The following is a 109,859-nucleotide window of genomic DNA, read 5'->3' on the forward strand; positions in this document are numbered from 1 at the left end:
TGCACTATGCGTGGAGGGGACAGGTGTCACCAGCAGGCGGGAACATCTAGGAGGCGGTGCTGAATTCTTCAGGCCTTTTTCTATGCTATGGCAATTGGTGATTATAGACGTATATACCTATAAAGAGATGGCACAAGGCTGAAGAAGCAGACTAGACTGGGGATCCATCTCAGAGAATCACCAAACCCAGAACAGACCTGATTTGGGAGAAAAAAAAAAAAAAAAGAAAAACTTGTGTTAATCCACTGAAATTTTGTTCTAATTGCAAAACTTCACACATCCTGGCCATTGTAAACCGTTACATGCAAGACCAAGAATAAAAGGACAGCGGGGGGAGACACTGAAATGACCCAGCCAAGACCCCAGCTGGAAACAAGGTAGTGACTAGAACCCAGGACTCTGCACTCTTTGCTTTGCGTTCATCTCCCTGTGATACTCTGGACGCCTTTAACTGCAGTGGAAACAGCACGTGGCGTCAGGAAAAGCTCCTGGATGGGTCATGAAAACAGTATACAAGTTTAAAACCATAAATTGCCCAACACTTTACTGTCTTGCACAATCTTCCCTCTTTTACCTGTCAGGTCAGAGATGAATGGGATGGCAGGAAGTCTCAGTAAATTGCAGCATTAAGTATCATCACAAATAATCATTTTTGCAAATAATCCAACCTGCTTGGACTTGAGTAGGCTCTGGTGTATCCGCAAATATTACCGTAGCAGTCAAAGATGTATATAAAGGTATTTTTTCGAATCCCAAATGATTCACCATATTACCGAAATATGAAAGTGAGTAGTTAATAAAATTGTCAGCATTTTGAAGGGGCCATGAAATATCCTGATACATCTGGTTTTATGCCTGCTCTCTCCCCTCTAGGGCTGCATAAACAGCCAGGATCCATCTTTCATTCCCTTTTAACTCTGGGATTTACAGGATAATAGATGCCAAAATGCACATCCCGTGACAATGGCTTCCAGACCCAGCGCTTGAAGGTGAGAAGTAAAGAAGAGATGCATTGCCCCGATAGAGTATTACCTTTCCTGATATTCAGGTTGCCCGCCCCCCCCCCCCCCCCACAAATTAAAAAGATGTCTCCACTTGGGCAAGTTTTGAAAACTAGCTATGGTTTCTGGAAATTAGGAACATGAGACTTAACAGGATTTTAATTCCAAAGATTTTTTTCTTAAGTTAGTAACAGCACTACTTCATGAAAATGTTGCAGAGCTACAAAGAATTGAAGATCCCTAACTCCAACCCTTTCTTGTCAAGGAGCGCTAAACATGACTTGGAATCCTCCACAGTGATTGTTGAAGACTGCACAGACCCGGCACAGTGCTCCAAGCTCCTCAGGAGCGTATAATTCATTTCTCCAAACTGGCACACTTTGGAGAGGGGAATGGGGCAGTGGGTGCCCTGGACACACACCACGGCTAGACACACACCACGGCTGCCGTGGACCAGTTAGGGTTGGTGTCACTCTCCCTATACGTGCCCATACGACAGGTGGCAAACACAATGCCGAACGGATCCAGGCAGGGCCACCCCATCTAAAAGGGCAGCTGCCATTTTCTTCAAGGCAACTGTTCGCACACATGAATCTAAACTACAGTTGCCAAATGTTCCCATTTTTAAAAGGAAATCAATATTTGTATGTGTATCCTTCAATGTCTAAATGTTGTCAGTTCATTCAAAAACTCAAAATACCACAAAGACCAAACACTGCCTTCGAATTCTCTCTTGGGGGTCACCAGTTTTTGACCTCTGTCTTAAGAGTGGTAGACAGAAGTGTCGCACTGGAAGACTGGGAAAGGGCTCTGGGGCCGAGGTAAAGCTGTCACTTACATGTGCTTTTGCACACAAAGGTAAAGAGTCAGAAGATTTACAGAGTTCCAAAATTAATGAATGAATCCCTTCATTTAAAAATGATAATATTATAACTGCAAGTAAACCTAGCTTTGATTTTTCTGAAGTTCATGATTTCCTTTGAAAGCTCTTTTTGGCTGCTTGGACTAGCTGGCTGGTTTTATTGGGCAAACCAATATGGAGCTTAATCTTCATCCCCGCAGGAGTGAGTAGGAACGAAATCTCTTCCTTTAATCATGAAGGAAAAACTTTCCGTTTTCGCTGTTCTCCATGGCTGCCAAGCCGACTTTCTCTGTGTTACATCAGCCAGAAGAACTGTGTCTCCTGGCTGCCACGAACTGCAAAAAATCACAGGGAAGGGGAGTGGGCTGTGACGGGCTTAGAGCAAATGTGACTCTGGGGGGCTGGGCACACCGTTGCCCCAACCAAAATGAGGGTTCTTAGCCAGGAAGAAGAGAGGAATTGGTGTCGGGTCAATCAGCAATGTCTCCCATAACTGCAATTCATTCATTCCTTCATTCTATAAACATTTTTTTGAGCATTTATTAAGTGACAGGCCCTTGGGACACAGGAGTAGACACAAGGGGCATAGATCTCTGACTTCCCCCACTGAGTTTACATTCTTGGAGTGGGGAGGATATTTTTAAAAAGTAAGCTTCACAGTATTTTAGAAGGCGATCAGCGCTCTGAAAGAAAATAAAACAGAGAAGGAAGATAGAGGGTGATGAGACTGGGGTGGGGTTGCAGTTAGATATTGGGTAATCTGGGAAAGACTCCCTAAGGGGGGACATTTCATCAAAGACCTGGAAGATGTAAGGCAGCAAATCGCATGCCCACACGGGGGCAGAACATTCCAGACAAAGGGAATAGCCAGTGCAAAGGCCCTGAGGTGGGAGCAGCCCCTGCCTGGCTGTGTAACAGAGGGGCCAGAGCAGTGGGAGAGCCTGGACGGTAGTGAAGGGAGGTCAGAGCAGGATGTGGAGGCCACTGGGAGGAGGTGGCTTACAGTGAGGTGGGGAGGGAAGGAGGGGCTCTGAGCGGGGTGGTCACGTGGTCTGACTCTGGCTCCTTTGTTGAGAATGAGCTGTGGGCACCAAAGGTGGAAGCCAGAAAACCATCACTGAAGCTCTTGCAGTAATCCAGGCAAGAGATCATTGGCTGCTTAGACCAAGGCGGTAGTTTTCTTTAACACATTAAAAATCTATTTGCAGATAATACAAAAGCCAGAAGGGAGCCCAAAATGTCTCTTCCCGGTATGTGTATCCCTTGCTGCTAACATAGTGTAGAAGCCAGAAATTAAAAGTGCAGTGGGGCTTTTTTGATTCGCATTTTCTCTCCTCTGATATCAGCCTTAATTATATCCTATTAAAGTTAATTCTCGAACTATAAGACAAAGATCTATGAAATTATAAGTTTCCTTTCCCACTGGTTTGCAGAGCTCCTTATCAATGAATACCTTTCATACAAGCAAGAAGGAATGTAAGCCATTCAGTGTGATGCCTCATTTCAGGATAAAGTTACCCAATTAAAAATAAATGGCGAATGATCATGTTTTCCTTTCTGGTTTTAATAACCGGGGCCTAATTCAAGAAACCTGCTTGCTGAGATGTTTTTGTTCAGTGATCAATTGTTGTTACCCCTATTGAAAGACAAAGCTATGGAAGACTGGGTAGACTCCAGCGAAGGGGGGAGGTTAATGAAATGAAGGCGGGAGCAGATGGTGAATGTGAATGGAGGCGAGGAAAAGGAGGTGAATGGGGAGTGAAAGGTACACAGATGGTAGCATCAGTGACCCTGGGGCTGAGCACAAAGGAAGAAAGAGGAGCGAGTGCTTTTCCAGCCACATCTGCTGACCCAGCCAGGCTCACAGCTGTCCTTTCTTGCCCACAGGGTTCTTGGTTGACCCGGGGTGCAGGGCACGGTGCTGGTACCACCTCTGGGGAGGACCCGGGAAGGTCAGAGCTTCCTTGTTTAGGGGCCAGATGTTTGCTATGTAAAGAAACTTCTGCTGCAGGTAAGCACAGTTCTTTGCAATTCTATAAACCATGCTAAGACTGCTAATGTATATATATATATATATATGTGTACTTGCTATCACCGTTCTCTCTGTCTCTCTGTCTCTCTCTCTCTCTCTCTCACACACACACACACACACACACACACACACACACACACAGCCCAACCTTTCTCTCGTTCTCTCTCTCTCTCCTGCATTCTCCTTTCTCTCATCCTTCACCTGTCTATAGTGACCATCTCAATTCTACTAACCCATCACAATAATGTATCCTATGTCATTGTTATTAACCTATAATCTGTAATTGTTATATATAACCATAAAAGGCAATGCTATCATTAATACTGCAGCCATTGTTAATTAGAACAAATCTGAGATGCTGTTTGACCCATTCTCATTTTGCAAATGGGTAAACTGAGGCCACAAATGACTCGACCAAGGCCCGAGAGTGTGTTCAGGGACAGAAGGCCGAGTGACTCTGAATGGATTCATCAGCCTCTCTCCCGAGGTTTTCTTTCGTCTTTTAACTTTTCAGTGAGCAAACTTTTGGAACAAACATATTTTAAAATACCGCATTCACTATTGTTTTCTTCAGAGCAGTCCTCTCACCCCTCTCCTCCCCACCATGTTTAGGTGTTTTATGGCATATACGGAGTTGTCAGTTTCCTCCTTCACTGAAAAGATGACTTGAAAAGATACTAAGGAAACTTTTCTCCATCCTCCGAAACAGGAACCTTACCAGTCAACAGACTTATGTATCTTTTTGCATTCTGCAGTATTTTTTTTTTTTTGGCCATATAATGACTCATTTTTGTTAAAGTAATAATGAGTAAGCTGTTTTATATTCTGACAATCTCACTTGCCAATCATAGGCCTTTTTGTATTCTGTGTTATCATTTCTAGTATTTGTTTCTGACCAATACATGTTAATTATATATGTAAACTACTTAAGACTGTTGAAAAGAAAATCAGCTACAACCCAACCGGCCTTGGAATAATTGATACATTGGCCCAGTCTCCATGTATACGGTTTTTATTTTAAAAATTGGAGCTAATGCTGTATAATTGGGTTTCTATTTGCTCCCCGGCCCCCTCGTTAAGAGCGAGGTGGAGACTAAAGAATCTGAGCCTGTTTCTCTACGTGTAGAATGTCGTGCCAGGGGTGGGAACAGGCGACGGCTCTCACCGAGCGAGGCGGGCACCAAGTCACCAAGAGCAGCGGACACAGCGCTCGGCCCCCGTGGCGACGGCCCTCTCGCCCGCTGCGCCTTTCCGGGCGGGCCGCGCGCGGTCCGCCCCGCGGGCGCCGCCAGAGGGCGCTGTGGCCCCGGGCGCGACGGCGGCGGCGCGGCGAGGACCCTCCCCCGGCGGCTCGGCCGCCGCCCTGTCCCAAGCTCCTCTGCGGGTAAACAGACATGGCCGGCGAGGGAGATCCGCAGGACGCTGGGAACAACATGGGCAATCACTTGCCGCTCTTGCCCGGTAATCGCCCGGGGCCGGTCCCTGGCGGCGGAAGGGGGAGAGGCCCGAGCCGTGAGCGGCACGGCGGGGCCGGGGAGGCGGGCGGGCGCTGTGGAGCCGGCGGGGCCGCGCCGGAAGCGGCCGCGCATCGGGCCGCCGGCCAGAGACCCAGTAGCGGCGCTTCTCCCCGCGGCTCGGTTCCCCCGGGCTGGGGACGAGGGTTTGGGAGGCGGGGAGGGCGGTCTCCCCCAAAAGGCAGGGATCCCATGCTGTCCATCCTCCGTGTGTCCAGAACTTGGCTCCCAGGAAATGGTCTGAAACTGGGTCGGGGGAAGAGAGGGGGACTGGGACAGAGCTCAGCAGACCAGACTTTTCCTCGACTTCTTCTCTTTGATAAGGGTGACAGTTACCATGTATTAACTGTTTACCACGTCACGGGCCCTGCCATAAGCGCTTTGCATGCGTTTCTCCGTTTAATCCTCTCCACATTTCTTTTCTAATTCTGATATGGTGGGTGAGAAATGGATTGGCAGATTAGTGTGTGACTTGCCCAAGGTCACACAGTTGCAGGGCCAGGACTCCTATCCGAGTCTATCTGTCTGCATAGGTGGTGTTTCTCAACCACTTCACGGCCAAGACAGTATTTGGTCTGTTCTTAGGCACATAGTTCAAACACATGGCAGAACAAGCTTAATTAGAGATACTTAGGACTGTGATGTTAAACTCAGTTTTCTCTCTCTTTTATGTTTTATGAAAATTTATACTTTGGACTTACGTTGGAATACTGGGTACAAAAAAAACCTGGAATCATTGTACAGTTTTGTCGTGGAATGCTCTAGACAGGAGATGCTTTCCAAGAGGTGTATCAGCCAAACGGAGACTATTAGCTGAGTCCCTTCGCTGTGTGTCAGGAAGTATGTTAGGTGTCCTGGAGATGAAAAGAGGTATGATACACAGTCTGATACCTGAGGAGGTTTATCATCTATATGAGGCTCCTGAAAATATAGCTAGCAGAAGGCTGTTGATTTAGGCCAGTTAAGCAAATGCTCTTACTCTCCATCAGAGGGAGGGATTGTTCAGGGCCGAAACGGATTGGGGGAAAGCCCTGTGGGGTGTCCTGGGGACATCCAAAAGCCTATAACTTAGGAAAGGCTTGCAGAAGAGAAGGCCTGGAAGCTTGGGTCGGAGTGGTGGGAATCTTGCATCTCTTGCCGGTGAGACTGGGGGTTTCTTCTGTAGGTTGCAAAGAAACAGTTGTGGGTTTCAGATCTAAGAGAAGCTGTGCTTGGAGGACTAATTTGCCCACTGGGAGTGGCATGGGTTGGAACAGGAAGAGACTAGAAGGCATGCCCTCCATAGAGGAGGGGACTTTTCCAGAGAAATAAATCAGGATCAGACTCAGTGGTCGATCCGGAAGCAACCTAGCTGAATTGGACTTGACTGAAGAGCTGAGCTGTTTTTTCAGAGGCATCAGCCCCGCTCTGTCTGTGCCAAAGCCAGTGTGTCAGGGAAGATGCTGATGCTCTGTTGGCATCGCATGCTGCTCCTGCATGAGATGAGTCACCACACTTCACCCTGGAAGCTCTCAACAGTCAGTGTGTTTTGTCAAAAAAAATCGGGTGCAAAAGGGCTCAGAGAGATTGTCAATACGATAACCATGCTTTTGCAAATCATACATGAGTTTTATTTGTAGAAACATTGGATTGTCCATACATCCATGTAGAATGAATTGTTTTGAAGAGTAATCCACTTTAAATGCTAAGGAACTAGCTTAATATTTAAGATTCGAAGAATCTGTCCCAACCAAACAAAACATTAATAGATAAACAGCCAAGTGGGGGAAGTGGGTTTCTGCCCAATACATGAGAAAGACTACTTTGTGTAAGGAAATCATTTAGAGACGGAAGTTGGAACAGTTAAAATGTAAATTTTAAAATTATGAATTCTAGCCTTTAAGCTAAAATTTGACCTTTTAAACTCTGCAATAGAGCCACAAAGTGTCAAAATGCTTAGTGAAAGCAATGCTGTCAGAATTGTGAATGCAAGGAAGTAGATTCAGAATATTTTTGTCATTGGTTTAGATTTTTCTTTGTTATCTCTCGGTCTCTTAATGAAATTCCTTTGTGCTTAGGAAAATTTTGTATGAAGTGTTCAACCACTGCACATTTGAATTTAAATTGAAATAATTATGTTGTTCTCTTTGACAAAGCCTTATGTATCTAAGAAATTTATAAGAATTCATAGAGAGTCCGAGGCATTTGCCATGTTGAAAAACATTTATATTTTCTTGTCAGGGACCTAGCTGGAGGTGGTTTGATTTAAATAATGATATGCACAAAGGAAAATAATTATTTTGTAAAGACATTTTATCCACTTAGAAGTTTATTTGGGGGCTTGCTTGCTTTCTTCCTTCCTTCTTTCCTTCCTTCCTCTCTTTCTCCCCTCCTTCCTTCCTTCTCTCCCTCCCTCTCTCCTTCCTTCTTTCCTTACTTCCCTCCTGTCTTCAGAAACTCTTGAAAGTTAAACGTTTGAAAGAACTTTAGCGATTGTTCTTGTTCATGCCTGTCATTTTTCAAATGAGGGAACTAAGGTTTAATCAGGTGGGATGAATTGTCTGAGGTGTCAAAATTAGTTCCTAGCAAGGGAGAAGAGGTAAACCTCCTCTGCAGAAGAATTTCAAATCATTTATGCAGGTAGGTCCCCCTTCAAGGAGGTGGAACATAATCCCTGCTTCTTAGATGTGAGTTGTCCCCAGTGATTTGCTTACAAAGAGTACAATGTGGAAAGGAGGGGGAAAGTAGCTTTCCAGTGGAGAAATCTGACTAACACTGCCTCATCCAGGTGAGCACGGTCAGCTTCAGTAGGTATAGGTGACGTCGATAGTGTGCACCCTTGATAGGACATGATGAAAATGGCTCTGCACCTTCCTAGGCTTCTTCCCCAAAACACAAATCCTAATTGAGGGACATTCTACAAAAATGCCTGACCAGTAGTCCTCAAAACTGTCAAAGCCATCAGAAACAAGGAAAGTCTGAGAGACCAGCCCAGCCCAGAGGAAGCTAAGGAGACATGACAGCTAAATGTAATGTGGTGTTCTGGATGCGGTCCTGGAACAGAAAACGGATATTAGATAAAAACTAAGGAACTCCAGATAAAATGTGTTTAGTTAACGGTAATGTGCCAATGCTGATTCCTTAGTTATGACAGACGTACCGCACTAATACAAGACATTAGCTATCAGGAAATGGATGTGAGGTATACGGGAACTCTATTATCTTTGCAGCTTTTCTGAAAGTCTTAAACTCTTCTAAAATTAAACATTGACTTAAAAAAAGTAGTTGGTGGCAGAGCCCAGCCTAGACCCCAGCCCTCCAGCTGCCTCTTCACAGTACTGTCCAGATTCCCAAGTGTGTGTGGTGTTTACAAGAACCTCTCTTTTCATGGGCCCAGAATCCTCATGAAGGAATTATGTATTTGAAAGGGAACATAGCTTTTACATGTTCATGCCTCTGTTTTTTGTTTGTTTGTTTTTTTCCTTATAATATTGTACTTTTACAGCAGAGGATGAGGAAGAAGATGAAATTGAAATGGAAGTTGAAGACCAGGATAGCAAAGAACCCACGAGACCAAACATCATAAATTTTGACACTAGTCTTCCGACATCACATACAGTATGTAATTTTGTAACAGATCTAGTATGATAAATACGTACATTTAACTGTAGATGGAAGTTCTTGAAAACGAATGACTGCTTTTAGCATTACTGGAAATTACCTCACACCAGAAGTTGTGGATGAGGACGTGGGCTCTTGACAGTAGATAAACAGTCTTAAGCTGTAATTTTTAAGCACTTTGATACCATGTCTGTTACTAGTTGTAATTCTTTGAAGAATTGGTGCCCTTCTTACGTCTTTGCTAGTAATGGGGCTACTAAAGTACTTCTTATTCTCTGTACTACTGGGTCCCAGGGTAGTACTGTACATTAGTATTCTAGCATTTTATACTTGTCATTTATGCTCTTTGGACATAGAGATGTCTAGCTTAGTCAAAATCAAATATCAGGTTGGGGCTTCCCTGGTGGCGCAGTGGTTGAGAGTCCACCTGCTGATGCAGGGGACACGGGGTCCGTGAGGATCCCACATGCCACGGAGCGGCTGGGCCCGTGAGCCATGGCCGCTGAGCCTGCGCGTCCGGAGCCTGTGCTCTGCAACGGGAGAGGCCACAACAGAGAGAGGCCCATGTACCGCAAAAAAAAAAAAAAAAAAAAAATCAGGTTGGCCAAAAAGTGCCTTCGGTTTTTAAGTGAAAGTAAAAGACATTTTTCATTTTCACCAAGAACTTTATTGAACAACGTATTCACCCTTTTGTTCCACTACCTTCTGCCATTTTTTAGGCAACTTCATAATTCCATCTTCCCAAAACTTTTTATCTTTTTGAGCAAAGAATTGTTCCAAGTGCCTTTTACAGTCTTCCAGGGAATTGAAAATATTTTTCCATTAAGAGAATTTTGTAAAGACCAGAATAAATGGAAATCCAAAGGTGCAGTGTCTGGTGAATACAGCAGATGAGTCAGAACTTCCCCGCCAGGCTGTAACAGTGTCTGCCTGGTCATCAAAGAAACATGCGGTCTTGCGTTATCCTGATGGAAGATTATGCATTTTCTGTTGACTAATTCCGGACGCCTTCTGCTTTCAGTTGGTCTAATTGGGAGCAATACTTGTTGGAATGAATCGTTTGCTTTTCCAGAAAGAGCTCATAATAGAGGACTCCCTTCCAATCCCACCATATACACAGCATTACCTTCTTTGGATGAAACCGGCCTTTGGTGTGGTTGGTGGTGGTTCATATTGCTTGCCCCACGATCTCTTCCATTCGCATTATTGTACAGTGTCCACTTTTCATCACCCATCACAATTTGTTTTAAAAACAGAACATTTTTGTTACATTTCAGTAGATAATCGCATGAGGATATATGGTCAAGAAGGTTTTGTTCCCTTAACTTATGTGGAACCCAGACATCAAAGTGATTCACATAACCAAGCTGGTGCAAATGGTTTTCAGCGCTTAATTTGGATATTTTGAGAATGTCGGCTATCTCCCACGTGGTATGTTGATTGTTCTGAATTACTGTCTCGATCTGATCGCTGTCAACTTCAACTGGTCTGCCCGACCGTGGAGCATCGTCCAGCGAGAAATCTCCAGCACGGAACTTCGCAGACCACTTTTGAAACATTCGCTCAGTCACAGCATCTTCTCCCTACGTGGCACAAATCTTTTTTTCTGCGTTTCAGTTGCATTTTTACCTTTCTTAAAAATCATACTATGATGAAAATGTTGCTTTTTTCTTCTATCTTCAATATTTAAATGAATACACAAAAATTCACCAATTTTGATCAGTTTTTTTTTAAAATGCACGCTGATATGACAGCTGTCATGATAGTCTGACAAAATTGTTTCGAGTGGGGTTGAAGACAACTAAGCACTACTAGAGCCATCTTACGGAAAAAAACGAATGAACCTTTTGGCCAACCCAATATTTTGAACTTAAAAAATGCCCTTGAATTTTTATGTATGTGAGAGATTCTTCACAAGAAATTAGAAATTCTACTTCTAAGAGTCAAAAATAGATTTTCATGTGGGAGCTGATACAACAAGTTTATTATTTAACTATTTGTACCCTCTGTGTGTGTTTCCTTATGCTGACTTGCTGTTCAGTCTGTCGAGCTTGTGTTTCTGTTCCATATCTGTACTGACACTGACCTTGTGTGTGTCCCTCTGTAGTATCTGGGCTCTGATATGGAGGAATTTCATGGCAGGACTTTGCACGATGACGACAGCTGTCCGGTGATTCCAGTCCTGCCCCAGGTGCTGATGATCCTGATTCCCGGGCAGACCTTACCTCTTCAGCTTTTCAGTCCCCAAGAAGTCAGTATGGTGCGGAATTTAATTCAGAAGGACAGAACCTTTGCGGTGCTTGCATACAGGTAAAATCTTAGAGCTGACTGACTTAACAGTCTCTCGTGCAGTCCCAGGAGAGGTGGTTTTAAAGCCCAAACTGACTACTATTCTGCATGCACAGGAGATGGGATGAGGTTGGGAAGTAAAACATTCGGATAAGAAGTGTGAAAGTGCAAGTTGGAGTATTTCGGTATGATCATTACCATCTAAATCAGGCTTTACCTTTCACACACATTTGAACTTTCTGGTATTTGACAGGTTTTATATCATTAATATTTAATGAAAAACATTTCTAGAATCTTATTTTCAAGAACTATCTTTATTTAAAGACAAAGAGGGCTTCACATTGTGATGTAAAGGATTACTTTTGCAAAAGAGCAACTAGTTATTTCACCGTCTCAAAATTCCTAAGCTGTCCTTTTACAGACCCGTGCTAAACTGAAGCTGAATTTCAAGTATCCCATGACAACTAGAGGAAATCGGTGGTAGAGGCAGGAAATCCATACAGGAAGGTCCCCCTCCCGCCCCTGCCCCCCAGTACAGGGCTGCTGAGAAGCAGCAGAAAGGATGGTCTGCTGAATAAAAAGAATGTTTGGTTTGGGAAGGGAGAGTTTAGACTCCTGTCAGTCCTAGGTCATTTTCAATGACTAGCAATCTATTCTTTTCCTAATGGGCTCTAACTGTACTTCCTGAAGCCTCTTTATATATCTCAATCCCCTGTGTGATTCTAAAATAAATAAAATTAAATAGCTTTGCAATGAGAGCCAATTGCTATAAATTGTTTTCCCATGTGTATTGCTTTTGTCAACTTTGCATATCTGAAAACTAAATGTTCAAAACTGTTTCCTTTTTAAAATTTACCTTGGAAGTAATGTACAGGAAAGGGAAGCACAGTTTGGAACAACAGCAGAGATATATGCCTATCGAGAAGAACAGGATTTTGGAATTGAGATCGTGAAAGTGAAAGCAATCGGAAGACAAAGATTCAAAGTCCTTGAGCTCAGGACACAGTCAGATGGGTAAGAAACACCATCTGTCTTAAAGCTCCTTGAACATCATAAAATGAAATGGTTTTCCTATATTTTTTCTGTTTTGCTGACCCTTCACATTTTGTGACTTTTAACTAGTTGTTCTCTTCCCTTTGAAAGTATAGCTTAGGGGTTTCCAACTTTGCTGTGCATCAGATGCCCTGGGAAGTTTTTCAAACTACAGATGCTTGAGTTCCAACCGCCCCTCCCATCCGTAGAGAGCCATCAGTCGGGGCGGGGGGCCACAGCATCGTTTCTGATGATTTCCAGGTGATTCTAATGTCCCTCTAGGTTTGGGAACGGTAATGTAAACCCTACAGGCAGTGTCATGTGGGGCAGGGCTTCTTTGGGGTTGAAGACCTCTCTTCAGATTGAAAAGGGTGGGAGGTCAGAGCCTGGCAAGCTGTGTGTGGCGTGGCATTCCTGTGCTTGGGGAGCCATGGCGGTCAGCCTGCCACCTGCTCCTTCTGGGCTGTGAGGAGCGTTTACACGGAGTGCCCATCTCCACTGTGAACGTGCTTTCACCTGTAACAGGTCATATACTGAATAAGTGACCAGGAAGCACCTGTCATCTCTGTGCCGTACCCAGTTTAGAAATTCTCAGAGTGTTCTCTTTTAGCAGTTAACTATTCTGGCGTGGCTCTCATGCTTAGGGTTTTTTCACAAATTTAAGGAATAACTCATTTTAAAAAAGGCAGTTCACCTTTGCTCTTAAAACAAACAAGCAAGCAGACCTCCCCAAAAAAGCACACAGCATATTGTCCTCAACACTGCACGTTTCCTTTTATAGGAGTGATTCTTAACTATGGTACCTAAGAATCACCACTGAATCACCAGTGAAGTCTTAGAAACAGATTCTTGGGTCCCCCCAGCCCTAGTGAATTGGTCTCTTATCTGTAGCCACGGTTGAAAATCTTGTCAGGTCTCTGTGTTGCACAGGTAACGTCTTCCAAACACATGGACACTCAGAGGGATCTTTAAAGATTTAAAAAAGAATATGAGCTGCCTGTGGGCAGTAACTTTTTGTCTGTTCCTGTTCACATAGTGGGCATTCATAAATATTATTGAACTATGAAAATATCGAGGGGGTCAGCCACCCTTTGGAGCTTGAGAGAGCATAGAAGAAGGAGGGGTGCAGAGCCCTCGGGGGAGGGGTTAGTGCTACCCTCCTGGTGACCCCCACCCAGAGCATTCGCCGCGCAAACCCTCCGAGCACTGAACACAGTGTACTGTCATTGTAGGGTTGTGAGTGTCTCCCTCAAGAGGCGAGCTGCTTAGGACAGTGGCTGAGACTTCTATGTGTTCTGCATTTAGGACCATCAGTGTTACGTGAATGAATGAAAGAGTGTACCCCGAGGGCTCTGCATTGAGACAGTTGGCAAGCTGTTTTGTTGCTGTGGATTTTACTAACAGTTCCATTTTTAAAGTACTTCCTATCCTCATGCTTATAAAATTTTGAGTATTTGTGAATATTGTATTCCAGAAACCATAATGGCAAAGTGACTTGGGGAAAAGTATACTTCTGAGACTGTCGGCATCAGTGACTTGTGATTGTGGACAACTAGTTTGAACACAAGATGGCAGTAGACCCTTAACTGTGAAAGCCAAGTCAAGGGATATACCTTTGACTCTAGTAGAGATGAGTGTGAAACTGATAGGGCCAGACGGGACTGGGAAAGGGCCCATTCCCTGTAGTATCCCTGAGACCCACTAACACAGCCTCTCACAAAAGTGAGTCTGTTTTAATGTAAAAGACCTCCACGGAGTGAGAATCCTCTGTCTCCACTGCCCTTCTGGTTCTGTCACTACCTTCACTGGAAATGGTGAAACAGAAGAAATTATGGAGATAATCTAGTGCAAGCTCCTCTTTTTCCAAATAAGGAAACGAAGTGCTAGAGAGGTAAGCAATTTGCCTAAGGTCATACAACTAGAGGGCACCACCTGGCTGGTTCTGGGTCCCTAACTTCCAAACCAGTGCTCTTCCCACTAAACCTGAATTCCTCCATCACACGTTTGCACCTCAGGCCAGTTTCCTTTTCTTTAGTAATGCAGTACCAGGTAATAGTCATTTGTCTTCTACATAAATGACTCTTCATATGTAAAAAGCATACTGCTACTTTTCCAGAGTGAGTCTTTATTTCTGTGGCATCTTCTGAGCATATGGAAATTTATTTGAAAAATTAATTTTAAAAAATGGAAGTGTATCATTGAATCACCATAGGACTCTTCAGGAGTTCCTGAGTATTTCTTACATGTAGAGAGGAAAAGGAGATTAATACTCTATTTGGAATTACCAAAGAAGTTCTCTTACCTGTCATAATTGAGATGAATAATTTTTAGTGAAAAGAGTTAATTAAAAATGGAAGTCATAAAAATTTACACATATATATCTTAAACATTTTATTTTAACTTAAAATATATAAATGTCCCTTCGTTCATTTTACGTTTGATGGAAAGACAGGATACTTTCTTCGAACTGGGTCTGCAGATTAGAGATGGCACTAGTCTTTCTTGCATTAACAGCTTTCATTTTGCGTCATCTATCTGCAGTGTATACCTGTAGTTTTTCTTCAAAGAGAGGTTCTGAAGATACTCACAAGGCTGTCTGAGCACCAGAAGCCTTGCAGATTTGTGCACTTTTTTTCTTACCGTTAGAATCGTCTGAACCTAATTTGAAAGCATTTTTTTGGCTCAACCTAATATTCATTGAAGCAGTTTTAATTTTGTACTTATATTTTATCAGTTGCTATAATATTTATATAAATTGTCAAACAACAAGATTCTACTGTATAGCCCAGGGAACTATATTCAATATCCTGTGATAACCATAATGGAAAAAAATATGTAAAAGAATATACACACAGACGCGCGCACACACGCACACACACACACACGTGTGTGTGTGTGCACGCGCGTCTGTGTGTGTGTGTGTATATAACTGAATCACTTTGTGGTACATCAGAAATTAACACAACATTGTAAATCAACTATACTTGAATAAAATAAAATTTAAAAGAAAACTCCTTCCACTTCAAAAAAATATTTATGTAAATTATGCAACTGAAATCACAAAACAACTGCCATAAACAGGTCAGGAAGAAATAAAACTAGTTTATGTTACAACCAAAACTCAGCTGCTGGGAGAAGCAGCAGCCGTGTGCAGCAGACCCTGGGCGGGCTTCACAAAAGGAACAGAGAGCAGTGCTTAACCCTGTGAGGCAGTTCAGACAGCCTGTGTACAGAGTAATGATTAAAACGATCTCTAAGCTGATTTTTCAGTAGCGTTAATGTTTTTATCATAATAAACTCTTACATACTAGTTGGGTAAAACATAATTCTTATTCAGTTACTTTTGCTTTTAATGAGCTCTGATAACATAAGAACATTAGAACGTAGTTTGAACACAGTCAGATTTATTTTACCGTTTTCCAAAGTCATGTAGACATAAATTTGAGCTTGCAGGAAGGAATTGAAGTTAGTGGAGTGAGTCTAATATTATCGTTAAATTAAACCTACATATTTTCAGACACATTTAGCTATTTTCATTTAATAAATCAGAAGAAGTATCAAAGTGTCATAAGTTTTTGTGGGTTGAGACAGTGGTTACAATGAAAGACCACTTTAGAATTCCTAAACATGATTAATAGTGAAGCAGAGACTTGTAATATTTTTGTAATTACTTTGTAATATATTTGACTTCATCAGCCTGACAGTGTTTTGTTCCAGCGTTTGGATGTGTTGATACCTTCTGCATTTGAAAAGGTATGCTGGGAGATAAAATGGCTCGAAAGACGATGGTTCGGAGGTACAACCTTCCTCTTGGCATTAATTCATGATGAGATGTTTGCAATTATGATATTCTCAAGTAGCATTCTAGAATGATGACTTTAGTGTCATGAGAGTTGAAGTAATTTTTAAAGTGAGAAAAGATAATATGGATACTTTGATTCTTTGCATATTTAGGGTAAATGCTGAGGAATGAGAAAAGGAATGCACATAGAAATAAGGCTACGTGTAATTCTTTAGTCTTATCTAATCTTATCCACGTAAATGGGTTCTTGATTTCTCTTCCTTTCTCTACCTACTCCTCAGGTTTGGTGATTTATGAGAAGGCATAGATGTAGGAGTAGGGCAGCGTAAAGAGACGGGGCGAGGGGCGGGGCGGGGTGTCTAATGATGTCTGAGAAATTAATTTAGAAGTTATCAAGATATGCATAGGGGTTGGTTGTATATTGATTTTTAAATTTTTGTTTCACTTATAGACTATCTGAAATGTAAAAATCTCCCTTTCCATTCCACAGTGAGATAAAAAAATCTTAGGTTACCTTTGGTTTTAACTTTGGTACGATTTATGAAATACAGTATTTTTTGAAAATTTCTTATAATAGCATTTGATGAATATGTTTAAAAAAGAAAACTGTGAAACTCTTAGTATTTAAAATTACCCATGGGCTTCCCTGGTGGCGCAGTGGTTGAGAGTCCGCCTGCCGATGCAGGGAACATGGGTTCGTGCCCCGGTCTGGGAAGATCCCACATGCCGCGGCAGCGGCTGGGCCCGTGAGCCATGGCCGCTGGGCCTGCGCGTCCGGAGCCTGTGCTCCGCGGCGGGAGAGGCCACAGCAGTGAGAGGCCCGAGTATCGCAAAAAAAAAAAAAAAAAATTACCCATAATGTTTAGAAACTTAATAGTTGGAGTTAAGATTATCTAAAAAATGAACATGCCTGGTTCTCTTTATTTCAGAATTCAGCAAGCTAAAGTGCAAATCCTTCCTGAGTGTGTGTTGCCTTCAACCATGTCTGCAGTTCAGTTAGAATCCCTCAATAAGTGCCAGATGGTTCCTTCAAAACCTGTCTCCTGTGAAGACCAGTGTTCACATAAATGGTGGCAGAAATACCAGAAGGTGAGAAACTTATTTTTTATGCCTCTTCAAAAAAAACAAAGACAGGTTGCTTTTTTCCTGTTTAAGAAAGAAAAACAAACAACTCTCATGATTTCCTTCCCCAGACTCCTTCTGGACAATACTGTAGCCACGTTTGATCATGCTGGAGCTTCTAAAAATGTCATAGGCAGCTGTGTACGTAAAAGCAGTTTGCAACAGTAGTAAAATGTTACCGTACTGTGAGGTATTCCAGCTATTATGCCTGTAAGTTATGTATTAACTAAGAACGTTAAGTTCTGCAGGAGGCTCTCATTAGACTGTGGTCAGACGAGGTGCTCGGCTCTTGAGTCATAAACGCTTTACCTCAGAAAAAGCGTTTGGGAGAGTGCACAGGAGTGAAGCGCGTTTTCCTCCTTCTGCACTTCTGAAAGGAAGATTTTTTTTGCCCTTTTTGTACAACACTATTGACATCACAAAAATTGACTTGAGACTAGGTGCTCTTTAAAAGTATTGCCTTTTGGGGCATTAATTCCTGTATATATCCTTTTGGCTAGACCATTCTTTCTCTTAGAAAAAATACTGATGAAGCTTGTTTGTACTCATTTGTGAGATGTATCAGTTACGAGTATAAAATACCTAATATTTATGATTTCTACCTAAAGGAAAAAATTTGCTAGTTCCTAAATTTAGAATCAGTTGGCTTTTTGAGATTTATCTTTTAAAAATATGGAAAGACAATTTTCACAGTAACCTGAAAAATCCTGTGCTAATCATCCTTTACTCTTTGTCATGTAGAGTAGTGACGTTTTTAATTTTGATGCGGATTAGCATAGGATCCTAATTTGACGTGATCAGCATATATGATTCATAAGAGGGTCTCATACACTAGTCACTGTACCTCCACTTTTAGTGGTCTTGCAGTAGAAGTCATCCAGTTTCCAGAGAGAGCTTTGTGCAGGATGGGTGGTTGATGGGCAGCGCACTCGTGACTGGCTCTCTGTAGGCTCCTTGGTCTCGTTATTTTGTGTTTCAGCTGACCAGTCTGTGTCATGATATACTGTGGTTTAATTCGTGTTTCTAAGAAGATTCTGATGAGAAAGTTTAATTAGACTGCCTAAAGCTTCCCAAGCTTTGACACTAAAATTTTTGAAGGTTTCAGAATATTGATACTGCCGTAAGTTTACAGTAGCTTTTGTATAGCTGTGCAATACTTGTATTTTCAGACTTGATACAGGCACTTTAAATATACTTTTTCTCTTCTTTATTTTAGCAGTAGAACAGTGGAAGCTTTTGCTGTCATAGTCATTTTCAGTGTAACTGCTGAAATAAGTATGTGGAGGATAGCTCTGTTGGTACATGGCTCCGTGGAGCGGTTTTGGAACGTGTGGAGTCATTTAGGGCCTAACAGTGTGTCTGGCACTGGGTGGTGCTGAGATGTGGTTCTTTGGTGGGGTAACCACATCGGGGTGTGCCTCCACAGCCTCTCAGTATTTAGACAGCTGTGTATTTCAGTCAGTGGGTAAGTTTTCAGAAGGTAGTAAGTATTTTGATTTATATAATAGTTCTTCCATACCAAGATTTTTGTTAAAAACTCTTAACCGCTTATAAATCGTTAACTCTTTGCACAGCGCTAAGCATAGAGTGACAGTGATTGGAGTTAATTCCTGACGTAAGTGCTCTGGACGACTAGTTCTGTGTTGTCTTTGCAGGTCCTTGCCATCTTAAACCTGAACTTGGGTTAGGCAAAAAAAAACTTTTTACATGTAAGTTTTGTGTGACTTACTGATAAACTCTTCCTATTCTGTGGTTAAAGCACCTCCACGTGTTCACATTGAATTCACAATTAGGCCTTTGCAGCTGGGTTGTCACTGGCTCAGCAACAGCGAGGAAGGACACATGTGCAAAGGCCAAGGAAGCACATTTTTGTTTGGAACCAGATCTTTTGACCTTTCCCTGTTGTCTTATTTCTCCAGTAATTCTGGACTCTCCAACATTAGCCCTCAGTTATCTTCATATTCAGAGTTGCCAAGAACTAAACAGAAGGTGCTAAGGAATGAGAGAGACATAAAAGGCTTTCAGAGATAGAAATGCCTCATCCCGTGTATTTTTCAGATCGTTCAAGGGGTTCCCTTGCTTAAACTTTGGGTAGAGTTTCTTAGGTTCTGAAATTTGGATCTAGATCACTAGGCCAAGAAAAATTGCTAGCTGAGCTATTTTGGACTCCAGGTGCCTTACAATCTCTGTTCTACTTTAGAGAGACCACTTACAGCCGTCCTGCCGGCATCAAAACGTGGGGTGGGGCAGAGGGAAGGGATGGCAGGTGACACCGGTGGGAGCTCCACCGGCCCTGGTCCCGTCTCAGTGCGTCGTCCTAGTGCCCCCATAGCCGGACGCTGACTTGCATCACAGCGCTTGTCTTCAGGCAGATCTGGGGCTCGGGTCAGCCCTCTCTGCGGCGTTTATTTACATCTGACTTGTGTGTCTTTGTGCCTGAGAAATGGTTCACGGGGCCAGAACTGGGAGATGCTTAGTTGATTCTTAAGCCAACTCACAGTAATCGGGTTGCCACACACTTTTCCACCAGAAAAGATACTTAAAGGGTCTAGGAGTGGAGTGTAGTCTTCCTGACTTGTATTCAGTTAACCTTGGCACTGTGCACACACCTCTCTTAACATCTGCCATTGAAAACTAAAAAACCCAAATGACAAAATTATTTACGCTTCTGTTATCTTCCATCCTGACAAGGGAACATTGGAGAAGATGTCCCTATTGATTAAGGAGTTAGGCCAGTATTACCAGGAAGCACTCTTCCAAACCCACTTCTATCTGGAAACCCTCCTCATTCAGTGATTCGATCTTTGAATCTCATGTTTACTTACTTCCTTTCTTATCACGGTGCCTCTCTCTCTTCACTGGGTTTACTGTAGTGGGATTTCCTGAAAGAGAGGAAAGTGTTGTTTCACCTACTTGGAGTACAATGTGAATGTTTCTAAGTACACTCCCTGCTTGCCCAGACTATCTATCTACTTGTTCATTTGTAAAGCCCTTCTATGTTAATCAGAAAAAGAGTTGAGTATGAAGTATAAAAAGAAATCACGTGGGTGGGCTTCCCTGGTGGCGCAGCGGTTAAGAATCAGCCTGCCAGTGCAGGGGACACGGGTTTGAGCCCTGGTCCGGGAAGATCCCACATGCCACGGAGCAGCTAAGCCCGTGCACCACAACTACTGAGCCTGCACTCTAGAGCCCGCGAGCCACAACTACTGAGCCCTCGTGCCACAACTACTGAAGCCCACGCACCTAGAGCCTGTGCTCCGCAACAAGAGAAGCCACCGCAATGAGAAGCCCGCACACCTCGACGTAGAGTAGCCCCCCGCTCGCTGCAACTAGAGAAAGCCCGCGTGCAGCAACGAAGACCGAACACAGCCAGAACAAAAATAAATAAATTTGTTAAAAAAAGAAATCAAATGTGGGAACATATTAAGAAAGTGACTGAAGAGTATTCGTCTGGTCTCTGCTAAATGTATAAGCCATGGTTGCTCCTGCTTGTCGTACAGAACAGGGAGGAACTGAGCACTAACTCAGAAGGGGGAGGCCCCAAACAGGAGTTCACAGGTTAGCGTCTCAGTCTTCTTCCCAAGTTTCCTTATGAAAATACAGATAAATATTCTAACGTCTTTCCTTTTTCTTACGTAAAAGGATCCATACTGTCCTGCACCTTCCTGTGTCCTAAGAGTGTAGCAGATTCTTCTGTATTCGTTTCTGGAGCACTGCTTCCTTCTCTCGGAAGCTGCACGGTATTCTCTGTATGGATGCACTGTAATTTATATAACCAGTCCCCTCTGGACGACAGACCTGCACTAAGTGCTGCGTACAAATGACCTTTCATACAGGTGAATATATAGGGCAGAGTTTGAGAAGTGGGATTATTGGATGTCAGGGCAGCTGCTCTTGTAACGTTGACAGGTGTTTTCAAAGTACCTCACTAAGAAGGTTGTTCCTATCTGTGTCCTGATTGTCAGTGTTTCACCAAGGCTTTAGGGTATCCAGCTTAATTTTTGCTGATCTGATAAGTGAAATACAGTATCTTGTTGGAGGTTTAATTCGAGTTTCTCTGAATATGAGTGAGGTGTGTGGCATTTTGTGTTGAAGAGCGATTCGTACTTCCTTTAGTTGGTGTTGTCTTCAGAGTCTTTGCCCTTCACTGATTGCTAGGCGTTCTTTACTCATTAGGAAGCTTATCGTTCTGTCTGATTAATGAGTTCCAAATATTTCCTTTAGTTTGTCATTTTTTTTGTCTTTTAACTTTGTTTTTGGTGTGCTGTCATACATAGTTGAATTTATCTTTTTAATACTTCCATATTGTGAATCATAACTAGAAATACTTCCCTGTGCAAAGGAGTCTTCATTCCTTTAAGAACAGTAAAACATGTAATCTTTTACTTCTGATTTCATGGTCTTTAATGACCAGAGTGTAAGCTTCGATCCAAGTGTAGTTGATCCTGGTATGATTTCAGTGCTCCTTTTTCCAGGTGGCTCCCGGTTGTCCTGTGACCATTTTCTGAGAGGGTCATATTTTCCCTCCCTGAGATGCTCTTATTATAGACCAGATTCATGTTTCTTATTTTGTTTTTCTTCTGCTCTGTGATCCGTTTGTTTATGCCTCTCCAGGATGCTGCTGTAACTGTTGACAGTTTATAATCCTGTACGTAAGCTGTGACCAGCAACCCCTCACTGCTCTTCGCTTTTTAAGGTTTGTTTGGCTACTGTTGCGTCTTAAGTGTTGCGTGTGAACATTAGAATCTGTGGTTGCCTTGTTCCGGGATAATAGTGGTAGCAGGAGGAGCAATGATAGTTGTTGTCTGTTTTTATCGTAAAGAGAAGAGAAGTCTTGGAATCGTGGCTGTGTGTATTCAGGGACTTCCTCCAACCAGCGTAGGGATTTCCCCGGCATACACCTTAAGCTTATAGTTGTCCATCTGCCATTATGAGCTTATAAGCCTCGGGATCAAGAAAAAGCTTGCCATTCCATTCCAGTCTTATAAGCAAGTAGGATTCGATGAAGGAAGGAAGGAAACAGAAACTTGTTTCAAAAATTCAAAAGCCTGAATTATTTGGAAAACTCTTTTTATCATTTACATTGCTGATTGTGATAGGTCTTACTACAACAAACGACCACTTTTGGTCACTGTGTAAACCAGTGGTAACGTTTTACTATTCACACTTAGCCTTTCACGTTACTCTTCCGATTTCATTGCACTTCAAAGAACCATTTAAGTGGAGTTTGACATTTTTTGAACATTCTACATTGTTGGAAGGCAAAGCCGAAGCTACAGTTAAGAGGCTTAAAAATGGAAAAAATGTGATGGATTACCTCCACGTAACAGACAGTAATTTGAAGGGCCTTTCTGCCTGCTTTCAGGAGTGAGTCCTTTTCCTGGAGCGAATACTACTTCACTGGAGAATCAGTCATTGATCACTTTCAAGCACCTAACTTTTTGGCTAATATTAAAATTTTCTTGAAGTATAGCCCTTTTAGGAAGTAAATCATGGTGTTGATAGACTTGAAGAATGCCCATAAACTGCTGGGACTTATCGTCAGTATTACCCAGATATAAGTCGGGCCTTTCCTATTGTGCCAGGAATCTAAATGGAACTCTTAAATTTGAGGATATTGAAGTGGCTTAAATTTTGGCAGTTCAGTAAAAGCTAGCTGATCTCTTCTGGTTTACTTCTCTTCAGCTTGTACACTTGACTTTGTAAAGGGTGTGATACTAAGGTTGTAGTACGTATATTTAATTGATTTGTAAATACAACTGTAGAATCTGTCAGGGTAATCCTGATAAAGAATTTTAGAGGCCGCCTCACGTTGAAAAGTAGGGAACAGAGACCTGAGGCTGCAGCTTGTTCACATTCACAAAGCCTGGTAGGAGCAGATCGGATGGTCATGACGCTGACCCTGATGGTGCCTTGCCCTTCGTATCCTATTCGCTGTACATTATAGTGAGAAGTAATGTTTGTGTATAAATACATTATTTTAATTTCTTTTTATCTTTCTGTGGGTGTCAAATTACTTGCTTTTGTATCACAGAAGTGATCATTTAGATGTGTAAAGTATGTATTAGTGACTGAATTGAGAGTGTGTCAGTCATCCAACCTGAAACTTCACTGGATCTTTGTCCTTTCATAATGCTAAGTCCCCCTCTAGAAAGTAAGCTTCTGCCCACGAAAATGTAAGCTCCACAGGGCAATGATTTTATTCTTTTGCTGTGCTTTTAATCATTGGTATACACCAAATGCATAAAAATGTCAGGTACATCCTGGGTGCTCAGAATATTTGTTGAATAAGTAACGGTTGGAGTCAGACCCCCTGAATGCACATCCTAGCCAGTCCCCATTTACCAGCTGTGACCTTGAGCAAGCATCCTTCTGTGCCTGTTTCGTTACCTTTAAATTGGGGTGGTAATACTGCCAATCTCATCAAAATCTTTTAAGACATGTAAAGTGGTTGCCGTTACTATTACTGAATATTCAGTTACCTGACGGGCTGTTAGCATTTTTTATTCTGTAACTGGACTCTGACAAAAATTCTTACTAGCGTTAGGTTTTGGTCTGACTCCTCAGGCTTATTAAATCATTACCTGAGCCTGTGCTCAGAGGCCATCCCAGACCATCTTTGGGTAGCTTCAAACATAAGAATTATATTGAGTCCCAAATTCTTCTTTAACAAGAATCCACTGGTTTGAGCTGTAGCCCACGAGCCTTTGAGGGCAAGTCTGTCGTTATCCACGTAGCAGTTTCTGATTTATTCGTAAACAAGTGTCACATCCTCTTGAGAGGCAGCTCCAAACCACACATCCCTAGTGTGAACTCTAGACCTTAGCTTCAGCATCCTGGCCACTGACAGTGAAAGTTCCCATTTGTGACCATCACAGAAGAGCAACATTACTGTCTCATCTTAGTGCCTAGTCTTCTTCTAATAGCGTTAGAGTAAGATTGTGGGGCGGGGGGAGTAGGGGGTGAGCTCTGCAGTGCGTTGGTTAGTTTACAACCATCAGCTAAGATCCCAAAGTCCTCTCTGCATTTGCCGTGTACCCACGTTCCCCATCTCGCACCCACTCACTTGGTCTTGCAGGTGCAAGCGTAGGATTTCCCTTTTATCTTGTTAAAGGTTATCTTGCCTTTCTTGTTCCACTCTGATAGTTCTTTCTGATCTCCCGTACCCCTTTCCCACCCAGTTTCACGTGTCGTGCCCTCTGTCAATTGACAGCTTGTGTACAAAATTATAAATATGTGTACATATGTAGGTTTTGTTTTGTTTATTAAGAAAATGTGATCATTCTTTATATTGTATACATTCTCTGGTGGGGTGCAGAATCTTCTCTGGTGTCAAAGTATTCTATTGTATTTACCTATTGTTGAGAGATGGTTAGGTTGCTTACAACCGCAGCACATCCTTTCAATCCTGTTTTCCTATCCTGTAGAACACTTCCCTTTCCAGATTTTCTTGGTTGTTTTTACACATCTGTTCTTTCAGGTGAACTTTAAATTATACTCCTAAGTTCCAGTCTCATCGGTATCGCATTGAATATATACTCTGAGGACTGACATCTTAATTATTGGGTCTTCGCAACATTGAACTGCTGCCGGAATTCAAGTAAAAACATCATTGTCAAATAGAATAGATAATCGTCTATTATGGGATTATCTGCAAGCTTTTCCATCTTTTTGAAATTAGAAAGTCTTCCTGGGCCAAGATCATTTTTTAAATGTGTTTCTTTCTACTATAAGATCTTGATTCTGTGGTGTTTTTTAAGTGACTTTTTTTTTCTGTTTTCAGAGAAAGTTCCATTGTGCAAATTTGACTTCATGGCCTCGCTGGCTGTATTCCTTATATGATGCTGTAAGTAACCTACCTTGAACTTTGTGCTCCTGGGGGAAGCCATGGCATAATTCAGGGTCATTAGAACAAAATAGGCTTTCATACCCAGTGGGGTTTAATTTTTGGAACTAATGCCATTCATTACATTTAAGTGGAACAGGCAGGAATCATACTGCTGGATAGACTTGGCTTTTAATTTGACAGATTTTTAGTCTTCCCTCAGTTTATAGTGGCTTGCAGCTTCAGGACAAGATATTGAGGCATTTTAGGGTTTATTAAGCATTTGAAGTTTTGCTGAGTCAAGGGCTAGTTACATTTAGGAAGAATAAAGAATCCTTCAGCAGTGTTGTAGTTGTTTCCTAAACAAGTGTATTAACTTCAATTTCCTGATCCCTGGTGTACTGACTGATGCATCCGCCAGTGTTTGTGCACCTCACATTTTCTTATTAGGCATCTTGAAAAATTAAGAGACTACTGGAATCGTTCAGAGAATCTGGATTTTAGACGCAAAGACTGTGTTCAAAGTCTCATTTCTGTTACTGTTCCTGTGGTGTGGGGCAAAACTTGATTATCTATAAAATGGGGATGATGGTAGTTATTGTCTTCGGGATGTCACAGACGGTCAACAAATGTTAGCCTTTCGCTTAGGGAATCAGCCTGCCCACAGATATGGAGCCCTGGGCAAACTAAACCCATAGGTTGTGAGCACTTACCACATGGGCAACACTAAAGGAAACTACAGTTCCGTCTGCCCTTCAGCAGCTTTTGAGCCATTACAGACACACACTAGACAAGAGTGGTTTTTGCGTCCACTGGTGAAAAGACAGTGAGCATCTTATGTAGTAAGTGCCAAGGAAGGTGTTGTAGGTGGCAAGTGCGGGTGTAGCTTACAGGGACCGACAGAAAAGACTTCCTAGAAAAGGGAAGAGGAGGCCTCTGAGATAGCCAGCGCGTGGGAGGAGAGGCCTTTTGGAAAGCCAGCCTAGTGCTGTGCAAAGCTGGGTCTTCCATCATTTCTGCCACATTTAAACACGAAATTTTACTCGGTAGTGATGACTTAAATTGCTGCTAATATATTAGGTTTACTGAGTTGACAAGCTGCCAGTAAAGTGTAAACAGTCTGTGAACCTTATTATGGCTACTTTTGTTTCAAACAAAACAAGGAAACCTTAATGGAGAGAATCAAGAGACAGCTACATGAATGGGATGAAAATCTGAAAGAGGATTCTCTTCCTTCAAATCCAATAGGTATGAAAAATCAGTTTCCTTCCTGTGACCTGTGATGCCTTACTGAAAGAAATTGTTTTATGTTTTCTGTTTAATGAAAATGAAACCCCCAACACTTTTTTACATTAGTATTCTGAAAAGCATACCCACTTCTTTTGCTTTGAGCAATTACAAAAAAATGGGTATTTTTTAGTTAGCGGTAGCAAAGGTCTTAAATTCTCTGAGCACTCCTCTTTCAGGCAAGGTTTTCATAAAAAGTTCAAGTTGCAGTAAATGGTGGGCATCCAAAGACACTGTCTGAGTGTAAAATACTCTCCTTTCCCTGGTCTTCAGGGTGCCACTGAAAGTGACTGCAGTACCAGGACTTACTATTACCTTACTTACAGATCTGTTAATTAGGTACAGTTTAGCTATTCTTCGAGTCTCGTAGCAAATGAGTGACTTATTCTAACAAATGAGTGACTTATTCTAACATGGGTTTGAGTTCATGTTTAATTTAAAAGACAACATTTACAAAAACAAGCATGGGAAAAGAAGTTACACTGTAGAACCTCCCAAGAATATATATACTTGAGAGCTGGTATACTGTAGTACTGTTTATAATTGTGTGAAATGTGTTCTTTGGGAACCCCGTAGAGAAGGGTTTATTTCAAAAGGATGTTATCGCGTTCATAAGCTGTCCTGATCTTAACTCCTTCCTAAGTTTAAAGCTTGAAAAACCCACCATGTCTTTAAGATTTTTCTTACAGAGTAGCTGCTTGTCTTCCTATTGATGATGTATTAAGAATTCAGCTCCTTAAAATTGGTAGTGCGATCCAACGACTTCGCTGTGAACTGGACATTATGAACAAAGTGAGTAAAATGAATACGTTTGGATGCCCACGTTCAGTCAGACTAGAGAGCGAGGGCGCACTGTTAGGACCAACAGAACTATCTGTAGGCTCCATTCATGTAGTCATGGAATTAGAGAACTAGTTGTCCATCATGGTTTGCATTAAAAATATTTTAAAGGATTATTTTATATATTTCATTTGGGATCATAAGACAGAAACTTGACTTGTTTTGCTAGACTCTGAACACTTGATTTCTACATGAACCATGTATGGTTTTTTATATATACATATATATGTGTGTGTGTGTGTGTGTGTGTGTGTGTCACTATTTCTCTGTCCTAGAAGGTCATACGTTTTGTGAGTGAATATGTGTTAGATCTCAGATTGTGTTTTTCTTGTCCCATCTTTAAAACTATGTTGTTGAACGGTTGGAAGGAAAATATGATAATCAGAGGGATCAACACCTTGGGAGCGTTTTCCCCACTAATTTTCTCTTAAATTTTTTTAGTGTACGTCTCTTTGCTGTAAACAATGTCAAGAAACAGAAATAACAACCAAAAATGAAATATTCAGGTGAGATCTTTATTACATTTTTAGCATAGATCTGAATACGTTTTGCCAACGGCTATAACAGAATTACAGGCAAGACCGTATTTCCGTTCTCCATATAAATGACAAATACCCAGCAAATGAAATAGGGAATTAACTCCGCCGTTGGGTAAGACAGTCTTCCTGATTGGGTACCCAGAACAACAGTGGGGGCATGTAAGCCATTTTTCATAGGTAATGAGCATGGTGAAGTAAAACAGCTGAGCAGTCCTCTCGTCCCCACCCCCGCCACCACCTTCCTTGTTGAAAATCTGTCAATTGGAGGATATCTTCTTAGTGCTTAAGGACCTACCTCCCATGATACTTCACTCAAATATCAGTTTCGCCACATAGCGTCAAAGATGAAGGACGACATGCTTCTGAACATGTACTGATGCTGTGTGACAGTGTGTGTTTGTGTGAAAATTATTTTCTGACAGACAACAAAGTCATTATGAATCAAAAAGGGAAGAACTGCTGTTTGCAGAGTACTCAGATGCCCAAGAATGACCAAGTGGAAACTTTTCATTGGACTTCCCCTCTCAGGCTCCTTTTAGGGGAAGTTGAGTCCACATATTTGACAATGTATATAGCTTGAGGAAAATTTAAAAAACTAGCAGTATTTCCTTTTTGTCATCATGGAAACCATTTAGACCAAATAAAACTGGGCTGACTGCCAACCTCTTACTAGTAGTTTTAACTAAAAGGTTCAAAACTATAGCTCTTAGAACCTTGTTTCTTGGTGAACTTTTATTTACCCCCCCCCCCCCCCCCCCCATTTTGACTTGCCTTATCCTCTGTACTGATTCTTTGTTTCAGTTTATCCTTATGTGGGCCGATGGCAGCTTACGTGAATCCTCACGGATACGTGCATGAGACGCTTACCGTGTATAAGGCCTGCAACTTGAATCTGATCGGCCGGCCTTCTACAGAGCACAGCTGGTTTCCTGGGTAATGTGGTGGTGGTGACTTTTTTTTGGTTTTGCCTTAATTGGGAAGAAAAACCCAGAGTCCTAAGCAGAGCTGCTAGAATTACAATCAGAAGTAGACAATGAAGTGAATAATTCTATTTAAATGTTCATTTCATGAACGGCTAGAAAACGTTCTTCTTGCACAGTCTCACTGAATGTAAGGTTAGGGACAAAGAAGGTGGCAACTGTACTTCTCCTAAGTGTACAGTTAAGTGGATTGTACACTTAATCAATCAATCCACACTCATGTTCCCGTCAGCTCCATCTGAAAATCAACTGTTGTATGACCCAGTAAAACCACATTTGACCCTTAAACGACGTGGGTTTGAACTGTCTGCATCCACTTAGATGCATGTATGTTTCACTATGCTAGAGGAACCACAGATACGAGGGCCAACTGTAAATTATAGGCGGATTTACCCCGTGTTGATCGAGGGTCCACTGTGTATCTGTATCATATTCTGTAAAGTGTTAAACTAGAGAATGTTACCCAAGCAGTGATAATAGACATGAAACACGCAGCATGTTTTGTTTTGTTTTTTACTTTAGCCCAGCGCCCTTCAGAGTATGACTGTGGGACCAACAGCACCACCTGTTAGATTCCTTGAGCCATATTATTTTCAAGACCCCCCCCATTCTTTGTCCAAATACTGGCTCAGCCTTTTTATTTTGAAAGAGGCAAGCTGAGTAGGGATTAGTGCTTATACTTACTGTAAAGCCAAGGCTTGTATCTTTGGATGAATGACCTGACACATCATTCTAGAAATCTTTCTTACGTGAGAAAAACACTTACCTCCCCCATCCCCAGTTTTAACTCACACAGAAGTGCATACTTCTACAGGTGGTTGCTGTTTTCTAACTAACTTGAGTGCAATACAAAACAAAGAAAATGCAGGTGCCATTTAGTGGGGGCCTGGCAACCAGCAATTTGTATAAAAACATCTGTATTAATAAGATCTTTTTTTCTTTCTTGGCATTGGAGAAAAAAATTTTAAGCACAGCTTAAGAGCACAGTCAAGTAATATATATAAAGAAAGACTGATGCATTACCATGATGAACCATACAAACTAGGAAATCTTTTTGTGAGGTTTGTCTCAGGAAACTGTATATAAATCCAAACTCAGAGTATTCCTTCTTCCCATTCTTAGAATTTGGCTCTAAGATCTGTCTGTCTTCCCAACAGGTTATATGGTGATAGGCTGGGATACAACAGCCTCAGCTGATACCTTTCCTTAATTTTATAGGTTCGCCTGGACCATTGCCCAGTGCAGGATCTGTGCAAGTCATATTGGATGGAAATTTACAGCCACCAAAAAAGACATGTCACCTCAAAAATTCTGGGGTTTGACTCGATCTGCTCTGCTGCCCACGATCCCAGACACTGAAGATGACATAAGCCCAGACAAAATAATACTCTGCTTATAAACGAATACGGTAGGGATAAGGTTCCTTAGCAAAATCGGTATTCTAACATCAGGTCTGCTTTGGAAATTACTCCTTTTGATGCATACCGAAGTAAAAAGCGACATTACATGGAAGGTTGCAGTTTCCTAGTCAAACAACAGTATTTGAAGATTTAGACTAAAATATGCTATTGAAGAGGATGAAAAGCAGTCTAGAATATGTGGTTTCGGGAGTTATCTATTTTAGGAGCTTGGTGCTCTTATTCTGTGGGACCTGACAGGACATGAAGACATCTGTAAAACAAACTGGTGAGAGTATTTCCTGCAAAACATACCTGAAATTCCTATAAATTCTTATAGTGTGAGGGTTCCTCACTTGATCCTGATCCATGGAACAGAATGGCACGTTTGTATCAGTGCTCCAAACAGCAGAAGTTTCCAAAAGCTAGGGTGCCAAGCACTAGTACTGTTCCTTTTTGAAAGAGGCAAGGCAGTGCGTATTATTTTAAAAGGGCTTTGTTCTTTCTGATTTTCATTAATACTTTCAAAATTTACAAATCAGTATCTCAGAGAAACTAAAGAGTTACCTAATACACAGTTCGAGCCCCAACATGTTTGTTAAGTGAAAATCGTATTTTGTGTATTTGCTCAGTGTGTGGTTATTCTGTTCCAAAGTTTCATTTGAACCTAAGACTACTGTGGAACACAGATGCTAAAACACGTCCCCTTCCTCCAAGTGAGATGTGCTAATGTATTTTATAGGCTACTTTGTTCAATGTAAACTAAAGAAACTGTAAGTAAACTGTAAGAGCAAAACTAAATTAAACATGTTCTTTGTTTAAATAATGTAAAATATCTACTCATAAGCAGATAATCTAGGTGTAAGAAATAATTCTTAAGATAAAGTTCTAGACAGACTGATTTGCCACCTACCTCTTTGCTTATACATTCAAGGGGTTTATTGGATACTTTTACATTTGCGTAATTTTGATGTTCCTTCACTGCTTTACATATTGATTGGGAGAAGTTCAGCTAATCGGGTACAATGGATGTGGCCAAAAACGGACTGTTAAATTTCTCGTTGGAATTTGTCAATATTTCCTTCTTCCAAACATGCAATGGTTTTGACGGCCTAGCCTGGAATCGGCAACCGAGTATCATGTTGCACATTTATGTGAAGAGAGTAAATGAAAAGCAACTCAAGAACGCTGTCGGTTTTTTAGCATGTGCCCCTTCTGTATTCGATATGCCTAACCTTTACTTTGTTACGACTAATAATAACCACCTTGGGTTTTTAATGACTCTACTATTTGTTCATACAGTCAGTCTTACACTGAACTAAAACGTCCTCTAAAGGGGACTCCAGGGAGTTCTTTTCGGTAGCACGGCACATCTCTTTATAGCTAAACCAGGTGTAGTGAGGGAACATTTGGCCCCCTGAAGGGTGTAATCTCAGAATGTTCTATATTATTTACTGACACTTGCAAATAAAATTTCGTGGTATATAAAAACACGCATATACTATTTTAAAAAGTCTCTTTATACATGGCGAAACCAGACCTCAAATCTGCATACTTCCTATATAGCACAGTACGAATTCTACAGTGTTGGTTCCAAATATGTATCTTAAATATTTCAGTGGGTTATAAGACGTTTAATTACTGACCTGTGTGCAGTCGTTTCTGAGGCTCCCTTTCTTGCAACATAGCCCCTGTTTGTACACTGTCACACTTCCTCTTAACAGGGCTTTAACAGAAGTATGCTTTTCAAGATTGTTTTATCAAGGTCCAAAATTGCTATTTACCAGTAGCGCACAAAGATGCTCTGACTGGCTACACAGAAAGGAAAATCATAAAATGTCAGAATGAACAATACTTTGTGCCATACACACCTCTTCACCCACTGCAAGCATCTAGCCTCAAATCTTTAAAGGCCATAACCTTTATTTTACTTCACAACGACAGGAGTACTGTCACTATTTATATGGCACCTGTCATACACACACACACACACATATATATACACACATATATAGATACCCACATTTATCTTCCAATTCCCCAAGACTAACCCTCAAGCTAATCTTTCCCGGCTTAGCAGGAAGTTACGGAAATTGTTCATCATGGCAGAGAAACGTATCAACTACATACTAAAGTACAGCTCCCTAGAACAAGTCCTGAGTGTAGGAATGACGGCCACCTGGGACACATCTAATCTTCACATTTTATATACACAAATTCGTCAGCTATTTTCAAGCACAAGTTTATTCTGGAATTCAGATAAAAACCGACACTTATCATACACAATTACTGTAGAAAATTAAACCAGGTATTTCCATTGCAAATACTAAGAAACACCTTTTTCAAGACAGTTAGTTACCACGTGTTAGGATTAATCTTAGTACTGCCCTATGCAAAAACAAACCAAAAAACCCGCTTTTTTAAAAAAACCTAGACAGATTAAGCGAAGCCTTTTTTTCCTCAGTAGGAAGAACTATTCCAAAAGAATTACAAGGTTCAGTGATATAAATCAGATTAAGAGGAGGCAGACTTTCCTTTAATGCCTGAAATACAATTATATTTCACAAAATAAAGACCTTTACTCTTCTGAAGAGATCCTCTAAGCTGGCTTTTATTCCAGTCTCTTCAATCTCACTAAGGGGGGGATGGGGAAAAACTAGTCTTACCAAAATGTTTCTGCTTTTTTAGTAGCCAGCTCTCATCAAATTTAGGTCTTCTTTATGTAACTTAGCAGTTCATCTTTTTCCATTTGGTAACCACTTTTCTTCCACTGTTCTCTCAACTGCTGTAAGAGAACCCCAATTTCTTTTCCGGAAGAAATGCCCACTTTTCTGATGTCATGGCCACTTACAGGAAATGGAGGAATGGACCACTGCTGCATTTCCTTCAGAAGACCGTGCTCTCCTTGGTACTTGAGGAGTTCACACACACGAGCAGTTGCATCGGAGTCTCTAGACTAAGAGCCAAAGTCAAACATTACCACACTTGCTAATGATCTTATCCTAAAATTTAAATAAATGCTCAATGTGAAATTTTTCATTTAAAAGAAAAGAAATTCACATAATACTTTGTGGGTCTTAGTATTAATAAATGTGCCCCACAATTAGCAAAGACGATTTATATTCTGACCAAGCCCAGAACATACTTACATCTATAATGAAGTCTTGATAGGGTTTCAAAGGTTCTGAACTATCTGTTGCTTTAATTAAATCTTTCCTGTTTTTAACTATAAATAAACCAAGATTCTTCTCTTCTTTTGAAATCTTCAACCTCAGATCCAATTTTGTGACATCATCCTGTACTTTGAACAGTGAGGTCAAGAGAGTCATTGGCTTTGGGGAAAAACCTTCAACGTTTTTACTGACTTTGTTAAATTCTTCTAAACTTGCACTAGCAGGTAAGCCTGTAGGGACAAAAGCATTTTTAACCCACTTTTAGAAAGAATAAATTTAATAAAATAAATTCATATCTTAAGCAAACACTGTTTCCGTTTGCAGAAATGCCCTGGCCCCAGGGCTCACTATGGGTCCAGTGTGCTGCTCCATCTTACAGATGAACCACTGCTGCTGCCCTCTCCCACATCGCAAAATCCCGCTGTTGCTTCTGAATATTAATTTTAAACCTACTGAACTATTTCCAGGTATAAGGCAGGTCTTCGCCGTGCTGTACATGTATTAAAGCTCCTGGAAGCTCTCAGCCCTTCCATTAGACAGATGCCATCACTTTCATACCCCTCTGTTAGATTCAGAAACTAACACGTAAGGAAATAAGGCAAGTCACAAACAAAGCTGATAAGTGGCAAAGCCTCACTGAAACCCAGGATGGACTGACTCCAGAGGCCACTTTGTTCCACCACAATGTGCTGTCTCTGAGCTGCCCCCTACCTGTGAAAAAACTGTCCTACTCCTGACCTCAAAGTTTACCATCTTTTAAAATACTCCATTTTTCCTTTTAGAATTGTTAAACATTTTTTTTCTTACGAAATTTTTAAACCAGATGTGTTTCATGACCAAAAAGGCAAACTTTTTAAGTTGGACTCACCTATGTAAGGAGCCACATCAAGATCATAGATGAGGTGAATCAAATGATTTACGTGGTTACTAGTAAGAATTTTTTTTAGTTCCACCCAAATCCTCTCTCCTGATATTCCAGCCAGGCCTTTTGCATTTTCTGCAATTGCTTCCAAAGTCTCAGGATCGTGGTCACCAGGTGTATCTACAATTTTCCCATAAAACCTACAAAGCAAAAGTCTCAGAGTGTACTACCTCTATGCCGGCGTTTCACCAGAAAAATCTGCTTGTCATTTTACCAGTACTATTGCAGACATCTGTTTAATCAGAAACAACAGAGAAGTAGTTAGGTCTAGGAGGGACCTTAACAACCATCTTGGTCAGTTCACCTTCTCTCTTTTCTCACATGAGAAAACCTGAGGTCCAATAAAGTATAAGTAACCTTAAAGTCAGCAAGAACCAGACCCCCGCCTCACCGCACTTTCACATCACTGACCGAAACGTTAGAATGGCCATCAAAAGAGGTCTCTGAATTGGTACTGACACTGGATGCATAAACCAGAGCAGTCTTCTCCAGGCACTAAAACAAGACTTGAAATGCCACGCTGGAGGAGTCTTAATCCCTCAAAGGTTGCCTGTCTGTACACATCAATACTTTTAATTAATAGCTTCAAATAAAACAAATCTCGCTGCAGACAAGGGAGTGTGTTTCATGGACTCTCAGAACTGGAAGCATTAAAGTATACCTGTTTTTACCACTCATATCTTCAAAATTCGTTCATTAGTGATCTAAATTAAATGATTAAATGGCTATGGCTGTGCCTCAGTCTCTGTCCTATTATTTGTAAAGAGAGATGGTTTGCAGACACTGAAGTCTAAAGGGATAGCATTTATTGACAAAATATGTAGACTCTGTCAAAGAATATTCTGAGTGATCCCAACCAGTGAAAAATTAATATCAGTAGACATAAATTAGCCAGTTACAGTAGTTTTCTTAAATGTTAGAGTTCAGAGTTGAAAAAGCATTGCTACCCACAAGACCACCCAAATGCATTTCATACCTTCCCAATTCTTCGGACAGATTTCCCATGACCACCTAAAACGGTAAGCCATATGAAGGCATACTTTGACTCACTACTCTGTTCAAAGCACCTAGCACAAGGGTTGGCTTGTGATAAGCCCTCATATCTGTGTAATGAATGAATGGTGCAGAAAATAATCAAAAAGAAAAAAGACCTTTTTAAAGCTGAATTATTTAAAAGATCATCACAGAAAGGAGCAAATAACTGCTTTGCACGATGAAAAGATGACGTATCTCAGTATCATGAGTCTCCTGGAGACAGGCCTTTGGGAAGTCACCCCTGTGTACAGTAACCTGCTGTGCATCTCACGTGATCAGAACTGTGCTCTGGTAATAATATTCAAAACTGTATCATTAATGTAATTTGTAAAAATCCTTACCTGAAATATCTTAAAATTCGAAGATAATCTTCTTGTATCCTCTGTTTAGCTTGTCCAACAAATCTAACTTTCTTATTTTTTAAATCTTCATAACCATTAAAATAGTCAAATAAAGTACCATCGAAACCTATTCATTAGAAAAGAGGGAAGGAAAATCACTATTAACGAATAAGAACTGGAAAACAATGGCACATATACAGTGGAATATTACTCAGCCATAAAAAAGAATGAAATCTTGCCATCTGTGACAACACGGATGGATCTCGAGGGCGTTATGCTAAGTGAAATAAACCAGACAGAGAAAGACAAATACCGTATGACCTCATTTTTATATAGAATCTTAAAAAAACAAGCTCACAGAGAACAGACTGGCGGTTGCCAGAGGCTGAGGCCAGGGGCCGGTGCAGTGGGTGAAGAGAGTCAAGAGGTGCAAACTCCTAGCTGTAAAGTAAATAAGTTCTGAGGAGGTAATGCACAGCATGGTGACTATAGGTAACAATACTGTATTCCATATAAGATAGAAGACCTTAAACGTTCTCATCACAAGGGGAAGAAAATTCTGTTACTATGAATGGTGTCAGGTGTTAACTAGACTTTTTGTGGTGATTTCTTAATATATACAAGTAGCAAATCATATTGTATACTTAAACTAATGTAATTTCAATTACTACCTCAATTCAAAAAATTAAAAGGAACTGAGAAAAAAATTGGAAAACTTAAGGAAATTAGCTAAAAACTATCACAAACAGTAAAAACTAAGCAAAGTGAAGACTTACAAGGTTGAAATACAGACATGAATAGCATTCATCTATATCCAGTATCAAATGGAAGATATAATGGAATAAAAGGCTGCATTTACACCAGCAATTAAATACACTCAATAAACTAAACAAGACCTATGCCAGTATGAAGTGGGCTGAGACAACATCAAACAAGCTGATTTTCAAGTGAATAATGGAAAATAAACAAGAACTGCCAAAATAATCCGGAAACAATACACAGTAGTAAAAACTCTCTGGAGGAACTAAGTACTAAAAATAATAAATAATAAACCATAGGAAACAATTTTATAATCCTGAAATAGGGATGACCTTTCGTCGTCCCTATTGGTAAAATATAATTACCAAGAAGAAACAACAAAACACAACACCAGAGCCTTCAAAGAAATTAATAAATCCAACTACATAAAACATCAGATATGGCTGCACAGCAAAAAAACATCACAATGCAAAGCATGAGACAGATGACATACTGGGAAAAACACATTTCAGTCTGTATCATAGAGAAAAATGGCTAATTTTGATAATCTACAGAAAGCTCTTAAATAGAAAAAGACCACATAAATGGAAAAATGAGCTAAATATATATACAAGGAAATACAAAAAGCCTCTTTAAAAATGAAGATTTTCAACCTTAGTCATAAGAAATGCAAGTTTATGAGACACCAATTTTCAGCTTTCTATCAGCTTGGCAAGGATCCAAGTCTTATTACACTGTCAGCAAGGGGACAGTAAATCTGATGGTGCCACTTCACCACGCAGCCTTTTAAACTTTGCGAATTTTGAACCACGTGAACCTAATATCCGTTCAAAATGTTGTAAACCAATTTCTACTACAATATGCTCTCTCACATGTTGAACAAAATGAAAAAAACCTGATTTTAATATAAAGTGCATAAAACCTCAGGTATGAATAAAGTGATCAATTCATCCCAGTTATCCCAGGACCTTGCTGATTTTAAAACTGAAAATCGCAGGTCTCAGGAATTTGTTCAGTCCCAGGCAAACTGAGACAGATGGTCACCCTGAGAACTAAGGAGGAAAAAAAGAAACACTTCGAGCAAAGACACAGGCACCATCCAACCACCCAAACGGGGAGCTCTGTGAGCCTAAGAGAGACTTCACCTCATGGCATCACAGAAAGGAAGCACTGCCACTACTACAAAAAATGACCACTTGTCATTTTAATTCTCTTGAACCTGAGTGCTCTTTGATTATCCCAAATGCAAAGACACTGGTAAACTCTTGCCAAGCTCTTTTGGTTGATGTGGCATTTTGACACTTAGAGCCAATTTATAAAGCTCCAGATTCAGAAAGATATAGCAGGAAATGAAAACAAATAAACAAAAAACTACGTAAAGAGACAAAGATAACGATTACAAAGTAGAACATAAATGTGGTATATATCTGTCTCTTCATGTTACTTCTCTTAATGAAGAGACTCTTAACTCCCTGGGGAATGTGGAAATAATAAGATCTTTTTCAGTGAAGGGAAGATCAAACTTGGAGGAAAAAAACATAGTGTGACGAAACGAAAAATAAGGGTTTGAAAAGCAAAGTAACCCTCACCCCCAGAACCAGGAATGCTTTATCTGATAAGGCTTGAAAAGTCTGGATGGGAAAATGGGCTAAAGGTAAGGATTACTGAGTATATATCAGTGTGTACTTTGTTTTGCTCTGAGTACCCTTTAAAAAAAATGATGAGTAAAAATGAGAAATAAGGCTGTGTTGCTGAGCACAAGGTGGTGGTTAAGGATGTGACCGCTGGAGCCAGGCTGCTGCGCTGGAACCCTAATTCTCCAATTTACCAGCTGCAGGACTTCGAGCAAATTATCATGAGTTAAATACCAGGAACTACTCATAGGGTTGGTGGGAAGATTACATTTATGCGATGGGCTTAGAACAGTGGCCAGCACATTATGAGGGTTCAGCAAATGTTAGAAAACAGTAGTACCAATAAGAACAGTTTTTATTTTTATAAAATAGTATCTTGAAAAAGACTATTAGTTTCTTTTAGTTCTGTCTGCATATGAGAAGCTAGTTGTAAGATTTTTCATACACTGCACTAGTTGGAGCAGTTTAAATAAAGCTGATGTAAGAAGAAGTTAACACCTGGAGTTCCACCCCCTGATGGAGAGAAAGCATGCCTCCAGCTGGGCTGCCTTTGGTCATCAATCACCCAGGCTTCGGAAACCAATCAAGGCTCTCCGCGACTTGAGCTCAAGTACTTAACATCTCTGAGTCTGTTTCCTCATCTGTCGAATGAGTTTAATACCCACTTTATGGAACTTTTCTGAGAATTAAATGAGCTAAAGTATATCAAGTGAGCACTGATGCGCCTGGAACCGAGTAGGTGCTCTCGAAATGTTATTCGGCATTAATGTAATTAGCAAGAGATCCCATCTGGGCCTACAGCCCCCTTCCCCATCCCACCAAGTGGAACCCACTGCTTATTCCTTTCAGTTACCGTGCCCCAAAGTAGGTCACGAAGAGTGGATGCTCCGTCTCTCTTTTCTAATCCAGAGATTTAAACCTAAAGAGCTTGTCTAAAATTTAAAGGACAAAAAATAATGCTTCAATTGTGCACCAAAACACCAACCTAATTCACAGCTACTCCCATCATGGTTCTCACTCCTTTCATGAGCAAGTTAAGCTGAGATGATACATAGGCTCCCTCTCACACGCCAACCCTGACGGAGTACAGACAATTCCTGAAACGCAGCGCTACAGAAGACTGTGAAGTGGTGCTCGGCACACGGACCAACAGGCAACGGAAGAGGTGGAGTCACCGACCAAGTGCACCGCCAGCACCAGCAGAGGAAGGGGTGGAATGTGTGCACGGGAAAGACAGAGGAAAAGGGGCACAGCGTGTGTGTGTCTGTGTGCACGTTTCTGACCCAAAACCTAACATTTTTCGATGCGATTAATAAGGTGCCAGGCACTGTGCCAGGGATTCGCCATGACCAACTCCTTTAATCCTCACAACAACCCTGCAAAGGAAGCTAATATCACCTTCCTCATTTTACAGCGAGAGAATGATGGAGTCCGAGGAACCCAGGGATCTCGGCTCCAGGGCCGTCTTTAACCAATAGGCTGTCTCTTAGAAGAAACTAAGGCAACCCCTCACGCTGGGGAACATTTCCAGGATGCAGCTTTCACTCAAAAAGAAAGCATCTGGACTGAGTTAAAACATTATCTACATATATTACCTAAAAACATAGAATTTATAGTGAGATCTCTGCGCTCAGCGTCTTTCTGCCAGTCAGTTGTGAATTCGACCTCAGCATGTCTTCCGTCAGTGGCAACGTCAATCCGTAGTGTAGTTATTTCAAAATTTTCTTCGTGAAGCTGGAAGTAAATATATGTTTTTTTAAAATTCGTTTTTAGTATCACTGGACGAATGGAAAATAACATGTTAGTCCTGACAGGTATCTTCTTTCTTTTTACAGTCAACTAGTGCACATATACCTTGAGACAGGAAGACACTCACAGTATTCAAAGATAGATCCAAAGAATATTTTTAAGAAATAATAAACCCATCTTAATTAAAAAAGATGAGTCTGACATACAAAAATGGCATGTCTGACAAATCATGTGGCAGAAGGGAAGAGCCCTTAAAAACAGTATATTCTGGTTCTTCAATTTCAAACCAGACTACTCTTTGAAATATTTTTTAACAGCTCCAGTTTGCAAAGAGCTGAATATCAATTTACAGAATACATACCACTGAGTGAAGGACTGACAGAGGAAGAAATACAGGTACCACACCCTGCAGCCCCTTTACTGGTAATCATCAGTGAGGCTAAAATACAGTGCCACGTATATCTCGGGAAGAGAGATTACCTCCAGCTGGGAAAAGGTGGGTAGCCTCATGTTAGAGGGACATGCGGTCTTAGCCTTCAAAAATAAGTAGGATATGTACATGCAGATGTGGGAAGAAGAACATTCAGATGAAGAGAAAAGATGACCAAAGGCACAATGGAGAGGAAGAGGGATACGTGTAAGAGAAAGCACACTGCACAAGTAGCATATCAGCATGTAGGGGAAGACAGCAAAGGTCGCTACATGCCAAGCAGGAGTTCGGAATCTCTTCATTAGGAACCGAAAGTCATTAATGATCAGTAAAAGTCTGTTCTAGAATTCCTCTCAACCTCATGCATATTCTTCTCTACAAACAAACTAGTTCTCACTACAGAATTCCAGAATCAGGAATTTGAGGCACAAGTTATCCCAAAGAAAAGGGTATGAAATATGAAGACTGCTGAAAATCCGTGTAAGAAAAAATTAGACCTCCAGAGTGACTCCCTCACCCAAGCAGGGAAACAGAGATTAACCAGAAAGGCTGGCTCCAAAATAATCAGAACTTGGGGCACCAGACACGGGACCATGGGAGTGATGCACCACAATGAAAATAACATGAAGGAAAACCAACATAACCCCTATCCCTTTCCCCGCTTGGTTTTCAAAATGCTAACAAGCAGGCTTATTCTAACCTGGGTAACACTGGAGGATTCCTCTGACGTCTCCTAATGAAAAGTCCTCCTGATATTGACAGTGGTGGTCCCATAGCTAACTGGCTGACGCTTCCCACACAGAACTACAGTAAAGTGCTCAGGTCATAATGCACACAGTAGATCACCCAAACATATAGAGAGACCGAAAAATACCCACACCGAAGGAAAGCCAACAGCAAAGACAGAACAAGCTCAGAGGAAATAAAGACATTGTCGAAGTACCTAAAATTGATGCCCTAAGGGAAATAAGAGAAGATACTGCATCTGAAACAAGAACAGGAAGCTTTCAAAAATACTGTAAGAAAGACCTCTTGAAAATTTAGAAGACAGCAAAAGTTGCCAATACAATAGGAAAACTGGATGATCAAGTTAAGGCAATCTCAAAGTAAAAGAAAACAAATGAGAATATAAAATAAGAGACAAAAGATAAAACTAGGAGATGAGCCCCTGTGGTCCAACGTCCAACATCACGGGATTTCCCAAAGGGAGAGACATTTAACAAAGGGGATGACATCATGAGGGGAACACAAGGGGGCCCTCAGTGCCCTACACAATGAATGAAAAAATAAATCCGAGCCAAGGCACGTCATCTTGAAATTGAAAACACCAGAGATAAAGAGATCAGAAAGGCTTCCAAGAGGAGAAAAAAATAGTAATAATCAGGTCTCAAACAAAGGAGAGATTCGAAGGAGCTCAGACTTCTCAATGGCAGCACTGGAAGGCAGAAAAACAAAGCCTTTTCTACGTTTCTGCCTGAAAATAATTCCCAGCCTTGAATTCCACAGCCAACCAAACTATCAGATCAGTGTGAAGGTAAAATAAAAACATTTCACACATGGAAAGCTCTCTGAGGTTACCAAAATGAGGGCATAATCCAGGAAAGACTACCACGGGATCAGGAACCAGGAGGTCTGGTAAGTAAGAGGCCAAGGAAGCTCACAAGATCTGGTGTGGGGAAATCCCAGGACGTGAGTGGGGACCCGGCCTAGGACACACAGATGGGAGAAGACAGACTGCAGCCGGTGAGCTGGCTCCAGAAAAAGGAACTGAAATTTGACGTGGTGAAAGCCACCGGGAGGAACTGCACAGCACAGGATGAATGAATGAGCAGCACACGAGAGCTGTGTCACAGAACTATGCCGTTAACTGCAGGGAAAACCCAAAGCACGGAACACGAGGAATGGAGTTGAAACACACTGCACGATCTAGCCATAAACAACAGTTATGAACTGATTTAACCAAAAATTATGGCATATATGTACTGAGAAAATGACGGAAGGAGCATCGTATGTGCTTGCTGTTGAGGAGGGTGTGTTAAGAAGGCTCAATCACCTTCCCTGCAGGAAGTCAACAAGCAACATCTTAAGACTGGAAATTAAAAACGAAAATGGGGCTTCCCTGGTGGCGCAGTGGTTGAGAGTCCACCTGCCGATGCGGGGGACACGGGTTCGTGCCCCGGTCTGGGAAGATCCCACATGCCGCGGAGCAGCTGGGCCCGTGAGCCATGGCCGCTGAGCCTGCGCTCCGCAACGAGAGAGGCCACGACGGTGAGATGCCCGCGTACAACAAAAATGAAACACTGGAGCGTAGAAAGGTCTTTTCTAGAAATGTGGAGGGAAAAAGTAACTACTATAAAAATAAAAGGGCCTTCAGCAAAGGAGGATGCAGGATTTAATAGAGGATAGAGGAGACTGACTTTTTTTTGTTAAACTAGGCTTTTTGTTATTCGCTTTTTAAAAACTACAAATGATCTATAACAATTCTTTAACTTACCAAAAAAGGCAATGCAGTTCTGTCAAACTTTTCACTCACCCTGGCAGTGATCGTCCCGTGCTTTTCTCCTTTGTTGTTGATCATACGAATGCCGACCGACTGAAACAGCTCCTTCATTTGAGCAGGGGTAGCAGTGGTAGCAAAATCCACATCCTGCGGCTTTACTCCGCTTAATAAATCCCTCACTGCTCCTCCTGCTATTCTTAATTCATGATTTTCTTTGACAAATAATTCTGAGGTGAAAAAGAACGTTTTCTGTTTCAGTGTGTTTCTTTTAAGCGCAGAAGTACAAGTTTTCCCATCTACTTGGGACAGCAGAGATTACTGAACTCAGCCTTTTTACATAAAAATTGGGAGATCAAGGCCCACAGCAATGAAGTGACCTGCCTACAGCGGAATGCCTCCAACAAACACGAGAAGCAGGGAACGTGCAGAATTTCTTTTAGGTTAATTCGGAAGATAATTTAGAACTCCACAGTGCTTCAAGGTCATCAATGGAAATTTGAATTACTACTAAACAGTAAGGTGAATAATTCCGCGCTCTCTCTCTCCCTCCGGACTTATGTGCATGCTTTAGAACTGTGAAGTGTTCCTGCACATATTTCTCTGTGTATTGTGCTGAGGCAACATATTCATGCAGGAAGTCATCAGCATTAGTCTATCACACCACACACGATAAACGTTATAGCTAAGAACCCTTCAAGAAATAATCGACATCTGATGTCTGAAACCAGCTCAGAGCTCTTCTATGGAGAAGCCATATGACACTGGGGCCACCATGAGGACCTGAGTCCAGGACACCCAAAGCAGGCAGAGGACAGGGCCGAGTCCACCACAACCACCCATGTGACTAAGGGACACCACAGGGACCCAGTGAGCATGACGTCCAGGACCCGGCCTGACACCACCACCCATGCCTTGGTGTTGCTATGAGTTGGACACGCACAATGAGGCCCAGGTGACCTCCTGTGGACATAACCGTGGCAGAGAACATCCACAGCAGACAAGGCCACCCTGTGACCAGGATCAAGACAACTTGTCATCATGTCTGAACAGATGAGACACAAACACTGTCCAGACAGCACCGGGTAACAGTTCATACGTGTGATACTCTTAGTTCCCAGTCAGCGTTAGCCTCACACTGTGTATGTAGGCTTCCCATCTTCCAGGTAAGAATCATTAAGACAATCACAGGTTAACCCCTGCTTCCTGACACCACCTGATGCACAGCAAAGCCCCGCTTCTTCAACTTGCCCCCAAAACACGTGATTCAAGCTCAAATCCTACAAGACGTCCTTTCTACACCCGTTACTCAGAGGCCCCACGGTGCCTCGAGGTTCCCCATGGTCAGGGCTCCCCGTCTCGGCGAGGGGTGCTCCTGCTGGCCTTTGGCAGGAGGGCGCTGACCTGAGCGTTTGGCTAAAGGCATCAGAGCTCTAGCAACACTAATCACAGCTCAAAAGGTCATCGTCCGTCCCCACGCCAGTCTCTGTGCTCTTTGTCATCCTCCTCCTCTGCCTGTTCTTCCCAGGCCTTCCAGCTGCAGACCTCTGCAGACTCCCTAAAATGATCTGCTAAAAAATAACAATGGTTCCCTCCCTCTACCTTCTTGCCTTAACTAAAGGCTCTCCCACAGGGTTACCACTTCCGTGAGTCCCCTCCCAGAGGAAGTGTGCGAACTCCTTTAACTCCACATTTCCATTCAAGTCCCAATGAGTCCTTAAAATGAGGTCCATGGCCCCTTAAATTAAAATATAAAAATCATCTGTTAGTCCAAAGTTTCCCTGAGACTTAGGTAAGGTAAACAAGAGTTTCATGAAATAGTACTTACCCTTACTATACATACCATGCAATCTAATCTATTCTCTTCTTTATCTCTTTTCCTCTATTTTTTAATGCTGGTCATGACCACTAAGTTGACTTTATGACCCACTAACTGGTCACACAGTGGGGAACACACACTGACCCAGCTCACCCTTACTCAACTCCTGCGATTCAGTTTAGGAAGGCTCTCCTTGTGGTGGAGTAAAGTGAATTCCACCTAAGCTAGGAGAGCAGCCTATCTTTAATTACATTAAAATTACCTGTTTATGTCTTTGTCTCCCCACTTCTCAGAGTAGCAAACCTATCTCAGTCAACTTTATACCAAACTGGCTCATGACGGAACTGAACTGTGATACACAAGCTTAAGAAAAAGAACGAAAAGAAAAAAAAGAGGGATTGCTTCACTGAAAAGTATACTTTTTAAAAAGCTTTTCTTCCTTCAGCTTAAGAGAGTACATAAGAAACTGTTGGAATGCAAAAAATGGGCAAGTTTTACTTTCATTTGAACCTACTTTAAGAGGATGAAGGTCAAGGCTGAACACAAAGATAACCACTGTTTTGAGATTCTCAAGCTCCGTCTACTAAAATAAAATTGTAAGTTCAAAGTCACCCAGTGTATTAACTACATTACAGAAAAAAAAATGTTCCAGAACTCGAAGTAATCTATTCACCATTTTGATTAGCCCTATGGAAATGGATAACTATGTCCAGAAGTTCTCACAATCCTAACATTTTGATATAAATGAGAATGGCACATAAAGGCATATGTACGTGCCTGTGTGAAAGAGCAGTCATAGAAACTGCAAGAAAGGCATGATTTTATATTGACCCAAAACAGTAAGGCTTATCCAGCTTAAAGAGGCTCCTTTTTCCCCTCAGTTACTGACATCTTCAATCTTACGGAAACAAGGACACATTCCACATTCCAACAAACTTCGTCAACTACATATATAGTCAAGTGAACATAACACCTCATACAACTAAATTTAATTGTAAATTCAAGCTTAAGACTCATGAAATGCAGGATCTCATCATTCCAAATGGTCTTAATTTGTGTCAGCTGCCACAACTGATAGCACGCTGTATTAATCAGTCTGAAGAGCAACCAAAAGACCAAGACATTAATTTGTCAGAAAACTTGTAATTGTCTTCTATCTTCGAAATTTTTTTTTAATTTTCAGTCAAATCTTCATTAACTGCTTCACTTTACAATTTTGAGTTTTGAGTATTGGAGGTCGTACGGATGGAGAGTGGGCAGGAAGTGTTAGTAAAAAGACCACTACACAGCACGACTGTTACTACCAGAAAACAAGCTATCTGTTCCTTAGCGTTTCTAGGAACTCCCAAACTTCAAGAGTGATCAGCTATTCCAACTGTCCCAAATGTTAATACGACTTGGTGACATCACATACCTAAGCAGCAGCGGGTAGCTAACCATGGACCACTATCTCCCAGCAACCTCGGCCTGTCCACTAACCGTGTAACTTAGGCAAAAAGCACTAGGTTTGGAACTTCAGTCTCATGTATACAATGAAGAAATAATTTCATATGCCACTGGTGTTATATGGCTGTCCTTAGCAAAAGGAAACATAAATTACATGACATAAACTGACGTTATAAAACGCTGTATGAGCATAATACACCGTCCTAAGCTCCCAAATTCTTGCACGCTGGGAACTAATTTTACATTTGGCAAAACAGCTATCATGATTTAAGAACTGGTACAGTGTGAAACGGCACAGCATCACAGCCACCTTTTTCCTTTGTGTGTTTTTGTGCATTGTTTTCATACAGAACATTACATTTTACCAGGATACTCAAGTCTTTAGAAAGTAGCAAAGATCAAATAAAACTACTTAGTTGATTTTCTAACCATTGGGCACTGCACTAAAAGATTCCATTCTTACCAGTTCCACTATAACCTAGAAAAATGCAATCTTAGAAGATGCCCATGCTCCCATTTGCCAGTCTTTCGAGGACCAGACCACTGGGCAAATAGTACCACTCTCTTACCATACTATTCCGTCTCTAACTTCCTTAGGACTTCACCACTCAAGGTGGAGAAAACTCAGCTCTTGAAGTCAGGGTTAGTAAGCCAAATGCAACTGTTAAAATAAAAAATGTTCAAGGACCTACAGTAATCAATATCCACAGCCTTGTTTCCAAAAGAAAAATGCAGAAGGATCTGAGATAGGTCCCCAAGAGTTAATTCCCTACATCCAATCATTTGGCCCTTACAACGGAAGACGGGAAGAGTGGGCGCTGGGAAAGGCACGTAAAGAAAGAGCAAGCTAGAATTCAACTCAAAGCTGAAGCTTCTAGACATGAGCCATACAAACAGTGGCCACACGTGGTTCTTGAGCACTGTGAAATGCGGCGAGTCTGCATTAAGACGGTCTGTGCGTGCTAAGGACCAGATTTCAAAGATTTACAAGCAAGAGAAGGAATTATCTCACTCATAATTTTTACACAAATTTGACATTAAAATGATGGCATCTTAGATATATGGAATAAGTTGATGTACTAAAAATAGTTATTAAAATTCATTTTACCCACTTCTCTGTTTTTTTAATGCAGTTACCAGAAAAGTTTATGTAGCATATATGACTCACTTCTATGGGACAGTGAGTCTCTAGCATTTTTCACTCTAAGTAAAAATCACGGGCTTCCCTGGTGGCGCAGTGGTTGAGAGTCCGCCTGCCGATGCAGGGGACACGGGTTCCTGCCCCGGTCTGGGAGGATCCCACATGCCGCGGAGTGGCTGGGCCCGTGAGCCATGGCCGCTGAGCCTGCGCGTCTGGAGCCTGTTGCTCCGCAACGGGAGAGGTCACAACAGTGAGAGGTCCGTACCGCAAAATAAATAAATAAATAAATAAAATCACAGCAAAGCATCTGCTTTAGGCCCTCCACTTCAAGACTATGTGAAGAACCTATAAAAATCAACAAGTTCTGGACCATTTACCTCTGACATACACCTAAAAAAATCACCTTATTTCAAGAATAGGAAAGTAGCTTTGTCAACATGCTAATGCAAGGAAAGTCATTTTAAAGCAATGGTTCCTCCACCCTCTGGTCATGAGAATTAAGAGAGGAGAGTTTTTATCAAAATTTATAAATGCCCATGCTCCCTAGAGATTCCGATTCCAGTTCAGTAGGGCAGGAGTGGGACACCAGCACCTGTATGTTATAAAAAGCTCCCCAGGTGAATCTAATGGACAGCCAGGGTGGCAAACCAACAGTTAAGGTCATGTTTCTACATCTATACACCTTAATATATTTCTGAAGGCGCGACTAAGATACCATAGGCTTTGAAATGCAGCTGTGTGCACTGCAACAGCAGTAGCTAATACTGAGAACCAACATAAGAAATGACAGAACTGCGGCAAGCAAGATGAAGCTGCTGTAATCCGGCACTTAGCTCAAGTTGTTTCCTGTGTTCCTTCCAGATAAGTTCTGCATGTGCACAAATGGACGTAACTCCCACCTCCTTCTACCTTCGGTTGTTTCACAGAGCACTTATACCTGGGGTGGAAATATAGCTTAGTGGTTACAAGCTGGGTTCTCAAACCAAGACTGTACGAGTTCAAAATCCAGCTCTCCACTTATTAGCTATAAAAACGTTGGAAAAGCATTTCACATTTCTAAGCCTCTGTTTCTTCAACTATAAAACAAGAGAAAAAGTACCTACTCCTTAAGTTAGTAGGCCCAATTCTGTGATGCATATAAAGTACCTGGGTTTTGTTTTTTTTTCCGGTACGCGGGCCTCTCACTGTTGCGGCCTCTCCCGTTGCGGAGCACAGGCTCCAGACGCGCAGGCTCAGCGGCCATGGCACACGGGCCCAGCCGCTCTGCGGCATGTGGGATCCTCCCGGACCGGGGCAAGAACCCGTGTCCCCTGCATCGGCAGGCGGACTCTCAACCACTGCGCCACCAGGGAAGCCCAAAAGCCATGCTTTTTAACTGCAATCATTATTTGCCTCTTCTCATGATTTGGCTATAGCTTTGGATTACCCATGCATGGTAAACCCTGCTTTCATTAGCTTAACAACAACAAAAAACCATGAATGTTGGCTAAAAAACGTTAACCCTCTGCCTCTCCATTTTTACAGGCTTCCAAAGCAAGAGGAGGCATCCTAATCTCTCACCTGTCAGACTCTTCAAGCCTTCTGTGAAAAGTGACTGGAACTCTGGAGACTGCAACTTCATTGTAAACAGAGAGTGCTTCAGAAGGAACAGTCTACTCCAGCTGCAGCTCAGCAACTGCCTGTGCCAGGGACCCAGGCACCTCAGCATCTGGAGATAAAGTCACCAACCACACATCTACAAGACAAGCAAGCATGCCCAACAATGAAACTTCCAAGTGTAGGACAACAAAGGGATATTCTGCGATTTTACTTATCAACAGAGAGAGACATTCATCTCCTGTTCAGATGAGAGACTGAAAAAAGCGACAATGGGAGGGAGAATTACAGTTGGAACTACGCTTGTCGTTATCCGGTTTTGCACTCGTGAAGCACATACTACTGATACTACACCCGCATATGTATTTTACTGTTAGGGTGCTCTCCCGGGAGGTGGTTTAAAGCGTGAGGGCTGCCAAGAACAGTGGCTCTTGAAAATGTAACTCAAAGACGTGCAGGAATACTTGGTCTCCTCCAGAACAAGTCACGGTCACATACTTGCCCACACGCACCTGAGACTTATGACCCAGGTATATTTCCTAGGCACTGTAAAATAAGGTATTTCCCCATGACCGGTCCTTGCTCCCGGCTACTTCCTCATTCACCATCCGCCCCTCGCATCACGTCTCCTGAATCCCACCCATCCACACCCCGCCTTCCGTCCTCCGTCATCCCACCCCGCTTTCCACATAAGGTGGGCCTCCGTGAGGCAACAACAGAGCTCAAGTGACCCCCAACGGAAACCACTAGAGAAGAACCATTTCTTTACTTGGAAAGCGGGTTTCAAAGGCGCTTCCCACCAGGGGGCGAGCTCCCCTCATCCAGACCACTGGGGAGGACAAACACGGCGCTTCCTTCCACCTCCGATTCAACTCAGAAAAACCCAGGGAGGGGGGACCCAGGCCCTGAAACGGCGTGTCCCGCCCCTCCCACGACAGGTGCTGGACAGAAATGGGAGACCCTCAGGGGCCCGGCCGCGAGGAAGGGAAAAGAGCCCGCGGTCAGCGAGACGTGGCGGACACGCTGCCCCGCGACCTCCACGTCGGGCTCTGTCCCCTAGTGCGGAAGAGGCCTCTCACTGCCCCCGGCGCCCGCCTTCCCCAAGACCCGGCCCGCGCGAGAGCCCGCAGGCAGCTCGCGTCGTAGCCGCCGCTCCCCCTCCCAGCGGCGCGCACCCGCAGATACCCCGCGCGCCCGCTCACCGGCCCCGCTGCGCCGTCATCGCCGCGCGCACTTCCTGGCGGCAGGCGAGGGGACGTCACTGACGCGCGCCGATCAACGGCGAATGGGAAGTCGCAGCAGGGCGTGGGCGGGGCCCGCGCAGGCTCTCCCCGGCCCTTCCACCTCCCCGCGGAAGCCGCTCGCTGGAGCGCGGTTCCCCAGCTCCTCCCAGGACTAAGCAGCCAGTCGTCGCTCCTGGGGCGACCCGAAGGACCAGGGTCTGTACATTTGTTTTAATTACGTCTCACCGCGCCTCTCTCTGGCCCTGAGGTAGTTAGGCGCCCATCTGCACTGCATACCTGTGTGACCTTGGTCGAGTGACCCCGGCTTCCTTTGTAAAATGAGACGATCACTGGAACCTCTCTCAGGGTCTTGTCAGGCTTAATTGTCACGTTATTCCCTAGTAAAGAGGAAGTGCTCAGTAAATGTGAACTTGTTATTGTTGCCTGCTCCCCGGTTCGCACTTGACTCATGTTACTATTCTATACCTTATCTCTGCCCAGGAGTAAGAACACATTTTTTAAAATACACGTACCTAAACAAGACCTAGGCAGAGGGTTCGAGAGACATTCGTTTTAAATTAAAAGCCTCCGGTCCGTTGAAATTACTGGGTATATTTTAATATTCCCATCTGAGGTTTGTAACCGTTGGCTTTCACGGTCTGGAGACTTGTGCAGCTGTAGAGTGAAGAACTTGGATTTGATTCAGTGCTTTCGTTTTTCGGAGAGCAGAGAAGAATGAAGAAAGTGGCCAAAGAGTGGGAGGACAGCCCTAAATTCTTAACATGGGAAACTTCCAAGAAGTTTTCCAATAACCTAAAAAATAACTAAAATCTGCATCGTGTAATGTCGTTTTAATATTGTAAGTGTAGTCTTTTTGCTTTAACTTTAATGTCCCTAAAACTGTCCTAGAAAAATTCATATGCTATGGTATTTCTGTGGCTTCCCTTGATGAGACCTCTTATCTTCAGAGGGGTTAAGCGTCCCATTTTGAGGCGCATATGACTAGCCTTCCAAGTTGCCACTCAGAGACAAAGCATTGATTCAATCCAACTCCTTAACACAGTAATGAAAATACATATATATATATATATATATATATATACACGTCTCCTAACTAAGTTGGCCAAGAAAAAAATACAGAGAGCATTTAATGTAAAAGAGACCATCAATGGGGACTTCCCTGGTGGCACAGTGGTTAAGAATCCGCCTGCCAATGCAGGAGACGTGGGTTTGAGCCCTGGTCTGGTAGGATCCCATATGCCGTACAGCAACTAAGCCCATGCGCCACAACTGCTGAGCCTGCACTCTAGAGCCCACGAGCCACAACTAGTGAGCCCGCGCGTGCCTAGAGCCCATGCTCTGCAATAAAACAAGCCACCGCAATGAGAAGCCCGCACACGGCAATGAAGAGTAGCCCCCGCTCGCCGCAACTAGAGAAAGCCTGCGCACAACAAGACCCAACACACACAAAAATTAGTTAATTAATTAATTAAATTAAAAAAAAAGAACCACGCTCACAAGTAAAAAAAAAAAAAAGAGAGCCCATCACTGAAGACATATGGACATTAACAGGATAATAGGAGACACTATGGACAACTGTATGCCAACCAATTTGATATTATAGATGAAATGGACAAATTCTTTGAAAAATACAACTTATCAAAACTGAAACAGGATCAAACTTTTAAATCTGAATAGCCCTTTACTATTAAAGAAATCAAATTTTGTTCAACAAACTTCCCATAATTCCGGGCCCAGATAGTTTCAGTGGTCAAATTTATCAACCACTTAAGGAAGAAATAACACCAATTGTGAACAATTTTTGTTCAGAAGATGGAGGGAACACTCTTTCTCTCATTTGAGGCCAGCATAGCACTGATAACAAAACTGAAATAGATATTACCCAAAAAAGAACTTACAGTTCAACAGTTCAACATCCACATGAACACAGAAAGAAATACCTCTAATAAAATCTTAGCAAACTGAATCCAGCCAGTTGGATCAAGTTGGGTTTATTCCAGGAATGCAAAGTGGATTTAATATTTAAAAACCAATCAACGTGGGCTTCCCTGGTGGCGCAGTGGTTGAGAGTCCGCCTGCTGAAGCAGGGGACGCGGGTTCGTGCCCCGGTCCGGGAAGATCCCACATGCCGCGGAGCGGCTGGGCCCGTGAGCCATGGCCGCTGAGCCTGCGCGTCCGGAGCCTGTGCTCCGCAACGGGAGAGGCCACAAAAGTGAGAGGCCTGCGTACCGCAAACAAACAAAAACAATCAATGTTACTCACCATATTACAGGCTAAAAAATAAAACCTATATGATCATCCCAATAGATGCAGACAAGGTGAAACCTAGCAGGACCTTGTGGGGCTCCTGGTCCTGGGCCTTTCAAACACTTGCTAATCAGGGAAGGGAGGGGATGCAGAGACAAGGGAAGAGCAGTCAAGAAACATTAGTGTACCCTTGGGGCAGGGTCCTGGTTCTGCCTCAAGGGAGACACATAACAATATCTTTGAGCTCTTTTACAGAACTAAAACCCCCCAACAAATGGAAGATGTTAGCATTTTTCATTGCAGAGAAGCTCATCATGAGACCATATAAGGCCAGATGAAAGGAATGGTAGAAGCTCATTAGTAGATCACCTGAGGCTAGATTAAAGGAGTGCAGGCCCTGCACACACCCTGATCCTTATCAGCAACTCCACTCTAGAACCATTGCGGTTAAACTCCACCAAATCCTCCCGGTTGGGACTCTCAGTTTTTGAAGGGCACAAGCCCGCTGTGTCCCCCTTTGCGTGGCAAAGCAATAAAGCTATTCTTTTCTACTTCACCCAAAACTTTCTCTCTGAGATTTGATTCGGCACCAGTGCACAGAGGCCAAGTTTTCAGCATCAAAAGCACTTAAAATTCAAAACACATTGATAAAAACTCCAAAAATTAATAAGACATCCGGGCTTCCATGGTGGCGCAGTGGTTGAGAGTCCGCCTGCTGATGCAGGGGATACGGGTTCGTGCCCCGGTCGGGAAGATCCAACATGCTGCGGAGCGGCTAGGCCCGTAAGCCACGGCCGCTGAGCCTGCGCTCCGCAACGGGAGAGGCCACAGCAGTGAGAGGGCCGCATACTGCAAAAAAAAAAAAAAGACTTCCACAATCTGGCAAAGGGTATCTCTGTAAAATGAACAGCTAATATCATACTTAATGGTAAAATATTGGCTTTCTCCCTAATATCAGCAACAAGAATGCCCATTCTCCGTACCTCTTTTCAACATTTTACCATAGTTCAAGCCGTTAACATAAGGCAAGGCAAAGAAATAAAAGATATAATAATCGAGAAGGAAGCGAAATTGTCTGTTTTCAGATGACATAATAATTTACACGGAAGTCATAGGAACTGGCAAAAGTACTAGAACTAGTAAGTGAACTTAGCAAGGTCTTAGGATTCAAGGTTAATAAATAAAAATTATTTGTATTTTTATACAGTAGCAGCAAATAGTTCTAAATTCAAATTTTAAGAGTAGCTAAAGTATATGGATATAGATATATAGATACATAGTATAGTGTAGAAATAAATGGAATAAAAGAAGCTATATGGTTGGTAACCAAGCATAGGTAAAGTAATTCAACATCACGCATTAGGGAGATGCAAATTAAAACCACAGCGAGATGTCATTACATACCTATAGCACATTTTAATCAAAAAGAAACAAACGGGCTTCCCTGGTGGCACAGTGGTTGAGAGTCCGCCTGCCGATGCAGGGGACACGGGTTCGTTCCCAGGTCCGGGAAGATCCCACGTGCTGCGGAGCGTTTGGGCCCGTGAGCCATGGCCGCTGAGCCTGCGCTCCGCAACGGGAGAGGCCACGGCAGTGAGAGGCCTGCGTACCGCAAAAACAAACAAACAAACAAACAAACAAACAAACAAAACCCCTGCGGACCAACTGGAACTCTCAGACATTGTTAGTGAGAATACGAAGTGCTGCAGCCACTCTGGAAAACAGTTTGATGGTTTCTGATAAAGTGATGTATATACTACCCACCATACAACCCAGCAATCCTGTTCCTAGATATTTACCTGAGAGAAATAAAAGCTTATGTTCATACTAAAAATAATGTATGTGAATGGCTACAGTAGCTTTATCAATAATCATTCAAGCCTGGAAATAAGCCAACTCTCCTCCAACAGATGAATGGATAAGAAAACTGTGGTCGATCCACACAAAGAAATATTACTCAGCAATATATAAAAAGTTAACTGCTGATCCACACAACACGTCTAAAACTCCAATCAAAAAAGCCAGACTCAGGAGGCTACACTCAGAATGATTCTACTTATAGGACAACCTGGAAAAGGCAAAACTAGAGAGGCAGAAAACAGATCAGTTGTTGCCGGGGCCTGGAGACAGAGGGAGGGATGTACTACAAAGGGGCGGGAGAGGATTTTGGGGGGTGATAGAATGGCTCTATATGTTGATAATCGTGGCAATCACATGACTGTGCGTCTTTGTCAAAACACACAGAAAGGTACACGAAAAAGGGTCAACTTTCCTGTATGTAAGTTATACCTTAATAAACCTGACCAAAATATTGTCTTTCTATGTATTAGCAAAAAAACACCTAGAACATGAAGTTTTTTAAAAATATATTTTTAAAGGCTCTCAAGGAATGCTTATTCAAATGGATTCAATTTTTAAAGCACTGACATAGAAAAGGAGAATGAAGAACTTTGAGGGTATTAAACTAAAGGGAGAAGAACTCTGTAGATAAAATGCCCCCCTCAACGCTCCTCCCCAGTGTAGTGAAGCTACCCATAGCTCTAGAGAAGTCCTCTGTCCTCCACACAGGATGTTTACTGTTATCTCTTAATACAGACCCATCCTGAGGACCATAAACATTACCTGCCAAGAAGCTGACATTTACCACACTGAAATCCTAAAGGAAGTTTTTCTCTTTGTACAGTATATACCCAAAAGTAAACATTATGAACAGACAGGACTTTTAGGGTTCGGCAGGTATCTATACTCTGGAAATATCACAGCCGTGAGTATGATTCTGCAGTTAGAAGGCAAAGTATTATTAAAAAGAAATGTCAATAAATTGAGATAAGAACAGTTTAGAAACATGTATCAATATTTATTATATATACCAACTTCAGGCCTTAACAGTTATCAATGCTCGTTTGAAAACTCACTAATGCTTGTTGCGGTATAAGTTCAGTGCTGGTTAAAGATTCTCTCAAAAGTGGACAGCTTCCATCTTTCTTCACAGGAAATCAGATCTTTGATTCCAGTCTATATACCTAAGTGGCCAAAATTTGGGTCCCAAATGTCTAGTTGTCTCTTCACTCATCTAAGTTTTGGTTGTGTTCCTCTGAAACTGATTCATTTCTGCAAACTAGAGAGAAGTAATGGTGTATGTATAGCAGTTATGAATGTAACACTGTTTTCTTTCTTCCTTTCATCCATCCATCCATCAAATATTTGTTTAGCGTCTACTATGACCAATGACATGCATGAATACTCACAATAAAGATAAGTTTATCTAACTATTTATATTGTGCTTAGAACAGGGCCAGGCATTGTATTAACACATTGATCCTCACAAACAGCCAATGAGGTATTTTACCAAAGAGGAAACTGAAGCGTAGAGAGGTTAATTTGTCCAAGGTCACACAGGTAGTAAGTGGTAGAAGCTGAAGCCAAACTCAGGCATTCTGACTCAAAAATCACCACTGTCCTCTGAAAAAGGTGGAAAAACAGACAGGGACCACCAGATCATGCAGGGCAGGGCACTTCACAGGATGACATTTGGTTTCTTATTAATGGTAATACAAAGAAATTAAAGGTTTTCTACATAGGGCTTTCTATAAATCCATTTGTGTTTTCACCGGATGGGTCTGGCTGTAGCATGGCGAATGGCTAGAAGGGTCTGGTGCATAAATCTATTATCTCACAGTTCTGGAGGTCAGAAGTCTAAAATGGGTCCACAGGGCTGAATTCCTTCTGGAGACACTTCGGAAGAATTAGTAGTAGTAGTAGTAGTAGTTGTAAGGCCAACTGGCCCGAGGCAGGGGAACACAATCAGATTCACAGGTTGCATCAGACCGAAATTCTCCGGACCACCCAGTTCCAGAAACTGCCCTGGAGACATTCCGGGCCACCCGGTTCCAGGAACTGACCTGGGGACTTTGAACCCAGCCCAGCCTTCCCGCCTTTCGCCTTTCGAGGGGCAGGAGTAACGGTCCCCCAGGATACCCGAAAAGACCACCAAATAAGGAATACCCTGCGCCCTCCCAGATTCACCACACCCCTTTCCCTTCTTCCCCTATAAAATCTCGCCGGACCCTCGCCCGGGTGCGACTTCTCTGGCCCCTTTCTCTCGGACCAGTGAACCTCGCCCGGGAGCGCTCCCTAATAAAGCTCACTTGAAGCTTTCCTCTGTTTCGTGGTGCCGTTTGTTAAGATCCGTAGTAGTCTTTTCCAACTTTTCCAGCTTCTAGACGTTCCCTCCTTCCATCTTTAAAGCCACCAGCGCAATATTTTATTTCCTCTCTCAGCCTCCTGCCACTTTCTTACAAGACCTTTGTGATGACATTGCCCCCCACCCCCACCCCGGATAATCCAGGATCATCTTCCCATCCAAAGATCTTGACCTTATTCACATCTGCAATGCAAGGTGATGTGTTCATGGGCTCTGGGAATTAGGATGTGGCTATCTATGGGGGACCATATATCAACCTACTGCAACCCCAAGTGTGTGCTTTAGTGACTGGGGGATGGGAAGACATAGGAACACCATGGATTATTAAGTTACAAGGCAACTGCTTGTTCAACTTGGGACGTTCACTTCATGGATCTTAATGAGGAATACTTTTTTTTTTTTTTTCCTTTTCTGGGCTTTAGGCAGGTGGTTTTATTTCAAGTAAAAACACAAGGCTGAACAGAGGTAGAGCTATTAAGTGGCAGAGTGACAGCCTTCGGGATCATAGTTCTGCATTCCCCCTGGCAGCACCTCACTCCAGGACCCTTTAGCAAAACCCCTAATTAATCACTGCTCCCAGGAGCATTTGCATTCAAAAATAGGACAGAGAAGGGAGACTAAGGCTTTGCATAAAGATATGAATTTATAATGAAAGCATGTTAGGCCCCTTGGAGATATCTGAGGCAATATGTAGACAAAGGCAGAATAAAAACATAATTATAAGCAAATTTTAATATTCTGCAGTTTTATAGTGGTGGTAGTGATCTACTCAAACCTGTCCCCCACCGTTTTCTTTTTTTTTTTTTCTTTGTAAGGCACACTGAGTAATTTGTTTAAAAGAGCAAGTTCTGTTTAAAGAGTGCATTCTTTCATTGAAACAACAAAAAGTACCTGTTTGAAGAAAAAGTCATTCACTCGTTTTGTTCTCATAAAAGTTTAATAGAAGCCAACTAAAGTTTAAGATGTCCCAGAGGACAAATATATTTCTCAGCAAATGTAGAATCGCAATTTTCATTGGTGCTAGGGGATTTTCCACACAAATGCAATTTTATTTCACATTTAATACAGGTAAGTAAACAGACAAATCAATTTTAGCAGTTCTGAAATTTCATACTGGGTCATTAGTTTTAAAAGATGGGACTTCAGTAATAGTTAAAAGAACAGAGGCCCAAGGGTAAAGACTGAGAATAATCACCTTCAAAATTCTGACTTAGCAGCAGCCTCAGATCAGAACCAAGAGTGGTGGCACAGTGGTTAAGCCTCTGCCTGCAAATGCAAGGGACACAGGTTCGATCCCCAGCCCGGGAGGATTCCACATGCTGAGGAGCAACTAAGCCCGTGCGCCACAATTACTGAGCCCACAAGCCACAACTACTGAAGCCCGTGACCGTAGAGCCTGTGCTCTGCAACAAGAGAAGCCACCACAATGAGAAGCCCTCATGCCTCAACGAAGAGCAGCCCCCGCTTGCCCCAACTAGAGAAAGCCCACGCGCAGCAATGAAGACCCAACGCAGCCAAAAATAAACAAACATAAACATTAAAAAAAAAAGAGGAGTGTAAACCAGCTTTCTTGTGATGTTCTCCATCAGATTTATTACTTTTAAATATAGGAATTCCTATGGAATTCCCTAGTGTAATTACACAAACCCCCTCTTCTTTCCTTAAGACTGCATACTCTGATGGATTCTGACAAGAGCAAGCTAGATAAAATTAACACCTGTCCTCACATCTAGTGGTAGAAACAGAGATATAAACATAATATTCAGTGCAGCATAAAAATAAAATTGACAGGTAAATGCAGCAATTGAACATACACTCAAAGTAAAAAGAGTAGAGTCAGAGAAGAGAGTCTTCCCATAGGAAATCAGACTTAACCTAAAATAATTAAAACTTTCTCAAGACGAATCTCCTCCCACTTCCCCAGCAACACCAAGTAAGATATTTAGTCCCAGTTAAGTACTTGTTATACTGTTCCTTTTAAAATAATTATGGCAATTATATAAGGTTTTGCCATCCTGGGCAATGTGACTTTGGAAAGCACCATAAAGAAGCTGTGCTAAGTAACTTCCCTGAGCCTCAGTTTATTTATATGTAAAATAGGTTTACAGGAATGTGTGTAAAGCAATCGAAGTCCCAAGCACATAGGAGGTTCCTTCTAGACTAAAAGGGAACACTAATTTACATTAGTAAAGTAAGTTTAATTTTTAGTTTGTTTTTTTACATTCTAGTTCATTTCCTTTATCTGGCTTTGAGAGCAAAGAGCTGGCCCCTGCAAAATCATTTCACACTATAGACTTATATCAAATCCTTATGTTGTTCACCTTAAACTTATACAATGCTACATGTCGATAAGATCTCAATAAAACTGGAAAAAGTAAAACAGTAAAATAAAACTGATCACTGAGTAAAGAACTGAAAAAGCTTAGGTTACTGAGATTCTTTACTGAAAAAACACATGCTTTTAAATTTAGCTGTACACAGTAAATCCCGACTGATTTTACACTGGAATTGTTCTAATAACACCTGGGATTCTATTTAAACCCTGTTAGTGCATCTTCCTATTTTTTTAATAACAGTTTTATTGAGACATAGTTCACACGTCATAAAATACATCTATGGTTTTTAGTATAGTCACAGATTAGGCAGTTGCCACTGTAATCAATTTTAGAGCACTTTCATTACCTCAAAAGAAACCTCAAACCCTTTAGCAGTCACTTCCCATTCTGCCTAAGTTCTCCCCATCCAGCCCTAGGAAAACACGAATCCACTTTCCATCTCCATAGATGTGCCTATTCCAAACATTAAATGTAAGTGGAATTATGCAATATATGGTGTTTTGTGAACTGGATTTTTTTTTGAATTTTATTTATTTTTTTATACAGCAGGTTCTTATTAGTCATCCATTTTATACACATCAGTGTATACATGTCAATCCCAATTGGCCAATTCATCACACCACCATCACCACCACCACCACCACCACCACCACCACCACCCCCACCCCCGCCGCTTTCCCTGCTTGGTGTCCGTACGTTTGTTCTCTACATCTGTGTCTCAATTTCTGCCCTGCAAACCGGTTCATCTGTACCATTTTTCTAGGTTCCACATATATGCATTAACACAAATTCCACATATTCTTAACCCACTCATCAGCTGATGGACATTTGTGTTGTTTCACTTTGTGGCTGTTATGAATAATTCTGCTATGAACAGTCACATATAAATTTCCGTGTGGATGTATGTTTTCAATTCTTTGAAGTATTTGCTGAAGAGTGGAATTGCTGGGTCACATAGCAACTCTATGTTTAACTTTTTTGAGAAATTACTAGACTGTTTTTCGAAGTGACGGCACCATTCTACATTCCCACCAACAGTCTGTGAGGGTTCCAATTTCTCCACATCCTCACCAATGCTATTACTGTCTCTCTTTTTTTTTTTTTTTTTTCCTGGTACATGGGCCTCTCACTGCTGTGGCCTCTCCCGTTGCGGAGCACAGGCTCCGGACGCGCAGGCTCAGTGGCCACGGCTCACGGGCCCAGCCGCTCCGCGGCATGTGGGATCTTCCTGGACCGGGGCACGAACCCGTGCCCCCTGCATCGGCAGGCGGACTCTGAACCACTGCGCCACCAGGGAAGCCCTTGTCTATCTTTTTTATTTTAGCCATCCTAGTGGGTGTAAAGAGGTATTTCACTGTGTTTTTGATTTGCATTTTCTTTCCTGATGGATAATGATGTCAAGCAGCTTTTCCTGTGCCTATTGGCTATTGGTACCTATTTTGAAGACATTTCTATTCAAATCCTTCACCTATTTTTAAATTGGGTTATTTCTCTTTTCACTGTTGACTTGTAAGATTTATTTTTTTTGTAGATACAAGCCCCTTATCAGGTATTTGATTTGCAAATATTTTTTCCTATTCTGTGGGTCGTCTTTTCACTTTCTTGCTCGTGTACTTTGTTTTTATTTTTTAATTGAAGTATACTTGATTTAGTATGTTGTGTTAGTTTCTGGTATACAGCAAAGTAATTCACAGATATATACTTTTTCAGATTCTTTTCCATTATAGGTTATTACAAGATATTAAAATAGTTTCCTGTACTATACAGCAAGACCTTGTTGTTTATCTATTTTCTATAAAGTAGTATGTATCTATTCATCCCAAGCACTTCATTTATCCCTCCCCCGCCACTGCCTTTGGTAACCACGCATTTGTTTTCTATGTCTGTGAGTCTGTTTCTGTTTTGTAAATAAGTTCATCTGTATTATGTTTTTAGATTCCACACATAAGTGATATCAGATGATATTTGTCTTTCTCTGACTTACTTCGTTTAGTATGATAATCTCTAGGTCCATCCATGTTGCTGCAAATGGTATTACTATAGCTGGTGTCCTCTGTAGCACAAAAGCTTCTAATTTGGGTGAAGTTTAATTTATCTTTCCTTTCAGTGCCTATGCTTCTGCATCATATTTAAGGAACCAAGGCCTCATCCAAGGTCACAAAGGTTTATGCCTGTGTTTTCTTCTAAGAATTTTATAGGTTTAGCTGACTGTTAGGTCTTTGGTCCCTGTAGAGTTAATTTTTATATATGGTGTGAGGTAAGGGTTGAATATCATTCTTTTGCATGTGTATATGCATCACTTACTGAAAAAACTGATTTTCTCCCCCACTGAATCATCTTGGCAACTTTGCCAAAAAAATCAGTTGATAACTAATGTGAGGGCTTATTTCTGGACTCTCAATTCTATTCCATTGATCTCTATGTCTCTAATATTTTAAAAATATTTTTATTCTGGCATTTGCTTTGAATAAAACATTGGTATATATAGAAGCATAAGAAATTTAAAGGAAATATCATAAGAACCTGCTGTATAAAAAAATAAATAAAATTCAAAAACAAGAAAAAAAAAAGGAAATATCAATTCCCCTGTGGGAGAACAAGCTACTGGTTCCAATTCTCACACCTCTCTAGTGGTTATATACACACATGCCCTTGCCTTATCAAGGTGGGGGAAATGTAGTGTGAGTGTGGACCATCTGACCCTGGGCTTGTCCATGCAATTAGCTCTGACTCTTAGGATGTCAGTGAATGTGACATAAGCAGACACTTCAAATGCTCTTGTACAGTTGGTCTTACTTTCTTGCACTTTGGGGATCACATGAAAAGAATATGCCCTGCATAGCCCCGGGTTCCAAATGAACGACAGATGCTTGGAACAATCCTGAACCCGCTCTGTGATTGGGAGCCCAGCCAAGTTTAGCCAGACCCTAGTCAAAACTCAGAGGCTTGGGCAAGAAATAAATGCTTATCACTGTTTCCCACTACAGCATTTGTGGTTGGCTGCTCTGTAGCAATACCTAACTAAAACGCCTACCACTTAGAACCACTCCTATCAGTTTGGTCTTTTGACAGAAAATGAGATTATGAAAAATAATTATATATTTATATATGCATATCTGCACTCCTGTTGTTTTACTTAGCATTTTCCCATAATACCCTGTGTTTAAAAGTTCTTGATAAACACTCCTTTTATTATCCACCTATTTCAACCTTTAAAAGGCATACATTTCTCTTAACCATTTCTACATTACTTTTATTATTATAAGTAAAAGTACAATGAATTGTTTACTTTCCCTCTCTCAGATAAATCTTCTACATTTCACATGTTTTCCAAGGAATGGATTCCTAGAAGTAAAACCTTCAATTAGCACCTTTAACCAGGGTTCAAGGTAAAACCACTTGCATCCAGATTTCCATGTTATTACTATTCATATTTTCACTTACACTCCTCAGCTAAACCCAGACTATTTAGCTTCTTAAGAAATACAGGCAAATTTGATTTCACTTTTTGAAAAACCTTTTTTGTGAATCCTTCTAGCATGTTCCATCATACTGTCTTTGGACATTTACAGTTTATTCTAAAGAAGAGTCGTTCCCACACACAAAGAAAAAACAAACAAGAAAACAACTATATAAAGCCCTCCCTTTCTTATTTTCCTTTGGGCTTATTTGGAAATAGGGCATGGGGACAAAACGTGAGCACATTTCTTTTTGCTTTTAATATTGGCATAGTCATATACCTACGGTGATGGTATCCAGGGTACAAGCCAGGTCTAATTTTCTTTATATCTGTAACAGTGCCTGGCACAATGCATAGGTGCATTCAATAAATATTTGGTGAATAAATGTATGTAAGAAATTAAGAAAATGGTAAAACAGCCTTTCAGGCCAGAAATTACTGCCCTCACAATGATTAATAACTAGTTTTAAGGCTTTTACAGTGACGAATATGCTACAACTAAAATTAGATATAGGACTCTAAAGAGCAGACCAGATGGCTGAGACTATATCTAAAATTTTCTGGGTCCTTCTTAGCAAACAACTGTATCTCTCTCTGTTCCCTCTTCAACTTTCCTTTCCCCAAGGAAAAAAATCACATTTTTTTTTTTTTCAGATCATCTAATAACAATTTTTCTTTGTTTGTTAGCAGGTTTCTTGTGATTCATATACTCAACTAATTCACTCAAACCCCTTTGTAGTTAATATTAAGTAGTATAAAATTTCAGGATTAATGCCTTAATTCTATTTTTTTAACATCTTTATTGGAGTATAAATGCTTTACAATGGTGTGTTACTTTCTGCTTTAAAACAAAGGGAGGGCTTCCCTGGTGGCGCAGTGGTTGGGGGTCCGCCTGCCGATGCAGGGGACGCGGGTTCGTGCCCCGGTCTGGGAGGATCCCGCGTGCCGCGGAGCGGCTGGGCCCGTGAGCCATGGCCGCTGGGCCTGCGCGTCCGGAGCCTGTCCTCCGCAACGGGAGAGGCCACAGCAGTGAGAGGCCCGCGTAACGCATAAAAAAAAAAAAAAAAAAAAAAAAAAAAACAAAGGGAATCTGCTATATATATATACATATAGCCCCATGTCTCCTCCCTCTTGCATCTCCCTCCCACCCTCCCTATCCCACCCCTCTAGGTGGTCACAAAGCACCGAGCTGATCTCCCTGTGCTATGTGGCTGCTTCCCACTAGTTATCTATTTTACATTTGGTAGTGTATATATGTCCATGCCACTCTCTCACTTCGTCCCAGCTTACCCTTCCCCCTCCCCGTGTCCTCAAGTCCATTCTCTACGTCTGCATCTTTATTCCTGTCTTGCCCCTAGGTTCTTCAGAGCCTGGTTTTCTGTTTTTTTTCTTTTTAGATTCCATACATATGTGTTAGCATACGGTATTTGTTTTTCTCTTTCTGATTTACTTCACTCTGTATGACAGCCTCTAGGTCCATCCACCTCACTACAAATAGCTCAATTTAGTTTCCTGTTACAGCTGAGTAATATTCCATTGTATATATGTGCCACATCTTCTTTATCCATTCATCTGTTGATGGACGCTTAGGTTGCTTCCACATCCTGGCTATTGTAAATAGAGCTGCAGTGAACATTGTGGTACATGACTCATTTTGAATTACGGTTTTCTCAGGGTACATGCCCAGCAGTGGGACTGCTGGGTCGTATGGTAGTTCTATTTTAGCTTTTTAAGGAACCTCCATACTGTTCTCCATAGTGGCTATATCAATTTACATTCCCACCAACAGTGCAAGAGGGTTCCCTTTTCTTGACACCCACTCCAGCATTTACTGTTTGTAGGTTTTTTGATGATGGCCATTCTGACCGGTGTGAGGTGATACCTCATTGTAGTTTTGATTTGCATTTCTCTACTGATAAGTGATGTTGAGCATCCTTTGATGTGTTTGCTGGCAATCTGTATATCTTATTTGGAGAAACGGTCTGTTTAGGTATTCTGCCAATTTTTGGATACGGTTGTTTATTTGATATTGACCTGCATGAGCTACTTATAAATTTTGGAGATTAATCCTTTGTCTATTGCTTCATCTGCAAATATTTTCTCCCATTCTGTGGGTTGTCTTTTCATCTTGTCCATGATGTCCTTTGCTGTGCAAAAGCTTTTAAGTTTCATTAGGTCCCATTTGTTTATTTTTGTTTGTATTTCCATTTCTCTAGGAGGTGGGTCAAAAAGGATCTTGCTGTGATTCATGTTGTACAGTGTTCTGCCTAGGTTTTCCTCTAAGAGTTTTATAGTATCTGGTCCTACTCCATTTTGAGTTTATTTTTCTGTATGGTGTTAGGGAGTGTTCTAATTTCATTCTTTTACATGTAGCTGTCCAGTTTTCCCAGCACCACTGATTGAAGAGGCTGTCTTTTCTCCGTTGTGTATTCTTGCCTCCTTTGTCATAGATTAGATGACCATATGTGCGTGGGTTTATCTCTGGGCTTTCTATCCTGTTCCATTGATCTATGTTTCTCTTTTTGTGTCAGTACCATACTGTCTTGATTATTGTAGCTTTGTAGTATAGTCTGAAGTCAGGGCACCTGATTCCTCCAGCTCGATTTTTCTTTCTCAAAAATATTTTGGCTATTCGGGGTCTTTTGTGTTTCCATACAAATTGTGAAATTTTTTGTTCCAGTTCTGGGAAAAATACCATTGTTAGTTGGACAGGGATTGCACAGAATCTGTAGATTGCTTTGGGTAGTAGAGTCATTTTCACATTGTTGATCCTTCCAATCCAAAAACATGGTATATCTCTCCATCTCATCTTTCTTTCATCAGCGTCTTGTAGTTTTCTACATACAGGTCTTCTGTCTCGTTAGGTAGGTTTATTCCGAGGTATTTTATTCTTTTTGTTGCAATGGTAAATGGGAGTTTCCTTAATTTCTCTTTTAGATTTTTCATCATTAGTCTATAGGAATGCAAGAGACGTCTGTGCATTAATTTTGTATCCTGCTACTCTACCAAACTCACTGATTAGCTCTAGTAGTTTTCTGGTAGCATCTTTAGGATTCTCTACATATAGTATCGTGTCATCTGCAAACAGCGACAACTTTACTTCTTTTCCAATTTGGATTCCTTTTATTTCTTTTTCTTCTCTGATTGTTGCGGCTAAAACTTCCAAGACTGTATTGAATAATAGTGGTGAGAATGGATAACCCTGTCTTGTTCCTGATCTTAGAGGAAATGCTTTCAGTTTTTCACAATGGAGAATGATGTTTGCTGTGGGCTTGTCGTATATGGCCTTTATTATGTTGAGGTAAGTTCCCTCTCTGCCTACTTTCTTGAGGGTTTTTATCATAAATGGGTGTTGAATTTTGTCAAAAGCGTTTTCTGCATCTATTGAGATGATCATATGGTTTTTCTCCTTCAGTTTGTTAATATGGTGTATCACATCGATTGATTTGCATATATTGAAGAATCCTTGCATTCCTGGGATAAACCCCACTTGATCATGGTGTATGATCCTTTTAATGTGTTGTTAGATTCTGTTTGCTGGTATTTTGTTGAGGATTTGTGAATCTATGTTCATTGGTGATACTGGCCTGCATTTTATTTTTTTTGCTGACATCTTTCTCTGTTTTGGTATCAGGGTGACGGTGGCCTCGTAGAATGAGTTTGGGACTGTTCCTCCCTCTGCTATATTTTGGAAGAGTTTGAGCAGGATAGGTGTTAGCGCAGGACCTGCTAACATAGCAGAGAAGCGTTAATGCATCCCCAGAAAACTGAGAATTGCTGCTCAGCTTGTAGGGAATGGTGGATGCCCCGTTCTTCTGTCAAATCATGTGCCTGGTATTGTGTAAGTAACAGAGGCGCTATACGTACCCTAGTTGACTGAAGCACATAAAGAAAACCGAAACGCAGGGCTGGAAAGTGCCCAGAGAAAACCTGATTACCTTGTCACCCAGGAGCAAACGTTCAACTCCTGAAGAGAACAAAGCATCTTGAAGGAGAATGAAAATGCAGATGAGACAGTTATCAGATAGTGGCTATCAGGACAAGAGAGATCCTTCACTTGGCGGCAGCTTAGTCCTCGGGAGTTTCGGTTAAGGCTCGTCCAGAACTGCCCGCTCACAAATGCTCCTGAATATTTGCTTAGAGTAGCCCTGCTGCCATCCCATCGTCAAGGAAACTGGCTGTGAGTTTTTAACCATTACAGCTGCGATGATGAAACAGTGAAGGAGATCCGTCTCTAAGTCAAAAAGTGCACCCAGAGATAAGGTTCATTTTCAATGCCTTGCGGCTGCTTCTGATGACATGGCACTGCACTTCTCAGTAAGTGGGGATCCAAGGCTGATTCATCTCCGAGTGAGCAAATGTCTCTTTCTCTCTAATAATACCCTGGGCTCCACCTCCTAATGATTTCATTACACGGTGGGGGCGGAGGGGGGATGGGAAAAGTGACAGAGAATGATTTATAAATATACGGCCAACTTTTAAATAAAGGGGAAAACAAAACCCCTTGAAACTCTATTACTAGCAGGGACAGAACTAATACTGGTGCTATGGACATGGTATCAGGCAGGTCATATAGACTCTGGGTGTAGCGTTCTATTCCTGTGTGTTGGCTAAGTAACTGAGGTGTGCAAATCTGTGCGAAGGTGAGTCACATTAAAACACCTACAGTTTTTGTTGATGTTTCTGTAAGAGGTTTGTTTCCCACCGTTGCAGATACTTCAGTGATTAAAATGAGAACATGCATTCTGCCAAGATTTCTGAGGAAATATGTGAATTTAGAAAATAGGGTACAGGATATAATAAAATATCTCAATATTGTGAGGAAGTTTCAGTTAATTGAGAAAGCTACAAATTAAGAAACAACAACAACAAAGAAGGAGATGATTGCATTGCCTCTAACTGAAGGCATTCTGTTTTTTGTTTCTTCAGGGGATTCTAGGATTTTCAAACAATTTTTTCAAAATCGTTTGATTTTATATAAAATGTACAAAAACTTGCTGAAATATCTCACTTGGTTTTATGTTCAGTAATTCAATTTTCACCCAAAGCAATGTAAACATATCTCCATGTATACAGAAGAAATGGATGAAGAAAAAAAAAAAAGGAGAAAGGAAGACAAAGAAAAATCTGAATCTCTTATTAATCTATTAGCCTAAAATTCATCAACACATGTAAAATGACTGCTTTTATAGCCATATTGATTACTGTATTTGATACCCAATTTAATGAATTATCAGGCCGAAAATTCCATTACCTGGTGCAGCTTCTACTTCTTGTGAAAGGGTATGCCTTCTTTCGTAGTTATTGAAAAATCTGTTAATGTATGTAGCTATTTGTTCAAAGTTTGCATTTCAAACATAATAAAGTTTTGGAATGCAAATCACCTCATTTGTTTTCATTACTTGAAATGCTGCTTGGGGAAATTTTTAGGCAAGTTACCAAAAGTATCACACCTCCCCCAAAACAGACCAGGCTTGTTATATGTTCCCAGCCTGCCGTGCTCTCATCTAACTTGTCCCTATGCTAGGTTTTACCGTAAAGGGCTTGACATGTTAAGGGTTGTGTGTTAACTTGCCTTTACTCTTTATAGGGCCAGGCATGTGCAGCACCTGCCCTGCACCTGACACTGTGCTAGGGGCTGATGGACGTGGTCCTGGCTTTCTGCTACTGAGTACAGTCGTGGGAAACAGGAGGACCGCAGGAGACAGCTAAGCCCAGGAAAGGGGGTGAGTCTGGGGAAGGGAACGCATGGATGTGGGATGACAGTGCACCACGTGCAATTCGCTAGAAGACATCCAACCTCTGGGAGATTTGCAGCAAACTCCTTCTGCCAGCAGTTTCCAAACACTCAGGGTGGCAGCACCTTTTCTGCCTTGGCTAACAAGTGTTTATGCCTGTGGCAACAACCTGAACCCCTGAGTTACATTTTAGGACTATTTCAGAAAACTAATCAGAAGTTCCGTAGCAGGAAAAAAAAAAAAAAAGTTGCCTGCCTTATATATGGCCCTTGTTACCCACTTGTATTTTTAGGAGTGTGTAGATTTCTCATTTGGGGGTAAGGTAACATACCTAGCTACCTACCTAAACATGTCATTTGCATTTTACACCTTGGGTTATTTATTTATTCTTCATCCCCCAAGAGATAGGTTTTATTGCTGATTACACTGTACAGGAAAAAAAAGGAAAAAAGAAAAGACGAAGTAAAAAATAAACTCTACTTTTAAGGGCTTAACAGACCATGAATCCTCTCAGTTGCTTTTCAATTTCTGTTCACTGAGATTGAGTTTGAATTCACTGTCACCACAGTTGACTCAAAAAGTTTCTTTAAAAAGGGTAAATTCAACTTTGGTTATAAAAAACAAATGTACCGGGGCAGCAAAATATGTGGGAAAGAGAGAGGGGAAAATATTGTCTGAACTTCAATAGAATTTGACGAATTCTCAGGAACACTGGGGAAATTTGTCGCCAATTGTCAGGACTTCACCCAACTTTCTAGAAACAGCTGTAGTGCAAGAGATGGTGCTCTGGTTTCCTCTAAATTTCAAAGAATATAACACCTACTAGAAGCCAGATTCTCAAGAGAGCGCTCGAGAAATTTTAGATTGACTCAGCGAAATGTCACACGAACAGGTAGCCCATGGACTCTCTAAGACACTGAGTGTGTTTTTTTTTTTTTTTTTCTTTTTTTGGCTTCATTGGGTCTTCGTTGCCGCATGTGGGCTTTCTCTAGCTGTGGGGAGCAGGGCTACTCTTCTTTGTGGTGCGCGGGCTTCTCATTGCAGTGGCTTCTCTTGTTGCGGAGCACAGGCTCTAGGCGCGAGGGCTTCAGTAGTTGTGGCCCGCGGGCTCAGTAGTTGTGGCTCACAGGCTCAGTAGTTGTGGCTCATGGGCTCTAGAGCGCAGGCTCAGTAGTTGTGGTGCACGGGCTTAGTTGCTCCACAGCATGTGGAATCTTCCCGGGCCAGGGCTCAAACCCGTGTCCCCCTGCATTGGCAGGTGGATTCTTAACCCCTGCACCACCAGGGAAGCCTGAGCGTGCATTTCTGACAATCGTTAAGTAGGAAACACATGTTTTTTTTTTGTTTTTTGCGATACGCGGGGCTCTCACTGTTGTGGCCTCTCCCGTTGCGGAGCACAGGCTCCGGATGCGCAGGCTCAGCGGCCATGGCTCACGGGCGCAGCCGCTCCGCGGCATGTGGGATCTTCCCAGACCGGGGCACGAACCCGTGTCCCCTGCATCGGCAGGCAGACTCTCAACCACTGTGCCACCAGGGGAGCCCGGAAACCCATGTTTGCTGCATTCTGCTGAATTTGAATCTTATTTTAACAATGTAACGGTTTTCTGCTGGATTTTAATTGGTAGCCATGAAAAGAATGAATTGAACATGTCATTCTGATATATTTTTAAGGTAGCGAAATAGCCTATTGCACAATGAAATATTACCCAGTTGACATCTATATAGCAGTATATCTTTGGATTAAAGAGATGACCCCAAGAGATTCAAGCTGTTTTTCCAGTAAAGGTGATTGCTATGCCTGGAACCAGAAATATTAAGGCAACATGAGCAAAGGCTGAAGGTGTTTTCAGGGAACAAGCAGAGCAAACAGAATTATAGAAAATACGGGATCAATTGTCAAAACTCCAGTAATACCCAGCCTTGTATGGAATTTATCTGGCCCACAAAAAATTGTCATTCTTGGTAAAATTTATACTCCCACTTGACTATCTCATGTTGCCTATAAGACAACCATTTTTCGGTCAAAGTTATCATCCTGTTTAAGAGAAAATATCACAATAAGATGGGGAAAAATAGTGTATGGCTGTTTTATGGCCAAAAAATTAATCATTGAAAAATTTTTGAATGATCAAATGAAAATTTGAAAAATAATTCTATATTCAACAGCTATAAAAGCAGAACACATAGCAAATTCTAGGGGAGACTGCTTGGTTGTGTAAAATATTCAATTATCTCCCCACTGAGACATTCAATAGTTTATTACTTCAACAATTTAATTGCAAAGGATAGACATTTATTATTTTTACAACTATGGTTATAACTTACTACTTACTCTGCCAGGCAGTAAAAGTCACTCAGGAATATCAATGTTACATTTTTTTCTGACCTAGAATTCTTCCTGTTAATGATGATTACTGCAAAGTTAGACCATATGTGATATTATTTTTGGAAATGCTGACATCTCAAAGACAACAGCTTCTAAACGTGAAGAGGAAGCTATCTTTGTTGTTTGTTAACGATTTTTTATTTTTGCTTCTCAGGCTTAGTAAATTACTAATGCTTCCCTTTAATTCCTTAACATTCTCACTTATTGAAACCTTTAAAAATACAAGAATACTTGCTTTTATTGTCACTGTTGTTTTAAAAATTCTTTTTCTACATGGTGTGAAATCATCAGAGAGAAAGAAACAGGATTATTTTTATCAAAAGCGGCATAACTCTGATTAGTAATACTTAAGTTTGTTTGAAAAAGGAGTTAAATGCTTTGTATGCTGTTTCTGTTTTCTATGTTGTGACATTTTACTAATTTCATTAGCAAGTTAAACAGTGATAACAGTAAGTTAAGTTGTAAAAGTGAAGAAAGCGTGGTTTTTGTACTTCCTGAACGTATCCATTTAGCCAAGTTCTATCTTCTGTGGTTCTACCAGAATTATGTTTGGAAAACACCAAACCATTTAAATAAATCTTTAAATTGAAAATCATGTCATTTAAATTAGTACAGAACAAAGGTTTTATGGTTGGAAGATCTGAGATTGGGTCTACGTTCCATGATTTACCAGACACATGATTTTTGGCAAATTATTTAACTCATTAGACACCTTTTCACCCTCGTAAACTGGATAATAACCACACACCATTTCACTGGTGGGGAGGCGTGGGAGGTAGCTCATGAGAGAGAACAGGAAGAAATGCTTTGTAAAAGCGAGGGCAGCACACAGCAGGTGGAATGTTACTTTTGTTCTTTAAGGTCATATGAAAAATGCCTTTCGAAATTTTTGGAGGAAACACTCAAGATTTCTAATCTACAGTTCCCAACAAGAGATCCTCCACTCTTTTCTTTCACATGTAAAAAAAAGTTGCTGAAATGACCTAACCACTTTTTCAGATGGCCACACTTGAGTTATGTTAGCTTTTCTACTCGAGATTCCTTTTCATTGTCTGCTTATTTCAAATAAATAGAAATATTGTTTTTATCTTCTCCAGGCCTATTAACTACGTCTTCATTTTCTTTTATAGCCTGTTCCTTTCTGGCTTCATCGAACAATTCAGCCTCTGCACAGTTCAAAGTACCACACACATTCTAGGTTTGTGATACAAATTTTCTCTTTCCCACATTAAAATTGTTTTAGATTTAAGTTTCTTGTCATGTTGGCTCATATTTAAATACTTATTAATGAAACTGGCAATGGTATTTACTTTCAATTTGATTAACTCTGCCTAGAACTTTTACTGTTCAAAGATCTGCTCTGGTCTCCCGCTGAATAGCAATCCTCTCCTATTTTCTTTCTTCTCTTCCGGCTTTGCATGGCTGTGTGCAAGGCCACCAGAGATGCCTGTGCTCACTTGTGTGTGTGTCAAGAACTCTAGTTCATCCTTTAGGACTCAATTCAGAAGTCCCTTTGCTCCTACTGTGCCCCGTAAACATCTTTATGGGAGCAGCTTTTAGACTGGAATTACAATTATCGAGTTACACTTCATTCTGCCTCTCAGATTACGGATCCACACTGGCAAGACAAAGCCCAAGATTTCTTCATATTGGTATTTCTAACACGTAACAGAAAGGTCATAAATGTTTCGTTAAATGGCAAAATGACTACATTTTTCTTTAGAAAGGAGCTGCCAGTTTTTCTTTAAAATGGCAACAGGTGGCAATTTGGATTTTTGTCTCTGTTTTCTGTAGGATGTCATCATCATGGCACCTGCATCACTGATACTTTTGGGGGCCACAGTGATACTGCAAGTAGACTTACTTCCTGATAAAAAATGTAAGCACCGTCTATTAAATTCAATAATATTTCTTTTTCTGAGAAAAAGTACATTACAAAAGGGATAGCATTATTTTCTCCTAAATAATAATTAATTAGGAAATTATGATTTTTTAAAAAGGGATGGAACATTTATTCTTATCAGAATACAAACTCTTTAAACATGCTCTATTTTAAGAAAGCAACGTCGGCTGAAATGCACATTTTACGCTGCAGTTTACCCACACTTCACATTCCAAGGGTGGGTAACCGGGCACTCAGAATAAAGCTGCAGCTGATGGCCGTATTTGAAACGTCTTCCCAGGCAAGGGAACGGTTCCAAGTCCTCACAACCAAAGAATAAGAAGCTTCCAGTAGGTTTGCTTCAGAAACTTGTTCATCAATGGGTTTAAGAAAAGAAGAACTGCCACGTGGTTCCCCCATCAGCACTAAGAGACCTTGCTATGGCCATGACAATGTTCTGTATCTGCACTGTCCAGTGGTAAGTGACTATCGAGCACCTGAAATATGGCTCATGCAATGAAGACAATGAACATTTGATTTTATTTAAATAAAATAGCCACATGTGGCCAGTGGCTACCGTAATGGGCAGTGCAGTACAGACAGAGCCTCAGAATACTGTATGTGGCAGGTGTGGAAGCAGAGTCAGGGAAGGCTACTGAATATTAAAGGTCAGTAGAAACATCCTCACATGTAGTAAAGGAGATTTCATAATTGTACAATATTGTAATTTTTGCAAAAATTATAAAGTTGTATAAAAATACGCCCAAGAAAAAAGATAATGAATGTATCACATGTTAATGTCACTCTCGGTGATAGAAGCACGGGTAAATTTTTCTTTTCTTTTTTGAGCATTTGTGCTTTCCAAGGTTTCTAAAAAGAACAGGCATTGATTTCGTAATTTAAATGAAACCTTTTATTTTGTGAAAGCTTTTATTTTCAAGGCAACATTAGAGAGCAGTTCTTTAACGGGGGGAATAGAACACTTTTCTTTCTATAAATGCCTATTTGAGTAATTTTGCTCACAAGTTTTTTTGACCTTGAATCATAATAAGAAATAAATCCTTTTAACATCATGAACCAGTACACATGCAAATATGTGAGTACATTTATAATAGAAACAAGAGGTTCATGAAACAGTACTTCTTATATATTTGATGCATCTGGTATTTTCTATTCTATTTTCTTCCATGTCATTAAACACATTGCTACCCACAAACTAATGCATTACTACAGTCCATTAATGGATAATTACCCTTTGAAAATTATGCTGGTACTGAGGAATGATATAGTAAAATATTCAGATTTCAATAAAATACCTGTAGATGTTATAGGTAAATACCTGGGCAAAGTAAAAAGAAAATGAGCTAAAGACATTTCTAAGGAAACTTTTCCCAAGATTATTTCAGTGTTATACATTCTGATAGCCATAATAAAATACTATACTACACAAAAAAATACTTAACAACTTTAAAATTCTATGTAAAATTAAAAATTCTGTGGCTTTTTTCTTTTGATCTACAGTTTTACTTCTCCCACCTGTCAATTTCACCATTAAAGCTATCAATTTAGCTCAAGTTCTTTTACGCTGGGAACCAAATACTGATCAAGAACAAAGAAATGTCCAGCTAGGGTATCACGTGAAAATAAATGCTCCACAAGAAGAAGATGTAAGTGTTTATTCTGATGGCAATCCTCATTTAAATTTTAACTTTGACTGCATTTTCCTTATCAAAGAAATTTTAACTGAAAAAAAAGAAAACCACTAAAGGGCTTTTTGTTATATTCCCAGTAGAGCAATGTCTCTATTGAAATGACTGAGAACCAGTGCCACACCTGCATTAAACAGCAGCTCGGAACATTTTAACTTTGGGACAATTCTTCCACTTAAAAATCAAGTTTAGTAACTTCTGAGGTACAATGGTTCAGATATTGGTTTTATATAATTTCTTCTAAAATAGCCAAAAGAACAGAAGAGAAAAGCCGTATAAAAGAGGAGGAGGGCAGGGTACCTAATCGAAGACGCCAAGTTCGAATCCCAGTTCGGCCATTTCCTTCCTTTAGAATCGTGGACTAGTCACTTAACCTCTCAGAGCCCCAACTTCACTGCAGGCATATATTAAAGCACCAGGTACCTAGTAGATGCTCAATAAAATTAAACAAATTAAATTCCAGTCAATATGGAATTCTAGAGAATTTTCCGTCAAAAGTTACCTCTGGGGAGGAGACTGGAACTAGAGATGGTAGTCAAAGGAAACTGGAGCCTTCACTGTAACATTTTGTTTGTTTTTATAAGAAGCATTTATTCAGTTTTTATATAAAGCATTTATTTATTCAGAAGCATTTGAGATGTACACATCTCAAATTGGGTAATTTATTTATTCATTTTTAAAACCACTTTATTTTGATATAACTGACCTGTAAAAAGCTGCACCTATTTAATGTCTACAACTTGAAGAGTTTAGGGATAAAGACATAACCTTGAAACAGTGGGTTTAATTTTTTCTAGCAAAACGATTTCATTGCATTGTGTTTACGTGCCATTTTAAAAGTGGAAGAAAACGCCTAGTTGATTAAAATAGTTCTCTCAAGGCCACTTCCCCTTTGCATATCGTGACTTGTGGGTCTTATTTTTAGTACGAAACCAGGAACACTGAGAGCAGACGCATAACCATCCTTCATAAAGGCTTTTCAGCAAGTGTGCAGACGGTCCCGTGGAGCGACCGCTCCCTCCAGCCAAGCAGCTGGGTTTCCGCGGAACTTAGAGCCCCACCAGGTAAGGCAGGCCTCTAAGAGCCCAGTTTTATATTTCGGGCTTTGTAAACACAGGAAAGTCAGAAAACAAACACCTCAGTTTTCTCTTCTGTCAGTCACCAGTTCCTGCCCGGTATCCTTCTACCTCATCAACATCCTCACCAAGACCATGATCACTTCTCAGTGTCATAACCCAGCCAACTCTGGCTGGCACGTCCCTGCCAGCATTGCGGCTGTTTCTCCTCCCCAGCTCAAAAGACAGAGGGTCATAAACTAAATCTGGGCCAATCAGGTCTCTCATAATTGGGTTCCAGGACATCTTTCCAACCACCCCCTACGTGATTCCTGCGCTCTTCTCAGATGGATTTACAGCCATGACGCCTACACACTAGCACAGTCCTGCCTCGGTGCCCTCGCTTTCCTGGGCTCACCTGACTGCTTTTCTGAATCCTTCCTATACTTCATAGCCCAAATCAAATCGTACCTGCTCTGTGAAGCCCTTTTTGATGTCCCCAATCACTACCCTTTCTAAAGAAACAATCAGAAGCTGTCATGGCAATATCTTGCTCTTTTTTTTTTTAAATCTTTATTGGAGGACAGTTAATTTACACTGTTGTGTTACTTTCCGGTGTACAGCAAAGTGAATCAGTTATACATATACATACATCCACTCTTTCTAAAATAAAATTTTGACCATCTAGGGTCTCCTGGAACCTCAATTGTGAATTTAACCTGCACCACGAATACCAAGGCAAATAATTACACACACTTACGGCCGTACCAAGTTTCTCTTCACTGCACCTGGCTTGTTGGCAAGGATGCCCCTGAGGATACGCAGTATTTTCTCTACTATAGGTTAGTATCTGTTTTCACTTTCGCGAGTGGGTTGATTTCTCCAGCCTTAAAAACTTATGAGTGTTCCAATTCAGGTATGGCTCTTGGACTGAAGAATGCCAAGAATACAGCAAAGACACCTTGCAGAGAAATATCGCCTGCTGGTTTCCCAGGACTTTTATCAATAGCAAAGGGCGCGACTTGCTTGCAGTGTATGTTAATGGCTCAAGCGAGGAAGCTGTGATCAAGCCTTTCGATGAGCTCTTTGCCCTTCACGCCATTGGTAAGATGGGCCTGACTCAAAGCCAAAATAACTGAATCGCAGAATCTCAGCACTGGGAGGGGTTATAGGATCACCTTGTTTAGCTACTTGTCTGATGCTAAGTGACCATCTGCCCGCTGCTTAAGAACCACAGTGTCAAGGTTTCTCAGCCTCCTCGCTCGATATATTTGGCGAAAGAACTCTGGGTGTGGCCTGTCCTGTGCCTTACCAGGTGTTCAGTAGCAGCCCTGGTCTCCACCTACTAGATGCCAGTAGCACCTCCTCCCCAACAAATTGTGACAATAAAAATGTCCCCTAGGGGATAAAATCTCCCCTCGTTGAGAATCACCGCTCCAGGGAAAGTAAACTCACTGCTGGAAGAACCCCATATCATCTCTCAGCAGCTCTGGCTGGTTTGGTAACATTTCTGCCCATGGGTCCTGTGATGGGCTGGTGCCACCCCCAAACAGGTCTGATTCTTTTCCCCACAAGATGGTCCCTCAGCTATCCAAAGGCAGCCAGGTTTCCCATCCTGAGATCCCTCTTCCCCGGGCTACCGGCCCCCAATTTCTCATGCACTCTTCTTATGATCCTCTACCCTTCTGGACTTTCTCCTCTGGGTGTTCTTGAGTTAGAGTGTCCCCCTTACCATGTGGTTCTCAGATCTAAGCCTATTATTTAAGCTTTCACGTACGTGCTCAGTTCTCAAAACTGAAGACCTCCTTTATCCTAGATACTTGTATTAAAGCAGCTCATCAGGAGCCTCTCACATAACATTTCTGGTTCTGAACGTTCAAGGTTTCAGTGGTGGCCTCTGCTTAGCAGCGTGGGCTGTGGAGCCAGGCTGCCTGGACTTGGGTCCTGGCTCCTCCACTGACTTGCTGAGTGACCTTAGACAAGCTGGTCATTTCTCTGGGCCTCAGTCTTTTTGTCTGAAATATGGGGAGAAATCAATACTTCCTACAAGGTCTCTGTGACAATTAAGTATGCTGATAATTATAAAGTGCTTAGAAGAGTGCCTGGCTTAAGTATCCATTAAATACGCAAAATGGGATTGTTTAAAGGACATGGTTTGGCATGGGACATCTGTATCTGTTTCTATCATCTATATGCGTATCAAACAGAGTATAACTTTGTTTAAAGAATCACAGCACTTGCTAAAGAGATTATATAATTCTCTTTGCTAGAGTATTACTTAGATGACCTAAAAATATCACTTTCATGAAAACAGGTGATAAAAATTGCTGAGGGGGACCTGAGAAACAATGATATTAAGACACCAATGGACACAGCCTGGGACAGACCATGGGCATTTTCTTGTGTGATATTCATTTTATTGAGACCAATTTCTCAGATTACTAAAAGAAATAAATGCTCTTTTGATGAAAAATGTTTTGGCTTAGGGGATGGTAGGCTCTGGAGCCAGTGGGCCCCGTTCTTAGCTCGTCCCTAGGACTCAGTAACTGTGAGATCTAAGTCACATAACTTAAGACAGGGACACTCAGAGATAATTTCTATCCACATCAAGTGGCCATAAAACAATCATGTGAGATCTCAGGGGAAAGAACTGTGGAGTTATATGTAAAGACAAGTTCAGCTCAATCTGTTCTTTTTCTGTAAGAGAAAACTAAATCCTCACAACAAACCAAAACAAGATACACAAAACAAAATGAAATAAAAACTGAGTCCCAGGAAGAGGAAATAATCGGTCCAGCCACACACCTGCTTCATAGAGCAGGGCTTAGTGGAGGCTCCAGGGCATTTTCTCTCCAGGATCAGGTTTGTCCTCCAACTCGAGAAGTAAAAAATGGATGGTGGGCTGGGTCTGGGTCTTGCAGTAAGCTGAAGGAAAAGGCATTTAACCATTCGATGCCCTTTGAAGTAGGAATCCCTGAGGTTTACGGGAGAGATCTCTCCTTTAGCACCACAAGACGGGAGTCAGATGTGAGCCGCTGGAGTCCTGTGGCTTGCAGGTTCGTAGATTAAATCCTGGCGTACAGTACTCGAGAAGACACAGCTTAGAGATGCCTTGAGAAATGTGGGTGGATTAGATTTACCAACTGTGATCACCGACCTCTCGGTTCTTTAACCTAGATCGAGTAAATCCTCCAGCAAAAGTCACAGCAGAGATTGAAGGAACCTGTCTCTCTATCCAATGGGAGAAACCAGTTTCTGCTTTTCCGGTCCATTGCTTTGATTACGAAGTGAAAATTTACAACACAAGGAAAGGGTATTTTCAGGTAATGCTTCAGCTCATTCTGATATTCGATGACAGATTTCTTTTAGAGGCATTTAAAAAATTATTGTCAGTGACTGCGCTGGTTACCCCTTGCAACCCCATCTACCTGGGTTTTATGAAAATAAATCAAACCTTACTGGCTTTTTGTCTTGAAAGGATCTATTACTTTTGGTTGAAAATAATGCAACGGATCAGATAAAAGTTCATTAGCACCACTGTTGGTGAAATGGTGCAGCTGCTATGGAAAGCAGTATGGGGATTTCTCAAAAATTAAAAATAGAATTATCATATGACCCAACCTTTCTACTTCTGGGTACGTATCCAAACGAATTGAAAGCAGGGTCTCAAAGATCTCTGTCCATCCGTGTTCACAGCAGCATTATTCACAATAGCCAGAAGAAGGAAGCAACCCAAGTGTCCATCGACAGAGGAATGGATAAACAAAATGTGGTCTATCCATACAATGCAATATTGTTAGTCTTAGAAAGGAAGACAATCCTGACATGTACTGTATCATGGATGGACCTTGAGAACATTATGCTAAGTGAAATAAGCCAGTCACTAAAAGACAAATATTGTATGACTCCACTTATATGAGGTGCCTAGAGCCGTACAATTCATCAAGACAATGGGGAGACAATGGTGCTTTGCCGGGCTGGGGTGAGGGGGGAATGGGGAGTTTTTGTTTAACGAGTAGTTTCAGTTTCACAAGATGAAAAGACTGCTGGAGATAATGTGAATGTACCCTACTACTGAACTGTGCCACTTAAAAATGGTTAAGATAGTAACTTTTGTGTTGTGTGCATTTTGCCACAACTTAAAAAAAAAACTGCCTCCTTAGCCCTAATGGACAAAAAGTTCAAGGGGAAAGGAACTGAATGAAAGTCAACATTTACTGAGCATCAACTATGCATTATGCTTTATTATCCTCACAGTTACTCTATTATGTAATGATCATTCTCATTTTACAGGAAAGTGAGGCACAGAGAGATTAAGTAAGTTGCCCAAAGTCACAAAGCAAGAATAGAATAGAAGTCAGGATTCAAACTTCTGCCTTACAAATTCAATTCAATTCAATTCAATTCGGGTTAATAAATATTTACGAGCTGGCTTCTCTGTGGGATATACAGAGATAAATAGGTACTGTTTCTGCTATCAAGGGGCCTGGTCTACTGGATGCACTCCCTCAGCCTCAGAGCTGCCTGACCATCGTAAATGTCAACGTGGATACAAAGGAGGGAATGGACAAAGCAAGCTGCCAGGGCCTCCACCCAGGGGAGGGGAATTGAACAGAATCTTCAAGGATGAATAGAAACTTGCTTCTTAGTGGGAGAAGCAGAGAAGGACTTTTAGCCAGCACTTCCCCATGTACTTAAGCACACATGGTGAAAGACTGGCTTTCTTTCTAAAATTTCTAATCCACCCTACATTTGTACTTCTGTAAAATACAATAAAAATGATTTGCTAGAAAAAGCACATATAGCCAAAGACAAGCCCAGTGATCCTGGTCTTGAACGCCATGGCAATGCCAGGTTGCTATGAAAGCTCCCAAATTGTTGTTTCCCTTTCTATATTTATCTCCTCAAGGATCAGCAATAAACAGCTCCTGACTCACACCAGTCCTCCAACCACACTTGGAGTGGCAGGGGTTCTAGGCAGAAGGAGCCACTCCACAGCATGAGTGAGCATGGTTCCTTCAGCCAAGTGGCAGTAATTTAGTCAGCCTGGACATAAGGCCAACGTTGGAATCATAACTCTAGCTCTTACACTGGGACTTCTCCCAGAATGACTCTAAGATTTTGTTTAAAAAAAAGAAATGGTTTTTCTTTTTAAAACCATGGTCATAGGCAATGGAAACCACTAAAGTGTTTAGCTTGATTGAAAAATGTGAACACATCTGCAGAATCACAGAATTATTTTGGAAGCAGCATGAAAGCTGGGTATGGACGGAGAGGGGACACGTGGACATAGAATACCGGTTTCATGGCTACTGCAACAGTCCAAGCAAAAAATGATGAAACCTAAAATGGCAGTGGTTTTGGAGCAGGGACAAAGAAGGGAGAAACACATTCAGGAGTAGGTAAGATACAGGCGGCCAGGGACACATCTCGGGTTTGGGCTATTAGCTGCATGGTGGGGACACTGACCAGTAGAGAGAACATACACGAAAGGTTTGATTGTGAGAAAACAGCCTCATTTCAACACTAGACAATGTTAGCCTGTGTTGCCTACGGCAAATTGGCATTTACTGAGTGCTTATTATTAGGTTGAACTGCCCAAAATGGCTGTTTTTGCAGGTCAAAAATGGGTTGGTGAATATTATCACTTTTCATATGATTCAACCCAATATATCTTTAAACTTGGGCTTTACAAAGTTAATTCCATTTAATTCAATAATCCATTAGGTGGTATGGTTCCTATTTTACAGATGAGAAAACTGAGGCTCAGAGAGGTCAAGGAAATTGCCCTGCAGTTAGTTGGAGGTAGACCTGGGATTCAAACCCTCTTCTTCCTAGATTCAAGGTCCTTTTGTTCTTTCTGCTTCCTTATGCCCCCTCCATCCCTTGCTCCTTGCCCCCTGGCTTGGGGTGAGACACTGTATCAGGGATCAGCGCACTTTCATTGTAAAAGGTCAGATAGTAGGTATTTTAGGCTTTGCAGATCATACCGTTTTTGTCACAATTACTCAGCTCTGCCATCAGTACAAGCGAATAGGCGTAACTGCGTTCCAGTAACTGTGCTTGTGGACACTGAAATTTCAATTTCATGTACTTTTCATGAGTCACAAAATATTATTTCTATATTTTTCAAACACTGAAAAATATATAAGTCATTCTTAGCTTGCAGTCCCTACAAAAACAGGTAGCAGGCCAGACTGGCCATAGACTGTAGTTTGCTGGATCCTGTTGAATATGACGGAAGCCATGTGATATTGTTAGGTGATTAGAGAATATCCAGGGACAAGATGAGGGAGGTTATGCATTCTGCTATGTGCCACTCCAGTCTTTCAGTCTGGAAATATCAGTTGGACCCGGATGGCTCATCTAGATCTTACAACTGCCTGTTTTATTTATTTTGGTTACTACATAGCTTTCCCCCCAAGGGTGACTGCCAACACCTCCATAGTGAAGTGGTCTAGAATAAACTAATCGATGCGAGTCTTACTGATTTTAAATGGGTCACTGAATACTGAGTCACATTACTTACATACGACCTCCCATCCTGATGATCGCCGTAATTTAAATTGCGTGTCCAGGGATTCTTACAATGATATTTTTTTCCCATGTAGACAGAAAAAATGACGACCAATACATTCATCTCCGTAATTGATGGTATTTCTGAGTATTCCATTCAAGTGAGAGCAGCAGTGAGCTCTGTGTGCAGAGCGGTGGGACCCCCCAGTGAGTGGAGCGAGCCTATTTATGTGGGTGAGTATCTCCTGTTTATTTTAAAGCAAGTGACCTTACTTGTAGTTATAACAGATCCTCCTGGAAAGTGTACACCTTCACTTGTGAGTCCTGGAATGCTTTCACGTCCCTACTAAGCCTCATCCTCTGTCAGTCTGCTGCCTTTTTGACCAGAGGTGGATTTACCATGAGGCCAATGAAGCTGCAGTGTTCCAGCTTCTCACTAGCAAGAGCCCTTCCAAAGTCTAGTACTTTTTTTTTTTTCCAGATTATCTGGTCCTACTTCTATTCAGTTTTACCAAATTAATTTTTTTTGTTTTGAAATAACTGTAGATTCATATGCAGTCATAAGGAATAATGTCAGGAGAGCTCATGTAGCCTTTACTCAGCGTCTCTCAAGACTAACTTCTGGCAAAACTGTAATATAATATGGCAACCAAAAAAGTGGCATTGCTACAACCCACTGATCTTATTCAGATTTCATCGATTTCATATCTACTCATTTGTGTGTGTATTAGTTCTATGCAATTTTATCCCATGTGCAGGTTTGTGTATATGTCACCACAAGGGTCCTTCCTTTTGCCCTTTTTTAAGCACTTTCATTCCTCTCTCCTCTCCTCCATTCCTAACCCCTGTCGACTACTAATCTGGTCTCCATTTCCATAATTTTCCTATACCTAATTCTGAATTCATACTTTTGTTTCATTTCATAAAGAAGATTCCAAAACTGAATAAGCTCAGGGCCCACAAAATCTGGATCCAGCCCTGGGCCCTCAGCGTAACAGACCTAGAGGATCCCAAGGACTGGCATCACCTGGGCTCCTGCATGGGTTCTGCAGCTGTTTTTGTTTATGATTAAACTGACTAGCTTACTTGGCAAATAATATGATCATTGTATCTGTCTGTGGGACTGGAGAAGGGTGATGATGGTGGCTCTAAATGAAAGGGCAAATTTCCATTCTCCTTTTATGTCAGAGGGCAATTCCATAACTTGGAGAGGTGGCCTTGCACTGTGATGCTAGAACATGCACACCCTGTGTTTGATACTATCTGCGTATCTTGGCCAGTTAAAAAACAACTAGTGTAGCTCATGTATGTGCCACAGACATGCAGCCTGGGGATGCAGACGTATGTGGCTAAGTGCTGCATAAGAGCTACAAGGACACGAAGAGGAGGGAAGAATTCTGGAGTCTTCCATAGAAAGCTCAGGTTTAATGCCAGCCTTAGCACGTACTGACTACATACCCTTGAACAAACCACTTCTCTGCCCATCCGTGGATTCCCAGGACTAAGGAGGTAATTAATATCCACCTCTCCTGTCTCACAGGTTATTGTGAAATACAAACAACAACAGCAGATAACATTTATTGCTGACTATCCTCCAAGCCCTGTGCTAAGTGCTTCACATGCACTAGCTTCACTAATCCTATCCACCAAACTGTTCTGCAGATGAGAAAACAGGTTTCGAAAGTTTAGACAGTTTGCTTAACTCTGCATGGCCAGTAAGTGGCAGAGAAGGAATTCAAACCCAAGTTGACTGACGCCAGCACCAGAGACCTTAGCTCTATGGCATGGGGGCTGGGACGCTGCAAGGTGCAAAGAGCTGAACAAATTAAAGACGCATTTAAGGGATCCTGGTAGCTAACTTTGTGATTATGGCTGGTCAAGCACGTGAATATCACTGTCCCTCAACGTACGAGGTAGTTAACGCTCCACTGAAGGGTGTACCTAAGGAGAGATTTCTTTCGGCACATGCTAGGATTTTCTATCATTTCATTCATTCCCTTAGGCTAATGGGTATCTCTGCAGGGCACTCCTGGGCAGTGACCCACGGGCCCATGTGGATGTAAGTCAGACCAGACGCATAGCAGGGAGATTTCCAAGGGAGACTGGGAAAGACAAGGAAAGACCCGAGAAATGGAGCTGGGTTCTGAGTCTGCAAGGGAACTGGTCTTACTGAGTCGCTGAGCTTCCAAAGGGGAAAGGAGCCTCTAGAGCTGTGTGACACGACCAGCACAGCCTTATGGCACGGCCACCACATCACCGCACTGGGACTCAGAGGACCAGCATGAGGCTTGCTGGGAAGGAAGCAGAAAGGACAAAAGGAGCTGAGAACCGGCCAATTGCACCTACTTCAGGTTGCTGCCAAAGCCAGTCTTTCCCCCTCCCCCCTGCCTCCTCCCCAGGTCCAGGCCCCAACCTGACCAAACAGACCCACCGCATGCAGGCACCCCTTCCACACCGCTTTATCTGCACAGACAAAATCCACTCTACTCCCCGAGAGGGGGACCAGCAGAAGAAACGTGAATCCGTCTCAGGGAATTTTCAACAAGGCTATGAATTTCTTCAAACGCCTGCGACAGAAGCTTAATTTTCATGACCCGCATTTGGTGGATTTTTTTTTAATGCTTTGTTATTTCCCAAAGGCCGAAAACTCATTGGCCCCCAATTATTGACATTTCTGAGTGTCTTCCCAACATCACTGCGCATATAGTTTCAGAGTTTTTTTTTTTTTTTTTTTAATTCTGTGTGAGGACCTCAAACTAACTTGGAGACAGACCAAGGCGGGAATCTTGGCTACGGAGCCAGTTCTGATTTTTTAGTGTTTGGGTTTTGAGTTCTCATCAGTGTTGTCTGTTGAGAGTTTAGAACTTAGAGAGCAGAAGAAAGCGAGAGACAAATCGGGAGATCTAGGTTTTGGTCGTGGCTCTACCAGTGCCTAACTCTTTGACTGAAGTTAGAGATGCGGAGATAATATTTCATGAGCCCAGTTATCGGAGACTGCTTCCACAGCTGTGTTGAGAGGGAATCTCAAGTTACATTTAGGTCATCCGAAGGCGCGGTCATCTGTCACCCCGGCAGGGGACAGAGTGGTGACCAGCGTGGCAGGGTTTGGCTGCCCCCGACCTAGTCAGTCACCTCTAACCCCTCTGGGTCTCAGTTTCCTCACCTGTAACACGTGAGTCTCCTCACTTGTCAGTTCTTCCCTACTCTGCCTTTCATGTTCTCTTACCCCCATCAACCGCCAACAAAAGTGCTGAGAGAGAGATTGTGACCTGTGCTGAGAGTTTAAGCTTGTTTTTAATTTATTTTTCACTCTCCACTTTAGAGCTGGCGCCCCATGATTATTTTCTAAATAACAGCTTCCTAGCTTGGAACCGGGCTCATTATCATTTGCTCTCAGGTGTGCCTCACTGCCATCACCCACGGCAAATCCCATTTCATTTGCTGCCAGCCTGGTCATGAAGATGAGCTGATTAATATTACCATGCGCCTTATAAATCCATCCTTTCTGGAACTGACTTCCCTGCTCACTTTAGGATCATTAGTGAATTTAATCAATGCAGGCTCTCTACTGTCATCAGGATGATTAATAAACATCACAGGAAGCTCGGGCTCCTCTGGGACATTCCACATGGCTCTTCCTTACCCCGCGAGGATGCAGCGAGAATAATGCTCTGCTTGCAGCCTACCAGGCAGGGTTCCCGCTCCATTCATTTCCTCTAGACATCCTTCCTCCACTCCTACCTTGTCTTCAAAATGGCACCCTGGAGCCCTCCCCTTCCACTTTCACACCAAGGCCCGACTCACATATCACCTCTTTGTTAGACATTATTAAGTCCACCTCCTTTATCTGAGGGAAACGGAGGCCCAGAGAGATTAAATAATTCAGTAGTTATCAAACAGCCAAGAAGTGGCTATTAATGGATAATATTCTCAAATAGGTGACACAGGAGTCAATTAGCGAACTGGAATAGATTCAATTTACTAATTAACCCATCATCACCCAGGGTTATTGAATCAAGAGAGAGACACCAGATGAGCAAGTTTTGACTGATGAGAAAGGACTGCTGTCCTGCTCCAGCTGGCAAGGTCCCTGGACAGTCAAGAGGCGCAGGGGCAGCCATCAGGGGTCCAGCCAGCCACAGCGCGCTCCTCACCTGCCCTGAAACTCTGCCCTCCTGTGCTGGGATTTCTAGAACATGGAATACTTTTTTTTCTCAGATGCAAGGAGCAGTTTCATCTTATCAGCCCTCGTTATCAGCTGCCCTTCCTCAGCTGGCTTCTCTGCCTTATCTGAAGGGCTAACTTTCCACACTTCTTCCTCCTTTTGCAACTTTCTTAACTTCCGGATGCTTCTGCTCCCTCGTTATCTGGGCCATCTCCTGTTTACCAAAACCTGGTGTCTCCTGAGTGGTTTATGGTCTGAGTGAAGATATTCCTTTTCTCAAGTTCATCAACTTCTCTTCTCTCTCCCCTCCTGGAAGCTCAAATATCATGCAGGAAACAAGCAATAATGAAAACAAAGTTTCCTACAATAACGCCCTTCCCCGTGGAAAAGAGTATTACACATCCATCCACCCAGCCGTGTTGCTGGTGTATCAGTGGTGACGGGTCTTCCTCCCCCCACCCCCGCCAGCGCACAGGCCCTGCCCCTCAAACAAAATTGGGTTTTGCCCTGACATCACTGAAGGCCGTATCTGAAGGCCAGGATCTATTCGATGATGGTACCAGGTACCAATTAAAATGTATTTACAAAAAAAAAAATATTGCTTTAGGTTTGAGATGTATAGCACTTACACCCCAGGGAGTAGGGGAAAGTTCACCGCACTTCTCAGATGCCTCAGCTGTGCGGTCAAGGTCGACACGGGCTGGCGGCTTCCTTTCGGGGCATCTTCCTCGAGACCTGTTACTCACAGGAAATCCTGGCCGTGGCTTTCTGTCACAGTTTGTTTGCCTGTGTGTGTCTTTAGGGTGAGGGGAGCCTTAGAGTCACATCACACATTCTAGAATCCGTAAGGACTTCATGAAAAGAGTTGGAAGCAGAAAATCAGGGAGGGAAGTTAGAACTGGGGCTGGGATGGAAGCAAGGGTCCCACAGGGAGACTCTGCTGCCTTTGTCCTCGGACTTGACATTCATGGGCTGTGAATGAGTGCGGAAACCCGGCACACCGGCCCCAGGGCACGTGGAATCAAAACCTGGAGGGTTTGAAGGTTTGGTGCCACCTTCAAGATCCTCCAGCCCACCTCCTACATTTTACACTTTGCCGGCTCCACCCTCAGACTCCGCGCCTGTGCTCTTTTTCTTTTCCTTTTGCCACCATCTTTCTTTCTACATCCTCACACTGTTGTGAAAAAGGGAGAAAACCAGGAAGGAGAAAGGTGAAGGGGAGACACTGCAGAGAGCTCAGATCCACTATCCCTGGGTCTTCCAAATGAATTTTGCAAATTCAATAGCTTCTGTGAAGAAATGGCGGGCTTCTGGCTCGTTAGCGACAAAAACTGATTGAGGAATAAAACGCTGACCCAGTCAGTACCTGGAAAAACCCACTTGGCTTCCCTGAGGGGGATATAACTTGTGACGATGATGGGTTTTCTTTGTAAATGGGGGGTTTCGGGTTGGTAAATGTGGTGGCCGCTTTGATCCGCTGTTTCCTTTTCCCCAGGCTCCTGTGGTTTCCAGGCTGGTAGCCGTGGCCTGAGGGCGGGCCAGCAGGGAGCCTTCAACTTCTGTCCCCGAATGTGAGGAGCAGGGAGCTCCCCTGTGCTTTCAGGCCCGGCCGCCTGGAGGTGTGGTGTCCACACCAGACTGCCACGCGTGACCTGTGCCTCGAGATGGGCCCGCCAGATGACGGGAGGAAGGTGGGACTCCCATCTTGGGGCAGGCACTGTGCTTGGCGTGTTCACCTATGTTATCTTATGTATCTTCACAAACACAGGATTTTCCTAATTTACAGATGAGCAAAGAGACGCAGAGGGGTTAAGGAACTACCCCAAGTGACAGAGCTAGGAAGTGATGGATCTGGACCTAGAACACAGCCACAGGACTGGGTCCATGCCATGCTCTTTCTGTGATGCTTCATCACCCCGTGGGTGACAGTGCCAGCCAGGGAGACAGAGGCAGGAGGACTGGCTGTGGAGACTGGCGGCAGTGAAAGGGTCGCCCTGCAGCTCATGAGCTGGTCAGCCTCCGTGGAGCCCAAGCAGTGGGGACATTTTCATTGACCTCTTCAGGCTACTCTAGTCTAAATATCCCCTTACGAGTTGTCCATGGCGTTCATTTTAATATAAACCTCCTTGAGGGTGCGGACCATCGTGCTTTATGCCCTCTCCTACCCTCTAGTATCTTGAATATCTGGTGTTTTCTTTCCCTCCAGGCCTGAGCTTATGACTCTGCCTTCTGAGGATTCTGAAAGGGCTCCAGCCTTAGTCTGGCTTTCATGATTTAGGGAAATTATCTTGATGCCTTACTGCTGACACGATGTGTTTAATCATAATCACAGTTATAATAACATTCATTGAACACCTACTATGAACTAGCACCGGGCCAATCACTCTGCAGGAATAACTCAGCCAGTTCTTATCCCCGTTGAGCAAACCAGGTGATGGAAGCTCCTGAGGGCTCCCTGCTCAGGGTCACCTCTGCTGTAAGCGGCCGAACCAGGATGAAAGCGCTTCACCCCTGTTTCTTACTTCTACGTGAAGACTGCAGCCTCTGCAGCCAGCTTTCAGTTGCTTTAGCAGGTTGGTAGAACAGGGCCAGCAAACCCCTTACAGGGAAGAAAGTTCTGGGTTGCCTAGGGCCCCAGAAAGCACACACCTCTCCGTGCTGTGTGCAAAAGTCTGCAAAGAAGAAGAAGATGGCGAAGAGGGGTTCTCTATTTAGTTTCATCAGGTCGTGTCCTACTGGGGACAAATGCAGACCAACAGTACGGCAGCGATACCTCTAGGGAATCCTGAGTGCGCAAAGGTACACCTACACACCCGCCCCCCCATCCCAAGCATCTCCATGTCCTTTCCATATTTTGGGTCATTGAGCCCAATTTCCCCAGACGAACACAGAACACGTTTTGTGCATTTTGCTCTGGACCCTGGACTACCTACGTTCTGTCCACTGAGGCTGCATTTGCCGACCCCTCTCTTTCACTCTCCCAAAATCAGGTAAAGGGATTTTTTTTTCCCTAAAAAAGACCTCCCACAATCCACTTGACAGCTGCCTTAGAAAGCTCGCCCACCCAAAGGGCTTGCTTATGATTTTTGCTGGCACTGTGAGCCTGTGACCGGCTTGGCGGGTCCCTTCGCAGACGATGCCACAGCCTCCCGCTCTAATGAGAGACAAGTGCAGGAGGCTTTGTAAACGAATGCACCTGCATCCTGTTATCCAGGCCTGTCAGTGCCCTCAGAACTCCTCCCAGCGCCTGCTGGTTTAACAGAGTAGGGCTGCTTCACTGGAAGAGCCCCATCAATTTACTAATGAGCTCTTTTCCTGCAGAACCTGTTGTTGAGTCTGAAACTAGATCCAAACGCAACATGGAATCCCTAAAAGTCATACTTGTATGAACAGCTTAAGGGTGGAACAAACCAAATCGACCTTCTAAGTGTTATTAGTCTGAACTACAAAGATCATACAATTCTAGAACAAGTGGGGCTGCAGCACCGGGAGGAAAATGACTTGACAAAGCTCTGAGGGCAGAGCTGGGACGAGGTGCAGGGCCTGATTCTCTTTAAACACCAAGCTATTCGTCCCTCTCCGTACCTTTCCCACCATACACTCCAGGGATATACAGCATGAGAATTTTCATTAGTTGGCTAATTGTCAAGGTTAAATGGTCGAGACGTCAGAAACTGAGGAAGCCGAGGTCACCAAGAAACCAGACAGCTGAGTTCCCAAATGCTCCAAGTTGTCAATATTGGGAGAACATCCTAGAATGAGGTGCAGAGTCTGAAGGGCTTCTTCTCCTTGGCAGGACAGGCTTTGCGACTCCGTCTTTCTAAAGCTCATCTCTGCATAACCAAACAGCGGCGCCCATCAATTTCTTGAAAAGAAACATCCGTGGCTTCCGTTTTGACGGCAGAAAACTCATTCTTGAGTCAGAGAAAAGATTCAAGTTACCTTGAAACGCTTGTTCTTAAGAAAATGTCCAATGTCAGAGACCCCAAAATTCAAATTAATGATGTACCGAGGGGCCTCCCAACTTCTACAGAATTAAAATTCTTAATCATTTTGACCGGAAGGATATACACTGTCAGTGGGAACTGTACCCCTGTTCTACCTTCAGTAAAATCAGAGGAGGTGCTGTCTTTAATTCATTTTACTTACATAACTGACTCTCAACTTCGTTTTTGCATTAATCCCCAAGCAATTTCCATTTGGTAGTGAACATGTGAAACCTTTTTCTTGCACTGAATTTACCTGCCAGTTTAGGTTTTCTTTGCAGTAAAGCTGACCTCGGCTCTGGGGGGGTTAGCTCTGTTCTCAGGTGGTGGTAGGGGAGTAGTTCTGAAGCAAGGTGGGACACTGCAGAAACCAGGCGGGGAGAAATGACTCACGTGCCCCCTCCCTCCAGGCAGTGACGGTGACTTTGCTTTCCACATAGAACCTTGCATGCACCGGTAACTTTTTTTTGATCGAAAGAAATAAACTCAGTTGCCTCTCCAAAGAGGTTTTGTTAATTCAGAGAGAATCTTCACTTATCAACGTGAGCGCTCAAGTGAACAGCTAGAGAGTGGTTTAACTGAAAAGATTTGTGTAAGCACGCTCAGAAGTGAACGACACTTTTATCAGGACCTGACATACCAGCCTGCAGAGAATTGCACAATTTGAGACACCAACGGGACCCAGGGTGCCACCCGGATAATATTGATAACACGACTCATTCTTTCTGCAGGACTCAAGCTTCACCTGTTTAACCTACTTGTAAACAGGAATAATTTTGCTACTTGGCATAACCCTTGCTAAATTTATGTTCCATGTACATGAGTCTAGAGTTTCTGAATGTACTTGTTAGGGGACTTGCATAATGGTTCAGAGTGTACTACAGTGAGTTTCAGAGATGGGGCAATGAAGCAGGCAGAATCCCTTATTCAGGAAATCAGAGTGGGAAATAAAGCGAGCTGGTATTTGACTTCACGGTAGTAGTATGCCCCAGTTGCTCTTTATATTAGCTACGTGCAAGTGCAGTAAAAACTAGGTTTAACGGGACACTCGGTGACAATCCAGAGAACTGAATACTAATCCTAGAACCAGTGAGTGTCTATGGGATTTGGGAAAATAAAAGGTTTGTAAAATGAGGAAAAGCAGAGCCCCAGAGAGCCAAAGTGTGGCTACCACCTGTTTGTAAAACAGCTATAAATACATGAAACTTCTTTTTCAACGCCATGGTCAGAGATTTTAAATAAAGTGATTCGGTCCTGGCTAGAGCCTAGGGATCATCGGGAAGACTGGTATCTTACAAGGCAGCCCCCTTCTACTGCAGACACAGCCCGCAAACCCAGCCATGCCCAACAGCTGAGACACCACAACAAAACAGGGCTGCCTTGGAGGGAAGCGGTATCAGGCCGGGAAGAGGATGCTCAGGAGGGTGTTCCGTGACAGAGAAATGTTTAGGATGTGTTCCATGAAGCGCCTGCCCATGCAGTGGGTCCTGGGTTTGGGCGTGGTGGGCAGTGGGACGGGGTCCCTGCACCGTGGTTAAAAGCACGGCTGCTCAGCACGTCCTGGGCTTCACCCCCGGCTACCAGCTGTGGTCCTCAGCTGACCCCCTCCGCCCTTCTCTGCGACAGCTCCTCCATCCATCAAACTAGGACAGCAGCGCCCACCCTGAAGCACTGCTGTGAGAATTCAAGTGAGACTGCAAGGTGAGCACTTTGCAGAGTGTCTGGTACCTAAAAAGGGAATGTCAAAACATGTATGGAAGATAAGCTATTGGTGACTGCTGGTTTCTGATAACTTTTATTTTTTGTTCTTTTCTACAACTTTCCAACTTTCACTAATGAAAATATACTAAAGTCAATTTTGTGAGAGGTCAGTATACCCCAAATGACAATGCCGTGGATTGGGTCAGGGGTACTAAAAAATGTGCTGCATTGAGAGCGTTCTTAAGGGTCAGAGTTCAACTTCCTCATATTTGCAGATGAGGAAACTGAGGCCCAGAACGGCCACCTTCACAACAAGCTAAGAATAGAACCCAGGTTTCCAGACTAGGCAAACTCATGACACAAAAGCATGCATGTCTTGCATTTATGATGGTACAGATGAACCTATTTGCAAAGCAGAAACAGAGACACAGATGTAGAGAACAAACGTGTGGACACCGGTGGTGGGGAGAAAGGGGGGTGGGATGAATTGGGAGGTTGGGATGGACATATATACGCCACTGGGTATGAAATAGATAACTAGTGAGGGCCTGCTGTATAGCACGGGGAACTCTACTCAGTGCTCTGTGGTGACCTGGATGGGAGGGAAATACAAAAGGGAGGGGATATGTGTATACATATGGCTGGTTCTCTTGCATTTACGGTTGGGTGTGATGTAAAACAAGTGGATGAGGAAAGGAGGGAGGGGCTACAGAGAATGAGAAGAATCCAAGTGCCTTCCAAGGATTCCAGTTTGGGATCTTGCAAGAGGGGAGATCAGAATGGGGAAGTTATGAGGGAAGTTGTTTTGATGTGAAGAAGGGTGTGAGTTGGGTTTTGAATGCTGTCAGCTTTGAGACACATCCCAGTGGGTTCTGCCTACAGGCAGTCTCAGATCCAGACTGGGAGCTGGGCAGGGATAAAGACTCAGGAGAGGATGCCATGGAATTAAAAGATGAAGCTATGCTCAACAAACATTTCAAAGTTCAAAGAATAGACCATAGTTGAAAATACCAAAGGGTTAAGGCTGAGCGGTGAGGGGCAGTTGAAATTAGAAAGGGGGGAAGGAAATGATATTGAAGAAGAGGAATATTTGGGTAAAGGAGCCAGTGGCTTGGTTTCCAGGTGGGTGCAAGCATCAAATCTGAATTCAGGAGGGAGGTCAGGAAAAATAAAGTTGGAAAAAGAAACTGACCGTCCTTTGGCTTCAACCAGGAGGAAGCCACCAGCAAATTGTTAAAGTGCTTTCTGAGATGGGAAAAGGAAGCTGCCTGAATCCCTTATTCAAGAAATGAGGCTGGGAAATAAAGGAGGTATTGGATAATAGTTGGGAGAGATGGCAGAGCAAAGTAATGGCTTATTCAAGATAAAGGACTCTATGAATATTTGAAAGCAGAAGGAAAGAGATGAAGGAGAGATTAAAGCTTTTGGGAGGTAGAAGATAAACCTCAACTAAGAGTTCTCAGGAGGCCAGAAAAACAAACAAAAAAAGGGCACGAGATCAAGGCAACATTGGAATCACTAGCATTAAATCCTCGAGACATCTCTCCACCCTGATACCTGGAAAGATGTGAGTTTTTAAGTATTTTGGGGCTTTTGGAAGTCTTAAGATATTTTACAAGGGACTTGAAAATTCCACTTACATTCACTTCTCATTTTATAATAGAAACCGTTAATGGCAAACCAAGGATTGCTTCTCCTGGGGTGGGGTGTATATCTCACCTCTGTACTTAGAGCTGCTGTCACTAAATTACCTGTGTCTTTATTTGCTTATCGACTTCTTCCCTCAATTGCAGGAAGGGAGGGTTCACATGCTTTCTGTTAACACTGTCTCCCAGCAACGTGCATAACGTCCCACACATAATAGGAGCCCAGTAAATATTGGCTAAATGGGCGAATAAAGGAATGAATGAACACAGAAAGGACCCATGCATTCAGGGAGATAACTCAAGATTTGCATTCTTCTCTAAAAATGAATCAGACAGTTTAGCAAGCAGGTTACCCTTTAAACACCATTTGGTAAATGGCCTTGGGTTTTTCTTGAAGGTATTTCCAGTACCTTAAAAAAAAAAAAAAAATCACACACCCCCCAAAGCTATCATCAAAGCCCACAGAAGAATCTATCCTTGAGTATAAATTAGAAGCAAATTTAACTAGATGGTCGGCAGCATGTGGCATGTTTATACTTTCTGTACTGAATCAAGTTAGCATCCACGTTTTCATCTGTGAACAACAGGTATAAACGTAAGAGGCGTTGTGAGGATAATTCAGATTGTGAACTTACGACGGAGTCTGATACCTTTGTTGTGAACTATGAGTATTATCCCACACTCTACTTCCTCTAAAAGTCCAACTTTGTAAAATGTTTTGATTGTACTGCAATTAGGTTACTGAGTAGGCTTACATTTTTGCACCTTTTTCATCTAAAAACCTTAGTACTCACCAAAAGCTCCTAAGCTCCGAGATCCAGCTGGCACATTACCTAGAATATACTCCATGAGTATCTGCTCACTGATTAAAGAATGCCTCAAGATTAAAAGTGGCCTCACTGCCACTGCCGTTATTTCATTTCACTCTTGTATCGACCCTGTGGGATGGATGCTCCCTGCCCACCCTGCCCCATTTTACAGATGAGAAATCTAAAGCTCGGGGAGGTTAAGCTACCTTCCCAGCATCACCAGCGCCTTGAACTCTGACCCAAGCCCCCTTAGGCCCTAGTGAAGTCATCTCTCTTTCCTGCTGACGATTCTAGTTCTGATTTCGTTTGCTTTGTTTTTTTTCGTTAGGAAACGATGAGCAGAAGCCCTGGACAACATGGTTCCTTATTGCAGTTATGGCGACCATCTGCTTCATCTTGTTAATTTTCTCACTCATCTGCAGAAGGTAGGTATTCTTTTTATTTGGGTGCTTTCACTGGGATCTAAATATTGGATTTTTACCTTCTTGCCATGCATCCACTGGATGCAGGGTTCTTGTTATCAGGTGGAATGTATGACATTGTTGTGTCTTCCCGGGCAGCCTTTCCAAGATGAGTGTGGACCAAATAAAAAACTGGTAAACAGTAGGTGATTTACAGAAACTGGATACAGAGCACAACACAGCCTTCGGTCGTTAGATACCCCCTTCCTGAATTTGCCGACAGTCTATTCATCTCCGCAAAGGATTTTTTTTTGGCTGCACAGCGTGGCATGCGGGATCTTAGTTCCCCAACCAGGCATCAAACCCGTGCTCCCTGCAGTGCAAGTGTGGATTCTTAACCACAGGAATGCCAGGGAAGTCCCTCTATGAAGGTTTTTACATTCGTGTTTCTTTGATTCCCTGACTGCCTTCCACTCCCTACTTGGTTGCCTCTGTTGAGCCCCCAGGGCATGCTTGTTACGTCTTGGGTAAAGGAAGGCATCCCACTGGATGCTGAACTCACTATGGTACCTCCTGTGTTATGATCCCCAACTATGAGGTACCAACTCCTACCCTGGCCCTTCGGTCATCCAGTCCCTTACTGGCTGATCATTCCCAGGTCAGACAGATTCTAGAAGTGTCATGCAGATTTGGTGGCCAAACCTAGGGCTTGCAAACGGCCCCATAAGAACTTCTCATCCCTTCTGGTGTCCGGGAAGGCCAAGCGCCACTTAGGAGGCTGCAGAACATGTTCTATCTTATTAGCTTTTTCATAATTTAGAAAGTGACTTTTATTTTAAACAGCTTCACTATTAAAAATGTCTTATCAGATGGCATCTATAGGCTGGGGGGCGGTTGGCAGCTCAAAGGAGAAGAAAAAGACAGTAAACCCTGAGAGCTGGCACCTAGGGGGAGAGGCTGCCTACCAGCATCGTGGGTAACCCTGGGGCCCCCCGCACGTGATGTACATCATTTTCAGCAATCAGGCCTGGTAACACGCACCAACATGAAGCAACTGCCATTTTGTCTTCCTCGGATGATTCAGAAGTCCCATCAGAGCCTTGCAGCACCCCCAAGCTCTTCAACTATTACTACAGTGTAGATATTTGGAAGTCTTAGTCAATGAACATTTTGAATTCACAAAACAGCAGGCCCAGGGATTAACTAGGTCAAGTTTTAGAGTAGATATTTAAGGACAAGAAAGGCTGTTCTTGCTTATCTATTTCCCTCCTTTACTCTGTTTTCAGATGCCACTTGTGGACCAAGGTGTTTCCACCTGTTCCGGCACCAAAGAGTAATATTAAAGAATTCTTTGTAACCATCAACTATGAGGTAATATTGAAGGTTCTTATGACATGTCATATCTGCCCAGGGTTGGGTCCTCAGGGATCTGTCACTGGGTCATTCGTTTTCCATGTAACAAGGCAGGGTCTTTACCCAGGAGGCCAGGTGCCTTCAGGTTGCTTTTGTCATTCTGCTCTTCCGCTGATTATTTTAATATATGTTCATTACAGTCTTTGAATATTGCAAAGGTCCTACTCCGTTATGAGTGTCCTCACCAGTCAGACTTGAGCTTTTATTTTCTATCACCCAGCTCTTATCACCCAGACCTTGGGCAATTCCTTCAACCCCATGGGCCCTGGCTTCCATTTCTGCACAGTAAGGGGCACAGATGCGATGGTCCAATGACCTGTTTATCTCTGACGTTCTAACAATCAGTGTTTCTACACATGGGTACCCCAATCAGTAAAGTTTTTCAGAGGGATTTTTCCTAGTTCCTTAGTATAAAGAACCATAGAAAAGGCAAATGATTTCTCCAAATATGTTTTCTTAGGCGCTGTTAACCATTCAGAGCACTTAGGCTTAACTGAATGCTCACTTACCAATGGCATCCAATGGTTCTAGCATCACATGGTAGAAGTCATCCTTTCCCTAGTGAAATGCCTTGGCATCTTTGTTGAAAATAAGTTGTCCATGTATATCTGTGTCTATTTCTGGACTATTAGGTTTCATTGATCTATTTGTCTATCTTTATGCTAATACAAAGTCTTGATGACTAGAGCTTTATTGTAAACTTGGAGGCCAGGTAGTGTAAGGCTTCCAAACATGACTGTTCAAAGTTGTTTTGGTTATTCTAGGTCCTTTTTATTTCCATATAAATTTTAGAGCCAGTTTATCAATTTCAACAAAAAAAGCTGCTGGGATCCTGATCAGGATTGTCTTGTATTATAGGTGCATTTGGGGAGAAGTGACATCTTAAAACATAACGAGTCTTCCGATCTGTAAATGTGACATCTCACCTTATTTTTGTAGGTTTTCTTTAATTTTTGTCAGCAAGGTCTTGGGATGTTCAGTGTATTGCAGGTTGCTTGTTAAATCTGTCCTTAAATTGAATGGTTATTTAGATCAGGGGCCAGCCGACTTTCTGTAAAGAGCCAGATAGTAAACATTCAAGGGCCAAATGTTTTATCACACTGCCACTGTAGTGGGAAAACATCCACAGACAATATGCAAATGGCTTTGGCCAATAAAACTTTATTGACAAAATCTGGCAATGAGCCAGACTCAGCCCACAGGCTGCAGCCTGCAGACCCTCATCAAGCAATTTTCTTAATAAATTTCATTTTCTCTCTGATAAAGTTACTCATGGTAGGATGAGTCAACTGGTGACTGGTTGTAGGGGCGTTTGGGTCGATCACTCACTCACCAAAATGCATCACTGCAGTAAGAGGTGACCTTTCTTTAGAGTTTGCAGTTCGGGTGTTTGGGATGATCTAGCGGATGACAGTTACTGACCTACTGAAGCAGAGAATCGAGGCTGGCCCAAGAGTCACCCCTACCCTCAGTTCCACGCTTGTGGTCTCCTTTATCAGGGGGACCGCCAGCTTGCCCTTGTTAACCCATAGCTTTTCTGGAAGGAAAGTGTGCCCCACTGTGAAACTTGTTTCTCCTCCTGTGAACTCGTGCTGTGGATCCCTCCTGGATCTGGCACACTCATGCCTGGAAAGCACCTGTGGTTTAAGGAGCAGACTCAAGTCATCTGACCCAGCCTCTTAATAGCACATCTTAGTGCTGGTATCTCATTTCCCTTCACAGCCCCCAAAGATTTCCTTGCACATTCTGAGGTTGGTAAAAGAAACTGGCTTAACAGCTTACTGGGTAAGTTTGCGGTTTGTTGTTAATTAATATCAAGCCATGGGGACTTCCCTGGTGGTTCAGTGGTAAAGAATCTGCCTTCCAGTGCAGGGAACGTGGCTTTGATCCCTGGTTGGGGAACTAAGATCCCACATGTCACGGGGCAACTAAGCCAGCGCCACAACTACTGAGGTCAGCACCTCAACTAGAGAGCCTGTGTGCCGCAAACTACAGAGCCCACATGCCCTGGAGCCTGTGAGCGACAGCTAGAGAAGAGAAAACCCACACACCAAAACTAGAGAGAAGCCCGCACAACCAAGACCCGATGCAGCCAAAAACAAACAAACAAACAAACAAACCATCAAGTCATGTGTGCAAAACAACTCTTGGGATAGACAGGCTGGTTTCAGAATAAGCAAAGGATTTATGTCAAAACCCATCACTGCCAAGCTCTTCCGGACAACGCACTCTCCTCTCACATTGCAGCGGGTCAGGAAAAACAGATCAGTGAGAGGGATGGGGTGGGGCGGGAGGGCCGCAGCATGGAGGGGGAGAGTGGGGAGAACTGGGGAAATGAACGGTCACCTCCTGCCCTCAGTTCTACCACCTCCACCTGGAGGAGTAGGTGCCTCAGTACAGAGCTGACCACAGCTGGGCCACGTGCGGCAGTGCCCCAGCCTGTACCTTCAAAGGCAGAGCCTGTGCAACCAACCCACTCTTGGGGCCTTTGCTCCAAGGACAATGAGGGGGCCCATTAGAGTTATGGGCAAACCGCGGGAAGCCTCCCCCTGGTGGGAAAGGAGACCCTCTGCTTTTCATCACCGCTCATACTTCTAAGCTTGATGTTGGTACCCAGAATCCTGGGGTTCAGAGGGTAGCTGCTATCCCAGAGAGGCTGTTAAGCATGTTTTTGCTTGTCCAGGCCTGAGTCAGAAATTGTTCTGTAACGTTCAAGACACAGGCTCTGGTGGGAGGAGAGGGAGGGAGGAAGCAGGGGGATGAGCTTTTTAGTGATAAAAAAGACTCACTGAAAAAACTCTTATTCTCAGCTTTCCATTGGCTACAGACTGGTTTCCAGCCATTCTCTGTTTCTACGCTGGTAACCGGAGAGGGTTCCTTCCGAGATTAAGTAGACAACAACCTATTAAAAGTACGTAAGGCAGAGAGCACAGTTGCCGTGTTCATCACTGCGTGTTCAATGCATCACGTGGTGTCCAGTGCAAAAAATGTGCTGGGACTTCCCTGGCAGTGCAGTGGTTAAGACTGCATGCTCCCAATGCTGGGGACCCAGGTCCAATCCCTGGTCAGGGAACTAGATCCCACATGCATGCTGCAACTGAGAGCCCACGTGCCGCAACTAAGAAAGATCCCCCGTGCTGCAACTAAGACCTAGCGCAGCCAAAAGAACAAAAGTGTGGAATGATTCCTACATGGTTGGTGGGAACGTAAGTTAGTGCAGCCACTATGGAAAACAGTATGGAGGTTCCTCAGAAAACTAAAAATAGAACTACCATATGATCGAGCAATCCCACTCCTGGACAAAACTATAATTCAAAAAGACACATGCACCCCTGTGTTTACAGCAGCACTGTTCACAATAGCCAAGACATGCAAACAACCTAAATGTCCATCGATAGATGAATGGATAAAGAAGCTGTGGTGCATATATACAGCACAATGGAATACTAGTCAGCCATAAAGAATGAAATAATGCCATTGGCAGCAACATGGATGCAACTAGAGATTATCATATTAAGTGAAGTCAGTCAGAAAGAGAAAGACAAATACCATATAATATCACTTATATGTGGAATCTAAAATATGGCACAAATGAACCTATCTACAAAACAGAAACAGACTCATAGACATAGAGAACAGACTTGTGGCTGTCAGGGGCGGGGTGAGGGGGAGGGATGGGCTGGGAGTTTGGGGGTGGTAGATGCAAACTACTGTATATAGGATGGCTAAACAACAAGGTCCTACTGTATAACACAGGGCACTATATTCAATATCCTGTGATAAACCATAATGGAAAAGAATATAAAAAAATAATATATATGTGTAGAACTGAGTCACTTTGCTGTCCAGCAGAGACTGGTACAACACTGGAAATCAACTATACTTCACTTAAAAAAATATGAAAAACATGTGCTGATTGAGTAAAGGGGGTCAAGGAATACAATCTCTTCCAGAAGGTATTTTTTTGGTCACGAATTTTGTAATTAATATCAGCATTATCTATGATAGCCAAAATTGGACATAACACCCCTATTTAAGGGAAGACTATAGTCAACTGTGGATGGCATACAATGGAACTATTCAAAATGAGGCAGCCAAAGAACATACAGTCATCCCTCAGCATCTGCAGGGAGCACGGTTCCAGGAGGCCCGGCGGGCACCAACAACCGCAGACGCTCGGGTCCATTATGTAAAAGTGCGAAGCCTGTGGATACCGAGGGCTGGCTGTATGGAATTTAAAATAAGATGTGATGCTACGTGGAAAGAAATCCACTTAGAAAGCTCTTCATATAACTGTAAAGATAACTTTCTATCTAGAAAAAAGGGCTGAAGACAAACAGTGGGCTGTGCTTGGGAGTTAAGTTGATCAGTATTTTTTGGTTTTCTTCCTACTTATTTTCCATACTTTCTTCAGTGACCATTTACTATTTTCATAAGCAAAATTGACTTGAAACCAATTGTAAAGAAATTCAAAGACTCATAAAGTTCTCTAGAAGACATCTAAGGAAGGATGATTTGTTTTGCAGAAAACTGGTTCCAATGAAACAGAAACTGAAGTCATAAGCTATGCGGAGGAGGCTGGATCTGAGACCCTGGAGGACTCCGTGTTTTGACTGTCCCCGGAGCATCGTCAAAACCAACTCACACGCACGAGCCCCGGGGATAAGAATGGGAACAACTGTTTCTTGGCTAAGAGGAGTTTGGAGTTTACTGAACACTCAATCTAGCTGCAAGGGGGAAAACACCCAGACAAATCCCTAACTCACACAGGTTGATTGATTCATCTGACTGTCCTGCCAGGTCTGATCTCTGCACAGGGCAGCACCTCCTCACCTGCCAGCCTCCTGATCTGCATCACTCACCTCAAACACTTCTGCATGAGAGACAGTTATTAAGGCTAACATCAACTGTGTTTACTCTGGTAGTGAGTGCCACGTTGACTGGTTCAACTGCCAACGGCAACGATCAGCTAAAATCTCAGGAAGAAAGCATTTTGCACCATCCTGAACAGTGAACTTGGATTGAAGACTGTCTTCCCTATAGCAAGTGGGAGCCATGGTGCTTTTATTCTGAGTTCGGGAATACTTTTTCTTAGTAGTGTGTGTGTGTGTGTGTGTGTGTGTGTGTGTGTGTGTGTGAGAGAGAGAGAGAGAGAGAGAGGGAGAGAGGGAGAGAGAGAGAGAGGGAGGGAGAGAGAGGGAGGGAGGGAGAGAGAGGGAGAGAGAGGGAGGGAGGGAGGGAGGGAGGGAGAGAATGAATCTCAAGTTCAACGGGCACAATCAAGGTAGCATCACTTGAGGCAAACTAATTTCAAAACCTAAGAAGCTAACGTATCAGTCCATACCAAAGGAGGGGACAGGATTTTGTTTGAAGATTATATCCTCAAAGCCAGCCTTGATATTCTGGGAATATACTGAGGAAGGCATTGGGTGGAATTGTGTTGGAAGGGGATCACTTAATTAATGAATTTTCTGAAAAGACGTCTGCTTGCAAAGACTTCAGAGCAACCTGTTGGGCATCTAGTCAAGTAGTGCTGGGTCAGCGCTAGCCTTGGAGGTTTGGAAGGGGTCCTACAGGTATCCCAACAAATATGCCAATCTAGACAGGAATTCCTCCTCTAACATCCTCCCGTATGAGTCTGCAACTAGATGGGTGGCCCCTGCGATGGGCCATGGGCTACAGGTAGAACCAAGTACAGGTGCGGCCTGGGCAGAGAGGGGTTAGGAGGGACAGTTGGTACTTGAAGGGATCCAAACAGTGCTGATTGTACACGGCCCTGGAGCAGGAAGCTTAGAACAGGGAAAGGTCACAGTGCTCAGAACAAACCTCCACCATGGCAGACTCTTTACATGCTTTTCATAGTTGATTTAGTCAGTCTGATCGACGAATGGGGCATGTTGACTACCAAATACTTCCAGGGGTTGTGTTTCTTTTCATTTCTTTTTTTTTTTTTTGGTTGCGTGGGGTCCTCGTTGCTGCACGCGGGCTTTTCTCTAGTTGCAACGAGTGTGGGCTACTCTTCACTGCAGTGCGCAGGCTTCTCACTGCAGAGCATGGGCTCTAGGCACACACGCTTAGGTGCTCCGTGGCATGCGGAATCTTCCCGGACCAGGGCTCGAACCCGTGTCCCCTGCACTGGCAGGTGGATTCTTAACCACTGGGGAAGTCCCCAGGGGTTGTTCTTCTGATAACCATCCACTGCAAATAGCAGGGACCTGGGCCTAGGACAGTAGGCACAGCAGTCTGTCATCTGTCAGTTATTGCCTATCTCCAAGAGTTATGGACTGAATGCGCCCCACCCCCCATTCACATGTTGAAACTCCACACACCAATGTAGTGGTATCTGGAGGTGGGGCCTTGGGCAGATGACTCGGTTGGAATGCTCACGAATGGGATCAGTGCTCTTACAAACGGATCCCACAGAGTTTCTCCCCCACGTGACGATATGAGAAGTTGGCCTTCTGCAACCAGGAAGAGGACTCTCACCAGAACCCCAGCATGCCGACACCTTGATCTGGGACTTCCAGCCTCCAAAACTCTGAGAAATAAACGTCTGTTGTTTATAAGTCCCCCAGACTGTGGTGCTTTGTTACAGCAGCCTGAGCTAAGACACCAAATGTCAGGAGCTGCACCACACGCCTCCCAGACATCACCTCTAATCCTGAGAAGCCCACATGGTACGATTGCCCCTGTCTGACAGATGCAATCACTGTGGCTCAGAGAGCACGTTAAAGAAGAAATGGATAGTGAGGGGCTGAATCACAGGCACTAGTGACCCCGGAAATGTGGAGGGGACGGTTAGGAAACAAGCTGAAGCCTGCTTAGGGGGTGGGACCAGGAGGGCACGGCTGCAATGACTGGCAAAGTATCTCATCACCTGATGCAGAAGCTCTGTGAATGGAGGTGAGGAATCTGTAGGAGTCCTAGGTTAAGCATTCTCAAGCTTGAGCACATCAGAATCACCTGGCAGGGTCACTAAAGCCGATCAGAGCCTGTGACGGAGTAGGTCCTGGGGGCCTGAGAATCTGCTTTCCCCTAAGCTCTCAGGTGACGCTGATGCTGGTCTCCTGACCCCACTTTGAGAACAGCGGCTCCAGGTGATTCTGCTGAATATCAAAATTTGAAAACCAACTGTTTTGTTGCAGGCAAAGCCCTGCAAAAAAAAAAAACAAAAAACAAAACAACAACAAAAACCCTACCCCTTTTTCGACTTATTACTCCACATCTGATCTCTTTCAAACTGGGGCCCGGAAACCTAGGACTGTGAAAACTGCCTCTGCCGAGGAGGCTGGACAAGGAGAGAGCCGTGCCCAGTGAGGCCAGTTCTTTCTGTTTGGTGAGGTGCTGGCTTCACACCCACCTGCCTCCACCTCAGTAGCAGCCGTCACCCCGGTACTGAGCCCGACCCACCGCCTGATTTGGGGAAATCAGTGTCAGGGCAGCAGACAGCAGCCCATGTGTCTCCCTAGAGGGTTAGGCCCTTCCTTTTCTGCCTTGTGGAACTCACACTCAGTCTTTGGGAACGTGTACCCCACGTCTCCTCCTTCGTGAAACCTTCCAAAGCAGAGTCTGCTTGATCCTGCCTCCGGGGCCTCGTTCTGGGCCTCAGCCGCCCTCTTCCAGCGGCTGCCCTGTAGGATGGGCCATCCAGGACGATGGGGCTCATGTGAAATGCATTTTTATCTGCAGCCTCTGGGACAGTCCCTGACTCTTAGAAGGGATCAATGCTTCTTGGACCCTCTTAAACCCTCTTCCCACCCCGTCACAGTTCCTTGCAAACAGTTGGAACTGAATGCTCTCTGGTAGAGATCATCAAGGTCTAAACTGAAAGCACGGAGAGGAAGACGGGTGTCTAGTGAGAACATGATTGGAAATAACCAGGAGGCTCACGTGTGCCCGGCCATCTGGCTGGTGTAGCCTGGGTCTCTTTCTGCTGATGACGTGACTGCGCTACAATGTGTAAATTACTAAACAAAAGGACTTGGGTTTTGAGCGGTGTGTCCTGTTTTCACTGCCCTGTCATGGCAAATCAGAGTGTGAACGCTTCACAGCAAATACCCTCGTCAGCAGGTTGATGAGATATAAGCACCCACCTCTTCCCATCTCCCACCAGGACACGGTGGACGGCCACCTCCCTCCCAAGAGCCTTCATGGTCACAGGCTCAGAACAGCGGTTCTGAACGACAGCCTTTCCAATAAGGATTTCAGCCCCACCTGAAATTTAGCGTTTGTGACGCGCTGAGCTCAGCAGGGGACGCGCCGGGAAGACCAGAGGGGCAAGGGCAGTTTGCCGAGAGCTCGGCCACCTGAGCCTCACTGAAATGCCTGTTGATGCAGTCTGGGGAGGAACTCCGTGTGGGCCGAGAACATCCTGATTAAAAATCCAACCGTTTTCATGGGGGAGGCTTGTATGTGTCAGGGCCATCTGCTGGTGGAATTAACAATCCTTAGGTGCTAATTTGTTAAAGAAAAAGTAGCTATCTGGAAGCAAGAACTGAGAACTGAAAACAGTCTGTGAGCGCACGACTAAAGGTGAAAAACCTAATTAGAATAGGACTTCGTGTCTGCTCTAAGGGTCTCCGTGAAGACCCCTGTGCAGCTATTCCTGCTTCCACAGCCTACAGACCAAGTTCCAGGGTACCTGGTTTTCAGAAACTATTTCTTCTTAAAGAATTAACCGTGTTTTTTCCCCCAGTATCCCCCTTTTAGATAATAGATATGAATGTAAATGCAGTTCAGAACGAGAAACGCCGAACACAATTGACAGAGAATTGTCTGCACGTTGAACAGGAGCACATTTCTCATTTTCCCCCCAAACATTCTCATTCTTTGTCCACACTACTGTCTGCATTATCCCTCAGCTAGAACCAACGCAGCAGCCTCTCAGTATCCCGGCCTCCAGTATTTCCTTTACTTTGAGACATCTCAGCAGAAGCACATCTACCTAATTCACCCCTGCGCAAAACCCTTAAATAACTCCAGCACCTTCAAGTTCAAGCTCCTTTTAAAACAAAGTCCCCTCCGACTTGGCTTCCCCGTAGCTCTCCAGCCACGTCCCCCGGGAGCACCCCTGTATCACAACTACCATGTCCCTCATCCCTCCAAGCCGCGGCTGAAGCTTTCTCTGATGGACAAGCCCTTTCAATCTTTTTTTTTTTCCCCCCACCTTGTAGACAGTTTAGCTTCTAAATCTCGGCTCTTTGCCACCAGGAAGTCTATGTTCCCCAAGTACCTTCTGTTCCGTTCTATTTTATCACTTATTATTTAAAAATTTTCTGTCTCCTTTAAAGGAGAAACACTCCGAAATCGAGAAGGCGGCCCTGTTTATCTTTGTGCCCTGAACAGCTGCGTAGGAACTGGTTGAACTTACATCATGAAAAAGAAAGTTTCTTAAGTGCAAGCCAGACTAGACAACTCTATTCAGCTCAGATCGAAAGAACCGAACTCTAGGCAACACTCTTTTATTAACGCTGTGTGGGAACAGCAGAAATATCACTAGAGTTTAACAAAGAAGTTACAAGAACTCACGGTTGGCGTGGATCTCCCTTCAGAAACGCCTGCCTCGAGCTCAGCGGCCGGCCGGCACCCGGGCTCCCGGAGCCTCTACCGCCCACCGACCTTCCGGGAGCCCGTACCGCCCTTTCTGCTCACGTGACTCACGTGCCTTTTGTTAAAGTTCCAGTGGGCTCTTTTCCCCCCGTGAAGGTGTATTATTCGTTTTCTTTCAGTTATTAAAATGAAAACCCAAGATTTGTCCCTGCCAGGTGATAAAATGAAAGAATGCATAAGCCTGGGGGAAAACTGGGGGAAAGAAATCAACACTTACGCAACTGGTGCCATAGTTCAAAGGTCGGCCAGCTTCCTCTTAAAGGGCTCGACGACAGTAAACCTTTTCAGCTGTGAGAGCCATCCGGGCCTAGCTCCCTGGACACACACACACACCCCATCCTCGGAAAGGGGGTGGGAGAGTCCAGCAAACCAAAGAGAGCTTAAAACAGCAAACCTCGTGCTGGCACCCTCAGAGGCATCAACCTTCAAAGAACTGATCACACATCAGCAAGACCCTGGAATTTAGCACTAGAAATGAATTACCTCAATGAGCAGGCAACTTTTTCCCTGCATAAACTTGCCAGATTTAGCAAATAAAAATAGAGGAGGCCCAGTTAAATCTGAATTTTCGGTAAACGTTGCATGAGACATGCTTATACTAAAAAAGTACTAGTTTTGAAATCCAAGTTTAACTGGGCCTCCTGTACTTTATCTGTCTACCCTGATCTTGTAGGATAGCCCGAGTGTGAAAAACAACTCTGAGACACCTGAAGCCAAGTAAAACAAACAAGCAAAGACCCTCCTTTGTAGTTGAAGAAGTCCAAGCAGCTGAGCTAGACCGCTGTGGAGCAAAGAACTCACCACACCTGAGCTGTATGGGTTCTCCCTGCAGGAACCCTACACCTGGGAGCCCTGCCCGTGCCCCTGGTCACTTTTCAACAACCCGGTGTACAACTTCCTAGGAAGCTCACTACCCTTCTTGTTGGGAACCGGTATCCTTATCTATCTATCTATCTATCTATCTATCATCTCCCTTCTTCCCTCCCTCCCTCCCTGTTGGTATAAATATCTAACTTTTTGGAGAAAGGCCTGGAGTCACAAGCCACCAGCATCTGAATTCCTGGCCTCCCTGGTCGGCTGTGTGACCTGGAACAAACCTGTAAACCTCCCAGCCTTGGTCCCCCATGTACCAAATACGAATACTATGTGGGAACTAAACCAGCAGGATGACTTGCAGAGACTGGCACATACTAAGAGCATCACTGTTGTCCGCAATTATTATCATCATTGCATTTCTCTGTATTGTGACAAACGCCGTGGCTGGTCTCTTGGCTTCCCCACCCAGCCTCATTCCAAACCAGGTGATTTCACACCAGCCTTAGAGTGTCCCCATCTCCTCCATTCTGCGGCCTTTGTGGGGTCCCCCTTCCTGACTGCCGGCCACTACCCTGTGCCTAGAACAGGGCCTGGGACACAGAGGGCACTGGGTTCCTCTGAATGGCTGTCCTGTGCCTGGTCCTAATTCAGAACCCCTCCCCCTCCCAACCTCAACCTCACCCACCTCCCCTCCCCCCTCACCACCGGCTTCTTGCTGACTCAGTGTCCTGACTGCCCTCTGGTTGCATTTAAGAGACCAGCTTCTTACCCTCTCTTGTCCTTCCTCTCAGTAAATCCTTATTTCTAATTGTCTGTGTCACCATGGGTGTGTCGTATCACCTCTTTCCCTCCATTTCATGAGTGAAAAGGGGATGAAACCTGCATCTGCTGCTCTTAGTGTAAAGAGCCCTTTAACACTAGGAAAAAAATTCGAGTTATTATTCTTTGTTAGTTAAAATCCTAAGATATACACATTTCCTGGGATAGTTTTGTATGCCTAGCAACCGGTAAGAATATGTAGTGAAAGTCCAATTTACAGAGATTGGGAATATCACATTTAACTTACTTCGGCTTTGCAGTTTCCTGACATTCAGCTCTATCATTTGGTTGACCTTTTTAAAAAACTGCTTTCTCTCCGTGTGGTCTATATTATTGGAGGGCTTCTCATCTACAATGGAGCAGACTGTTGGTGATAAAGAACAGAGGCCGATTTTGTTGAAATTGTGAGCTCTGCTGAGTGTTGTAGGTTTATCCTTGAGTTGTGGAATTGGAACATTTATTCTGCATGGCCCATTTAGCATGAGGGGAAAGGGGCCTCCTTTCAGAATGGACAGTCTGACTGGCACATGGTAATCATATCCTGGCAGGAGGGCAGAGCCTGGGGAAGTCACTCCAAATGGTGCCAGGGATTCTCCACCTTCTAGTTTTGTTAGGGTCAGAGATGGGTGCATAAGAGCCTGGTAACAGAAGTTAAGAATCATAGCCAAACTGTAACCCTGAGATACTCTCTGTCTACAGGGAGGGAGAAGACACGAATGCCAGTGATTTAAATACCAGATAGTGGATACACAGACACTCATGAGTATTCATGACATGCTCTGGAATCACAGAAACGAGAGGTCAGTGCCAGATAGGGAAACTGAGAGAGGCTTTGTGGAAAACTTGGTATCTGACTGAGGACCCTACCGCCTAACTTCTTTTATTAACATTATTACATATTTTTATTTTATTAATTTTATTTTTAAAATGATTAAATATTAATATTTATACTAAGAAGTGCAAATGCTTAAGAAAAAGATGATAATGGATGTGTCAGGTGAGTTCAACTCATTTTGGTTACGGAACGCACCCACATTCTATGTCGGGTTTTTTGTGACTGTCTCAAGTCACTTGGGAAAAAGAACTATGGCTGATTTATAGAATAATTTGCTAGTATTTGGAGAGCTGTGATTCTAGAACTTCACAAATGTTATCCTGTCGAATAAGTGGCAATTGTCTGAATATGTAAGGCCCCCGTGTGTGTCATTTTGTATAGAATAATTTGGGGTAGGTCCAGAGATTGACTCTTAAGTCTTTGATTTTTAAAAGGCTTGCTCCTGAAATCACTATGGGTGGCCAGAGGATTCTTCAATTGTCACAAAGGAAAATACAGCCAATTCGTAAATCAAGATTACAATGAGATATCACCTCACACCAGTCAGAATGGCCATGATAAAAAGTCTAAAAACAATAAATGCTGGAGAGGGTGTGGAGAAAAGGGAAACCTCCTACACTGTTGGTGGGAATGTAAATTGGTACAACCACTATGGAGGACAGAATGGAGGTTCCTTAAATAACTAAGAATAGAGCTACATATGATCCAGCAATCCCGGTCCTGGGTATATATCCAGAGAAAACAGTTGTTTGAAAAAATACATGTTCATTACAACACTGCTTACAATAGCCAACACATGGAAGCAGCCTAATCATCCATCGACAGATGAATGGATAAAGAAGATGTGATACATATATACAATGGAATACTACTCAGCTAGTAAAAAGAAAGAAAGAAGGCCATTTGCAGCAACATGGATGGGCCTGGAGATTATCATATTAAGTGAAGTAAATAATCAGACAGAAAGACAAACATCATATGATATCACTTATATGCGGAATCTAAAAAAATGATACAAATGAACTTATTTACAAAACAAAAACACTCTCAGACTTAGAGAATGAACTTATGGTTACCAGGGGGAAAGCGTGGGGCTGGGGGGAGGGGTAGATTGGGAGTTTGGTATTGACATGTACACACTGCTATATTTAAAATAGATAACTATTCATGGAAAAGACTCTGAAAGTACAGGTTTCTGGAAACTGACTATACTACTGAACTGAATGAATAAGCATTTTCAGAAATCTAATGGGAAACTGATGAACTCATAAAAGTGCTAACAAAAGATCAAGATGAAAAAAAAGTAATTACAGGGGACTGAGTGACCTAATGAGGATGATTATAATTTTTGTGACTTTCTGTTTGAATAAAAAAATAATCACATAAAATAGATAACTGACAAGGACCTACTGTTTAGCACAGGGAACTCAGCTCAATATCCTGTAACAACATAAATGGGAAAAGAATTTTAAAAAGAATGGATACATGTATGGGTATAACTGAATCACCCTGCTGTACACCTGTAACTAACACAGCATTGTTAATCAACTATACTCCAATATAAAATAAAAAAAAGAGAAAATACAGCCAATTCTTGATTATCTGTGTTAATGGAGGTGAACAGTAGCACTGATAATCCGATATGGTGTGCAAAAATCACCTGGTGGTCGATTACATTAAAATACTTTAAAAATTACATGACATTTTAGTAGCTAATTATGTACTATTTATGTACTTTTTAGAATTCAGCATTCCTGCAGCATATCTGCAGTAAGGTACAGGTGGTGGGAGAGACTGGGAAAAGGTTCATCAGGATAGAAGGCTGCTTCCCAGATGTAAATAACCAAAAATTTGACGGTAGGCATAACTCAATCATTATTTTAAGATAAAAGCTTACGGCAGCTCCCACCTCAGGCTGGAAGAATTCCAAGCTCACCTGAAGATGAAGTTTATCACCCATGTCTTCTGCTCCCGTGGAAAGATGCTGTTTCGTACACAGGGTCTGTGGGCTTTATAAAAACTCAGGAATGCTGAGAGAATCCACTTATCTGGCAAAACAGAATCTCCTTTTATACAGTTAAATCACAGGTGGACTATTCACACACAAAATGAGCATCAGAGGAAGTGCTGGGAAAGATTAAATAAGCAAAGCAAATAGGCACTTTTCTAGTGCTTCTCCTTCAGAGTCACTGTGCAAAAATCCCAAGCAGTAATGCAT

At 42.7% G+C, this 109,859-nt stretch overlaps 3 protein-coding genes across 12 annotated transcripts; 2 read left to right on the top strand and 1 right to left on the bottom strand.

The window, feature by feature from the left end:
* Positions 1–906: 906 nt before the first annotated feature.
* Positions 907–33,517, top strand: CRBN (cereblon). 5 transcript variants are annotated; one of them, XM_032647563.1, is made up of 13 exons: positions 907–989; positions 3,751–3,874; positions 8,894–9,006; positions 11,117–11,319; positions 12,163–12,312; positions 17,062–17,221; positions 25,038–25,100; positions 26,243–26,327; positions 27,043–27,158; positions 27,648–27,712; positions 28,547–28,678; positions 29,944–30,133; positions 33,398–33,517. In XM_032647563.1, the coding sequence occupies exons 1-12, from the start codon at positions 939–941 to the stop codon at positions 30,122–30,124; spliced, it is 1,443 nt and encodes a 480-aa protein (XP_032503454.1). In that variant the 5' UTR covers positions 907–938; the 3' UTR covers positions 30,125–30,133; positions 33,398–33,517. The 5 variants fall into 5 exon arrangements, with proteins under 5 accessions (XP_032503454.1, XP_032503453.1, XP_032503458.1 ...); XM_032647562.1 differs by lacking the exon at positions 33,398–33,517 and adding an exon at positions 31,214–31,619; XM_032647567.1 differs by lacking the exons at positions 907–989; positions 3,751–3,874; positions 33,398–33,517 and adding exons at positions 5,212–5,279; positions 6,154–6,279 and having other exon boundaries at positions 29,944–31,619.
* TRNT1 (tRNA nucleotidyl transferase 1) lies at positions 32,351–49,903 on the bottom strand. 6 transcript variants are annotated; one of them, XM_032647568.1, is made up of 8 exons: positions 49,867–49,903; positions 48,629–48,803; positions 42,699–42,892; positions 39,582–39,720; positions 35,594–35,720; positions 34,164–34,357; positions 33,272–33,525; positions 32,351–33,078 (listed from the first exon to the last, which is right to left on the bottom strand). In XM_032647568.1, exons 2-8 carry the CDS (start codon positions 48,774–48,776, stop codon positions 32,830–32,832), a joined length of 1,305 nt encoding a protein of 434 aa, XP_032503459.1. In that variant the 5' UTR covers positions 48,777–48,803; positions 49,867–49,903; the 3' UTR covers positions 32,351–32,829. The 6 variants fall into 6 exon arrangements, with proteins under 6 accessions (XP_032503459.1, XP_032503461.1, XP_032503464.1 ...); XM_032647570.1 differs by having other exon boundaries at positions 49,850–49,869; XM_032647573.1 differs by lacking the exon at positions 49,867–49,903 and adding an exon at positions 49,434–49,860.
* Positions 49,904–66,454: 16,551 nt separating this feature from the next.
* Positions 66,455–100,748, top strand: IL5RA (interleukin 5 receptor subunit alpha). The gene is made up of 12 exons (XM_032648009.1): positions 66,455–66,472; positions 67,828–67,881; positions 72,074–72,158; positions 73,683–73,828; positions 74,796–74,934; positions 75,614–75,767; positions 75,842–76,029; positions 78,103–78,248; positions 81,537–81,675; positions 94,077–94,173; positions 95,436–95,520; positions 100,089–100,748. The coding sequence occupies exons 1-12, from the start codon at positions 66,455–66,457 to the stop codon at positions 100,173–100,175; spliced, it is 1,338 nt and encodes a 445-aa protein (XP_032503900.1). The 3' UTR covers positions 100,176–100,748.
* Positions 100,749–109,859: the final 9,111 nt, after the last annotated feature.

Source organism: Phocoena sinus, chromosome 11 (genome assembly GCF_008692025.1).
Source record: "Phocoena sinus isolate mPhoSin1 chromosome 11, mPhoSin1.pri, whole genome shotgun sequence".
Lineage (NCBI taxonomy): Eukaryota > Metazoa > Chordata > Mammalia > Artiodactyla > Phocoenidae > Phocoena > Phocoena sinus.

Bases quoted from the DNA above. Each gene is read 5' to 3' on its own strand.
- IL5RA (XM_032648009.1), top strand. The intron at 67,882-72,073 runs GTGAGTCTGGGG...TGTTTTCTGTAG, and splicing joins AGCTAAGCCCAGGAAAGGGG to GATGTCATCATCATGGCACC. The intron at 72,159-73,682 runs GTAAGCACCGTC...TTTGATCTACAG, and splicing joins CTTACTTCCTGATAAAAAAT to TTTTACTTCTCCCACCTGTC.
- TRNT1 (XM_032647568.1), bottom strand. From the start codon at position 48,776: ATGCTGAGGTGCCTGGGTCCCTGGCACAGGCAGTTGCTGAGCTGCAGC. The intron at 35,721-39,581 runs GTAATATATGTA...TCTAATGAATAG, and splicing joins TATAAATTCTATGTTTTTAG to GTTTCGATGGTACTTTATTT. The intron at 34,358-35,593 runs GTAAGGATTTTT...TTTGCTTTGTAG, and splicing joins CGAATTTTAAGATATTTCAG to GTTTTATGGGAAAATTGTAG.
- CRBN (XM_032647563.1), top strand. From the start codon at position 939: ATGCCAAAATGCACATCCCGTGACAATGGCTTCCAGACCCAGCGCTTG. The intron at 990-3,750 runs GTGAGAAGTAAA...TCTTGCCCACAG, and splicing joins TCCAGACCCAGCGCTTGAAG to GGTTCTTGGTTGACCCGGGG. The intron at 11,320-12,162 runs GTAAAATCTTAG...TTACCTTGGAAG, and splicing joins TTTGCGGTGCTTGCATACAG to TAATGTACAGGAAAGGGAAG.